The sequence below is a fragment of the Spea bombifrons genome, chromosome 2 (assembly GCF_027358695.1).
Source record: "Spea bombifrons isolate aSpeBom1 chromosome 2, aSpeBom1.2.pri, whole genome shotgun sequence".
Classification (NCBI taxonomy): domain Eukaryota; kingdom Metazoa; phylum Chordata; class Amphibia; order Anura; family Pelobatidae; genus Spea; species Spea bombifrons.
In genome coordinates, this window is record NC_071088.1 from 28,499,541 (window position 1) to 28,643,719 (window position 144,179).

General features: G+C 37.5%; 4 protein-coding genes across 7 annotated transcripts in view; 2 read left to right on the forward strand and 2 right to left on the reverse strand.

Moving 5' to 3' along the window:
• Window positions 1–15,270: 15,270 nt before the first annotated feature.
• On the forward strand, window positions 15,271–69,804 carry ADGRG2 (adhesion G protein-coupled receptor G2). The gene is made up of 32 exons (XM_053455872.1): window positions 15,271–15,663; window positions 26,839–26,957; window positions 30,308–30,904; window positions 39,353–39,391; window positions 39,696–39,755; window positions 40,665–40,703; window positions 40,998–41,057; window positions 46,855–46,944; window positions 48,399–48,458; window positions 49,425–49,463; window positions 49,548–49,607; window positions 50,384–50,505; window positions 50,683–50,770; window positions 51,219–51,251; window positions 52,557–52,591; window positions 53,987–54,021; window positions 54,126–54,241; window positions 54,811–54,880; window positions 55,996–56,159; window positions 56,711–56,903; window positions 57,265–57,421; window positions 58,437–58,580; window positions 58,905–59,033; window positions 60,298–60,343; window positions 61,001–61,104; window positions 62,756–62,877; window positions 63,370–63,641; window positions 64,397–64,496; window positions 65,286–65,566; window positions 66,703–66,804; window positions 67,181–67,333; window positions 68,594–69,804. The coding sequence occupies exons 2-32, from the start codon at window positions 26,840–26,842 to the stop codon at window positions 68,758–68,760; spliced, it is 3,795 nt and encodes a 1,264-aa protein (XP_053311847.1). The 5' UTR covers window positions 15,271–15,663; window position 26,839; the 3' UTR covers window positions 68,761–69,804.
• Window positions 69,805–72,361: 2,557 nt separating this feature from the next.
• PHKA2 (phosphorylase kinase regulatory subunit alpha 2) lies at window positions 72,362–115,503 on the forward strand. 4 transcript variants are annotated; one of them, XM_053457317.1, is made up of 34 exons: window positions 72,362–72,630; window positions 73,302–73,584; window positions 78,119–78,277; window positions 80,799–80,846; window positions 87,044–87,212; window positions 87,888–87,970; window positions 88,821–88,901; window positions 90,152–90,250; window positions 91,647–91,793; window positions 92,916–92,969; window positions 93,268–93,390; window positions 95,264–95,359; window positions 95,854–95,961; window positions 96,398–96,476; window positions 97,225–97,359; window positions 97,807–97,916; window positions 98,743–98,887; window positions 99,463–99,541; window positions 100,194–100,369; window positions 101,166–101,342; window positions 101,563–101,651; window positions 102,747–102,880; window positions 103,468–103,624; window positions 104,218–104,297; window positions 105,004–105,082; window positions 105,690–105,819; window positions 106,069–106,170; window positions 107,115–107,233; window positions 107,837–107,866; window positions 110,467–110,517; window positions 111,559–111,732; window positions 112,883–112,936; window positions 113,443–113,643; window positions 114,474–115,503. In XM_053457317.1, the coding sequence occupies exons 2-34, from the start codon at window positions 73,507–73,509 to the stop codon at window positions 114,645–114,647; spliced, it is 3,720 nt and encodes a 1,239-aa protein (XP_053313292.1). In that variant the 5' UTR covers window positions 72,362–72,630; window positions 73,302–73,506; the 3' UTR covers window positions 114,648–115,503. The 4 variants fall into 4 exon arrangements, with proteins under 4 accessions (XP_053313292.1, XP_053313293.1, XP_053313291.1 ...); XM_053457318.1 differs by having other exon boundaries at window positions 73,347–73,584; XM_053457316.1 differs by having other exon boundaries at window positions 73,368–73,584.
• Window positions 115,504–118,367: 2,864 nt separating this feature from the next.
• Window positions 118,368–127,843, reverse strand: LOC128473622 (serine-rich adhesin for platelets-like). The gene is made up of 7 exons (XM_053455873.1): window positions 127,828–127,843; window positions 125,857–126,030; window positions 125,026–125,190; window positions 124,489–124,695; window positions 120,584–122,026; window positions 120,051–120,176; window positions 118,368–118,703 (listed from the first exon to the last, which is right to left on the reverse strand). The coding sequence occupies exons 1-7, from the start codon at window positions 127,841–127,843 to the stop codon at window positions 118,579–118,581; spliced, it is 2,256 nt and encodes a 751-aa protein (XP_053311848.1). The 3' UTR covers window positions 118,368–118,578.
• Window positions 127,844–130,096: 2,253 nt separating this feature from the next.
• PPEF1 (protein phosphatase with EF-hand domain 1) overlaps window positions 130,097–144,179 on the reverse strand; it is a 14,866-nt gene continuing 783 nt past the window's right edge. The window contains exons 2-16 of the mRNA XM_053457413.1: window positions 143,999–144,126; window positions 143,306–143,366; window positions 142,601–142,758; window positions 142,286–142,400; window positions 139,673–139,719; window positions 139,419–139,585; window positions 138,114–138,150; window positions 137,689–137,838; window positions 136,818–137,096; window positions 136,367–136,552; window positions 135,447–135,589; window positions 134,410–134,516; window positions 133,783–133,946; window positions 133,202–133,286; window positions 130,097–130,822 (exon numbers count right to left, since the gene is read on the reverse strand). Coding sequence (XP_053313388.1) covers window positions 130,614–130,822; window positions 133,202–133,286; window positions 133,783–133,946; window positions 134,410–134,516; window positions 135,447–135,589; window positions 136,367–136,552; window positions 136,818–137,096; window positions 137,689–137,838; window positions 138,114–138,150; window positions 139,419–139,585; window positions 139,673–139,719; window positions 142,286–142,400; window positions 142,601–142,758; window positions 143,306–143,366; window positions 143,999–144,126 — 2,036 coding nt within the window. The 3' untranslated portion in view covers window positions 130,097–130,613. The remainder of the gene's footprint in view (window positions 130,823–133,201; window positions 133,287–133,782; window positions 133,947–134,409; window positions 134,517–135,446; window positions 135,590–136,366; window positions 136,553–136,817; window positions 137,097–137,688; window positions 137,839–138,113; window positions 138,151–139,418; window positions 139,586–139,672; window positions 139,720–142,285; window positions 142,401–142,600; window positions 142,759–143,305; window positions 143,367–143,998; window positions 144,127–144,179) is intronic.

Below are 144,179 nucleotides of genomic sequence, written 5' to 3' on the forward strand. Positions count from 1 at the left end.
GACAAGGTAACAGACTGTTTATGATGTCTGTTAACCTTTTAAATGGAAAACAAGGTCAGACATACAATGTCTACAGAAGCTGTTAGTTTTAGAGTGAGCCATTGTCAGTTATTGATTATGCCAGATATGTAAGTTATATTTGTCTCTTGGCTCAGGGTCCACTGTTGCAATGGATAAAGGGTCATAATACCGAGACAGCTTCTCTCTAAATTCCAGAAGACATTTAGGAAAATGAAGCTGGTATTATTGAGTATCATTTATGGAACAACACTTGCACAGAATCCAGCCTAGACAGTCTTTAGTCAAACATAAGATAAGCAGAAAGTCACGGTCAGTTGTCAAACCCATACCTCTCGCAAAGGAGGGATTTCATCTATGAAATAATATCTAATTTCCATCTACCTCTTTCTGTGGACCCTCATTCACTGCTAATAAAGCCACTATTCTGCTATTTATATTCATTGCAAATCAAATCATGGCCAGCAAATAACAGGGAAGAATGTACTATTTTTTTTAACACAAGAATCAGCAAAAATAGATTCTTGAAATAAATACATGCAAACACTGGTCTAGAGACCCTTTCTCATCTATTTCATGCATAGCCTCCAGATACTATCCGCGGTACTTGGAAGCGATTTTCTGCAGACTGGTGTTCTAATGACCTGAGCACTTGTTTTCTATGTCTCATATTGGATTTTAATGTTTGACTTGGAACTGTGACCTAAATATTGTTTCTTATGTTCCAACTGTCCTCTCGTTAGACTGACCTATCCTATTCAATATTCCATAGATAAAAATCTTTTGGCTTTGACCAAAACTACCTGCTGGAACCTGTGTCTTAGATAACCTAATTTATTTATGATTGGAACATATATTTTGTGGCCAGGTTAATACTTTAGCCTCAATGTACTGGGAAAAACACGTGGACTTCATTTAAATAATTTGGACTACTTAAGTACCTTTTAACAATAGGCAGAATAGGACAGTAGGATACAGACAAATATTGATAGTTAAGACTATTGTTGTAGGTTATAGTTAATAAGACAAACTGGCAAATTCCATTGAGTGAGACTTTTAGCATAATTAAAGTTACTTATTAAAACGAACTATACTTTGTGTTTAGTACTTGAAAATCCATTGGAGATAATTCAAAATATCAGATATAAGATAGCTAGCCCCTTGATATACACATTTGGAGGGTTTCTGATGCACATACTATTGTTATTTTTAAACAGTAAGGACATCTTATTTTTGACAGCTAGCTATTTTATCTTGGGTAAAAAAAATTGATTAAACCCATCAAAATCTAGTGTAAAATGTTATCTTCAAATATCCTGAGTGCGTAATTTAACTAAATTTAGCCCTTGGTAACATGAAAAAAGTTACAACAGATTTTATAATTAACATTTAACTGCATTGCGTCTCTAGTTTTAAAAATAAAGATTTCATATTATGATTTGCGATGTTTATAGAGTTTGCACATAGTGCATTATATTAATGGGTTAACCGTGTTAGCCAGCATTTTGCCTTAAGCAAAGAATTAGTTAAAAGCCAAGATAAAGAGTAATTCTACGTAAGTAGTTTAAGGAATGCTACTCACCCGACCCTACCCTATATACCATTAGAGTACTAAAAGAGGGTAACAAGTAGCTTCTGTTATGTTATTGAATTCCTTTGCTGACATTGTGCCTGTGGGAAACAGAATTCAGAAGTTTCAGCTTGTTAATGGTTTAGTCACAATTTATTTGGTGTATATCTCCTGATTAAAAATATTAATGTGTCATTTTTGAACAAAATGACATTACTTCTTATTTAGATTAAATATAGGCTACATTTCTGTACACCAGATAAAGGCTAAACAGTTTTTAGCAGCTGATAAATTGTACATTTACAATAACATTACTTGGTATCAGGAGACTTAACCTATTCTCTTGCTATAAAGTCTACCTACCTAATACCTACCTTTCAAAAAATGAGGTCTGTTAAGTAAAATGGGAATTGACAAAAGTAACTATTGTCAACTAACATTTGCATCGCATAAGCGAACACTCCACTCACACGCAGGGACTTCAGGAGAGTTGTGTTGATGAGAGTGAAAAAAAAGCAAGCAACTCTCAGGTTAATTAACCCTTAAACTGAATGCAAGTTGGAATTTAGTTTCAAATTCATTTTGCATCATCGGGGATCTGCAAGGTGAAATGTGACTTGGGCTAAACTTAAAAGTGAAATAAAAGGTACTCTACATACAGTCTCACCCCTAAAGTTCAATGGTAGGAGGTCCATCCAATGCTCGGGATGAGGGCATGGCGGAAGGCAGGGGATGAGCTGTGTACCTTCAATAAGGTTATTTTTGTTATTTTAACCCCTGTCCTATACCACTGGGTACAGGATGGGAGGTTAGGGGGCTGATAAGTAGGCTCGTTACCCTCCCCTGGGTTAATATTTCATAACCATACTGGCCTTAGGGGATAAGAGGGGTGCAATACTATATGCATAAAAAGCAGTTTTTCTTAAATTCAGTAAACTAAATCAAACAAAACATGATGACAACAAAGAAGTTTGTACAGATGTACCAGTTCACTCTAAATGAAATATTTGTGTTTCAAGCAATATTAAGGGAATGAATCTTTCTACTAAGCACAGCAGTGCAACCAGGATGTTATGTCAGATCTAATTTTATCTGCTCTGCAGAGTAAATCCCCATTGATAGTACTCAACTTTAACAAAAGTGATTCCAAGGTAATGTTTGGAAGCGATTGTATTTCATTGACATCAGAATGTTACGTTCCAAACTCAAAATACTAAAATCGGCAAGCAGTCAAAGTCAAAATGCCATATAGTGGAGTCTTAGGTATAAAAATACAAACCAGTTGCATATATTGTGATTTTAGCTGTTGGGGAAATTGGATGAAAAAAGTCTGAAAACCTGAGAACAAAAATGGTTTAAAGAAAAAGATGTTGCCCAAAACCACTAAACCTCCAATCTATAAATGGCTCTAAAACACAGTAGGGGTTCACTCGTTGTAACTACACGCTATGATTAAAATTAATCCGCTCTCCAGAAAGCCTTTGCAACTAATTGGCTCAAAGTTATATCATCAAGGCTGATCCTTGGGGGTTAGTACAACTTTTAGTTTTTCACATAATGATATATTTTTTTAGGGCATTTGGACAGCTAAAATCAAATGTGAATTGAAATTACAATCCATATTTATCTTGCAGGAAAAAGCATTTTGTAATAGTGGCAAATATATCAGTTTCATTTGAAATTGCATATAAAGGAAGTATTCACATTTCAGGAAAATGTTGCACAGTTTTGTACAATGGGTAGGCACGGTATACACTCTTGGGTAGGCATGGTATACACTCAGAGTATTACTAAGTTTACTTGGTCTCGCTTTAAGGGACCTTGTAGTCATACATATTTGTTTGTATTATGATAAACATATATCTTTTACCTGATGTTAGTCTGAGTTGGACTCCATTATGATAATGTTATCAACAATCAGTTTGTGTAGGTTATACATTAAACCTGATGCTCTCTGAAAACTAGATGAGCTGCATGAACATACTGAATATAATTTAGCCACACTAATATTCACTTCCCTTTAGTATTTTATTGTCTGAAATATACATAGTCAGATATTAGTAACTATTAATTAAAACAAATATTAAAGTTGGGACTTATTTTGGTAAGATATATATATATATATATATATGTATATATATATATATATATATATATATATATCATGAGCCTATATTTACACAGCAGTTTGCAGATCCTCAAGGAAATGCACATTGCCATATTTATTCAAAAAACATAGTGTTATATTTTTATATTTTTCATCACCAATTATTATTATTATTATTATTATTATTATTCATTTTGTTATACTGCACCATCATGTTTTAGGGCACTACCCTTCAAATATCATTGGAGTCAAAGTGTTATTGTCACAGTCAGTAGTTGTGCGACAACGTTTTGGTGTATGTGAACTTAATTAAAAAGAACATAAACTACAGTATCAATTCTATGCTGCTCTCGGCCTTGTTTTGAACAATGTAGATGTTCCTCTTTTTGTTCACATTTTTAAAAACTTGTTTGGATAGCTTTACATCATATTAGCTCCAAACCATATTTATTTTCATGCTTTCATCCCAAAATAACCTATTAGATTCTTCTTAACTCTCTGATGATAAAAACTGAGAAAATATATTTGCTACGAGAAAAGAAAGGTGAATAGGTCAAAGTTCTGGTTAAGTCCTAAACCTGAAATGTGCAAATATATGTGAATAATAAAAAAAAGAGAGCTTTGACTCATGCTTTATGGTCCATTAAATATTATTTAGACTAGTCTCCTGAGAGCCTGTCTCTATAATCCACTTACACTTTGAGCTCTCTGTATGATGCCCTTTTGTGTCTTACCTGGCATGCCTTGATTTTGTTTGCTGACCCCATTTGTCTTGTCCACGTGGTCCAACATCCTGCTGTCTGGTTGCCAGCCAACTCCACTCAGGGGTTTCCGTTCCTGAGCATGTCGCAACATTGAGTAAGACAAGAGTAAAACTGGGAGAGTATCATAAAAATTGATTGTAAATTGTATATATGTGTGTATATATTTATATATATGTCACACACAATTCCTCTCTGAAGGATTCTTTAGAAGAATGCAACCAAGGAGTAGTTACACAACAAACGTAACCCCACCAAATCCTTTGATTATAAATCAAAGGGAAAAACACACAACTGGAGAGCTGCGTAGAAAGTGTTGGACTGCAGGTTTCATTTCTAAAACCAGCACAATAGAAAAAACCATGTACAATGTATCACATATAGAACGAAGTGCAATAAAAGATTTAGACCCAGACCACAAAATCAAACCAGTTGAGGACAGGTCATCATGATAAATGACACTGAAGACTATGTAAAAGAGGGAAATAGAATCATGGTCCTCCTATCAAGGAACACAACCCATAAAAAGTCCTAAAGTCACACAAACGTCATTTTGGACCAGCTAATACAAGATAACCTTGCTGTGGATTTCGCAATCCAGAGCATCCAAGTAGATCCATAATATGAATGAACACATTATTGGCCTAGTAGAAAACCTCTTAAAAAAACATTCAAAAAATCAATAGCTTTGTACAGGATACCACGCTTTTACTCAAAAGAAACTCCCATCACCTTGCTAAAAGTTTTTTCTTTAATAAAGCATTAACTATGTAAATAATGCATTCCTATTTTTTTATTTCAAATCATTATTTACCTGGATGTTTTACACAAATACTCACCTACCCATCATCCTCTGACACGCTTTCTTTTTTCCCTCACAAACTAGAAGCCACCGGAGAAAGATGATGTTGCAAGCAAAGTCATTGCATAACGGAGGCCACAAATTGTGTCTTATGTGACATATAGAACCTGAATTGTGGTGTTATTTTCAGCAATGCGCAGCTTCTCTCAAGGGGCTTCTGACATTATTGGGCAATGTCACTGCCCCATCTGGTTTGTGCTTCAACTGGGAGAGGGAATGCTGGTTTGTTGTGAAGAAAGGGCACACAAAGGGAACCAGGGAGAAAGAACATCCATGGAGGACTTCAGATACGTCTTCCAACACACTGCTTCACCTAACACTAAGCGTTGTGAGTTCCCCTTCAACAAAATATTAAACAGATTAAATAACTACCTATTTAGAGAATACTAGAATCCATATATAGCAACATTCCACAAAAATGTTAGAATAAATACATTATATCGGTTCCTACCATCACAGAGCCACAAGTTTATATATAGTTACCATACAATTTGAAACCATCCTTATGTGTAATAATTTCATCTTTAATCAAGGATGAGAGTTGGTACCGTGTTAGCCGTAGAATTACAGGAGACAAGTGGAGTTTGAATGATACCTTTAATCAAGACTTCTACCTTCAGATAATAGGAACTTAAACGGACATAAAGAGGCACCACACTATGCAGATCTATTGCTGACCAAGAGCAGAGATTTTTGGAAACACACTGTCACAAACCATATAAATATACTATTACCGCATAGATGACACATCCATCATATGGACACAAGGGGTGAAGAAAGGTTAACTAACAGCCAGTGTGTCCGTAGACTAAAAATAGTTAACAAATAGAATATCAATAAATTTATGGGCCTTATGCTTTATTAAAATTCCAGAGATACTTATTTGCTACAAATGTAACAATTTGAAGTAAAGTATCTTGATATTTCACCAGTTGGACAGTATGTTTACCTCTCAGGGCCTCTGTCAGAAAAGTATCAATCTTAAGTGGATGCCATGTGATTGACTTATTATTACCTTTGCAAGTACTAAAATGTTAAGAGTTTTTGGCCCTACAAAAAAAGATGAAACATTAATTATACCCAACAGAGACTAGGCCCAGACTTGCTAACTAAATGTAGCATGTGTCTGCGCATATCGAGACGTCAGATGCACGTCATCAAATCGCCACTGGCCTTAAAGTGCCATTGCTGCTTTGTGACCACCAGTCCATCCCTGACAGAGGTCCACTCTCCATCATGAAGACAGATATTAACACGTATTATTATTGGCAGTGAGATTACTGGCCCCTTGCTTACATATCACCCAGTAAATACTGTTCTCTATCATCTTCATCGCCCCATATTACACAAGAATACACTAACAATCAACCTGGAAGACCAGAATAGCCAGCATTCATGTATGGTTCTCCTATTAGCTATGTTTAATGACCCTGAACCCTCTTGTTAGAAACACAAAAGCATTCATTTCATACAGGACACTCCCAAGTTCAATTATGCACTGGAATTCCAGATGATAAGTGAGATAAGTTTAGTTGGGTTCAATGAATGCTAACTTATTGTACACTTCTCTTCTGCATTAAGGTGGGTCTGTTGGCCATTTAGACATCGTTGAATGTTGACTCAGTGAGTTCTAAGGTGAGAAAAAATACTGCTGCTCATTTTACAGCATTTACATTTAACTGTATTTTACAGGTGAGGCAAAAGTTTACATACACCTAGGCTAAAGATATTCAAACCCAAGTTTTCACAACTCCACACATTTCATGTTGCCATACATTTCTTTTGGACATCCAGTTAAGGCATCTACTCTGTTCACATCAGAGGTAAATTCAATACGATTGATTACAAACAGAATTCTTTCCGCTGTAATCCTCTATATCAGAATTCCAGTGAGTCAAAAGTTTGGCTATGTGTGGTCAAGTGGCTAGTTTGCTAGAAGCAGTGGCTCCTGGGTTTTGAGCACCTCTTGTGACCCAATTTGCTGTATTGACGTTCCTGACTCATTGCTTCCTGTAGCAGTTTTTGGCGGATTCCTGCCATCTCGTATATCTGCATTCCTGACCAGGCTTGTCTGACCTTGTTCTATTCTGTTTGGGTTGTAATGTAATTGTGAAGTCCCATGGCCATTCCAACCCTAGAGTTTAACCTGAAGGGAAACCGGTTTGTGGGTAAAAAAACACCACATTGGTCTGGAGGGGTGCATTCCTTTGCACGATAGTCCAGCAATCTCGCATCAATGGGTCTGCCTCCTTGAAAAATGACAGTAATGATATAACGACAGTAATTACATTTAGCCGCTTGGCTGTTGTCCCTAAAAGGTATCGAGTTTGTAAGCCTTAGCAACATATTCTAGGTGGTGGGTCCAGGGGGGGGCAGCAGTCCCCATACCTCAAAACCAGTGCTGCTGCTCAGTGGGGCGGTTACAAGGAAGATCTTCTCAGCATTCACAGACTGCTTTAAAGGGCTAATCACCTTTAAGTAAATGAACACCAGAAAATTAAGTCGTACTGCAGTTCCACAGCAAGGACATGGTCGTATAGGGGACATATGCCCACACCTAGGGCAGTGCTCAAGTTAAATGTCACTGGTAAACCTGACGTGCACCTGCTAAAAATTAGCATGGCCTTCGTAAAAGGGGACTTGTCTATGCTTTAGTACAAATGTACTGTCTAGCTATCATGTTGTACAGACCCTTCATCCATTGGTTTTCTGTCTCTAATACTATTATTGTATTGTTGATTTATGCATTTTCTCCCGTCTTTAATGCATCAATCTGTGAATACCTGCCTTCCTGTCTGCCATTCTCCCCCTTATCACTTGGCCACATTCACTTTAGTAAGATGAAATCATTCACAGACTTTCCCAACAAAGGCTGTGGCGGGTCATTGTACAGAGCATATCTTTAACAAACTGCAATAGCATAGACGCATTGTAACTGTTCTACATTTTTGTTATATATTCATGCTTGATGCTATTTTTGTTTAGCTTCTGCAGTTTAAAACTGGTTTTTTCATGGCTGTGTATGTTCCCAGTTTATCGTCTCTCTTTTTGTTTGTTTGTTTGTTACAGATTTACCCCATCACAATCACACAGCAAGATCATTTCATGAGAGCTGTATGAGCTCTTCATATGCGTATAACTAAAACATATTGGAAACTTAAAAAGATGGAAAATTAGTAGCCAACCAGAAAGAGGACATCCGGTACATTTTATCTTATCTGTGTTAGAGGAAAAAAAAAGCAAACGGGCTTTTGTGAACATTGTAAAAAATGATTTTTTAAAATGCCCCTGCGTAGTACATGCGCTTATTAAAGTCACCTTCATTCTTCATTGTTAGATCTCTGTGGCGTTGAGCCTCAGCTATATTTTTTTATATAAAATTTGTCAGTTTATATTGTATAGCGTATCAGTAAAAACAATGTTCTCTCTTGAATTGCATCACGTGTATACCTTATCTGTAACAGCAAGATGATCACATATCATACAAGTGTCCATGTGTACTTAGACTGATTTGTTTACTTATATAAATGTCCACGAGGTCAAAACTCATGATAGATGGCCATTGATAGAACAGACACACAGGAAACTGAAGTGTTTGTAGAACAGTTGGCATGTCTTGCACTCCCTCTGATGTGTTATAGATGAAGATATATTTAGCCTTTATGCCACACTAAGCCTGACCAAGCCCGTGCCCCCAACAAAACATATTTACAGGGACCTTAAACCTCTTAAAGGAACAAACAAATTCCCCTTTTACTGTTTTAGCCCACTACATTCCCTATTCATCCATTACTTTTCCCTAATATGTCCAATGACAGCTATGAAGCAATATCCATAAATATAATAATACTGACATTTTATTACATTATCGAAATCCCACCTTGTAACGGCACATGGCTATGATGGCTCCACACAACATCAGCCAGCATGTGATGACTGCCAGCAGTGTTGGCGACACAGCCACCGTCACGCTATACTGAAAAAAGGAGAAGATAATATTAATTTAACATTTCTTGCCTAGCTGGCCACAAGTTAAACAGGAGAGGTAAGCAGTATCACTTTGTTTGTTTCTTGTAACCAACACTCAAATATTTTCCCCAAACAGTTATATAGTCGTTATGACATTATGACATCACATCCAACTGTCATAACTGCCATTTCATTGTGACCTTGCCTGATGTAGTGGGGTACTATGGCAAAAAAAACAACAAAAACAATGGTATATGCTACTTAAAAGAGTGTGAGAAGAACGTTTTATATAATTTTCTGTTGATTAATATATGTTTTTCTCTCCCTCCAGATGACTGTTGTAATACATTTTAACAAAAATATCCAGTTTTGCTAGGGGCTTTAAGAAACTCTATTTCAATATTAACTCTTTAATAACCCAATACAAAGACACTATTTTAGAGACCTCCTATTTACAGCAAACAAATATTTCTAGCAATAGCTCTCTTAAAAATCATCTACAGGCCATTCACTGGAAATAGCATTCAATCATAGTAGAATATGAAGGACTATAGCGTTGGGGTTAAAAACCATGAGCGTTTCCAGGCTTGCATGTAAATTGCTCACATTTTTGCATTATTCTGGTTTAAATTCAGACATTTTTTTTCTTTTGAATATGTTTGCGATATTTAAGTAGCCAGTGGCTGATTAAAAGTCAGTTTGGTTATCCTTATGTGACATATCAAACATAATGAAGGTGCGTCTCACAATATTTATGCTTCACTATGATTGGATATGGTGGTAAATACACGTGAATGTCACTTTGTGAGCAAAGGGAAGTGATCACGCTATGTTATTTGAGATTACAGATTAATTTTGCTAACTGGTTGCCTGCAGGAAATTAGATACCCACTGTTTGCAATGACTCACATTTTAACTCCTTTTTTACTTTTTTCTTAATACCACCAATAGGACATACAAACAAATAATAACCATCCATTTTTAGGAAAATTGTTTAAGTTAAAAAAAATTAGCACAAAGCATTGTGTTTTTTTGATCTCAACATTTTATTGAATACGATATAAACAGGCCCAGGATATATTGGAAAATAAGAGGAAATTTAAATGAAAGTGTCCGTATTCACAAATGTTTGAATAATGAGTGATCTGTATGTAAATGTTGAGAACTTTAAAAATGGCTATCAAGGCAGCAATCATTAGCCACCCTCCTTCGGCACAAGCCTGTGCTTTGATTTTGGCCTTATGTGGGCTCTGAACGACATTTGAAAACAGAAGTGTGTTGCTGCACCTGCTGAGTAGACAAAATGTGTCTACATTGTGTGAAGTGCTGATGTTCATTCTCAGTAATTTAATAGTCTTCATTAAGCTTCACCTACTAAGCATACACAACCCCACACTTCTTTTTCAGGCACGTTGGTAGAGACCCAGAGTCCTAAACACACTGTTGAATATCCCTAGACTCTGAGGCAAATTCAACAAGTTGCCAGGTGTGCATATTGACCATTTTTCCCCAGGAGATGTATATTTTTTTTTTTCTGATCACCACCTACAGTGCTACTCTGATGTACACTGCTCAAAATAATAAAGGGAACACTAAGATTACACATCCTAGATCTGAATGAATGAACTAATCGTATGACATATGTCCGTCTTTACATAGTTGAATGTGCTGACAACAAATTCACACAAAAATTCTCAATGGCAATCAAATTTATCAACCGATGGAGGTCTGGATATGGAGTCACACTCAAAAACAAAATGGAAAACCACACTACAGGCTGATCCAACGTTGATGTAATGTCCTTAAAACAAGCCACAATGAGGCTCATGAAGGATGCGGATGGTCTCCTGAGGGATGTCCTCCCAGACCTGGACTAAAGCATCCGCCAACTCCTGGACAGTCTGTGGTGCAACGTGGCGTTGGTGGATGGAGCGAAACATGATGTCCCAGATGTGCACAATCAGGTCTGGGGAACGGGCGGGCCAGTCCATAGCATCAATGCCTTCCTCTTGCAGGAACTGCTGACATACCCCAGCCACATGAGGTCTAGCATTGTCTTGCATTAGGAGGAACCCAGGGCCAACCGCACCAGCATATGGTCTCACAAGGGGTCTGAGGATCTCATCTCGGTACCTAATGGCAGTCAGGCTACCTCTGGCAAGCACATGGAGGGCTGTGCGGCCCCCCAAAGAAATGCCACCCCACAACATTACTGACCCACCGTCAAACCGGTCATGCTGGAGGATGTTGCAGGCAGCAGAACGTTCTCCACAGCATCTCCAGACTCTGTCACGTCTGTCACATGTGCTCAGTGTGAACCTGCTTTCATCTGGGAAGAGCACACAGCGCCAGTGGCGAATATGCCAATCCTGGTGTTCTCTGGCAAAAGCCAAACGTCCTGCACGACGTTGGGCTGTAAGCACAACCCCACCTGTGGACGTCGGGCCTCAGCCAGGAAGCATAGGAACTGAGAAGTGGTCTGTGGTCACCACCTGCAGAACCACTCCTTTATTGGGGGTGTCTTGCTAAATGCCTATAATTTCCAACTGTTGTCTGTTCCATTTGCACAACAGCATGTGAAATTGATTGTCCATCAGTGTTGCTTCCTGAGTGGACAGTGTGATTTCACAGATGTGTGATTGACTTCGAGTTACATTGTGTTGTTTAAGTGTTCCCTTTATTATTTTGAGCAGTGTATTTATGAACTTGCAAATCAATTACTGTAGGGATGGAAGTTCCTCCTAAAACTCTTGTTGTTACCCATTTTTCTGTAACTTCAAACTTACTTTAGAAAATAAAAAGAATGTAATGTATGCCCCATAATTTATGATACAATGAACCGTATTTCCCCAAGTATAAGACGCTCCTATGTATAAGACACACCTTAATTTTGGGGCCTGAAATTTTTAAAAAAAATATTACATAAAGTTATTGTACTGGCTGCCTGGGCATGATATGAGTGTGATTGATGTTTGCTGCTAGCAATTGTTAGCAATCACACTCCTATCATGCTCAGGCAGCCAGTACATGTGCCTCCCTGTTCCCCCTACACACAGATCCATGCTAACACACACACACATATACATACATACATACATACATTCATTTACACCCCCACCCTTACCTGAACTGCAGATCTTCTGCTGCCGTGGGAGCCGCTGTTGCCCTCTGCGTTGCTCGAACAGGAACAGGAACGGAGCGGAGTCATGTGATGTGATGTAAGCAGCAGGTCCCCTTTCCGGTTAAAAAACAAAAAAGGGAAAAAAATCTACCACCACTGTATATGACGCACCCAGTTTTTAGACCCCAATTTTTCTAAAAAAAAATCGTCTTTTACATGGTGAAATACGGGTACTTTTTTTTTTGTTTACATTTTTACTATTAGTAAGATTTTTTTCCATGTCTTCCTTATTCTTATTGAGCATTTATCTGACCAGGCATGTAGAGGCCAGCGGCTGATTAATAACATGACTAAGCTCTTAATAACTGTGCAGCTCCTGTCCGTGTGTATCCAGCAAAAGCTATATGCATTTAAGCCCACAAGTAACATGCTCTCATATTGCTCAATTAAATGATAAACCTGTGTGTTTTCCGTTTATATTCTACGTACATCTTTGTATCTGCACGTTTAAATTATGTTTACTATTCTTATCTTAAGAGCGCTCCTCCTAGTTTCCTTTTAACACTGTTTTGTTGCAAAAATACGATATCAAACTTATGTATAAAATAAATATTCAGGAGTGGTCAAAAGGAAGAAAAAAGTTACAAAATTTACAAAACACAAAATATGCTATAATTATAAGACAACACTCCCAAATATAAAACTTCCCTAACAGCAATTCAAAGAGATAATCCAAATCACTTGTCAACAAGGACTGTATTCATTTACATTTAATAAAGACTATGTAATACTTTATAAGCAAACACAATATTTTCTCACAGATTGTTATAACCCTGTGACGTGTAATAACATCGTGGAAAATAATACCAAGCCTTTGTATTATACATGTGACTCATTCAGATAAAATTTAACCAACTCCACCAGTTAAGATCAGTCTATAGAAATACTTTGCATTGTTATGCTATGTATATTGTTCACTTTACTGTTCACCAGCCCAATGAGATCTTAAGTTTTAGAGGGGTTCTTATGTGTGACTAATGACAAGTAAGATGGCCTGATGTTCCTGTTTGAACAGGGCAGTCACATGATTGATACCTATATACATGGTTTCTATTTTTCCCTGGAGTTGTTCCCTAAAACACTCATTAGACTAAGGGTAAATTATGTTTCAGAAGGGAACTGGTATTTTGCTTTGCACATGTTATAGAATAAATTGTCTTGTTGCCCCCTCGCCTAAAATTCTGAGACTAAATGTTCGGAAGATCACAAAGGCTTTTGTGGAACTCTTTGGATTAATAAAGCAGTTGATGCCTTTTATGTTTAAGATTGGACAGAGTTGTCCCATTTTTTTAATTGAAAAAAATATGACCCATCACTTTGTCATAGAATCTGCCTCCTCCAATCTGCCTGAGAAATCTTAACAATACATTTTTGGAGAAACAAAGACAACCTTTTTTACCCACAACAAAACCCACTTATGTTATCACGCAACTGTCCAAGTCTAAGAAGCCTTTTCAGACCAAGGGCCTATCCTATGGATCATACTGGAGTGACCAGTGTCTGCTAGGTCCAATACCAGGTGGTGCCCCTTGATTAAGTCTTCTTGTCTTTCCTCAATCCTCCAAATTCCAAAAATTACCTTGTCATCTTGTGGCATACTTTCCCTTTGGCAATAAAATCTAGGTAAAACAGGTGGGAGGTATATAAATTAAGAAAGTCTGAACATTTCTCAAATAGGCCAGCTAGGCCAGCTGTCTTCGAAAGCCAAGACCTAGTAAAACATCTGGCCACTCTACTAATGGTTTGGGTAAATACTAATTTGGAAGCCACCGACTAGACCTGGGCAAAAAGACCTCTAGATTCCCCTCCATTCTCAGCCTTGGCAAATATCAAAAGTCTCACAAAGTCTGCCAGTTTATATTGGACATGTTAGAGGGAGAGGTCAAACAGTGAAGTAAAAGTGTTACCCAAAATAGAGGGCAAGGTCAAAGTCATGGCTAGAAAGGACATCCAGTTTGGGTACCTCCACATCATGTCATCCTGTTTCACTAACAGAGACTGAGACTCTTTAAAGCAATCTTACAGAGCAGAATCTTTCAAGAGAGCTAATACTGAGCAAGCTGATGTGGGCCATCAGCTTGGCTAGGATTACTGGCAAACACATGAAACATGGTCATGGAGTTTCAGTCTAACCTTGTCTGAAGATGTCTAAAGATGGAGAAAGGCGGCTATGATTAGACTTCATTAGTAGCCTATTCACCTGCATTCCCAAAAAATGAAGAAGAACCTACTACTGTGTGTTAAGTGTGAGAAATGTATGAAAAGTGAAGTAAAGTTTAAAAAAGCAGTTACTGTAGGTATAAAAAACCACTGTAGTACTAATGCTTTCCAATTTCTATCATCCATTTTAATGTGATATTTAGCATATTTTCTGCATGGAAATATGGTATATAAAAAAACAACTAAATGTTGCTGCTCTGCTTGCTAATAAATCGTCATATTTCCCCTTATGATGAATGACCCACTAATTCTTCATGAAGATGACTGTTTCCAAGCGAGTGTTACATTTCTTCCAAAAGGAGACCCCTGGGAACCACTATGACTTCACTGTAAAGTTATCTTACTCCACATAGGAGAACCTGGACGTTTGTCAGATGTGCAGAGAGCAGAGGTGCCCTCTACAGCATTAGAGTAGTGTCAGCTGGAGCCAATAATGACTGAAGCAGACTGGAGTGTGGCAGACACACCCTTCCCCTCCTTTCCGTGCTCCCTCCAGCTGCTGCAGCTCTTTGGACTATCAGCCTGCGAGTGTCCTTCCAGCGATCTGGGTAGTGCAGACAGACCAGCACCGCCAGCCACACACACACATACACACACATACAAACTGGGACGATCCCCACCATCTATACCTGGCTGATCACAAGTACGGAAACCTGTCATCAGGCAACTATTGGGACATACTGAAGTCAGGTTAACCGGTATTGAGAAACATTTTCAAGGCAGCTATTAGAACAAGACACACATGTAATATCAGACACAGGCTTAACACAACTTGAGGGCAATCATACACCAAAGAGAGTAATCGATGTAAAATCAGACCTCAAGAACTCCTTTATTGTGTGATTTTACAGGCTGGAACAGAACACACATACCTTAACATTATAGCCGGGATTATTTGGATAGGGTTCCACGAGCAGACCGAGGAAGGATGATCTGAGCAGCCGCAACGTGGGAGACGTACCTGCTAATTCACAGGTTAGTTTATCCAGATGAACTGATATCATGAGTTAATTGAGCTCTGTTTTAATAAAATCTGAATTGCAATACATGGAATGTAAAGAATAACTATTAGTGATGCTATAATATTTTATATGCTGGAAACATTTCTCATAGATGGAAATATTTACACAGCAGCCCAATGTGTTTTAAGTTTACACTTTTTAGCAGTGGGAAAGCATTAAGGTATATGAGTGTTTTAAATACAAACACTAGGATTTGTTCCAGCACTCATTTATCTGGTTGTTTTGACTAATTGGACAAATTAGTGCTTCAAATTATAGGGTTCTGTAAATGTTGTTATAATGGGGGTTTTGCATTAGAAAGTAGAAGTGGAAAGCTAAATAATACATATTCATAAATAAGATGATCTAGATACATATTAGAGGATGATTAATGAAGGGTATTTTAATTTCTTTGTATCAAAATATTAGGTGAATATTGAATTTTCTCCTAATGAAATACCGGTAATTTGTCCTGTGAAGTAAAATTATCCCAAATATGGATGACATGCTATCATTGAAGGCTTAGTTATAAAAGTCACTAATTTGTGTTCTCTGGGCTAGAATTTAATTGCATTGATAATTTTCAAAATTACAGTTAATGGAACTATTAATTAAAAAAATCATTGGGCTTGGAGGGACAACCCGATGTTCAAGTAAGCAGGGAGGTCTTCAGATGCCTTGGAAAATACTTTTCTTTTGGAGCTGTGCGTTTTGGTTGGATTTTGAATTGCATGCTCACATGTGGTAATAATATATACTGGTGTAGTACCCATTATGTCAGGATAGAATGGTCTGGTGAGAATAAATCATTAGGGAAATTGTTCACATGTGTGTATAATTGCTGAATTATCAGCAGCTGGGTTAGTGATGTTAGGAAGAAATGGATACAGGTTATTACCTCCCAGTATTTCAAATTCCCAAAGATGAACACTTGCTATAGGGTGTGTTGTTGGAGATGTGGCTAAGGATTGCCCAGATTTTACCCACATTTTTTGGTGACTCTGGAGTCTGTTTAGGCATCTGGTTGTGGTTTCGGCTCCTTCACTTCTTCATTCCTTATGAAGAGCCAACACTGGAAAAATTCTAAAGCAAGAATGGCTGAGCTGGCACTCAATAATGCATAATTTCATAGGTGAGGAGAACTAAAAAATTTTGTTACGCATTATACAGGGCCAGCCAAGCAGCAGAGGTTTATTTGGGATGGACCATCTTAGTGTATAGTAAAATCAAGGAGTTGAAACCACAACCGACTACTATCGCTTTAGTGAATAAACCCCTTTGCTACCTACGGATAGCTATTTATAACAGTGTCGGATTAGGACCGACAGGCTCCATGATACATACGCACACACATATTCATATACACAAGCATACGCACATGCATACTGACATACACACTCATACACAAACTCTTTCAAGTATGTGGTTCCTCTTCTGTTTCCATATAATGAGATTTGCTGCATTTGCACTGTGGGTTAAATAACGTGAGCTACTGGTATTCAGCCTCTGGTGCTGTGGTGCCCAGAGGCTCTGGATCTCCAGGCCCCTACTCACTTGCTTAATATACCTTTATATGTAACCTTTGTTACCTTTATAGGACAAAATGCCACACTTTTAAAATTGTTATATACAGTATTTAAATAACTTAAATTAAAATGTAATTGGGTGAGGTTATGATTTGTTATTCGATTTGCACATCCTAAAGTGGCATACACTCGCATGTACTCGCAAGCAACTTGTTTATTTTTCAATATAGTTCTACTTGTTTTGCCAGTGTTAGAATGCAAGGTCACGCAAGAAAAGTTGAGTGTGGCCAGTAAAGTTTAGGACCTTAGTCAATAAATCCAAATAAGGCAAATAGGGGAGATTAGCTGTGAAGAGTGTTTTAGCTGAATTTAATTTATTTAGTAAAGAAAAGAGGTGATTAGGAGTGTCCTAATCACAATACACAGGTACATTTGAGGTGCTTATGAGGCACTTTCAGGGGAAATATTGATCCCAAATGTATTCCAGGGTGCTCATAATAAGTTTATTCTGACTGCATGTAAACTCTTGAAGGCACTCCCCTCTGAGCAAAACTGACATATGCTTTAAAGTTTTTAGTTATCACTTCATCTGAACTTAGACCTTTGCCTTTACCATATTAACTATGCAACTGTATATTAACTATGCAACTATGTAAACATTTTGAATTCAAAATACAAATGATTCATTGCTGTGGAATATGTTGGCGCTTAATGAATGCTTATTTCATACAATGATGAAGCCCTTGTCTCATGTAGACTTTCTTTAAAAACATCAATTGATAGACACAGACAGTAAGGCTATCGCTCCTGTTATAGTTTCATTACCTCTTTTGTGAATAGAAACAAGTCAGGTAATGGATGCTTAGACAATACATTTCCTTATTCACACATAACCATACAGGTGGAGCTTTTAAAGTTAAAAAAATGTTTCCCCCTGTTTGTTACTTGTGTTAATAATACATGTTAATATGATTATGTGTTATGATGAGAGGCAAGAATAATAGTCCTATGAGCAATGTGTACATTAAAGAGAGTTTTGTGCTTCTATTGTACAATAGGAATACAGTTGGTTCAGTATTCAGGATAGCTGAAATTGAAAAATGAAGGTTAGCGCTTTGCACTACCCATTCTTTCTTGGATTCCTATCCCCAATGCGTAAATAAGTCCCTATATCAGTAAATCATATTGTTGTAAATGTGGTTAAAAAGAATTCGGTTAATGTTATTTTATATTTTTCCCCAATATATATTATTATATGTCGTATATGTATTATATACTTAGTTACAATGGAATTGAATTCCCACACATGTAAGAATTGCTATAAGGTGTAAGGTACAGTAATGACAATTATTGATCACAGAGCACTGTTAGAAATGAGATAATACAAGAGATTTCATAAATATGATGCCATCATCATGACTGCCTGTGCATAGTTTAGATTGACCAGCAAGGAGACTATTCCTTATATAGCTCCAATGTAATGATTTTAATCTTGAACTTTTAACTAAAATAATTTAATGACCAACTTGTGCCATCTCTTATTGGGAACTTGCTATAAACCATCACCATCAGACCTCATGGATGTGCATTTTAAAGAACATCCACCATGCTTAGGGTGAACTCATGATATCTTGGCTGAATAGATTTCTAATTAGCAAGGACTCAAGACGCAGTGACTCATGAAAGCTTGCAATTAGTTGGTGCACGCTGAATTCAAATGTTTATATTTAGACATACTGAATGTATCACCTTGTCATCTTACTGGCAACATATATTTCTCTGTACATCCAGCAACATATCTGATATGCTATATGGACAAAAGAATTGGGACACCTGACCAGAACACTAACAGGAACTGTTATGACATTGCATTCTAAATACATAGACATTAATATGTAGTTGGTCCCCTTTTGCAACTATAACAGCTTTCACTCTTCTGGGAAGGCTTTCCACAAGATTTTGGAGTGTTTCTGTGGGAGTTTTCACCCATTCATCCAGTAGAGCGTTTGTGAGGTCAAGCACTGATGTTGGATGAGAAGGCCTGGCTCGCAGTCTCCATTCCAGTTATTCCCAAAGGTGTCAGATGGAATTGAGGTCAGGGCTCATGTTTTATGGACCTTGCGTTGTGCACTGGGGCACAGTCATGCTGGAATAGAAAAGGCTCTTTCCCAAACTGTTCCCATAAAATTGAAAGCATAGCATTGTCCATAAAATTGGAAGCATAGCAAAATGTTCTGCTTATGCTAAATGACTGATTCTGGCATGTGCTCATTACTTTTTCTCCGCTAATAAAGAAATCACCCAAATATGTAAGCTACTATCATAATTAGTCTATTTTTCTATTTATACCCAACATTTACTCAGTGCTTATCGTTGTAAACATGTATTTCTTTTTAATGAAGAGAACAGATAAACACATGACATAAAAATGTAATTGACATATATGCAAAAGCACAAAATTGTTAGAAAAAAAAGCAGCTAGACATTCAAGGTCATGAGGATTGCAACATAGTTGTTATGTACAGATCCAGCATCCAGACCCTTAAGGAACAACAGGAGTGGTCCATCTCTTTCCAAAGCTAGGAGCAGAGCATAAAGGGTCACTGGCTGCAAAAAATTCAGTAATTTTAGGGGGTGACGACAATGGATTTTCATGTATATGTCTACTGCGTCACAACATGCCCTGATAGTTAGTGCAGAACTCAAAAGAAGTAGTTAGCGGTGCTTGAATCTGAAACAGTTTACTTCTTGTTCACGCCAAGACACAGGACCCACATCTGTTACTTTTAACTGTAATCATTACCAACAGCTCAGACTAGACATTTCTAGTGAGCGGGTTCAGAAATGTCTACAAACACAAATGACGTATGGTGCTGTCTGATATCGCATAAATATACGCATATAATAATAATTGTTGAAACCTGTACGTCATCATCGATCATCATGAATGTTTGCAGAGTTCATGAGCCTTATTGGTCATGCAGACCTCAAGTGTTCTCACTTTGCTGCCCAGTTACATCATGCGTCATGACATGATGTCACAAAATATAGTGTTTACTCCAGGACAAAATCAATGTTCCAGTAATAGTTGTTGCGTGATCAAATACATAAGATAGTCGAGGTTTAGGCACTACTTCCGCAACTGGCAGTAGGTGAAAAGTAGATGTTTTGAGTTTTGGACATCATGAAAAAAACACTTGGTATAAATTAACATTTTTGGTAAATTGTTTTGCCTGAAAGACAATACACAAAAACATAAAAAATCAAACTGTGATGTGTTTCTTAAGAAATTAGTTGTTTTCGAATAGTAATCCATGTATAAGCAACAATTAATCCAAAAATGAACGCACAGTGAACAGTCAGATTGTTAAAACCTATTGTTTTACTTATGCTGCTTGCTGATCACATTTCAATATTTTGCTTATTATTATATGGATATTTGCTTATTACTTGCACATTTCTCTGCTTGTGGTATTAAAGTTGTATACTGATAGTTATGGTCTGAAAAGCTGTTGTTACATTGCAAAATCTGGGTACATGTAACAACCGGTATATGGCGAAATTTCCAAAGTAATCCACACATTTATCTGTACCATATATAAAAAGAAAATGAATTGCGTGACAGCTGCTTGAAATATGTACTATACAGAAAGCGTATGTAAACTTCCCCTTTAAGGTTTAAATCTGATTTCGAAACTTTATACGGTTCATCTGGGGTAAATAAGTATTCAATGGAAACTAAAATAACATGAATAGCGGTTGGTGATTACAGGAACATTTCTATTAAGTGTACAAGTTTGTGTTCCAGCAAACCCAGTAATTACTTGGACCTGCCAAAGACACCATAGCAGTGGGAAGAAATTTCTAGGGAGCTCTCATGTACTTTTTGGTCTTTTCATTCTTGTTTCTTGCCTCTTAAGCAGTTGCATTGCATGGAAATGGTTAAATAAGCACTTCATTCAGTGACTCAAAAAAAATGCATTCTGTTTTCCAGTAATAACCGTTAGAGGAGATGGTGGGTGATGATATTCGTAGCTAGGAGTTTTGCTCATGATTTGACCTTGGGAAATATTAATTCACACGGATCGAATCACATAAAGTAGCTGGCGGCGGTGAAAGTGATTCTGTAGAATCCCCCCAATGCATTTCAAAGGAGGCACCATAAGAATATAAAGAATCATTCGCTATTCTTTCTTTCTGTTAGTTTCATTCTTTAAAGAAGCGAAAATGGGCAGACTAGATGGCCAAACTGTTCTTATCTACAGTCAGAGAAGCTCAGCAGATAATGGAGTGATTGAGGGCACTTAATATTTGTTAGTTTTGAAAGGCCTGTCTATTTAACTATTTGAAGCCGCTGTTCTTTTAATAAATGGAAAAAGCATTTAACCATATAAAGCAGAGTTTCACACAAGTCGTGTTGTTATATACATTACAATTTACTCACTGCTTTTGTTACTGACAAAGTTTTATTAATTATTCACTTGTTTGAGAATATTGTTGATCTTGGCATCAAGCATAAAACACGTTTAAAAACAAAGGGATTCGCTTATGCAATATTCCTGGCAATTGAAGGCACCGTTCTACCTATTCTGTTGACTTTAACACTTTTACATCTAATTTCAGCTATAGAAACATATAAAGGTAGAATTTCATGGCAAATAAGATCCATTCGACTCATCTAGTCTGGCCATTTTTCATGGTCTGGCCATTTTTCATGGTGTAGGGACTTAGACCTCCATCAGTTCTTGTCTTAGATTCAGGATAGCTTAATGCCTATACCATACATGTCCAAATTCTCGCACTGTATTAGCCTCTACTACTTCTGATGGGAGCAGGGCCGGCCCAAGACATAATGCCGCCTGGGGCGAAGTTTAAAATGCCGCCCCCCCCATTATCTACCCTTCCTCTCCCTCCCTATTATCTACCCTTGCTCTCCCCCCTCCCTGTTGTCTACCCTACCCCCCCCCCCTTTGTACTTACCTTTCAGCAGTCCTGCGGCGAGTCTCCCTGCTCGGTCTCGGTGCCGGCTTGTAATGCTGAGCGCCGGAAATGAGGGCTCGCGGAGGAGATAGAGGGGTGCCGAGCAGGTACTGACAACTTGGTAAGCGAAAACCACTCGGCGTCCTTTCTCTCTTCCGCTTTAAAAAAAGGGCTTGGGGCGGCCCCTTCAAAAGTGCCGCCTGGAGCAATTGCCCCATTCTGCTCCATGGTAGGGCCGGCCCTGGATGGGAGGCTGTTCCATTTATCTACCACCCTTTCATTGTACTGCTGAGTACCTAAATCCTCATGTCCAACAATTATTTTAACATGTAAAATTTTGTCTGATTCATAATTTTGTCAAATGACACAAAAACAGCAACCGGTAGATTGGGAAAAAAAACCTTCTTAGAAGTTTTGGAATAAATAAGTGAATGAATGGACAACAAATGTGAATTCAGTTTCACATCTTAAGAAACTTTACAGGTTTTCTAATAAATGATGTATGGTTCTGTAATAACATTGCTGAAAGCAGGAGAATATTAGCAGAGATATTTATAACCTAAATGTACACCTCCTAATGGGAGAGGGAGTAGCACCATAAATGTTATGCTAAGGCAAGACAATCTGGTCAACTCCTTGTTGTTCATCAACAACAATATAGTCAGAGACATTCAAGAAGGATTTTTTTTCCCTGTTGTGGCATAATTGGTAGTTGCCCCAAGTAGGGTTTTTTTGCTTCTTTTGGATCAACTTTAGAAGTAGGTATGTGTGAAAGGTTGAACTTGATGGACTGAAGTCTTTTTTTCAACCTACTACTATACTATACTATACTATACTATGTTGAGTAAAATGGAAAAATCCCTACTCCATATACATTGACGGAGGCACCATTCTCTAAGCCCCAAGCTTTTGTGTTACACAGCTAACCGGGGTTAGCTGAGGTACAACTTGGCTGCACTTTTAGGTTAAACTTGCCAGTTGTTCCCATCAGTGATCATATAGGAAGTAGCGCTTGAGATTAAAATCATAGTTGCTCTGTTGGCATGAGGATTTACCTACTAGGTATTTGTAAACCACAGTGCACTGTTTAATGTTTATAACTCTCCCCTATTTGATAATTAAGCCACAGTAAGTAACGTAGGTTTGGAAAGCAGATCCTCAAGATTGTACGCTTGCAAGCAGAGCTCCCCCCTACCTAATGTATCGGTTTGTCTTAGTCTGTCAATTCTAGTCTTGTCATACCCCTTGAATATATGTATTGTAAGAAGCGCTGAGTAAATTGTTGGCGCTATATAAATAAAATATAATAATAATCTTATTAAACAGTAATGTAGTTTAGGTCTACTTTTGCCCTACCTTCGTCTACAGACCTGGAGTCTGCCATTGGTATTGGTTATGCTCAAACACCACACTGAGATTATTCTTTAGGGAAATGGCTGCTCCATTAGCTTTCATTAATTAGAGTGTCTGGCTGGGTGATTAAGACTGAGCCGTTCAATTTGTTTACCACACACACAGTATAATGTGGAGTCGTGGTTTTTGTCTAGTATAGGATAGCAGAACTGGAACACATACACATGACAAATATGTCTAATACCCCTCTAACGAATACACACTTTGAGTGGCTCAACTGGATTCAGTTTATGCTCCCTGTATGTACTTTCTATGTTGCTGTTCCACCTAGACAAAGTAATAGCTGACCTCAACAAATAACCCATAAGAGAGCTCTCCTTTCATTACTTCCTCATTACAAAAAGGCAGGTGACAATTAAGCTTTCCCTGAAAAACTATGAATGAGGCAGATTTTTTCATGGTTATATAATTACTTTTGGTCATTCAACAGTAATAGAAATACTATTTTTAATGTTGCATTTAGTTATAAAAATTAAGCAGAGTAGGGGAAACCGCACAGGCTTTTTATGCTTCTAAAATGATTGATTGGTTGATCAGTTATATCATATTTGCATGCAGGAAGTTTCTATTTTAATGTGCATTTATCCGTCCAGTAGTGAGGACAGAGTCTATATAATCTGTTACCTGCATAGGTCACACTACCTTATAAGGAGATTAACCAGATAATTGCGATTCCGGTAGTCTAAGCGCCTAGGGGCGGAAGTGGACAGACCTGTACAAGTGTGACGGAAGCCTTAATAGTTACATTTGTGGTCATATACATTGTATTCCTTAATGTATGCAAAATTTGCTTACAGTCACCAAAACCTAAAGCCCTACTGCTACTGCTGCTACTACTACTACTACTACTACACAAATCAAAGGTTGAAAGATACTATGCAAGTTTAACATATTTAAAAAAAAATGTATTTAAAAAGAACTTAAATACAACATATATATATATATATATATATATATATATATTTATACTTGAAAACTCGTGAAACATTCCCTCATATGTAGATGATTACAAAATCTAATGTGATGGGAAGTGCTTCACTGTAAAGGCATTTTAATTGGGTACTTTTTATATATAGGTTACAGATGCGGGAACATAACTAACTTTCATCTGTGTCCTCACCGTTTATTCATATACGCATGAGGTGGTTTACATGTGTTTAAGTCAGAAGGTCTACCAGAGGCCGGGTGGACTGACCTGATGGATTGCAAGTACAGACTGCATAAGATGACATCTGGTTCATGTTTCTTAGGGGACGGGTTACAACTTCACCCTAAAAGACCGCAGGAATCATACTGTTTTCAGATAAAATCCCTATGTTTAGTATTTTTTATTATTTATTCAGTATTATCAAAATCCCCTTGGATAACGTTAAGGGTTTTAACTTCATCAATGTAGTGTATTTCTCAAAGCCCTGTGTAGTCTTACATTGAAGTGGATCATACAGTCATGTAGTATGTTGGTCAACCTGACTCTACTCAAGTCAGTCAAGGACTCATTCATGAATCACGTGGCATCAACTAAGTACGTATCATGAAGATGACAGACATATCAGAGTTATATCATGTTATAGGGCTTTCCTATAAACATTGCTCCAATATTTTTGGTATATAGTATACTTCACCATCTCTTTTGTTTTGCCTATGGTAGATATTTGCAGTAAATATGTGACGGTTCTCTTTATCTCTCCTGCTTTCTCATTATCTCTAGTCTCATTACCTCTCCCTCTCTCAATTAATGTAATTCCGTCAAGCACACAAAATGAGAAGGCCCCGTGAGCCTCGCAGTGCACAGAATCTTTGAGAAATATGCATGTCTGAGGTATTTCCCAGCTAGAGGAGTGCCCTTGGTTTAGTCAGCAGGAAATGACCTCCAATATAGATATTTTCTTTTTTTCAATGACATTTCCTCTTCACTGAAAACTGTTGTTTTAATACTATGCCCACCATTTCCAGGTATTTTTCCTGACAGACATTGTGGTGTAAAAAGGGCACAAAGCCAAATCACTTATAGATATTAAATGAACTCTATGATAATACTTTATGAGTGATTTGGCTTTAGTAAACAATACAAAGTTTAAACAAAGGCATATTTTGATCAGTATTTTGTAAACATGTCTTATTTAGATGCAAATTCTATGTTGTGTTCTAGATGAAGCACTTGGCTTCAACATTACAGCCAGGGTTTTAGAGGATTTTACAAACTAGATGGATGGCTGCAGATTTTCTGTCTCCCCATTTTTCCTGATGTGGTCTCATCTTAGATTTAGGATAACATTATGTTTAAATTATTTCACTGTATTACGATCTACCACATCTGCTGGAGGCTGATCCATTTACAGATTTGTATTATTTAAGCCTGGGACTAGCTTTGCACGCAAACATTTATCTTTTCCCTGCTTGCACATAGGTGAGGTTGTTGGCTCCTCCTTTGTCTGGTTGCAGCTTACTGTACAGGGGTTGATTGCAGGGCTGGACTGGCCTACCGGGAAATTTCCCAGCTGCGAGCGGGATTGAAAGCCGCCTCCTCCGGCCGCCGGCACCTAATGCAATTAAAGGGGCCGGCGTGCACGCACCATGCGGCAGAGTGCCCCATGATATTTCTTTTAACCCCCTATATGCCACTCTGCCTCTATTAATGCCTTTTAACCCCCTATATGCCACTCTGCCTCTAGAAATGGATTTAACCCCCTGTATGCCACTCTGCCTCCAGAAATGCCTTATACCCCCCGATATTCAACTCTGTCCCATGATATGGCTTTTAACCCCCTATATGCCAGAGTGGCATATAGGGGTATAAGGCATTTCTGGAGGCAGAAGGGTGGACATTTTGTGGTTGTGGGGGGGGGTTAGCAAAGCAGGAGGCAGAAATGAGTGGCTAAAGGTTAGTAAGTGAAGAGGGTGTGTGTATATGTATGGGTATTTTTTTTTTTTAAGACTTTAGTTTTTTTTAACTTTAGTTTCCTCATTTTTTACAAAAAAAAACATTCTAATCTATGTAAAGTTAAGTGGAAATTTGGAGATCACCATGACTCAAGTTTTTTTTTTGTTTAATCCAGCAGAACTTAATTAGTAATCCTTTCCAGATATGACTTTCAACTAGGAAAAACCGCAAACCAGTTTATAAAAAGAACATTGCATGCATTGAAATAGCTTTTCGTTCATTCTAAAAAGTGAAAAGGTTTGACTTTGTGGAACTCAAATGTATTTTTATTTATTTATTTATTTTGCAGGATGGTTTTCAGTGATCAGCAACCTTTTAGAACAGGAAATATAAGGCATTTTCCCAAGCAAATAAGGACTACGCAGCAACTATGCTTCTTACTGTGTCTTCTGGCCATTCCGCAAATAGGTAAGACGTTGAAACTGCTTGGATAAGGATTTTTACACAATGCCGCTGGTGAGTCATTTGTTATAGAGGATGGAGCAAAGTGCATGGTGGGGAATAAAACAGTTATATGTAGTAATGTTGTGTATTTAGTCGGAGAAGTGTTGTAATAATTCCCTCTGTGTATATAAATATATATATATATATATATATATATATATACACATACAACTAAAAAAGTTTTTCTGCGGTAGTAAAAATAATTTAACCCCTTAAGGACAATGGGCATTGAAAACAATGCATTTTGAGCCCGTACATGTACAGGCTTTGTCATTAAGGGGTTAAAATTGATATGCCACGAAAAACTTATAATTTGCCCAGGAGGTTAGTCCAGGAGAATTTATCAACACAATGAAATTGAGTATTGAATAGTATGTCCCACAAAAGGCACTGCTGGACTTTGTTTGAACTGCCTTCCAAGTTGTTCTTGGGCCACAGTGTCCCATTTGAAGCAGGAGGGGAGAGCACTTGCCCAACCCTGCTTTACACCTTAATCTGGTATGGCTTCTTAAATTCTTTCAAGTACTATTTAAAGCTATAAGGTGTGGTTCTTTACACAATCAATATCTTCTTGCACTTTGGACAGCCCTTCTCTCAACCTTTTAACAGATAAAGCCAATCTTTATTCATCCAGCTGTGAAAGTACCTGACATATTTTCTGAGTATGAGAGAGACGTCAATGACAGTTCCATATGTTTGAGAAATCGGAGCACATAAAAAAATCTTCAACTAAATGTCAATAAGTAGAAACCTGACTTGACTGGAATGCACCTCTTTCATCGTGTACCCTTTTGATCTTTTTTTTTTTTTTTAAACGTGCGCATAATTGTACAGAGTACAGAGGTGTGCAGAGTTGTGGTTACTGTTTTCTAAACAGCAACGCTGACGTAAAGAAAATTACATTTAGATCAAGCACTCGGGAGATGTTTGAATTTTCTGTTTCGTAATACTTGTTTAACAAGGTCGCCCAGTTTAACCCTCTTATTTTCACTTGGCTCTTATTGTGACTTTACTAATGTGAAAATCATATCCCCTGTAACTTGCCCGTATTTGTCATAGCTAGGTGTGGGACCTGTCCTATGGCAAAGGCTGTAAATTGTGATTCCCAGTTTTTTGTAGTATTGAGTGAGTTGTTAGACAGGCCATAGACAACTCATATGAATACTTGGTAAGCTACTGGAAATGGAGATATCAATTATTCAGTTAACCTTAGAGTTTTTACCTACATATTAAATTAGGGGCGTAATTAGAAACCACAGAGAGGCAGCGCAAAAATTATCTGGCCCCCCCCCGACTTCACAAGCAACATGTGCCACCTTTGCCCCCAAAACAGCTTGTCTGGACCATCTTTGTCCCCAAACAACTGCTCTCTGCAATCATTGTCATCAAACAGCTTGTCAGTACCCTAAAAAAGCCTGCTTGTACCATCTCTGTCCCCAAAAAAGCCTGTCAGTGTCCCCAAACAACTTGTCTGTGCCATTTTTGCCACCAAACATCTTGTCTGTGCCATCTTTTGTCACCAAATAGCTTGTCTTTGCCACCAAACAACTTGTCGGTGCCCCCAGTCTGCCTGTTCAATGTTTTCCCATACATACATACTCCCCCTTGCATCCTATTACTTCACCCGCAGCTTTCTATCTGTCTGCCCTTTTTAAATCTGCTCTCTTTGCTTGCTAAGGGCCCACAGCTTACATCTCCGGCACTTGTACAGCATGGTCGCGTAATCTCTGAAAGCATTCTTACTTTACATTTTTTCACACATGCTTGAAACTTTTGCACAGTACCATATAACTTTGGATATATACCGTATTGGCTCGGATATAGGCCGCCCCCGTATATAGGCCGCACCCTAAAAGTTTGATGCTTTTTTAAAGAAAAAGTTTGTTTCTTTAAAAAAGCACCAAAAAAACATGCTGCCACCTCTGTTCCCCCCCCCGAGATATGCTGCCACTGCCCTCCCTCCCCGAGATACGCTACCACTGTCCTCCCTCCCCGAGATACGCTGCCACTGTCCTCCCTCCCCGAGATATGCTACCACTGTCCTCCCTCCCCGAGATACGCTACCACTGTCCTCCCTCCCCGAGATATGCTACCACTGTCCTCCTCTGCCCCCCCCCGGACTTACCGGAGCAGACTCCCGGGTGTCTTGCGGGGCCCGGCGGGGGACATCTACGCAATACAACTTCCGGCACCGGAAGTTATATACGCGTATTGCGTAGATGTCCCCCGCCGGTCCCGCAAGACACCCGGGAGTCTGCTCCGGTAAGTCCGGGGGGGGGCAGAGGTAAAACGCATCGTGCGGAGGTCCGCACGATGCGCTTAGACAACCTCCCGTGCCGACACCCCCCCGTGGGAAGTGCTGGCAGGGGAGGCTGTCTGAGCGTATCGGGGAGTGGGATGCAGGTCCCCTGCACCGCTGCGGGGGATCTGTATCCTAACCCCGCTGCCTGCCCGGCGCCCGGGACTGCATGTCCCGGGCGTCGGGCGCTAGACCCCGAATGTAGGCCGCACCCCCACTTTAAAGACTTAAAGTGGGGGAAAAAAGTGCGGACTATATTCGAGCCAATACGGTAATTCTGTAAATTCTGAAGAAGGATAATATCATTTGACTAAACAGGATGCCTATGGTGCCTTTTCTGGTGTAAAACACATCAAGTATTCTTGTCTCTAAACTCATCTAGTATTTTCTGCCAATGATATTATTATTATCCTTTATTTATATAGCGTCAACAAATTATGCAGGGCTTCTTACATTGCATAAATTCAAATGGTATGACAAAGCTAAAGTTGACTAAGACAAACCAATATATTGGATAAAGAGGGCTCAGCTGGCAAGCTAACACTCTAAAGGGGATGGGGTATAGAAAGAAAGACCAGGGAAGGAATGTATGGGGGAGCATAACGTTTGACATTTTTAAACGCAAGGTGAGGTTAACTTTTAAACTAGGTATCTCCAAATCAAATTAACCGATTGACCAACAAAAACTTGTTATAGGTAGTTTTAACTAAGAAATTTAGTTTATGATGAAAGCTGTGATGGTGCATTGGCTCAACAGTAGCCCATGCCCTTAAATTTAGATGTCAAAATAAAATGTGGGTCATAGTCAGTCTGATAAAGCTGAAAAATGAGCCAAATATCCTGACAGCCACAGCGGCCATTTAAAAGTAGACTATTTTTGTGTTTAGTTTTATGTATGCGTGTGTCATGTCTTGACATCCTCTTGCCTTCTAATGGTAAAAATGTTTAAAGATAACATGTTTTTGCATACTTTGTATTGTCATCTGTGACATGTATGTCCTTATTTCATTTCCAGCTCAAACTGCTTATTTTGGAGAGTACAAAGCGGTATTCAAGAAGCCATGCACAGAAACCATGCGCTTAAACATCTCTGTCCCGGATCTATCGCAGTTCACAGTGTGTACCTACATAAAACTCGCATCCCCTCTTCCCTGGACTGCATTTGCTTACAAGTTGCCTACGTCCAAAATAAATGGTTATGAAGTCGGCCTCTTCGGTGACAGCAGTGTTATGCAATTATGGATGTTTGGCAAACAGATAACTGTTTATGAGACACTTAAAGTGAATACCTGGCATGAAACATGCATCATATGGGATGGCAAAAAAGAAATGAGCTTTTATCTTGACGGGTTATTGAAAAATAGACAAAATATTGGAAATGACTATAAATTTAACGGTGGAGGAATCTTATACCTTGGTTGTCTCTACACGGAAGAAATAAGCTCTGCCTCGTTTCCTGGCTTGGTTGGAGAGATGTACATGTTTAGGATGTGGAATTCAGCAGATGAAAAATTACTCCAAAAATGCATAGACGGTACTGTTATTCAGTGGAACATGAGCGACTGGATTTATACGGGATCTACCGTAATACAGGATTCCACCTTGCATTGTGGTAAGTGATATTTTCTTTTCGCAGTTGCTTCTAGCTGTAAAAATCAATCCATTGGAGATTATGTGGTATCATCATGTTCCTTTGTACTGCATACGTTTTTGGGAAAAGCATTCCTGTGCTTCTTAAAGGGGGACTAAGGTTAAAATATCTTAAATCATATGTGTTTACTTTACTGATGGTCTTCTTTCAGTGAAAATAGTGATGCAAAAACTGTTTTCTTACTTATCGTACTTGTTGAAGTCTTTCTGGAAAATATAAGCTTTGAGACTACTGATCAGGTGCATGAATGCCTAGACATCAAGTTTGAGGAATGAACCTTGCTTCTGCTTGTCCATATCATTAAACTAAAAGTAGCTGTGTTTTACACAGAACACAATCTACAATGTATGGAAGCCTGCCGGGACTTAATCTTTTAGGATAAAATAAAAATGACAATAGATAGATAAATAATATAAGGACATTGTAGTTAAACTTTTCTAAAAGTGGCTTTATCACCAAAAATATACTAGCTGTTCACAGGAGACCTCCCAAGCACAAGGGGCACCTCCGCGCTTCTTGGCGCACCAGTAGGCCGTAATAAAAATGGCTATTTATTGCCAGTATTACCAACTAACTTAGCGCTTAATTAGTACCCAGCTATTTATGCTTCAGAACGTGGCTTTTGTTTCTGGTTTTGTTTTTGCTTTAAAAATCATTCTAGAGTAGGGTGACCACATTGGCTATGTTTTCTAGGACACATATGTTGCCCTGTAATATGTGGAATGTATAGACTCATGGAAGGGAACCAATTAGTTATATCTGGGCTGGTCAGCAATATGTAAAAAAATATATGTGTGTAAGAACATCAATGAAAATATTTGGTAGGCGGGTAAGAAATGTGGATTATGGGTAGAATTTTGTAAAGGGAGAGTAATGCAACTACTATACATTAATAGACGGGGTGTGTTAAACGATATAGTGTGTGGTTGATCCTATTTATGACACATGGTGGGCTCTAAAGGAGGGCAACAAAAAGTATTGGGTCCTCAAAATGTCAGGCAACTCCACCCTCTACCTGCAAAAAGCTACACCTGGGTTTGTTGTAACTTTAGTTATGAAAAGAGTTGCACAATATTTGGGAATTGATTCCGTGGTTGACAGGATATTTCTTTTATGTCGGAGAAATGAGTAAGAGCCTAATCTTAAAGCAAATTAGCTAAGTTGTCACCTGCTCTCAATTGAGCATATCTGGTATTCTTTCCGTTGTATGAAGGTAATTGTCATGTATCAAATGAAATGTAACAAAGGGCTTCGACAGAAACACAAAATAAGAATTTGCTACTAACCTTAGCTGGTTGGTGTGTTCACAGTAAAAGAATCACAAACACATCATGTGCATTAATCGATCGTCAATTGGCTTCTTAGATCTCGAAACTAGAATCACTAGAAAAGAATATGAATTTTTAAGACAACAACATCCATTGAAATTCCAGTGATTCAGCAGAAACGGCCTGTTTCATGAAAAAAGGCCTGTGTTGTTTCTGATGGAGACGCTTTAAGGTCAAAGAATTGGTATTTTGATGGAAGTTCTGAAAATTATTGGAATGCTCTCAGGTAAATAAAAAAGCAGGGGGTCCTGTTAGCTCTGGCTGGTGGTAAGTGTAGCGTGCATGCATTTGGGCAAGCAAGCAAGCAACTGGGGGCCGGGTAGATAGTCAAATGCATAGAGGGATTCTAAATTACCTCCCCATTTTTGCATGGGAAAAACATAATTTAAATATCCATTATGTGCATTAAATGGTATATCATTTACCTGTCTGTAGTATCCCCATAATACAAACCACTAATATGTTAGTGATATATATTTGCAAAGTGAAAAAAGTTGAATGGACTGTAGGAAAGTTCTATTGGTTGCTATGGTGATACCGCCACTTTGCACCGCAAGTGGCTTTTTATACATTAGTTTATATGGTAAACATTTTGTATTCGTGCACAAGCTTCCTAGATCACCATGTTCTCATATTTAGCCATCTTGGTCTGGTTTCTGGTTGGCAACCCATTACGCAATGCTAAAGCATTTAGTATGGTTTGGTTTGTTGTAAATAACAATTTCAATGTGTCTAATATATGGCCGGATAGCCAATGACAAGGTGGCCCTGTGACTTTAAGGCCAACTTCAGCTTGATGACGGAAGTGCAGCCAACGACTGGAAATGTGCAGCTGCACACTACATTTTTTATGCTCGCAAAGCGTGCAGCTGCGCGTATCCAGCCGCTGGCCATGTGCTGCAGGGGCTTTCTGTGAAGAAGTAGATTGTGTTATGCAATAAAATACAAAACAATATAACATTACATCTATGTATGTAGTACTAGCAGATTCTGTAACACTTTTACAATAAAAATGACATCATAACACATATTAAAGCAGACTGGTACAGAAGGAGAAGAGTGCCCTGTTCTTCCAAGCTTACAATTTGTTTGGTGGTTGAGGGGGGAATTAAGACAGCAGGAGAAGACAGCTTGTACGCGGGTGAGTTGATTGAAGTGAAGCTGACATAGAGAATTCTATAAAGCTTGCAAGTAGAATGGAAAAGGATGTATAAAAGTAATGTTATTATTTAAATACAGTTGTAACTGGATACGTGCATTTTAATGGTACAACGCTGGCACTGATACAGCTAGATGTGCAGAATGCTTATATGATGTGGCTATTTATACATGGCTTTAGCTGACACGCATCTTGGTGTCCAGGTACAAAAGCATTTTGATTTTCATAAAATGCTCAAAATCCTGGTTTTAATCTTCAGCCTGCATTATAAAAATCAACTGTGACTGAAAAACAAAATCGTGCTGTCCAACGAGACAAATAGACAAAGTCACTTCAAAGGTTTAAAAAGAAAATAATCATATTTACAGTTCGGTAGAGTTCTGTGATTATATTAAGTTAGTGGTTTTGTACTCCGTTTATATTTCAGAGCGAAGAGAAAAAGAATCGTTTGTCTGTTGAAATGTAATTTCCACAGCTCTACAAATTCTAGCCACCTAACGTGGGGTGACATCAGAGCTTGGAGGAATATGTTTCCAGCTGCATGACGGGGAAAAACAAACCCTAATTTTGCCATTAAACAAGCTGCAAACAAATTGAAACCTTGTGCTTTCTTTGAACATGTCTACGTACATACGCAAACTTAAAATAACCTGAACCATGTAGAGGTTTATAAAGAACACACTAGGTTTCCAAATCAGCCAAATAGTTTCCTGGTTTTACACTCCTTATTAACTAGAACTGCACTGAGATGTAAGAGGTTTGTTTTTTTTAAAGTATGGACCTGCTAAACCAAGCAGAGTTAACCTGTTTTACTGAACGGAGGTTACACCTTTGATTTATGGCTCATTGGAATCTTGATTATGTCCAAACTGCAGGGAGATGATTATAAAATGTGTAACATCATAACTGCATATTTCTAACTTGTTTATATCAATGTTTCTTGAGTATGGTGCCCATAGGGGTAGTTGCCAACTGTCCTGTTTTTCCTGGGAGCTGTCCAGATACTTTCAGTGTCGTGACACATGTCCTGGGAAATCGGCAGTCGCGTGTATCGGGTGGATCTCCTAGCTGACCCAAACCTCTTCTTTAGTGCTTCAGTACAATGTGTGCTAGTGATTAATGCTTCTGTGCTCCACGAGGGAGCACAGAAGCAGCGGTCTGAAGAAACCGACCTTGTGCTCTCACCGCAGGACTTAAAGAAGAAAAAGGAGAAATACGAAAGTAAGAGGCAGGGAGAAATAGGGTAGATAATAATGAGAAAGGAGAGAGACAGTGAGATACCATCCATTGGTAGAGTCCAATAGTCATTTAAGTTGTAGTCGCTAGTATGATTCCTTGCTTAACTAATTTATTTAGACCTTTTGCTCTGAGGTGGCCATGGTCCTATCCAGAGCTGAGTTTACAGCTGCCATCAGTACCAGAAGTCCCAAACTATGACCATAACAATGTATTCCCATGAGCTGATATTCTGGCATTTGACCTAAAAGAATGCTCCTTGCCTTTGTCCCCATAACCTGACCCTCTACTATTTGGCATAAAACTGCTCATAGAAACTAGAACCATCGGATATAATTACATCTACTACCTTTGCTATACTACTGGCCAAAAAGGATGTTTGTTTTCTACAATATTCATGTTTTAACAATATAGGCCAGTGTTTTTAGGTGACCACTATATTTTAGATCTGTGACAGAAGCCAAGGCATACTGATGTGGGTACCACTAGGTTAAATGAGGACCAAGATTTTTAATTTCATTCTTTGAGTATATTGTAGCTTTTTCTGGACGGATATCAAAGTTTGTGACAACAATATCCAATTTAGCATTCATACCCACAGCCGCAGAACAATCACAAAGCGGCAAGAGGTGCTCAGAGCTGTTACATCTTATTACATTGTACCGCCTCTTTGCCTAGTGCCAGCATATGGCATGTGTTGCCAGATAATTGTTATGGTGGCTGTATCACCTAGGCACACGCCTTCATAGAGTAACTGTTTTTTAACCAGCTCATTGAAAAGGGGGTGCACTGGGAGCCTAATCTATTTGCCCCAGAAAGTTACCAGCAGACATGCGTGGAGGAAATTTACATGTGGAGTTAGCGGCCGAGCAAGTGTGAATAGGGTTTGCCTTTGAACTTGTTTTCCAACAGAAATAATACAAAAAAATTGTGAACCTCTATACTTGAATAAGGAGAAATATGAATTTAAATAAACTCAGACCACGCAGAACACACTGTTCCAATATTTATTTAAACATATTCTGGTGCAGAGTGGTCTACTGTGCGTCTTGGAATAACGTTTTATTCCTAATAGGGAAAACAATTAGTGCTCTGATAGATTTATAAATGCTATTCTTGTGCCAAAGTCTGAAAATGTGTATATCATCAGAACATTATATAACCTCAGTAACTTTGTACATGTTCTGCACTGACATCTACTGCAAAATACAACTTGGTGCAGCCAGTGTGAGTTTGAACTGGACCAAAGCCAGATACCTGATTCAGCCTGGCTTGATGCTAGGAAGAGTAGTACAGGCCACTACCAGTACATGCTCAACCCGGGGGCTCTGGGAATAGGTCTTCACCGCATTCTTCCAGAAACACTAGAGAACTTGGCTTGACACACTAGATCCACAATCTTGTACTAGTTCTGACTCTTTTTTAATGTTTGCCCTCTGCTACATTTCGGCTAGCCTAGCCATTTATACTATAAATGACTATGGACTTTTATAATCACAAGAATATGTTGAACAACATTTTTAGCGAGTTCACAGTACATATGTGGAAGATGTGTGGTCATATTTTGTAGTGTCCACATTAGGACTATAACAGACCCCTGATTGATGTCCAATTGAAAAAATATCAGTAAAATAAGTAAATAAATGTGAAAATAATGTAATGGCAGTCCCCAATTACCACAAAGGAGCTGACAGGTGAATCCCCCCTTTCCCAAACATAATAAGCCAGGTAGCTGCCTAACGCTTCATCTACCCTGTGTGCATTGGAATGTGGGGCAATAATTGAAATGACCAGTCTCTACTCCAACTCCATGTGAATTGGGGTGATCATAATAGTTTCAGATCAGTAACTGCAAAACCCAAGATACAAAATATACTTTGATGTGCCTGAAGATATTGAGATGAACATCTCAATGACAGACACAATTAGACTTCTAAGATTGAGAAACTTGTTAAATGTAACTCTATATAGTGCTGTTATTATTTATACATAGATCAATTCTACATTCTAATACAGGCAAGGTCCTGTTACAGCTGGGATTCTTTTTTGCCTACCTTCCCTATAGTTTGCATTGTCTTTATATTTAATCTTTAAAGCGCTGTGTACTAAAGGAAAACTATGGAAACATTAAATAATCATAATCATGTGGAGGATGCAATTTCCTGGCAGAAACACGGCAACCAACAAGTAAAAGCCAGAAGTTGTGCAAATATTAGTTCACTGTTGTGATTTTTGGTTTGGTCCACCTCTTCTGGGACCACTCGGTTACCGCGTTGGGCACTGTGCGGATCTGTACAGGCTCCAAAGGTTGCTTTGTTAGACAGGAGAGGGAGCACCAGGCAGGCAACATCAGAAAGAGCCTTGAAATGGAAACTCAGGATATTCAAAGATGTTATGACTCACATGGAAAATGCAGAGATCTAGAAAAGCTGATTTCACTTGCCATTTCCAGTTTACTCTATTGGTCTTTGTTAAGATCTGCATCTGGCAACATTTAAGTCATATAAGCTGCCGTAGAAACAATTCATGATACTTGACTGTATTTGAGAACACCTACCTTTTTAAAATGTTCCCATAATACATATCTATAATTATTAAAATAGTTACTTGTTGGCACAAAGTTGAAAAAATAAAAGTACTTTGTTTCTAATACTTGCGTGTACAATGTGTACCAATAACTAAAATTAGCTTGCTTGTGATGGTAGGGCTTGCAGCAGTATTTGCTAAAACTGTTTTCAAATGTCAAATGATAACAAATAATAAATAACGATGAGAGTTTGATGCCATATTAGGAAATTATGACATTTTTTTAACCTGAACAATGTGTATGCTCATTTTTATATTAAAAGGTATGGATTTTTATCAAACTGGAACCTTTGGAGGCTCATAGCATAGTCATGTAATAACATATTTGTGAGAACTGGGGATTTAGTGGATAATCTATCATTGTACCATTGACAGATTAAATAGCAGTCTGGCAATCGGTATCCAGAAGGCAGACGCTCAACAATGTCACATAACCCTACTAGAGCTTATACATAGTATGAGGCACTGGTAAGATGATATAGTTTATGTGTATGTGTTATAGGAGAACAAAAACATGTGCCCTGAAGGCTCCTAAACTGGTACTGAATTGCCGTAATGTTTTCTTCTAATGTGGAAATCACCACAATTAGCCGCAGTATAGGATGATGATGCACAGAGCTGACTTTGTGTTAGGCACTGATCGGTTGTCCTTAGTCTGCTTCTATGTATTGGTAATCTAGTTCATTAACATGAATATTTGCTTAATGTGTATTTTGTGTTTTTGCTTTTTCCAGCTCCGCTGTTTTTAATTTGTGATCTAAGCTACTGCTCCTGTCCTATGTCTTCTGTTGCTGATGATAAAGCACGGATTGACCCTACCTAATCTGACCATTCTGTCACATCTCTTTTAATTCATCATAACAATAGGATGCTGCTAGTTTAAACAGATACTGTATTTAAAAAATACCTATTTTATCTAATCAAATTATTTTGAAAAAGGTAGAAAACACGTTTTTAGGTAACATTGTAAATGTTTCTAGTTGCTAGTCTTACTTATGGTCATATTATGGAGTTGGAACTGCAGCTTCAAAATTGACAATATTGGGAAACTGAACCCTTATATTATTAAGAAAAGTCAAAATGGTTTTATGGTGGCAAAGAACTGTTTGGCCAATCCAGTCCGAATGTTTTTCTGCCTACTCTGAAACCTCTAACCCGTTTTTTTCTCGGCATAATGTTAGAATAACATAATGCATGCGGGCTTTCCTGCCCAGCAGAAGGAAGCAAGCAGGTGACTGGCATAATACTATCCTGAATCTAAGCCGAGAACAAGAACTGATTAAGGTCTCAGCCTGGGAAGCTGTTTGAGGACAAATATGGCACTGTTAAGCTGGTTGGGCACCAAGATGGCACTGTATGTCTGGTGCAAATGGTGTGTGTGAATGTACAGTAACAGTGGTTGCTGTTACACAAATCATGCTCACATCATGGACTGACCACGTGTTCATTCAACCAATTTGAGCATGTGCGATATGTGCCTTATTTTAATTGAAGAGTATTATCTCTTAAAATAATAGATAAAACATTTGAAATGACGCACAAAACTACAAAATATACTACAAAAAGTACTCCGTATCCACGTTTATTATACAAAGAGGAAGAGGTGGAGCCTAAGAGGAGGGGTGGGACCAAAAGACAAAAGAGTGAGACCAAAGGAGGAATGTGAAGTAGTTCCTTTCTTTTAATGCTCTGATAAAAAAATTATGTTTACAGGAATGAAACTAAAGGTTGAAATATTTATAAATCAGATGCTGCAGACTGTTGGTGTATTAAATTGGTTAATAGTGTCTCAATATAAACATTCTTCTCTAAAACCAGCTGAATCTGTCATTTTTTAATTACTGGCTTGTTAGCCTGTTTAGAAGGCTAGTCTGTCACTCATGGATGGGTCCCAGCAAGGCTCAATCCTAAAACCTGTCCTTAGGGCAAACTGCACTGTGATCATCAGTGGCTGTAATTGCTAAGATTGTTTCTGTACTGTTTATGGTGAGACTTGAAAAATAAATAACAGGGAAATGATGCCCTCTTGTGAAATTGATGATTTACTACACTTGAGTTAACGTGGAAACATGAACTAATTTTACTTTACAATGTTTGCAGCAAAGAAAGATACATCTTCAGCTCCGATCACGACTCCTGGTAAGATGACAATCGCTACACTCTACAATCTACACTCAGCTCCGATCAAGTTTTACATTGTGTTGTAATTTGTTTTTATGGCTGATGAGATGCAAACGTACGAACATGATCCTGTTTGGTTTTTTAAGTTAGCCTGACAGTCACACTTATCAAACACTAAAGGATACACTTGAAGCAGCCAAGCAATACCAAGAATGCACAGTATAGTAGAGATCATTCTTAAGATATAGTAGCTTCTGTAAGTAAATTGCCACATAGTAGACATTATTATATTTTATTTTTCTTCTTTTATTCTTGTGAAAAGCTCAGGAAATTCTGTTGGCTGATGCTGCTAGGTTGATTCGGAAGAGATCCTTTAGAAATGGTAATTCATTAATTGAGGTGTTTATTTTGAAATAATTTTATGATTTTTGCATGCCTTAAGGGTGAGGGGTTCCAAATCTAATTTGTATAGCATTAATTTGTGTTGTATAAATATACTATATATACGGTATATATATATGATCATATCTGAGAACTACAAAAGATACAAGTAAGTACTCGGTATCCACACTTATTATACAAAGAGGAAGATGTGGAGCCTAAGGGGAGGGGTGGAACCAAAAGACAAAAGAGTGAGGGTGAAATAGGTGGGATCTTGACGGGAAAATTAAGACTAGGGGGCACATGAGTTAAGTCAGTCCTAGGGCAGCAGAAAACCTAAAGACACCACTGAGACTAGATGGCCCATATGATTCTTATCTGCCTTCAAATTCTATGTTTCTAAGCTACCGTGTCTGCAGGGATGCTTATTCGTTTTATGTGAAGTAGTACCTTCTTTTAATGCTCTGACAACTCTGTGTGCTTAACTTAGAAATTATTTTTACAGGAATGAAACTAAAGGTTGAACTATTTACAAATCAGATGCTGCAGACTGTATATTAAATTGGTTAATAGTGTCTCAATATAAAACATTCTGCTATAAAGCCACCTGATTCTGTCATTTTTATTTGTTGGCTTGTTAGCCTGTTTAGAAGGCTAGCCTGCCAATCATGGATGGGTCCCAGCAAGGCTCAATCCTAAAACCTGTCCTTAGGGCATAATGCACTGTGATCCCTCAAATGCGAAGGTCATCAGTGGCTGTAAGTGCTAAGATTGTTTCTGTACTGTTAATGGTGAGCCTTGAAAAAAAAATAACAGGAAAATGTATGCTCTCTCGTGAAATTGACTATTTACTTACTACACTTGAGTAAACTTTGAAACATTAACTAATTTTACTTTACAATGTTTGCAGCAAAACCATTTGCATCTTCAGCTCCGATCACGACTCCTGGTAAGATGACAATCCCAAGCTACACTCCAAGTTCCATCCAGTTTTACATTGTGTTGTAATTTTTTATTATTGATGATGAGATGCAAACATACAAACATGATACTGTTTGGTTTGTAAGTTAGCCTGACAGTCACGCTTATCGTACACTAAAGGGTACGCTTGAAGCAGCCAAGCAATACCAAGAATGCACAGTATAGTAGAGACCCTTCTTAAGATATAGTAGCTTCTGTAAGTAAATTGCCACATAGTAGACATTATTATATTATGTTTTTCTTTTTTTATTCTTGTGAAAAGCTCTGGAAATTCCACTGGATGCTGCTGCTAGCTTGAATCTGGGGGGATCCTTTAGAAATGGTAATTCATTAATTGAGTTGTTTATTTTGAAATAATTGTATGATCTTTGCATGCCTTAAGGGTGAGGGATTCCAAATCTAATTTGTATAGCATTAATTTGTAGTATATAAATATGCTATATATATATATATATATATATATATGTTCATACATGGGGACTGTTTGTAGTTGATTTCCAGTGTTAGGATGCTTACTCCAGTAACACAATCTATTGGTTAGTGAACAGTGTTATGTGCTTTTAAATATACTTTAATAGATCTCAGGGTCATTTACATAGTTCCATAGTTAGATAGGCTGAAAAAAGACATGCGCCCATCAAGTCCAACCTTTCCCATATTTGTTTATTTCTTGCTGTTGATCCAAAAGAATGCAGGTTTCTCCGTCTTTGACACATGCACCCCTTATGGTACAGTTTTCCTTAAGTTAATGGTATTTGATAGGAAACAGTAAGAGTGGGGGTTACTAAGGCTACATTTTGTATGAAAACTTTGTTGATGAAATTGGGTATGTGGTTTGAAAAAGGTTGAGAAACACTGATTTAGAGTTCCCATGTATGTATGTATGTATATACTGTATGTATGTGTCATAACTCAAAATCTTCATATATTGTATAGGTGGGTTCACCACAAGCATGGGAATAGGGTCACATTGCTCAAGCTAAAGAACAATACCAGCTTGGAGTACTTTTACTTTAAGCAGACTCTGTGTATATATAGTGTATATATAGTGTATATATAGTGTATATATAGTGTATATATAGTGTATATATATATATATATATATATAAGTCCAAAATTATCAATTGCACTCCAAATGCCAAATTTCTGCCCGGTGCCAAATAACTGCAGCAGTAAATAATATAAAGTCCAAAAATAGTTACTGGCACTCCAGGGACTTTGCAAATGACCACACAAACAACTTCGGTTTTTAAGTCAACGTTTCAGTCTTGTTTATTACAGACTTTCATCAGGACATGACCTGATGAAAGTCTGTAATAAACAAGACTGAAACGTTGACTTAAAAACCGAAGTTGTTTGTGTGGTCATTTGCAAAGTCCCTGGAGTGCCGGTAACTATTTTTGGACTTTATATATATATATATGTATAAGTGTGTGTGACTTCTTATATAATTGTAAAGTTTTCCGCAGAGAATGGTGAGCTTAACCTACTGCTTATTGACAACTGCAGCACTAGGTGACCAGAATAGAAACAGTACCCCAGACTGCCACCAGGGAGCGCAGCAGTCTAACGTGAAACCTAATATGAAACCTTTGCTAGAAGCAAAGAACACTTGCAGTCACGCTCCCCCATCTCCAATCACAGATATAATAATAATGACCATTTTCTGTACATGGGGGGTAATAGGGGTGCACAAATGTAACCCTTTAACATATTTAAAGCAAATGTACGTCTAAAGTGATTCGTGCTTAAAGGAGGTTTTGTTATATTTTATAACATTACAATAGACATACTCCCCATACTTTTGAAAGCCCAACTGCAAAAGTAAGAATTTAAAAAAATGTAACTGTATGATTAAAATGACAAAATATCCAGCTTGAGAACTACTCTGATGCTAGGTACCAACTTCAATAATCAGCTCTAAGTGGCAGCTACTCTTGGTAGTGATTCCAACAGAAAAACATTAGACCGCCAACCACTATACAAATCTACAACTATAAGCATGGAATGCTAGCAGAACAGGAGGGCTATTGGGGGGAGATCAACTTTATACGCAAAAAACTGAAAGCCCACTTAAAATGCAGATGCCTACTATACTCAGATTTTAGAATCACCATATCAATATCCTCAATTATAAAGGGAGGTAGCCTGGGGGATAAATCCACAGAGTAGCACAGTAATATAGTGTTCACAGGCAAAATGTGCAAAGGACACTATCCAGAGATGTACATATAGGGAGCACAAAAAGGATGCAGTCAGTGTGTAAATGATGCATTTCATTCACCATGGTCACTTTATATGGAACTGCAGTTAAAACTCCCAAACACGTTTCAGTGGCCCTCCCCTGTCGCTCATTTGGTATCATGATTTCAACTAGTAGCCCCCTTTAAGTGTCTGAATTTGTAAGGACCGAATTTAGTTATACAAACTGTCCACTGTTATGGGTAAAGGGAATATAACTACCCAAGAAACATGTAAGCTGATGAAATTAATACTTGCAGCTGTTGGTAAAGATGGGATTTATTAGTTGGCAGTGCGATAATTATTAATTGGAATGGTTTTGCTCTAGTGCCTTGCATGCCTCCCAACATTTGAGAGATGGACACCTGTTTTTGGGGATGTGGTTAGTGTAACTAGGTGGTGGGGCTTTACCAAGACCTTAAGGTATTTATGTAACTGAGTAACGTGTTTAGAAGAAGAATAATGTATTCGATTTACACAAGTTCATTTATAAACACATTTTCTGCTGTTCTTATTCGCATTATCGTAATGTTTAAGGTTGTAGAATACTAGGATACACTCATACCCAGCAACAGTATTGAGAAAATAGAACAGATGGGCTTCAAGGGAGGAAAAAGGAAAAGGGGGTTGAGGGCCAAAAGAAGGACTGTTCTTCAAAAAAAAAAAACACTTGGGAGGTATGGCTTAGTGTTCTAGGATGTTTTTATGAGTCATAAGCGACACAAAAGAGGGGATTCATTTTAAATCTTGTTGCTCCTTTTTGGTCGAGTCTTTAGGCATTTCCCACATATTTAGCTAGTTTTTTTTTTATTATTTAGGGGTAAATATCTTATGTGTGAGGCATAGTTGGTAAGAGGCGTATGAAGATGGTGGTGGCACTAACATTTTTACTTCTTCCCTCTCATTGTGCCTCTTATATGCTAGAAGTATAAGCAAATATTTTATTAAAAAGTGTACGTTAGCATGTAGTAACTGTAGTTCGTGACATTTCTCACACCTTAGTAGATGGCTATCCAAATGCAGCCCTTACCTATTGCTGGACTTTGTCTTACTTTTATCGGCTAACAGAGGGCTATGGGAATTATTGTACTCCAACAACAGATTGAGAGCTCCCAGGGGGGGGCTGGGTATGTTCAGCCCAAGGAGACGTTTTCCAAGATGGCTCAAAAACCATAATTTGGTTCACCTTTGAAAACAATATAGTGGTGTTAACCAAAGAGTGACAACAGGGATATCTAGCTGCCTATAAACAATCATACTGACCACATGTAGTCTACAAGTCAGATCAATTTGGAGCAAATAATCTTTTCTCTAGCCTTGTCAGCACTATTTTGAGGGCCACAGTTGGATAAGCCTATTTTAGCATATTTCCCTTACTTCTGAGTCTAAGAAACTGCTTTAAATGTGCCCTTAAAATGTGCTTTATTTGCAATAGGTCCACCTTCTTTTTCAAATTCCATTTTTAACAGACCTACAGGTAAAATCATTACATTTGATTTTTTTAATCTTACATGTGTGGAACTATATCGTAATATGTAGGCATTACCAAGGCATGTCTACTTTTGCGAAAAAGGAAATATAATGACATAAAAAATGACAGAAAATAGATTTAGAAAATTATTTTAAAACCAAAACAATTTCCTGTAACATTAGGTATTAATCCATCTCATGGTCCTTGATGTATGATGAAGCACTATGTGAATTATCAACTGTCAATTAAATTGTCAAGTCATGTATTTATTTAGCTTTCATTAACATTGTTTTCAATGGGATATCAAGGGTTCATTCTTTAGTAGGTATGGTCACAATCCTAATGCTCCCTGATAAACTAATTCTTGTTCATTCAGACTTGTAAAAATTTAAATTTTAACAAAATTTGCCAATTTACTGAATTCATAGGAATCTCCGAAAATGAGGAGGGATCCCCAAAGAAATAAATGAAAATGAAGAAAAGAGCTCTGAATTATTTTTTTTTTTACATTTTGTTAGTTCTTTCACACTCACGCACTCTCACCCACTCTTTGAATGTCTCTTCACCTTCTCCATAGACCGTATCTTGCATCTTCTTTCTTCCTCCGCTGCTCCTTTTGTCTTATTTTTTTGTGCACATGGCCTCTCGAGGGAGGAACAGTGAAGAGCGTGTGCCTGATGGGGTGTCAAATTTTACCAGGAGTTTATATTTTCAGATCTTCCTTTTTCTCTGTGTCTGGAAATTCCGCATTAATATAGTGACCCTCAGATCTTTGGTACTGCATCCATTTTGGCAGCAGTGGTCTCCTGTAGGTGTGTCTGTATTCATTCATCTGCTATCGTAGGGTCTGGCTGTGTCAAATAGCTCGGAAATGGGGCAGGGAACCCGCATGAGGTTTACTTTTGGGTCTATACGTGGTTTGTTATAAGAGTGAGAGTGAGACTCTGCGTCTGATAAATTCCTCTCACTCTTTCCCACTCTCACTAAGACAATGTAAGTTAATGCAAAATGCAGCTTAATGATCATTTCATTTATTGAAGGTAAAGAGTTAATAAAAACCTATACCACCCATGTAGGGAAGTAAACCTAATAATTGGTTGTGCCACCCTCGGCGACAACATCTGCAATGAGTCTTTTACATTAGTGTGGAGGAAATTTGCCCCACTCTTCTTGGCAGAATTGTTTTTAATTCAGCCACACTGGAGGGTTGTTCAAACATGAACTGACTTTTTAAGGTCATGCCACAGCGTCCCAATCAGTTTCAAGTCAGGACCTAGACTAGGCCAATCCAAAACCTTCATATTATTTCTCTTGAGCCATTCACAGGTGGGTTTTCTTGTGTACTTTTGATCATTGTCCTATTGCATAACCCAACTGCACTTGAGCTTGAGGTCACAAACTGATGGGCGGTCATGTATCCATCAATCATGATCACCCAGGTCCTGAAGCTGCAAATCAGTCCCAGGCTATCACACTACCACCACCGTGGTTAACTGTTGGTACAATTACCTTTTTGTGGACCAAAAGTCTCAGAAGTCAGAAGAAGTTTTTTTGGCAAATATGAGATGAGCCTTTGTATTCTTCTTGGTCAGCTGTAGCTTTCGCCCTGCAACTCTCCCATGAATGCCATTTTTTGCATTATTGTGAACACTGACCTGAACTGAGGCAAGTGAGGCCTGCAATTCTTTACATTTTAGTCTGGGTTCTTTTGTGACCACTTGGATGAATTGTCAATGCGCTCTTGAAGGAATTTTGATAGGCTAGCCACTGCTGGAAAGGTTCACCACTTTTTTCTCCATTTGTAGAGATCTCTCACTGTGGAGTCCCAAAGCCCTGTTTTTGAATTTCTTTAGTTTGCATCATATGATGTTTTGAGACCTTTAGTCTACTTTGCTTTCCAAGGCAGATTCTATTTAATTGATGTTTAGACTCAACAGTGGTGGCAGTAATTATGCCTGGGTGTATCAGATTTCAATAAGTATGCAAAAGTAGAAGAAATTGGGAAGGAAATAGGCAAACACTTTTTTGCAATACTGTGTGTATATTTTCAGTATATAGTAAATACACCTCGTTACTTGGCACCTGCCCCAGAGATGTGACTGCAATAAAAAGTCTTAATTACAAAGTTCCATGGTTCCATTTGGTTATAATTTTTCTTTAATATCTATAGAACTCAAATGTAACACAATAACTATTATATTTGTTTGTTTTGTTTTTTCACCTTATAATAATAATTGAATTGCCTTTTTTTAGCTTGGATCCCAACCAGAAATAGTACAATCAGCAGTACCCGTGCTAGTAACTTTTTACTTTTACTAAAGTTAAAAATGTAACGCCAAATATCTGTTTTTTGTTTCTTTTTTTATTATTGGAATTACCATAATACTTGCAATTACCTTTATTTTAGCAGAAACCCTGATCAATAATTTTCCAAGCAACAGTACTCCTGCTATTAGCACAACTTCTAGTACACCTTCTGTTGAAAGTACAGCCAATTGTAAGTATATGTTTTACTAAAACTTAGGTCAATAGATGTTCTTTTTGGTGAAGGTATGCTATGCTATACACAAAAACAAAAAGGTCAGCACTCCTATAATGCCAATAAAGTGTATTTGTCACAATTAATGCCAATAAATAGTATAAATCACAATTAATTCCAATGGATAATATAAATCAGTAGGTACCATATAGACACACAAGTTTGCAAATAAACCAATATGCAAGATATTAGAAGTCTGCACCCATGAGATCTTCTAACATACCCTTGAGAACGTTTAGAAACTGTTTTACTAATTTTTTTACTAATTTTACCCACCTTAGAATGGTAATACAGACACAAAACACATGCACAGAGGAGTTTAAAACCAGTTTAACTTGCCAGGTTAAATTAAATGTGTGCCAGGATTACAATACGTTTTTTTAAAGAGATTTTACTGTGTTGATTTGTTATAGTTTTTCCACATAGGGTGTGGAACAAATCTAGATACTATTTCAATTTGATTCGTGATCAGAACATTATCGTGTGATTTAGGTATAGCCACAAAGCTCTTGTTAAATACTACAAAAAATAGCAAACAAGTCCAAGAATACCTCTTTATATATTGATAAACCTTTATTTCGGTTGCTCTGTACTTTGATGAACAATTATTGATTACACTTTTAAACTTTACGACTTACGGCATACGTGGATTCACAACTACTGAATGTAAATTTCTGCAGAATCTGACTTCCAACAATCTGTATGTAATATCCCAAGGACATATTGTTGCCCATCTGCATTGCACATTAGCCATGGTCTATTTTGGGAAGCTAAATGCCCTCAGTAACTGCTTAATTGTTCCAGAAGTGAAAGATGTGAGTAACATCCACCGTAATCTTTCACTTGGCAGACACCGTATCCTTTAATCCCTGGAACTCTTGTTTGTAACTAAAGTTACGGTTTGCCCACCTGCAACATATTCTTTTTTGATACAATTGTTTGTGGACACATTTGCAACATGGCTATTACCCCTAATCTTCCTTAGTGCCTTAGGCTCTATTTTTTATTGTTCATAGGAAATATGAAGTTATGTTTTATACTTTTTTTCTTCCAACATCTTTAACCTTACTCAACTTCCAAGGGTTTTGCTTCTTAACCGCTCACATGGTCTTTTGATTTTTAATTGAAAAACATATGCACTCTAATTGTGATTTAATTATGCGCTGTAAATGTGCACATGAGTCTGAGTGCTGTGAGTTGAATCACTTACTGGTACACTATTACATATCGCTTACTATTGAATATGATTTTAGAGAGCAATTTTTTACATCTAGTTTTAGGACTCTCAAATCAAGCCCTCTTTATCTACTGATGTCATGATGATTTAAATTAAAACGTATGGGCCGGAGAACACAGCTTTGTGACTTCAATTGTTATGTTTGCCCAAACAACTAATAAATATTTTTTTCCAGGGGTGAACAGTAGTTCAGATACAGTATCTAGTACATCACTACCAAGCAAGAGTACAAAAGGTATTTATATGACTTTGTTTGTACTAACTTACTCCTGGAGGGGGACACCAATTCACTATTTGTACAGTATGGCAAAGACCTGTTGAAGGTTATGAGTTAAGTCACAAAAATACGGACTGAGGAACACTAACTCTAATTACCCCCCTGCTCACATTCAGTGTGTAGAAGTCTTTAAACCATCTGTGCCAATGAGGTTTAGGAGGGTGAGGTCTTAGGACCTCGTATAATAGTATTGTTTGGACATCAGGTCTCAAGACCCCAGGTTCCTGTTGCTTCCAATAAATTCACCCGTTCTCTTTCTTGTAATGGTATTTGGTATGGTTTTAGCCTTACATAGATTTCAAGACAATACTTGCCATATTTCTCAGCTGTACATAACAATGCTTCAACCCTTGGCTGCTGCATGTCTGTGTGTTAAGGTTTCTTTCGGTGGGAGAGTATCATGTCAACCAGAGATTACATGACAATGCCATGAACTTTCTAATAGCAGAAGAAGAACAATGACAAAGGTGTTCATTACATTATCGTGGTGAAAACTCCAGGGCCCTAAGGAGTTATCAAGTGTGACATCATGCAAAAGTATTTGTTACTTAGATAATTTCTGCATGGTTTAAACTAGCTCACAGCGACAAAATACAATTATTATTATTCTAGTTAAATTACAGAAGCTTTTAAGGTTCTCTCATAGCCTGGTTTCTTACAATTACATACATCACTCGTTAAGTACAAGTCATTTGTGTTGACTCCATCATCTTCCAAGCTTCTCTGCTTTGAATTTCTTGTTTTCTTTGTACATTTTTTTAAATACGTTATATTTAGGTCATATTTTAGAAAATATAGTCCTGCCATTCATTCTAGTTTTATACTGCACCGTGTAAATTCTCCTCTTTCTGGACCAAGGTATAATTTGGGGTTACTAATATGCAATCTGTAATTATTATTTCTTTTTATTAATGTTTTTTACAGGTGATCAACCTTCAACCTTCAGCGAGACCGAGACTCCTGGTAAGCAGTGTTTTACATTTGTTTTACATTAGATAATATGTTTCTCTATAATTGATGTTATTTTGTGTTAACTTATTCACTCAGGTGCTACGGGTTCTTTACACTCCACATTTTCTAGTTCAACAAAAATGAACAGCACTACGGGTATGTACATTGATGTGTTAACATGACCTACTGTATTTTCAAGACTCTCAACCATACAGCTGGTAGGATAAGAGCCACCAGCATATTTTTCCCTGTTTATATATTTAAGTACATACTGTATATTTATAAATTACATTTAGTAAATGAAATACATTATTCTTTTAAATTTGATACTCCGTTACATTAATGACTTACGATTGGTTACAGAGCTACATACAAATTCTAGATAAAGCCTTGCTCAAATACATGCCTTTATTTAGACCATCTTGAAAAAGTTTCCCTATTTGGCCAATTCAAATATATAACACAAATATGTTATTTTTCAATTTTTTTTTTTTTTTTACAAAATCAAATATGATAACTATTCCTAACTGGCATAACAAAAAATTTAGCGGTCCCCCTGCAAGTCTTACGGTGGGGGCAACAAATCTAACACACATACTAACACACATACTAACTTATTTCCACATACAGCAACATACCAACATACACAGTAACATATTTACACACACAGTAGCATATTTATACACACACTAACATAGTTACAAACATTCTAACACACACACAGTAACATACATACACGCTAACAGACACATACACTATAATATTCTTACATACTGATATATGAATAACAAAATTACATACTGTATATATAGTTACAAACAATATTATACTAAAGTATATTTAAAACCTAAAATTGCTTATTTGAGCGTTGTTGCCAAACATTTTTAAAAGGATCAATTCACGCTAAATATGTTTACATTCAATCTATACAGTGAATCATTTCAGTTTTACTTCAAGTTCAAGTACATCAAACATAACAGTCACAGGTACGTATGATCCTTATGTATGTAAATGTAATAATTTAGATACGGTTAAATATATGATTAAGGAAATAGTTTAGAAGAATACACTTGGCACACACAAAAATATCATGTGTTTAGCATTTGAATTCCCTGTTAAGCTTCTTTCTCACTGCATTATGATGCACGTCACTGTATTGCAAAGATGACCTTCTATACCTTTTGTAAAGCTGGGGCTATGTTAATAATAGCCCTGATTTTACAATTTACAGGTGGCCCAACAGTCCTACACCTGTGTACCTTCCCAGCACCTGTACTTTGAAAACCCGTGCATTGTTTTCAATGTACTCCGTGACCCTGGTAAAAGGGCTAGTCTGCTTTATTTATAAACATGAGACATTGGCTTTTTTTAACATGGAGGTTTCCATTGGGCATTCACATAATGGTCTTTCACGCAATGTGGGCCCTACTAATACTCTGCCTATTTTTTTTCTGATAGTAGCCTTATAATAGCCAAATACATGATGGGGATTTTAGTTCATGAACGACCCCGTCTTAGATGACAAGTACTAATAACCAGCACATAAGCGTGGTTGTAAGGACTATACTGGTAAATTTGGGACTATTATGCACTATTTTGTGAATGATGTTTTAATTTAACTCCTTTTGCAGAAGGACACTATTGCGAAAACGACACCTTCCATAATAGCTGTAGGTATTATAATCTTTTCCTTCCCCGTCACTCCCTTCTAGAAGCACAGAATGTATTTTTATTCCTTTTTTTTTAAATTTATTTATTTTTTTACAGCGTGCGATATATCATCTATTTGTAACGATTCAGGTTAGTTGATTTTCTTAAACTCATACCCTTTTAATCCATGTACTTTAATAAGTGATGCATTGTTGGCTATAACAATAGAACTAATAATAATATTAATTTGCATTAAAAGAGTGAAGTCCCTGTATCAGTAAAACAGTCTGCATGCAGGAGCTTCTGTATGAAAATCATCTTATATTTATGCTGTTCATATATATTGGGTACTTTTCTATATCATACAAGCACATTTGGCCTGAGCCAAATTTTAATGGAACCTCACTTAATTTGCCACAGCTCTCTTTTACTTACTCCCTGTATATATATATATATATATATATATATATATATATATATATATATACATATATACACATACATACATACATAAATCTAAATTACCGTATTGGCTCGGATATAGGCCGCCCCCGTATATAGGCCGCACCCTAAAAGTTTGGTGCTTTTTTAAAGAAAAAGTTTTTTTTCTTTAAAAAAGCACCAAAAAAAACATGCTGCCACTCTGCCCCCCCTCCCGGGATATGCTGCCACTGTCCTCCCTCCCCGAGATATGCTGCCACTGTCCTCCCTCCCTGAGATACGCTGCCGCTGTCCTCCCTCCCCGCGATACGCTGCCGCTGTCCTCCCTCCCCGCGATACGCTGCCGCTGTCCTCCCTCCCCGCGATACGCTGCCGCTGTCCTCCTCTGCCCCCCCCTCCTCGACTTACCGGAGCAGACTCCCGGGTGTCTTGCGGGGCCGGCGAGGGACATCTACGCAATACGCGTATGCAACTTCCGGTACCGGTACCGGAAGTTGCATGCGCGTATTGCGTAGATGTCTCCCGCCGGCCCTGCAAGACACCCGGGAGTCTGCTCCGGTAAGTCGGGGGTGGGCAGAGGTAAAACGCTTAGATAACCTCCCGTGCCGGCACCCCCCCCCCGTGGGAAGTGCTGGCAGGGGAGGCTGTCTGAGCGTATCGGGGAGAAGGATGCAGGTCCCCTGCACCGCTGCGGGGGATCTGTATCTTAACCCCGCTGCCTGCCCGGCGCCCGGGACTGCATGTCCCGGGCGTCGGGCGCTAGACCCCGAATATAGGCCGCACCCCCACTTTAAAAACTTAAAGTGGGGGAAAAAAGTGCGGCCTATATTCGAGCCAATACGGTATATATCATTATGTAGGGTTAGGGGAATTTAAAATACATTTGCATTCATAAAACATGTAGACTGGTGAAACCAGATGACTTGTTTACATACATAGTGTAGTAGTCACTATTATTAGTATTTATTGTTTTATATAGCACCATCATATTCTGCATATACTTTTTCCCCATAGAAATTTACCACTTTGTTTTCCAGTCAGACGAAACGGTAAGTGTTTCTATATTGTTTTTTACACTCTGAGTTCAGTTAACACGTATAGAGCAAAAAGTAATTTCTGCAATAACATATGTTATTCCTGCCACCCAGTAAATTGGAATAGAGCCCAGTGAATGTGTCCATGTTTTATGTTATGTTTTTTTGTATGGAAGGGGATTTAGTAACTCATTTGGGGTTAGATTTGAAATTGGGTTTTAATTGGGTTAGATTTTGATTGGGTTTAAACAGTGCACGTTTTCAAACTGTTTACTGTAACTTTTTTTCTACACAACCCACATAGTTTTCTGTCTGTACTTAGCATCCAAAATGAATGCATCTGTAAATACACACCATTTTTGCACCAGTGGTTATGCACTGTTATTACATATTTTTTATAGTGCCGATAAGTACGTTCTGTTGAAACGTGTGTGATTTTTTTTCCAGGTTTGCTGGCGTTTAAATTATAGTTTCATGTAAGTTCTTTGTTCTTCTTTCACTTATTATCAAGGGCATTTATGGGTGCATACCGTCATTTGAAATATAGTGTTACACAGAATATACTCACTCCCTATTGAGTCGTGAAGAATCACCCTCCTCTTCAAAATTGGTACATTGATGACTTCATCTGAATTACTCCAGTTAGGGATATCTTCGATAGACTCAACTCAATTGACAAATCCCTGTTTACAACCTTACTATGCAAGTGTGGCAGAGATTATTCATGCATGCGCTTTTATAAACAATTTGAATGTGAATAAACAATTGTGTTTGTTACTTGTCCAAATGACTACATGAGTCTGTTGTGCTAAATGTGGCCACGTAATTATTGTGCTTTGAAGCCCTATAACATATATATTATGGATATCTCATAAGATATTTGACAAGTAAATGTATTTAACCCTCTACCAGAAATTTTAAATATCCTTTTGTAATTTTGCTAAAGCTGTAGTAAAATTTATTGTAAAATCTTGAATGAATCTCATTTTATCTTCTAGTTATCCTTTACATAGTCCTCTGTCGTGTTAGTGGCCCCGATACAATTTTGTTAAACAGATGACCCTCAGGACTTTTTCTCGAGTTCCCTTCTAAAAACAAATCCATATTCTTATAGCTCATACGTGGTCCACCACACTAAAATACAGGGCTAAGGCAACAATATTGTGGTGGGTGTTGATGGAGTAACAGACGGCATGGTACATGGTAGTTTATTTTATGACTGTAATCTCCATGGCTTTAGCTAAACTTTTTGTTTTTTAATTGTCTATTTTACAGCTCATCAAATAATAATACGGACAGCAATATTACAAAACCTATTTTGGTAAGTTTGAGTTATTAAAGTATTCTTTATTTGCTTATTGCAATATGTAATATCTCATTTTGTATCATTTTCTGTTTCTCCTGTTGAAGGGTCTTGATTCTCACTTTCACGCAATAAATGAAAGGTATGTTTTTAAAGCATGACCGATCTGACTGTTCTCAAACTGGGGTAACCAGTGATGACGATAAATTTACTTAAGTAAGTAATGATTTTTTGGTTGTTTTTTAGCACGGGGAATTGCTCTGTGTTTGTGCGAACTGAAAATATTTCACAGCCATGCACCATACTGCAGAATATAAGACAAGAAAGAAACTTAAGTAGCTTACTGGTTATTAAGAGACTTCGTAAGTATATGTAACTGCCAACTTTCATCATATTTTGACTTTGCTCTTCCAACGTTTATTCTATCAAGCACCAGAATATGGTACTATTACAAAACATGAGAATACAGAATTGCCAACAATATTAAAATTGACATTGTAACGATAACATGAACACACTTTAAGATGAACCATGGCTGACCCAGATGATTATTAGCATGATAATTATTTATTGGTCAGTTTTATGTGTACACATGCCTTATGCATAAAAACGTGGGCTTGATGCTGCCTGTTAGCGCAACCGCCATGTTCAAAGGTATACAGGTAGCTTGGCTACTTTTATACATTTGGGTCTGAGTTGCAATGCCACCAAGCCTTCCTAGTGGTTTTGCATAAAGTTTTCTGTAAGAGCCACCATTGTTACTTCTGCCAGGTCTGACAGAGTTCGCGATCACTTGACTTCATTATAAATCACCACCATACTATTAAGTACCATGTAAAGAATCCACCTATCAAATTCAACAACAGAAACTAGAAGCTTAAAAAAAATTACCAAATGCAATCAATAAATGGCAACTCTTTTTCTGTTTCAGGAACCTGCTGTTGTCCTACTGTTCCAAACGTGTGCCCTACCAATCTGACATACTTCAACAACCCTACCTGGTAAATTGTTACAAATCTGTTGCTATTTAAAAAAATAAAAGAGATAAAAAAAAACTTTAAAAATGACAGTTGCCTGGCTGAATCAACCCTGTGTAAAAATAGACCAATATAATGCATTGAATCATGGGTTACTAGTTTCATCAATCAAAACTAGTATAAATAATGATTTCAGAGATGTTGCTGAAAAATTAACTTAAACCAAGACATTGGGGATTATATATGACGTTTGAATCTAGTAAACATTTGGAAAACTTGTCACTATAGCCATCATTAGAACATCCCTTTGGTTGCCATGGGGATAAGATACTATTTTTTAAGTGGGTACCAATGTACCATTTATACGTAACCCCCCAATGTATCGTGCTCTGCTTTGTTTTATTGGGCAAGGTTGCCATTATTAAAATACGTTGTATCAATGTTTTGATATTTTGTATCAAATGTCATAGTCTGAGATGAAATCATCAGGTATGTCAGACATTGGGGGTTTATTTAGTAAATCGTAATGCATAGATACATACATGTGGGATGAAAAAGATCCCAGATAATCCTGCTTAATACATGGGTATGTTGGTGAGACTGAATTCACAGAATTTGTATTTTAACTATGCATGATGCAGGGTTAACTTGAGCTTTTTTTTCCAAAATAGATTTGGTGGCCATTCATAGTGCGTAGTTAACTCACATGCTGAGATCTATTTTTTTGAGAATGAATCACATCATCTTTTGAGTTTGTTCCATTTGACTGCATTACTATATGTGTTAGGAAATGTAGTGATTCTATCATTTATGGCATCAGCCAGTAGGGCCACATACCAAGAGTTTAAAAATGTACCATTTGGCCCCTTGTATGCAGCCTGTGGCCGCGTTTACTTCATTTCATGCCAGGGCCAATTAGTCATCCCCAGTCTGGCCCTGCCTTCTATTGAACCTGATCATTGAACCCATATAATGAGTAAGAAAACAAACAAACAAACAAACTGCTGACTAGCCTGAAATATCATTCATTGGTTTGCGTTGATTTAGAATATAATATTTAGAATTGATGCTATTTGTTCTGTATTGATTTGTTTCACAAAACTAAATAAAAGTCATTTTAATATGTTTTATTTTGTTAGTGAAGGAACCGATATCTGTACTGGAGGTGTTCCTGGCACAAGTACCACCTCGGGTTCTCATGTCACAATAAGTACCAGCAGCCATGCCACCGGAAGTGTGAACAATATCACATCTACCAACATATCTCCAATTCCTACCACCAATAAGAAACCAAGCAACACAGGTGAATGTTAAATAATCAGACCTGAAGGAACAGTCATGGTGCTTTTTAAAATAATTTGTTAAAGTCAATATAATATTAAGGTCTCCCACACTTGGTGTGACTTAAACCAGTGGTTCCCAACGCAGTCCTTGGTGCGTATTACCAAGTCAGGATTTATTAGTTATCACATTCTATGCCAGTAGACAGGTTGATAATATAGGGACCATTGATGTGTCCTGAGAGCTGGGTTTGGGAACCACTGACCTAGACATGTCCCTTTTACCGAGTTAAGTAAGTGCCAAAGTCACCAGCTTCTTTGCACAAGGTGGTATTTTTCACATAACAAATTGCACATAATGTTTAAATACACATTATTTTCTTAATCAAGCAAATAAACTTTATATAGTTCAGGAGAAAATAATATATTGCAGACGCAGCTCCACTGCTGAAGGTATCCTTACTGGAGGTTCATTCAATTCAGATGTTCTTGCAAATATTGTCCTTCATGATTTTTCTGTGTGGTTGCTACGTGTTGGACGGCTGTTGATTTTCCTCTGTTTCTTCTGTTACAGCAAGTGACTTGAACAGGTTGAATCAAACCTTGGCATCTGGGAATCTTAATTCATCTGTGGTGGATAGCATTGTGTCTGAAATCGAAAACATGTTATCTGGAGAAGTTAGCCCCGAGAATGCCGTCTTATTGGTTGGCGTTTTAAACACTTTTTTAAATATTTCAGAGGCCCTTATAACACCTGTATCCAAAAGGTATGTTGTGAAGTTTTATTAAGTAACAATATAGAATATGGAATTACTGACTTTATCAAACATACATACAGTATATTAACTTCAACCCTGTACTTAATTAAAGCATAGTTGTCAGGACAGTTTCAATTTGTGTCCCAACAACTTGTCCATCGAGCCGGCGCTGCCCAAGGCTTTGCACATGTGCAGTGTGGGTGGGAAATAAGCTGAACATGGGCAGTGTGTGATGATGTGTTATGATGTCACAGCTATACGCATACTTTAAAAGAATAATTTTTGAATGCATCATTGTAATGTTCTGAAACAAATGGTGTCATGTTAATGTTTAGGAAAAGAGATAACTGGTTTTCATTTTGCCCCACAGGTTAATACTGATCGTAGATAAAATTGGCTTACAGTTGACATTCCCTGGACAGGCTATAAATATCACCTCTAATTCCTTGGCTTTGGCAGTGAATAAAGTCAATGCCTCTTCTTTCACTGAAACATCCTTCGGTGTTGACACATCATCGGGTTTGCAGGTGAATAAATCACATTTACTGTCATTTACATATTTTGCTAATATTTTAACACGTAAGTCATGCCTCTGTTTGACTCTCACTACTTATCTTTACCTTTGCCTCCCACTGTCTGCTTTTATTCCATTCCTCACATTTTTTACATTTTCTTCTAGCCCCAATAGTTTTGGCTTCTTTTGAAAAATGCATGCTATATGAGCATAAACACATAATGTGCAGCCATGGATATCCAACCATCGGCTGTACTTATGTCATCAGGTGGCAGCTGGGCTTAAAGTGCCAGGGCCGCCTCCTTATGGTAAGAAAAAGTTTGATCCAAGACTAGGTTTATATTAATAAAGACTGTTTTGTGATGTTGAGTATTTAGTGTTAATCCTAACAACATTAGGATTACCTTCACACAATTCATGGGACAGGTTTCAGAGCAGATGGATTTATACCTTGTCAAAATGGAGTCTTGAGCACTAAAGACGCAATAGGCTTATTCTAGTTTTTTGTTGCCTTCTCAACTGATACTCCATCAAACATTAATGTGAAAATCTGTTTTTTAAAAGACTTTGTTTTTGATAACTTCAACTCTGATCCTCAGGCAACAGAGTCACTGCGTATTTTCTTCACAAATGTCAACGTTTTTCATTACACTGTAGTTGCTGGTTTGGGTGATATAAGCACAAACACCCAGGTTCTCCTCAATCAAAAAGGTGCATATCAGACAGAAAAGGCTTGTTATAAGAAATTTAACCCCTTAAGGACAATGGGCGGTCCCTAAACCCATTGAAAACAATGCATTTTGAGCCCCTACATGTACGGGCTTTGTCATTAAGGGGTTGAAGGGAATATACGGTATGCCATCCAGGAGAAAACTATTGATAACAAAGACATTCTTAATTAAGTATTCAGCCAATTATATGGAGAAGAACATAAATGTTACATTTAATGAATATATACTAAACATTTTTATTAAAACTTTAAATTTATTTTGTTGTTCTATTCTTATTATACAATTTTTATCTTTAAGGTGTCACTAGGTTCACAAGACTCAATCAATAATGACGGGTCTATCATTCTACCGGCATCTTTACTGAATAGCTTGTCACCTGGCGAGAAGGACATTGCTTCAAGAGTGCAGTTCAACTTCTATGAAAAGACCAGCCTCTTCGTGGTAATTTAGTTTCTTTTTTGCATTATTTTCTCTTCTGCATACTTTTTGAGCTCTGCGTGATCAACACCTATTACAGAGCTCTTATGTCTTTGAGTGTCTTAAATTAATGGCCAATTAACACGGGACACTCACTTTTAAATAATAGGATCGAGATAAAGTGTTCATGTACATTATATATTTATTATAAATATATATCCAATTGTAGGGACGCAATGTTATGGATTATTTCCTTTGTATTCCCTTCATATATTATCGTCCGTCCCTTCCTTTATTTGTAATTCTTCTGCTCTTCTCATTGATATTGACATTTTTTTTTTTTATCAGGACAATTCCTTAACTAAAAATCAGACATTGGTTAGCAAAGTTATATCATCAAGTGTTGGCAACATCACAATACGTAACTTAAGTGAAAATGTGACTGTGACTCTAAAAACATCACCCCTTCAAAATGAGGTAAGCAATTTTCCTGATCTTCAACATAGATAACAGTGTTTGTGTGTCTGTGTGGCCTTCTGGGAACTAGATGTGGTTAGAAACAGCAAAGGACTGCGCTAACTTAAGTGGGATCTATTTGCCAAAGGGAGAGTTGGTAGGGTGACTTACAGGAGAACTGAGATTTAACTCCTTGTCCTGTCCATACATTATGAAGGTCCAACACCAACGAGCATCTGCTGGTCGTGTGTAATGCATAGTTAATTCAGTCTCCTTACACGTTGACCTCCATTTATTGCTGGAGAAATTTGCTAGGACTTACCCTTCTTAATGAATAGTGAAATTTACGACCCAAATCACCACTCTCCCATTACTGAATAAACCCCAAAGAGCAACTATGTGGAGTTTTGTCTTACATGCAGGTCCGCATATAGCCATTAGAGTAACAAAGGCTGGCCGGATCTTCACTGGGTTCCTGTTATTGGCTTTTATGCATTGTCTTGTTGTAAATGTGTCAGAACTGGGTAGTGCACATTGAGCAGGGAGAGTAGCCACAATACTAAACCATCTCCATGTTATAAAAAGTCTAACTGCGGACTGATGAATATGTATACTGTTTGAGATTACTTTGTAACCCTTTGTGCAAGTCAACAATTCTGGCTTGTAGGCCTTCTGAGATTCATGTTTTGTGAGGCATGGTTAACATCAACAGATACCTCTTGAGAATAGCAAACTGAGTGGGTTTTTTTTAATGTAACAGTAGCTAAAACTCACCTTCATTGATTAGACTCCAGGTTTGCTAACTCCTGCCTCCAATTAGCTTTAATTGAAGTGATTAGCCTAGGGATTCACACACATCAACTTCTCAATGATGCATTCACTATGGACAAGAACAATACATTCATTTCTGTGACAAATTGTGTTTATTAATTATTGTAACTTTGCTAATTCCTAAGGGTTCACTTCCTTTTTTCTTGCCGCTCTATGTTAAGAGTTGGTAGTTGGATGATCATGAGTGTATTATGTATGGCCCTTTCTTGGTTTATGTAATTGCTGTTCTGCTTCGTTCATTTATTCAATTTTTTTGGACTTAGTTTATCTTTTTTTTCAATTCACCGTTTATTGCAGGTAAAATATGACATAGCACAAGGACTTAGTTTATCTTAGATATTTTTTATTACTGTTTTCTTCTATTTATATATAAGGAACAGATTATGCAGCATTTTACAAAGGAATTTGAATCCAAATGTCATGTATCGTTTGCTTGTTGTTTTTATTTCAACAGACACAGTTTTCTATGCAGTGTGTTTTTTGGGACTTCAATAAAAACAGTAAGTGTTGTTATAGCATAGCATAGCAAGTACATTTCTCAAGATAGACTGGGGCAACATTTTCAGTTCTTTGAAGACCTTAAGCATTATTATGTCATTGGCCTTGTCTTATGTTAGGGTGTACCACACATTATTAAATTCCCTTACTTTATAAGCCTTTACAACTTCTGCCAGGAGGCTGTTCCACTTGTCTACCACTTTCTCAGTAAAAACATCCTTGCATTACAATTAAGTTCCTAGTTTAAGACAATGACCACTTGCCTTAACATTTCTTGTCTCAAAGCCTTCCAGAAAGCACATAACCCTGTAAGATTGTTAAATTGTTAATTCATAATTATTACTGAGGACATTAGCGTGTGATTATCATGTGATACAAAACCAAGCGCTAATCGATTGTTGCTATAAAATGCCATTAAACCTTCATAAGTGATGCATCTGATAAGGTTTATTTGCTTAACATACTAGAGTGTGTCAGAAGAGGAGAAGTGGAGAACTAATGTTTGATATAAGTGGAACAGCACCTTTATAAAATTATTTTTTTTTAAATTGTCTTCAGAGTTAAGTCTTCAGAGTTTGGTATGTTTTTACACCAGCATTAGGCATTGGAGTTTTGTTTGTTATTTTCTTTTTTTTATCCAATCTTTCATTTATTAACAGTGGGAAAAGGAGGCTGGGAGTCCAGCGGATGCATGGTAGCCAATTCAACGCAAAATGAGACTGTGTGTAAATGCAATCATCTGACAAGTTTTGCAATACTTATGGTAAGCAGATTCTTGCTAAATTCTACTAAAGGTATGGCTTAATTATGATGGCACATTAAAACCTATTGGGACATCTGACTATTTCCTAGAATACATATAAATGCTTTCTGTGATGTTGATTGTGCTTAAAAAATGATTGCTTCAGTATTTCAGCCAGAGAAGATCTGGCAACATTTACCCTGGGGGACAAATCCACATGAGTTCCCCTGTAATATTGATTCCCAAAACACATTTCAAAGACAATATGTTCCCCAATGTGTACCATCCAGTCTGGTCAAAAACACATTAAGAGAAATATATTTATCTTATAAAGGAAACATACAAAGGATTCAGAGTACATTTGTAGCAGGAACCAAGTAGACCAGAGGGACCAAGTAGTGAAGGCCGGCTACAAGATGGTTAGCCGCTCCAGTTCTCAAAGTAAAGGTGCTCCACTGGGAAAAGAAGTCTCCCAAAGAACTGTACCATCAGTCAGGACACACCAGCCAGGATGCAAAAGAATACAAACTTTATTGGGGCTTGGCATGATTTATAAACCCACATTGCCCAGAGAAGGGTAGATGACATACAACAGCAAACATATTAACACAATAAACATATAACACAATGGCAATGAATTACACAGACAACAACGGCACCACTCGAATCTCATCCCACAAACAGCAATGTCAAATACACAACGGTGGTTAAGGGATTAAATAAGTAATACTAAGTAATGTAGACTATACAGTGAGAAGAAAAAATGTCGGTGCGCTAAGCTAGTCACAGGCTCAAATAATACAAATGTATAATACGAGGCCTACCAAACAGGTGTAAGCATGCTTACACCTGTTTGGTAGGCCTCGTATTATACGTTTGTATAATACGAGGCCTACCTGTTTGGTAGGCCTCGTATTATACATTTGTATTGTATTATGAAGATAATGCTTACACCTGTTTGGTAGGCCTCGTATTATACATTTGTATTATTTGAGCCTGTGACTAGCTTAGCGCACCGACATTTTTTCTTTTCCCTGTTTGCACATATTTGAGGTTGTTGGCTCCTCATCAGTCTGGTTGGAGCTTGCTGTCCAGGGGTTAATAGGGAGGAGGTTTAATTGCACCTCCCCCAACACATTAATAAGGTTTTGGTAGCAGTATAAACTGCTTTGTGTGCCCACTATGTAGGAGGTGAGAGTAGGTTCTCACCCTATTGAGAGTGTGCCTTGACGTGGCGGGTGAGCTTAATTATGCTTTGGCCAATTCATATAACCAAAACCTCTCATTTATATTATGTTTATATATTTGTTGCCAACTTTATTAGGGTAAGAAGCGCAGACAGTTTTTGTTTTTTGTATACAGTGAGACATTAAGACACAAACAAATGGAAACAATATGACCCCAATGTAAAATTGTGGTACAAAATAACCATCAAGGTAATAACTGGGTCCTGTTACAATATTTTTGCCTAAAGCTTGAGTTACTCTAGACACCATCGTGGTTGTATACATAATTTAAAGTAAAAGACGCAACAAAGCTGCAGACAGTGGCCCAAAATGTTGAAATCTGATCAGTTTAGGGGGCAAAACCACCCTGGTAAGCTGACCCTGATCTCAGCAGTGGATTTTAATTTTCATTACTGCACTTTTCTTCTTTTTTTGTTTGTTTTTAGGATGTATCAAGAACCCAACTCAGCCCAGAAGACACCCTGATACTAACGTTCATCACATACATTGGTTGTGGTATATCTGCCATATTTCTCTCCGTGACTCTCGTCACCTACATTGCCTTTGAGTATGTAACAATAACTCAATAATTATACTGAATGTGTGTGTGTTGGTTGACAACGGATGATTGGTCTTGTTTAGGACATTGGGCCAGTCCGAGCCTTGTGCAAAACCCACAGGAAAAAGACAGCGGGCTCAAAAACCCATCACACCACAAGCTTACACATACATCTGAGCACATGCACTGAAACACTCATGTCTAACACACTGATGTAATTATACTGATTCATACACTAATATTCACTCTTTTGGGGAAGTAACTTTGGGAAATCTCTACACTTACCTTGCGTCAGATAATTAATAAAGTGAAATAATGCTTACAGGAGCAAGGGGGATACCAATTGAAGAACGCTTAACACATTTTGCGCCCCTGCTGGCGCTTACTCATAAGATGCTGTCGCCTAGACAAGACAAATCTTTGCTTAGTATAGATTTTCTCTTTATCTATAGGAATGCAAGAAATAAGCACAAATAAAGTTCATTTTTTATTATTTTATAGGAAGATCAGGAGGGACTACCCATCTAAGATACTCATACAGCTGTGTGCAGCTTTAGTCTGCCTAAATCTCACCTTCCTTCTTAATCCATGGATTGCTTTATATAATGACATCCCAGGGCTCTGCATCTCCGTGGCCGCATTTCTACACTATTTTCTCTTGGTTTCGATAACTTGGATGGGTCTAGAAGCCTTCCACATGTATCTCTCGCTTGTGAAAGTCTTTAATACCTATGTGCGGAAATACATGCTGAAATTCTGCATTATTGGATGGGGTAAGTGCAAAAAAGTATTTATAATAAAGATCGTAGTATATTCAAATTCTATGGTTGGATACATAACCCAATTTTTGGTGACTGCTTTATCTTTATGTTGCTTCATTAAAGGAAAAAAATCTATGGTAATATCGGATTAACATTCTACCTGATGAGATTATTTTCATGTTGGATGTCTTTGAACAAATTCATAGACGACCTTTATTATCTCTGTTCTCGTATGAGACAATGAATAGCCTCAGATCTACAGGTTTAGTCTCCCATGCAGCCTCACCAGTGAATAATGCATATTGAAGTTCTTCATAAGATCGTTCATATGCATTCTTCGAGCTGTAAAAAATAATAGTACAGTGTTTACCTTAAAGAGAAGCTGCAGCTCCAGTGCATACAGGGGCCATGTTAGACTCCTCTGAGCTGTCAATCATCCAGAGCTAGAGCTGGCTGGCAGTAAGTATACCGCTTGGGTGCAGTGGCGGCAGGATATCACGGCAGCCATCAGAATCCACAATGGCTCTTTAGAGGCAGATCCTCTTTAAAGAAAAGAATAAAGAAAATATCAGTGCTTTTCACCTTCAAACACTTTGGAATGTTTGGGCATCATTGTCCTTTTAACCCCTTAAGGATAAAGCCATTGATCTTTAAGGATAAATAACTGAATCTTGTCTGATAATGTTTACACATGCATTTGGATGTGTATCGTGGATAAGTTGGTGTGACACCTGTAATAACTAATGTTTATGTTGGGGTCTTGTCAGGTCTCCCTGCTGTTGTAGTGGCCATAATATTGGCTGTGAACAAAGATTTGTATGGTCTTCAGTCAAGTGGAAAATATCCAAATGGATCATCTGATGATTTGTAAGTAGAGTTTCCAGTTTAAGTTTGTGATAAATTACTGTATGGTTACTGTATAATTACTGTAAAATCTAATAGCACTTGAGAGGTCAAAAAAACAAAAGGAATAATAAAATACTATAATTCTCATCTTTCTCAATTTTCTTTGTCAGTTAAGAAAAATATATTTGTACATCAGCTGATTTTTATTTTAATGAACTCTCATCTTGTGAACATGAACATGTTTTACATACCGGTATAACATGTAGGTCTTAAGATGCATAGCTTCAAAAGAATTGGTCACCCATCATACATCCCTTAAAATATTGTTTTAAGTATCTTTATTGGTTATCAAATGAATATGTATATATATACTATATGTGTGTGTATATATATATATATGTGTGTGTATATATGTATGTGTGTATAAAATGCAGACTGTACACAAATAAGTCATAGTTGCAGGAATAATTTGTCTCATGCTTGCTACTGATTGTAGCATTTATTTTCAACGGGTATTTGTGTTTGAAGAGTACAGAGCTGTACTATATTGTTGTGCTCTTTAGTTACACCTATGTTTCTGTATGGGGCAGGCTCAATGGGAATAAAATCTTGATTATTTTTTTTATAAAAAGTGTTAATTACCTGTATATTTCATGTGTTAGCTATGTAGATATGAGCACAATGAGTCCTCTGTACTGGATCATACAGTATATCATGTAATTCAGATAAATACTATACGCCTATATAACCTGTAGTTAATTAGATTTCATGCTTTCCAAATAAAACTAACAAATGTTTCTTTTATTTCAGTTGCTGGATCCATGAAATCATATTTTATGTAACCGTGGTTGGGTACTTTGGAATAATATTCTTGCTGAATGTCAGCATGTTTATAGTAGTTCTAATACAACTATGCAGAATCAAGAAACAGAAGCAACTTGGATACCAAAGGAAAACCACTTTACAGGACCTAAGGAGTGTGGCTGGAATCACTGTTCTACTTGGTATCACCTGGGGCCTGGCATTCTTTTCGTGGGGACCTGGGAAAGTTGTAATTATATACCTTTTCACCATCTTCAACACGCTGCAAGGTGAGTCTCTGTCTGCCTTTTTACAATCGTGCCTTATTCAGTTATTCAGCAGGTTTATAAACATTTAAGGCAGAAATGACATGTGTGTTGTATGTGACATAAGTGATTACTGGGGATTGTCTGTTCCTGCACATGGAACCAGCAGACAGTCAGACTTGCAATAAAGCATTCTAGATGCGTGCTTAGAATACCTCCTGTTTAGTGGGTTAACTAGATATAAGTACATGTAAGTTATCCATTGCAACACCTCTGTTCCATCTTTTTTGTATATATACTCATTGTTCTGTCCCTGTCTCTTAGTCAAAGACAATCAGTAGACCTTCTGAAAGACAATGGCTCCTGGTATGTTCCCTTCAGCATACTAAGACCTTTTGGACAATACTATTCTTCCAACTTTGTGGTCAGAGTTTGGAGAAGGCCCTTTTTTATTCCAGCATGACTGTGCCCAGTGCACAAAGCATGGTCTATAAAGACATGGTTGGATGAGTTTGGTGTGGAAGAACTTCACTGGCCCGTACAGACCCCTGAATTTAAGCCCATCAAACACCTTTGGGATGAATTGGAACAGAGATTGTGAGCCAGGCCTCTTCATCCAACACCAGTGCTTGACCTCACAAATGCTCTACTGGATGAATTTGCAAGAATTCATACAGAAACACTCCAAAATCTTGTAGAAGGCCTTCCCAGATGAATGAAAGCTGTTATAGTTGCAAAGGGTGGACCAACTACATAGTAATGTCTATGTATTTACAATGCAATGTCACAAAAGGTCCTGTTGTTGTAATAGCCAGGTGTCCCATTACTTTTGTCCATATAGTGTTCATTCATTGGCCAGCGCCTTAAAAAATGCAGTGCTGTGAGGTCCATATTGTCAATTGTATTCTTTCTTGCACATTTTTTTGTTTTGTTTTTCTTGCTGTAAGGATTATTTTCGTAATTTTCGTAAATTTTGCGTCAGACTACATTATCGACCATGCAATTGATGTTTTACGGATATCTGCAACCACAATCTTTGTAATAAAAATTAACTGTTTTGTGATAAGTGCACCAGAACATCTGCTACATGACATTGTAAGGTAAAGTTGATGTTTGTTCAGGATAACTGTAAACCCCACTATCTTTTATTTTTCTTTTAGGATTCTTCATATTTATCTTCTATTGTGTAGCAAAGGAAAATGTCCGTAAGCAGTGGAGAAGATATCTTTGCTGTGGGAGATTTAGGCTGGCAGAAAATTCTGGTAAGCCGTCATCTTGACTTCTGGTCCTCAGGGTCTGCTTGGCTGGTTCCTCCTAGAGTTACTACACCACCACCAGTGAACATCATTGTTTGGTGGAAACCGACTGGCCCTGGCAGCGCTTGCAAGGATTTGGAACAGAAAGGGAATTAATATGTTCTACCATTTACCAAAGCTTAGCTTCCCTTAGATGACATAGTACCTTTTCAAACCAAATAACAACCAAATAATAGCCTTTACTAATTGCAAATAAAAAATTTCAAGATATAGGTTATAAGTTAGCTTTTGTTAAGGTTTGTGATGGTAGCAGTTTACTTGATCATGAATATTAGATCACTTAATTAGTTAAAAAAAAAATTCTGTATCTCTGTATGTTTAGACTGGAGTAAAACAGCTACCAATAAGCTGAAGAAGCAGACGACAAAGCAAGGCGTATCTAGCAGCTCAAGCAACTCAATCCAGTCCACCAGCAACTCCAATTCTACTACGCTGCTAATATCCAATGAGTATTTTATGCATCAGAATGGAAATGGTAAGGTTAATTCCTGATTATAGAGACTCTTCATGGTCTCGCAGTCTAGGATGTACATATTCAACACTTTTTATTAAGTGACGATTGTTTGACATTCTTCTTAGTGGACTTCCCCACATGTAATAAAACTGCCTTATGCTCAGCTAGCTAAAGTATAGGAGATGTGGACTACAGTAACTGGATTGTCAGAGGTTGTCTACCCTTGAGTCTGCAAGAGGTTCAAAAGTGACTGACTAATATTGGAAGACCCCCTATATATTACATTAGAATCCATGTAGACACAATCAGAGAAAACTGCACAACTTATTGACCACTGTGTGCACTGATTGAATTGTCGAAAAAGGTTTTGACCTGTGAGTGTTCCCCTCTCATGATAACCACAAAAAATATCATATAAGTAAAATAATGTATAGGGTGAGGCATAAATAAGGTACGTCAGCAAAGTATAGTAATTCCCGTATTGCTTTCTGTGGCACTCTAGGCAAGCTTGTGGAACTTGGGAAATCAGATGTGAAAAGTATGATGCTCAATGCAATGATTAGTTAGAAAGATGTTATATTATATCTGGCACTGTAGGTGGTATCTTACTGTCTGAAGAGGGGGGTCTATGAAATAAAAAGATAAAGAGTCTCATCGACTATGCATTTTAATGGGCATAGTTTCTAATTTTGTAGTGCAATTGGATATTATTATTATTATTATTATTATTGGATATTTTAATTGTAATTCTTTTAATGCAATTACATATTAATGTTGGGTAATAAAATCAAAAGAATTTCACAAAGCTAATTCACAGAGGTGTACAAATGATCCAGAGCTTGATTGCTAAACTAAGCTTCCATGTCCAGTTTTGCTGAGTTAACCTTCTATTGACTTTACTGGGGATTATTACCCCAACCAATTCACATGCAAATTGGGCCACAGGAGACATGGCTAGCCACAAGAGGAAGATGGCAAGCCCACAGTACTGGCAACCAGCACCTGTCCCTATAGGCTGTGGGACAAATCTAATGAGTTCAGCTTGTGACACTTCAGATCTTCCCTGAGACTCTGCTGAGTTATTTATTCAATGAGACTTGGGAGTAAGATCTAACGATTAGTGAATAAATCTTTAAACCTACAAAGTAAGACTATATGTTATTTTCATAGATATCACTTCATAATACAAGATGATAGCTTAAAGAATAAAACGTATTTACATATCAATTGGATATTTTCATTACAGTGATTTTAGTTCACAATTTTATCTTCTTTTTAAAGGATCGGTTTTCAAAGAAAGAAATGGTGTTTCCTTCAAGGTGCAGAATGGCGATGTTTCACTTAATGATTTCCCTGATCCAAATTCCACAAAGAATGGAGACATGAAAATGTCACCCACCAAAAGGACTTCCAACAGAGGGAGTGTACATTTCGTTGACCAAATGTAAAACTTGGATTCTGCTGTGCAAATTTGGGACACTCCAAAAACTCATCTTTACACATTTGTTGTATCACTGAACACAATTGGAGAATATGTAGCATAGAAGACTTCAGCTGATCGGATGCTATATTTTTCATCATCTAATAGACTATTTTAGCGAGAAGAACTTTTAAATTAAATGCAAAGCCTGTTTGCATCTCACAATTCTACCCTCTGCCAAGTTATTTGTCATTTTCACCACGCCGTTTTCCATTCCTTAATATAATCCCTTATACTGTATTTTTATATATTTAATTTATGTCTGTTTAATTTTTTTTAAATGTTTCCTTTTGTAAAATAGAACTTGATTTGCCTTGTATTTCAGTGTTTGAACCTAGCCCTTAGCATATAAATATGAGTTTTTATGGTCATGTTATTTTGCATCACTCACATTATCATATTGTAAACACTGCCGTGCATGATTTTGTGCCTTTTAGGAATACAATAGTAATTTTACTAGATTCTACCATGTTTCTGCTTTTTTTTTTTTGCTGTATAGGAGAGTTATGTCCTCCCTTCAGAGGTTATTTATAATAAATGACGATAGCTGTGATACCTCCTGATATCCTTTTGGGGGCTTGCTGCAGTAATAAATTTAGAAATGATAAATCTCGTCAGAAAAAAACATCTTTTTAGGATTTTTACTTTAAGGTACAAATAAGAATATGATGTTTGTGTTTTGGAGTAGAATTGTATGCTTTTGCTCTACTGTTCAGCACTAATCACAAAAAGTGTAGGTACTCAATTTGAGACACAGGTCTAATTTTACCTTTCAAGATACCTTCTAATCGTGGTGATACTTATCTGTCTGGTGTTTATAGATATGCCTTAGATGCAGTTAAGAAATCTTAAAACTATGCACTGCTCTAGGTCATAATTAACCAATAACCAAGATAAGGGGTCCCAGTCTGAAGGAATGAGTAATTGTCTATCTATGGAAAAGTATTATTTTTACTCAGTAAGGGAAATGATAAAGGGAACATTGTTCATGCATGGATCTAAAAAAGGAAAATTAACAAACATAAGAAATACTGGTACAGATCTTACAGTCTATTGTCCAACACAAGTTATAAATGTGAAATAATAAGATGTATGACCTATAACCTTCCATTCAACACTTAATATCCCATTGTACAGCGCTATGGATATAAAACAATAAATAATATTAATAATGATATTGCAAACCTCCAGTTGTGTCCAGGTCTTTGGCATTAAAAGTAACATTATTTCTGTGACAATATGTAATGCCATAGGTCACATGCCCGCTAATAGAGTTGGGAACCTGGGTTTAGAAATCCAGTAAGTTTCAGACAAATTGCCAAGCAATGCTTTGAGAGCCACTTAGGGCTTATGTACATTTAAGAATAATACACAAGTTCAGCAGTCTGAGTTGGTTTGCTGCTCTGTCATTTTCCTTTGCTGCTGATGTGAATAAATTATCGTGTTTTATTATTAGCTTGACTCTTCTGCTTTTTTCAACTATTGTATTGCAAATCTGAAATCAAATATGAAGAGGGAAGGATGTATCCCTGTTATACCTGCACAGGTCATTGTACAACCATGTGGGGTGTTTAATTTGCATCTAATTAAAATGTTAGACATATGGATTGATACAAACCATTAAAAAGGGCTGTCACTGATAAAGTCCTACATTCAACCAGTAGAACAACCAGGGATGTATTCATGCTTTTGACCACAGGTTGGAACACATCACATATGTATGACTTCTTCGGCACACATCCTAACCAACCTTATGGCTCTAGCGTGGCTTCCCAAAGTAAAGAACTGGTATGTAGTGTCATGTCATAAAAATACATGAAGACCACAAGACAGCACATTAAACATCTTTACCTGAAGAAACATTCAACACCATAGAGCCTGGGAAAATAGAAGAATGAAGTGAGATCAGAGGGTGGGATTGAGGTGAGGGATGGGGATCCAAGCAGCCTTTGGTTGGGCCTAGGGCATCATAGTGCTATAAGAGGTGTCATCTTTTACTGTCGTTTATATATGTATAATGTACATAAGGCCCAATTAACTTACAGGCTGGTAACTCTATGGGAGCACTCCTGGGAATATGCTACAGTTTAACTCCTCTATGACCCAACTGACTGCTTCAAATATCCTTTTCAATAAATATCACAAGATGACTATTGTGGTTATGGTGTATGACATGTGCGCCAAAAAGACTTGTTGAATCATCATTGGAATCCACGCCACTTTCCACCTACGGTACAACCTCATGTTCATCATTACAAATTATGACTCAACTACGTGCAAAACTGATTGTATTTCCTGCTGTATTTTACAATTTATCTGACATGCAATTTTTTATTATTAAACATTTTCTAGATTTTCTTGATTTTTACATTGGATATTTTAAAAATGTTTTGAAGACTGAAGATTCTATTGAGATTATATATATATAATTGTAGAGAATCCCATGGCGCACTCACCAATACACAAGACCCTGGTGAAGTCTCCAAATGAATTTGAGCACAAAGGGAGTTTAAAATACCAATCCACAAAGGATTTTATTAGCACATACAGAATCTAATTCTGATTCTGTATGTACTAATAAAATGTTTAATGGATTGCCATTTTAAACTCCGTGTGCTCCCATTAATTTGTATATATATATATATATATATATATATATATATATAAATATGTCTTAGCCATTATGGAATACAAATGAGGAAACGGTTTCCTAACTCAATTGTGGGAAAAAAGTTCCTTTCAAGTACTTATCTAGAAATCTAAATAGTGAACAATGGGCAACTGAGTACTAGTTTTGCAAACAGAGAAGGCATCTATACAAACATAATAGAGTCTATTCACTAAAGGGAGAGTTATCATGAGAGTTGCGTTTCATGTCCTTGGCTTCACTATACATTGTGAAAGTCCAAACACAGCAAGCTTCAGTTGCACTTAGAGCTCGAATCGCCCTGTCAAAATATGTTTACGTTACATACTATGTGTTATGTCCTGTCTATCTATTGCACAGTGCTATGGAATATGATAGCACTATTTAATAATAATAATTAATAATAATAATTCAGGGCCATCTTAACCTTGTTCCTGGAGAAACCTGCCAGTGATGGCCCTTCATAGTGAAAACTGAAGTTAGAGAGTTAAAACTACTACTCTCATGTGACCTCATTGTATTCCATAAAACCACATGAAAATGGGTACCTATTGGATATTGGTCCCAAAGAAGTGTTAATATGCTTGTGATACCTTTAATTGGGTCACCATCTCATATTGGGTCATAGATGGTGTCACATAAACTTATACATTTCTGGTCTCTTATCTCATGTATATGCTGTTTCAAGAAAATGTATCATAATGTCCTCAAAGGCTCTAATCTCATTATAAAACCAACATAAAGCAGGATCAGAAAGAGGCCATTTACATTATTATATTACAATGTAATATAAAAGGATACTCTTCTGTTTGAGTACGTGACTTTGTATTGTCCTGGGTGTGCTAGCGACCCCTTCTGTCCACGAGGAGCATTGCAGGTATCATTGATGATTATTCACACACAGTGCAGGTCCCCCGGCTGACACAGATCTGCAGCGGCCATAATGAGAGCAGACTGAGGAAGAACCTTCTTTAAGAGCGATTTACGAAGATCGCCCTTGTTTTCTTCCTTGTTCATGTCCTTGCCGAGGGGCAAGACTAAGGCCAGTGTGTTTTAACATTGGAATAAAGCGCTGTCGCCCGGTGGAGCCTTGAAACCGGTATGTTTTGCGTTAACGGGATCAACACAACAGTCTGGAGATGACAATTATCTGAAGCCTGGATAATACATGATTTATCTTCATACTAGCAGGTAATTAACATTCGCGATTCCCTTTGTCTTTACACATACATAGATTTCTTACACAAGAAAGAGCCAATAGCATTAATATCCAACACTCTACGATCAGTAGATCCCTTACCGAGATCACACTGTCTGGGCGTGACATGGTTAATCTTTAATCACTTGCTGGGTCACTTTGGGCTTCAGATACACACTGGCTATTTATTATGCACATTTAATCATAGTTGGAATTATACAGTTCGAAAATTATATTAATATTACTAATAGTAGATAATGAAATAATACTGCCCCAACATTCCAATAAGAAAATAATAATATTAATGTGATACAGTTCCAAAACTATATTACTATTACTAATAGTAGATAATGAAATAATGCTGCCCCCAAGTAAATAATCAGTAGTAATAATGTATATATATATATATATATATATATATACAAACACATTATATACAGTATATATATATATATATATATATATATATATACATACAAACATTATATACAGTATATATATATATATACAAACACATTATATACAATATGTATATATATGTTGTGTAATATTTATGAAAAGCAATTATATAGCAAATTGCCAATAGTGACACATGTTTACTTGCTTTCTAAGAATGTCTTTTGGGAGCTGCCATCTAATGCTTAGTAACTTGCTTACTTGTCAGGGTGGGATGCAGGGAAACCTCAAATAATCCAACCCCTTTTGACAGCTCTGTTTATTTTGGAACAAGGACATCAGCTGTCTCCAAGTGTCATTGACCCCTGAATGAATGAGAGCAGCACTCTGAAAGCAAAGGAAATTTGCCCAGCCTGTGCTGCTGACCCACAAGGAAGCTGGCTGGCAGAGGAGCGTGAAGTGCAGAACCAACAATGAGAAGCAGGAGTAATTCTGGAGTGAGACTAGATGGCTATGCAAGGCTTATACAGCAAACTATACTGTGTCACCAGGTAATATTATTATTATTTGTTGATTGATTTATACAGCGACATAAGATTCCGCAGTGTTGTGCAATGGATATTCTCTTAATTTAACTCAGCATGTAAAGTATGATCTATGATTAATCAGCAATTATATATATATATATATATATATATATATATATATATATATATATACATATACATATACATATATACATATATATATATAATGATTATAAGGGGAAGTTACAGCCTCCAGGGCAATAAGGATTTGCAACACAAGCCATCGTGGAGCAGTATGTTGTTCTGGCCGATGAAGGGTTAATCCCTGTGTGCTTGGTTCTATACCCAGTGTTTTTCGGAGGAAAAAACTATTATGTCGGGTGCTATACTATATTTATTGAGTTTAATTATTGTCAGTTTAAAGTTTATCAAATGAGTTTATTAATGATTATGCCATGATCTGTGCTAATTTTCACCTGCAGCAGATATAACCAATGAATAGGAGTGTGTGAAAAAAATAATATTTTAATACTATGGAAACTGGATAATGCTGGAGAGATTGTTCATATGTACTGATGAGTACTGGGTTTTATCAGACCAAATGTCAGCTCAGATAAGTGGGTGTCTGCAAGCAGTAAGGAATTTCTACCAGAAACAAATGCACTGATAGAGTATCCTTTGCTTATAGTTTAGAAATGTCTATCCAGATTTCTAGTGAATGGGATATGGTATTCTGATTTAGGTCCCTCTGAATACAGTGACTTGTGAGCATAAGAGATGTTTGGAAAAACATAACTTTAAAGTTTTCTGAAAAAATTGCCTTCCCTAATTTTGACAATATCCAGCCTGAGCATCATTTTCCAAGCCTTATTAAATGTATGCGCCAACATATTAAATAACCTAAAAGTCTTTATTGGAATCCATTAAGTCCATTCTAAGGAGTACTAATCAGTTTTGAATATCTGTTAATACAGTTGTGCCTTACTTAGGTGCACCATCCATAGCACAGGGAGCTTGCACACAAATAAATGTTTAAGTTGATTAAGATGATACCCTTATTCGCTAACTGAAATGTAATAGATTGCAAGCTATTGAGACTATGTAGGCTAGGTCTCTTCTATTGATGCCTGAAGAAGAGACCTAGATGGTTTCTATAGCTTGCAATGGGTTTTCCTAAATTGGTGTACTGAGCTTGCAGTATCCGTTGTGCCTATGGTTCATCCATGCTTGATAAGCATCAAGTTGGGGCTAAAATCCATTGTATGCTTGGCCAGCTGAACATAATCCAAGAGCAAAACTTGCCCAGAACATCTACTGCAGGCGTAGTACACTGGTCCACTTTCTAAGAAAGTGTCAGTAGGGTCATTGTTGTGGAACTCAATTTATTAGAGAAGGTTAGAGTAAAAAATAAGAAGAAGCGGGGAAACGTGCAAGGAGCAGATATGATGGAAGAAATAAACTGACATGAACTGAAGGGAAACCTCAAAAATCTGGAAAGAGTCCTGTGATATTATCCTGAGTTGAACTCCTTGGTGGAATTTCTCATTGGAATGCCTGTTGTAATTCCATGTTGCTGAGCAAACAGGGAATTCACTGATCACTGATCATCTTAAGGCCCAATTTATTACCCTAAGGTTTACTTTGCTAACACTCTGAGAACCAGACAGGCTCTTGTCTACGTGGGACTAACACGGTTGCAATGCAGAGATAAAATACTCCCAACATTTGATTTCTTACCATTATGCAGAAGGAGCTACTGCTGGCAGGTTTATCCAACAGGGTGAAATGATTATATTATACAGAGGGGTATGAGAGGACAAAGCGGGGTGGTAAAGATTGATTGTAAGCAGAGAACTTTGGGGGCAAGAAAGAAGCCAAAAGTGCAGTAGAAAGAAAAAGTGTTCAACGGCACGAGAGAAAAGATAAAAGACAAAGCAAAATGTTATATGTCGCCGCTGTCTGGGGTATGTCAATACTGCCATTACTCGTAATCTTAGACCTTTACCATTTTTGTAAGTGCATAAAGAGCCGGCCTTCTCTGTAATGATCACTATTACAGCGGGTCTGTAAATCTAGAAGTAGTTCCAGGAATAGCACATACAGGCTATTTGTGTCTGTCTAATGGAAAGTACATTATTAACCTTTTGAATACTGGGACGGGCTATTAACATTTCTGCAATTAAAAGGTTAACGTAAATTTCATGTAAAGGGTAATTTTAGAACGGTTATCTCTCGAGTGATACCGTTTTAGCACTCTTCCCCTCATTAAGCAGAATGTCAGACGAAATTAGGAGGTAAGTCTGTAAGAAGATGTCAACACACTGATTTCTGTCATGTAAGTGAAACTGATAAATGTTATTTTAATGTTTCCATGTACTAATGGAAGCCATCACTTATCGCTCAGGTACTTTGGTTAAGACAACTTTATCAATCCAATGACATTTTTTATGCAATTGTGTATTCTAAGCATTGCGGGCAAAATCATATTGTGGACCAAATATATGGCTAAATAGAACTTTTTTGGCACACAGCATGACCACATCGGCAATGTTTTCCAGGACATACATGCTTTTCATTTATCAATACAGGTTAAGTACTACAGGGCAGTAGTTACATACAGGCCTGGACTGGCCAACTGCCACATCGGGCAAATGCCCATAGGGCAGCTGGCCAACAGCCTCCCATACTCAGCTACAGTGTCTGGATATGGCCGTTTGCATGCTACCGCAGCATAACGTGTGGCCTGTCGTATGCAGCCGTTGGCCACGCTTACATCATTAGGTGGCCGTTGGTGTTAAAATGCTATGGCATGCTATGCTATGGCTACAGGGTTGTAATCAACAGAGTATATTGGGGGCAAGGTTTTGTTACCAGGGATCTATATTTGGATCCATTCTCTTTAATATTTTTATTAGCGATATTGCAGAAGGTCTTAAAGGTAAGGTATGTCTTTTTGCTGATGACACAAAGATTTCCTGGAGGAATAAGCCAAATAGCAAATGATTTAGGTAAACTGAAAAAATGGTCAGAGCTGTGGCAACTGGCATTTAATGTGAATAAATGCAAAGTAATGAATCTGGGGCATAAAAACCCAGGGGCAGAGTATAGAATATTTGATACTGTCCTAACCTCAAAGTGCAAGGAAAGGGATTTAGGGGTAATTATTTCTGAGGATTTAAAGGAAGGCAGACAATGCAGTAGAGCAGCAGGTAATGCTAGCAGAATGCTTGGTTGTATAGCGAGAGGTATTAGCAGTAGGAAGAGGGAAGAGCTCATGCCGTTGTACAGATCACTGGTGAGACCTCACTTGGAGTATTGTGTACAGTACTGGAGACCGGATCTCCAGAAGGATATAGATACTTTGGAGAAAGTTCAGAGGATGACTGCTGGATTACAGGATAAAACTTTCCAGGACAGGTTAAAAGATATTATTATATATAGCCTGGAAGAAAGACGTGACAGGGGGATATGATAGAAACATTTAAATACTTAAAGGGAATCAACAAGATACAGGAAGAGAGTTTATTTAAAAGAAGAAATACTGCCACAACAAGAGGACATAGACTTAAGCTAGAAGGGCAAAGGTTTAAAAGTAACATCAGGAAATATTACTTTACTGAAAGGGTGGTGCATGCATGGAATAGCCTTCTAACAGAAGTGGTAGAAGCAAGCATATAAGGCAAGGCCAGGGACTAAGGAAAGTATTCAGAGGTTGGACAGACTAGATGGGCCGAATGGTTCTTATCTGCCATAACTTCCTGTGTTTCTATGTTACATTACTGCATGGAAGTACTCTATTTCATTCTCAAAGAGAAATATTTGTTTTTCCATGGGATGTCTCTTAAGATGATCTCATCTTCATACTGGCAGAGCCAATGCATGCTGATACTGAGATAAGAACAAGCAGAGTAGATTTTATTTTCTGTATCTCGGTTATATATTTATGTTGTTTTTTTTAAAAAAAAAACATCTTCTCTGTTTATACAGCAACAATGTTGACCACAAAACTGTTGCGACAAGGGTCTATCTGTTCCACAATTTCCTGCCTTTAACCTTCATTGCCATAAGCTACAGTACATATCTTTTCAAAAATAGAACCTGTTATACATTCTGGGAGGATCAGTTGTACATGTCAAAGTCCGCCCGGAAGAACTGTAGCCAAGTAGGTCAGAGTTTACAGCAAGGACCCCTTTCGGCTCCTGAAATTCCGAGTAAATTTAGGATTTCGGTTTGCTCTTTAATTTGCTAGAGGAGCGGGCAGTGCATTGCAGGTATTCTGAGTACAGAATACAACCCGATCACACGGCTGCAGTCATGAAACTGTTGCAGCAGTGAATCACAACATGTTTAAATGTTCTCTCCGCAGAACGATTAGTCCTAGCTCACATTTCCAGTAAGCTGTTGTGTGCGCTTTATATTTACTGCTGTGCCGTGTAAGACATACGCGTTATAAATGAGACTGTTACAGTAGCCATTGATGCATTTTAAAAACGCGTAGCTTCTCTATAACAATTATGAAATAATCATTTCTCATTATGCCATTTATTTCTTTACACAGAATCCAGTCACTGGCCTGCTCCCTGCCAGTAACGACCAGAAGGACGCCTGGGTTAGAGACAATGTCTACAGCATCCTGGCTGTCTGGGGTCTGGGAATGGCATACCGAAAAAATGCTGATCGTGATGAAGACAAAGCCAAAGCCTATGAACTAGAACAGGTATTGCCTTTCAATTGAAAAGGATCCATTCCAATGCTTGCGGTTTATGCAGCAACCTGAGCTTTAGCAAATTAACCATCTGACCATGGGGATAAAGGTTCACTCCAACCTTAAACAGAGTTTTTTTGCACTCAGATGCACATACAGAGTCATCAGAATGGACTTGCACTTGCATTCTGCCAAGCTGAACAGTTTTGAAGTTGTCCCATAATTGAGTTCTGTCTTTGGGTAACTTTCACATATCTCACAACTGCCTTGTTTTTGGCAATGCAGTCCTGAATCTGTGACGTTGTCTCGTTGACCCAACAAGTGGCAATCTGTTTACGGGATGCATAGACTGGTTCTGTGTGGTGGCAACTTTCTGTCAAAATCCATCTCTAGTCTTCTCTCTCACCTGCTATGTGTCGGAAAGAGACGTCATATCTTGGCAAGCAGTGTGGCAAGCCAGAGAGACTGGAAGGCATGTTGCGACATCTGAGTGTGCCTGCATGTCAGGAGATTGGGTGGCTGGGCTGTTACACAGGGTAGGGGACGCTGATCGGCAGCCTGGGGATTTTCCAGAGCAGGGAGGAATATGTCCCACTTTGGATGTTGGGTCAGTTCAGTAAACCTTATCTAACGTGTATTGCATATAGGTACACATTTGCTCAAATAAATAATAAATAAATCAACTGTTGGTTATCACGTGATTAATGAGTTAGGTCACCATACTTGTTGTATTGAATTGTATATGGTTTGTTTTTCACGCTTTTTTTTTTTTTTTTTAGCCTGGGTGGAGACCAATGTACGTTTAGTGGGAAATCTAGCGGTAAAAATGCAAAATATCCCAGGTGTAACTTTGATAGATGTATATTTCCCCTTATTTATATTTTGTTATAAAGAAAGTTTATTATTAGGGGTTATATCTATGAGTATGGCCTTAAAAGTATGTCCTCCGTGTGATTTGCAAATTAATAATTTATGAAATAATCATGAGAATAATTGGGTTTGACTATCCACCTAGCAAGTATTTGGGGCTCACATGGGCAAAATATCCTTGATCATAAAGGGGTGTTCAGCCAGGCATAAGTAGGTTTATAACTCATCTGGGGCCTGTATCTTATCTATATATGCCTTGTATGTGTTATATTGGTTGCACTTTGTACAATGACTTCCTATCACGTTTTTCATCTGTCAATACTGTTTACCATATCTGAGACCAAGGTGGCATACTGTCTGATTTCAATGCAATCATGAATTACTATTTATTTAATCTTTATTAATTGGAATCATTTAATATGCATGTTGTGTAGAAAGGAATGCATCATTGCTGGCCTAGTGGGATTGAGCGCTTGGTAGATGCCTGCTCTAAATAGTGTTGAGGCACAGCTGGTCGGACTGCAGAGCAGATGGCTGGAGCAGATGGACTCAAAAGACTCAATAGTCACCTACACCAAATGATTTCAGGATTGTAGTGATGTCACAGAACCAATTACAGGCATGTATGTACAGCAGGTAGTGACATCAAAATTAATTAAGATAGGAGGTGAAGTCTAGATGGTTATAGTCAGTGGGGACATCAGAGTTCATTGCTGGCAAATCCTAACTAAGCTTTCATAAGAGAATTATACATTGGGAATATTATACATGTATGACTTTGAATGTAAAAATTACAATGTGAAAGTTTTCAAACAAAAAGCCATATGTCACATGAGCTAGAACTGACATTTAGGGATTTGGGAAATAAATCCCACTCAAATTCTGCCAATAAAGAAAGATTTCCTGATTCTCTTGGCCAGTGCAGTATGAGCTAGTGGACTGCATTCACTTCACAAATCTTTCATAACTTATTCAAAACACTTTATTTTGATTTTTTAAAAATAATAAGCTTCATCTACAGTTTCTTTAGAAATTTACTAACCAATTTAAGGTAGATAAATATACTCTAGGATAGGTAAAGAACACGTGGTGGGATAAAACACCAGATTTCACCCTCTACATACATGAAGCACAAAAGAAGAAACCTCTTGGCAGCCATTTTTTTTGTTGACAAAGGAAGCAGTTGTGAGTAATGTATTTATTTGATTGATTTTTAAATGAATTGTTATGAAACTCCTGACCAATTAAAAGATAAATTCAGTGGATTCCTGTAAAACTAAATGATTTTAGAAGGTCAATGCAAACATCATTGACAAGTACCTCAGTGACCAAGTCTGGTGATTTTCCTGAAAATTGTGAACTGGGAAAAAATCAGCTGAGGGAATCAAGAACATGGGAGATACACATCACTTTCTCCTAGTTTTATATCACTTACTTAGATTACCACTTACAAAAGCCAGCTGGATTCTATCATGTCTAATTGATTGCTGCTAATGATCCCCTCATATAAGGTCTGCTTGTGTCTTATTTCATAATTTAAGTTAATATTGTTTTCCTGAATACAGTACAAGCTTGGAATGTACACGCTTCTCTGCAGCATTGGCTGTGTGTGCATTTTAGTCAGTAATCCACATTAAAAAAATTTTCATTTTATCTTTTTCAGAGTGTTGTAAAGTTGATGCGAGGGATTTTGCATTGCATGCTGAGACAGGTACGCAAACCTCTTCCACACTTTGATTATTACAAAGCTTTGCTTACAAAATGTTAACTATAAGCTGCAAATGTAACATTGGGATGGCAGAGGTGCACCATGGAGCCTGGAGGACTGGGACTTGGCTTCCATGAGGTGAAATATCCCCACACTTAATTTAGTTGGGGTTACCATACAGGGGCGTAACTAGAAGCCTCAGGGCCCTGGTACGAGAATCTGTTACACTCACGCTATCTACCCTCTCCCTACCCCCCTCTCACACTATCTACCCCCTCCCTATCCCCTCTCACACTATCTACCGTCTCTCACACTATCTACCCCCTCTCCCTCCCTTCTCACTATCTACCCTCTCCCTACCCCCCATTCTCACTATCTACCCTCTCCCTACCCCCCTTTTTACTATCTACCTTCTCCATACCCCCTTTGTAGGTCACTTACCGTGCAGTCCTGTGGTGGGGGCGCGCGGCCTCTGTCTCACTGCTCTGCCGCGGTGCGCGCAGCTTCACTGCTGAGCGCCGGCATATGACGTCATATGCCGGCGCTCAGCGTGAAGCGGCGGCACCGGAGACAGAGGCCTCACGCTCCCACCACTGCAGTCGGGGCAGCACTGAGGCAGGCGGCGGCGCTGCGGCAGGAAGCAGAGGAGACATAAGCCGCTCGGCACCACTTGGGCCCCCCTGACTGGCAGAACTCCAGGGCCTGGTCGCAGTCGTGACCCTGGTAGTTCCGCCACTGTTACCATAGGAACTCATTTCTAGTTCCTAGTTTTTCATGCCAAACTAGTTTTTCATGTCAACACAAATAAAACATAATTAATGGAAAAAAAAGTTACCCTGCTCATATTAATGGTTAGCATTATGTGCCACGTAAGACCTTGCTACTTCATTACCGTAAAATGGGCACTACGCATATGCAGCCAATGAAGAGCCAAGCTGACTTTCAAAGGGACTGTTGACAAGTGGCACATAACTCCTGGTCAAGAAGGTCCCATTTAAATCTGGACAATGGGAAACAAATATAAAATTACATCTACCACACAACACAAGGGTGGAAAAACTAGGCACTTACGCTCCACTAAATCGACCAAGAGCTGCTATCAGCCATTGCACTTCAAGATACTTCCTTGTTGTCTCTCACTAGCAGGGTGTAAAGTACAGTGCAGCGTGGGACTGGGCACACAACCCTGTGCAACATGGAGAGAAAGGAGGCCAAACAGTCAATCAGCACACACTGTGTGACCTAAAGCCCTTACCAGGCCCGGACTGGGACAAAAAATAGGCCCGGGCATTTAAGCCTGAGCAGCCCATATTTATTTATTTATATATTTATTGTTAAAGCCCACCCTTCATGTACCATCTTTGCATTTAATCATTCAGACAAATCATTAACACATTCATTAATGCAGTCTCACAAATCATTCAAGCAATTCATCCTCACATGAATTCATTAATTGTCATACGCATTCACACAATTCATCCACACATTTATTCATTCATTCTCATACGCATTCACACTACCCCCTCTCTTCATCTTATCTGCCCCTTCTCACTATGTAACCCCCTTCCCCACTTCTCAATATGTACCGCCTCTATCTATCCCCTCTCCCCCTTTCTCACTATCTAACCCCCCTCTGCCCCTTCTCACTGCAGCCCCCTCCCTCACCCTACTTACCTTGTTGCCGGAGCAAGCAGCAAATGCGACCGGGCCCGCGGCAGGGCAGGATTGACTTAGGGGCTGATGGAGCTGCAGCTCCAGGCCCCCACCTTTAAATTGGCCCAGTCAGGACCGGACTGACTGGTCCTATATGGCCGCATTAACGCAGAGCCCCTTAAGCCCGCCGCAACTACCCCCTCCTAACTATCTACCTTTTCCCTCTTTGAAGTTCACTTACCTTTCAGGAGTCCTGCGGTGGGGGTGCAAGGCCTCTGCCTCCCAGCTCTGCCACTGTATGGAACAGCATAGAGTGATGGGAGTTATGCTGTACTTTTAGAGCATAATTAGATCATGAAAAAGACATTGGAAATGGTACAGCATAACACCCATCACTCTCACGCACTTACCAATCCACACATATACTAATCCACACGTATACCAATCCACATGTATACCAATCCACACGTATACCAATCCACACGTATACCAATCCACACGTATACCAATCCACACGTATACCAATCCACACGTATACCAATCCACACGTATACCAATCCACACACATATACCAATCCACACACATACCAATCCACACGTATACCAATCCACACACATATACCAATCCACACATATACACCAATCCACACATATATACCAATCCACACACATACCAATCCACACGTATACCAATCCACACACATATACCAATCCACACATATACACCAATCCACACATATATACCAATCCACACACATACCAATCCACACGTATACCAATCCACACGTATACCAATCCACACGTATACCAATCCACGCGTATACCAATCCACACACATATACCAATCCACACACATATACCAATCCACACGTATACCAATCCACACGTATACCAATCCACAAGTATACCAATCCACACGTATACCAATCCACACGTATACCAATCCACACACATACACCAATCCACACACATACACCAATCCACACACATATACCAATCCACACACATACACCAATCCACACATATATACTGATCCACACACATACACCAATCCACACATATATACCAATCCACACATATATACCAATCCACACATATATACCAATCCACACATATATACTGATCCACACACATACACCAATCCACACATATATACCAATCCACACATATATACCAATCCACACATATATACTGATCCACACACATACACCAATCCACACATATATACTAATCCACACATATATACTAATCCACACATATATACTAATCCACACATATATACCAATCCACACATATATACCAATCCACACATATATACTGATCCACACACATACCAATCCACTCTCACTTAATGCTTTCCTACCTTTCCTTTCTTCTTTCAGCTTCTTTTCCTCTTCTTCAGTTCTTCTGTCTTCTTCCTGGTTCAGAGGGCACGGACAGCGGTGGGCGCGGCTTCAGTGTTGTGCGCCGGGATCTGAAAACAAACCCCGGCGCACAACAGCTGTTGCCGCGCGGATCACAAGGGAGCGGTATCGGAGGTCTTTAACAGACCTCCGATACCGCTCCCTTGCGAGCCTGCTCCTCCAGCGGCGGACATTACTGTCCGTCTCTGGAGGGGTGCCGGGTGCCGCAAGTTGGCACCCCCTGATGAGCGGCCGCCCCCTGAAGTGTGGCGCCCTGTGCGGTCGCACACCCCAAAGGTCGGCCCTGCCCTAAGGGGCCGGGAAGCCCCCACCAGGGCCGTCCTTAGGGGTCTGCGGCCGCACAGGGTTTAAATTAAAACATCGGGGTTTTTTTTTTCAACTTTATTTAACCCCTTAACGACAATCCCCGTACATGTACGGGGTTGCCGTGCAACGGGTTAACGACAATGCCCGTACATGTACGGGCTGCCGTTAAATAGCTGCATCGCCGCGATCGCGGCGTTTTCGCCGCGATCGGCGGCTTTGCAGCATCCACGGAAGCCTCACAAGTGAGGCTGACCGTGGATCCGGGGAGGGCAGCCCTCGGCAGCCCTCCCCGGAAGAAAAATGGCCGCCGCCGCACCGATCATCAAAGATCGCGGCGGCGCCCGGCTAAAACAGCTTAGGAAGCGATCTGAATCGCTTCCTAAGCATAAATGGTGTTACTGACATGCCTCGATATCGAGGCATGTCAGTAACACTACCCCCCTACCCCGATCACCTTGTGATTGCTCGGAAGAGCAACCACAAGTGCCATCCTGTAAATGACGTTGCCGTCATTCACAGGATGGCATCAACAATAAATATGAGTTCATAGAGGGTCTATCCAGACCCTCTTGTGAACTCTCGAGCTCCTCCTGCAGGTTGAATGCAGGTACTGCATCCAACCATGCAAGGTCAATGGAGCCCAGCTCACTAATGAGTGATTAGTAAAAAAAAATTTAAAAAAATTAAAAAAAAAAATTTAAAAAATGTTTTAAAAAAATAAAAATAATATGGTAACATATAAAAATCCCCACTGTCACCAAAAAAAAAAAAAAAAATTAATAAGCAAGTCCTAAAATTCTTTATCTTTACAAAAATTCCAGCATGGAAAGAGTTAAAATATTGGCATTACAAATGCCCATAGGGTGTCTCGTATTAAAAAATGCATGAGTGGATGGGATAAATTGAATTGGCCGGGTTCAAAGGTGTCCCAAATATGGGACATGGGGGCAGTAGGATCAGTAGGATGTCTAAATGGCCAAAAAATACACACCTCACAAAGGCGGCCTTTTACCTCCCAAATAACCCAACAAACCCATGCATGTGGGGTATCACTGCGCTCAGGAGATGTTACTGAACACATATTGGGGTGTTGTTTGACAGGGACATATACCAGGAGCGATAAATTTATACCTGAAGTACAACGTGTGTGAAAAAAATACAAAAAAATGTACTACCATAAAGTTTCACAAAGGCTGGTGGTAAAATTAGTGCATGGAAAGGGTTAAATTACCAGCATGTGAAATACCTTGGGGTGTCTAGTTTTTAAAAATATATGACTTGATGGGGTAAATTGCATTGGCCGGCTTCAAAGATACCCGAAATGGCACATGGGAGGAATAATGACCAGATTTGGAAAAAAAGGTTTTGAAATAGCAAAACGCTACCTGTACTTATTGCCCCATAACGTGCAGAAAAAAGCAAAAAAACATAAAAACATTGGGTATTTCTAAACTCAGGACAAATAGTAGAATCTATTTAGCAGGTTTTTTCATTCGTTTTTGCAGATGAGTAAAAGTTTTTTGTTTAAAAAGTGAGAAAAAGTAATTTTTTAACAAAAAATCCCCATATTTTATCATTTTTTTATAGTAAATTAGATGATATGATAAAATTAATGGTATCTAAAGAAAGCCCTGTTTGTCCTGAAAAAAACAATATATAATATGTGTGGGAGCACGAAATGAGAAAGAAGAAAATCACAGCTAAACAGCAACACCGAAAAATGTTAAAATAGCCATTGTCCCACAATATACTACGAGTAAAAACCCCTATTGTCCTTAAGGGGTTAACATCCTCCATGTTAAATAAAGTTAAAAAAAAACCCGATGTTTTAATTTAAGCCCTGTGCGGCCGCAGACCCGTAAGGCCGGCCTTGGTGGGGACTTCCCGGCCCCTTAGAGTGGCGGACCCGGTCGCAGTTGGTAGGGTAGGGGCCTGGAGCTGCAGCTCCATCAGCCCCTAAGTCAATGCGGCCCTGCCGTGGCCCGGCCCACCGGGCAAATGCCCGGTGTGCCCGATGGCCAGTCCGGGCCTGGCCCTTACGCTCTTTCTGCCTGAGAGCAGATGGACACTGAGAGAGGAGCTGGCTCTGCACTGGGTTATTCATGCAATATACGAACCTGCTGTAGAGCCGGCTTCTCTCTGCTAGTGTCTGACAGTCCCTCACATTACTCCAGAGCTCAGAGGCAGCACAGGTTATAACAGTGATGGAGCAGCTCAGGCTACTAAATTAAGTACAGTAAGTCTACTATAGGATAGGGACTCAGTGCCCCCTACCACGCTGGGCCCGTAGAGCAAATGCTCCATGTGCCCCTTGATATACAGTATCCTGCGCTGTGTAAAGGCAACTAAGTAGGTCTCCAATCTTTCCCTTTAACCAGTGCTCCTTTAACCCTTGCTCTATTTATTTGTATAGTTCCCATATCCTTAAATCCCACATCCGGTTAGGTAGGCAGTAAGCTCAAAACATCAAAGTAATTTGCATATGTATGGGATATCCATAAAACTATGTTGAATCTAAAATGACACCAAGGACGGATTAAGGTCAACATCTGGGAAAAATGGGTGGACTCGATGGGTGGACTTATCCAGTGTCTAATTTTATGTTTCAAATTCTGTTTCATTAACTATGTAGGTTTTCCCCTAAGGTTAAATACAATTACAACAAATACCTACAAAACAATTTTATTCATTGAAGCAATGACAAGCCATAGGTACTTAATTTAATTTTAATAAAATATGTGTAGGTCGTAATTTCTCACCAACTAAAATGACTCATTCTTGCTGAACACAATTGTTTTTTTCTTTTTTGTGTGTTAGGTAGATAAAGTTGAAAAGTTCAAACACACACAGAGTACAAAAGATTGTCTACATGCCAAGTACAACACAGCAACGTGCAGTACTATAGTTGGTGATGACCAGTGGGGTCATCTTCAGGTGGATGCTACCTCCCTCTTCCTGCTGTGCCTCGCTCAGATGACTGCCGCAGGTAAGGGGCCTTTCATTTTTTTATGATATTTGGCATTACATTGCTGGATAACATCTTACAAAAATCACTAATGTGACTAATGTAACAATGAAATCATCACAATCTGCTGGCTTACAAAATACAAAAATGTAAGCTCATCCTACATGGCTAATTAACCAAGAAGTCTTAGGGGTTCCATCGGTCTGTCCATTCTGCATTGATTATTAATAACTCACTTAAATCAAAATGATAAGCAGGGTTGCTGTAGGGTATCTGTTACAAATTAATATAACTTTTCTTCATGAACAGCAAATGTCAATTAAAGCGACATTCCAGTGTTTCATGCAACCTTACCATGAAATAATTGGTATTAAAATACTTTGCATTCATTAAACTTGTAAAAAATAAAACAAAAGTGGCTTACCTTTAGAAGAAGCTGGAGCTCCAGAATTGCAGGGCAATTCCCCCTCTGTCCCCATATCCACAGCGTATAGGTTCAGACTGCCACAGAGGAACACAAGTAATATTATGGTACATGAAGTCAACATTAGGCCCAGCAAACAGTTTCTGGGATTAATATTGCAGTTATCATACTGCGTGAACATAGGGGATATTTAAACATATTTGTGTGTTGTACATTAGGAAGACATTATGTTATTGTAACATATTAACGTGAATGTGTATTACAACCTCTAGGACTCCGCATTGTGTTTACACTGGATGAAGTGGCCTTTATACAGAATCTTGTATTTTATATTGAAGCTGCTTATAAAGTTGCTGTAAGTATAAAACTGTCATATACGCAGATTAAGGGGTTTTTTCCGGCTCTTCCTGATATTTAATTTTCATGTATGAAAAATGATTTTGGCCTAAGGTTTGCAAAGTGGTCTTATCACCATGACAACCAATGGAATTCTCCAATCAACTGCTATGGTGAGAGACCATTTTTCAAACTTTGCACCAGTCAGTTTTTATATAAAATCTGTCTAAAATCTATAACAGACACTAGATAATATAATAATCTATGTGTAATAAACGTCCAACATTTGGTAGGTTCTGATGGCCAGAAATATCACCAAGTTTAGGGATAGTGAAACTAAAAAATAAACCTTCAGAATTTCATTACATGAGCCCTAGAGTGAAATTTTACATTTTTCATTGATGACTCCCATAATGTATAGTCAGTTATATTAATAACAACCCATGCGCTCAGTGAATGAGTATCGCCAAAAATAGACAAAAAAATATACAGTATATTAACCTTCAAAATATAAGATAGTAGAAACCATATAGGTCACTATGAATGTAGTGAAAAGGGTTTGTTTCAAATAAAAACAATATCTTACATTTAAAACATGCAGCAGCCAGCTTCCATGGCAGGAAAAATAATCCTAAATAAGTCCAGAGAATGAAGTCAGGATACGCCAGGAAGAAGCCCCGATAGACTTCATCCGCTGGACCTATTCTGGTCTATTTTCCTGCCTGGATCTTATAACATGGACCTCTTAATTAGCAGGGCATGATAGAAAAATGGTATATATCATACAATATAATGATCTAGGATTTTAATATTTAATGTGCAGAAAAATATAATTAGTGACTATTTCTTATATGTTATGTGGTTTCCAGGACTATGGAATGTGGGAAAGAGGAGATAAAACAAATCAAGGGATTCCTGAACTGAATGCCAGCTCTGTGGGAATGGCAAAAGTAAGAACTAATCTTATCTTATTGCTGATTTAGCTAGCGTGTCACTACTGTTTAGAGAACTTTTCTTATGTTCTCTACTGTAAAAATGTTTTGGTTTCTATTGACTATCCTTCAGAATCTTAAGACTTTTTTCATTCTGTAATGATCGGTTCTGGATCGTTTCTTAGTTTCATATATATATATAACATGGAAATACCCATTAATACATATGTTGTTATCCTTTGATTTATATAGCTCCATCATTTGTGCAATGCTGTACAACAGACAAATACAACATACACAATAAGGCATTAGAATTTTATAACTGTGTAATAACAATTTTACTTACAGTAAAAAAAGGTGAGGAGCTTACAATCTAGAAGAAGATTAATTATATATTATAAGTATATTATATTATTATAAATATTATATATACATATAGTAAGTGGTGAATGTGAAATATTTGCGGTGGATCAGCAATACAAAACATTTTTTAAATAAATATTACTCAACATGCACAGACTGACGGAAGATAGTTTAAATTTACATGAAAAAGATAATTGAAAAGATATCGCAATAAATAGATTATTATTTTAAATAATAATAATATGGACATTTTTATAATTCTATTTTCATTACAACATATGCTCTATGACAAAGTGTATGTGTACTCCACTCCTTATTATTGAGTTTAGGTGTTTCAGGTACACTCATTGCTAACACGTGTATAAAATCAAGCACATAGAAAAATGAATGCCCATGGTTTTGGAGTGGGATGGCCAACAAGCTCATATAGGTGTGATGGTCAGAAGTCTACATACTTTTGGTCATATAGTGAAGATTGTGGTTAAAAAAACCCTGCTGATTCAGAGCATTGCAAAAAACGCTTTACATCACACACCTTTGTTTATTTAATCATATTTCCATAACCATTATTAAATACTTTCAATGGTAATTTATTATCTGGCTTCCAACATTTACTTTAGAAGGTGGGGTATATAAAATCAGAGGTGGATGATTAACAATGGGGAAAGAGGGAAAGAGTGTCACCTCTTGTAACAGCATTGCCCCAGGGTAGCACCTGATCTTGATCCACCCTTCTGTAAAATACAATGAGTAGGCTGCTTTTGAATGCACATCAGAAAAAAAGTGCCATTTTAACTGCTCTGTAAAATGACACTGAAATGTTGTTTTTTTCTATGTTATGTAACATATAACTAACTTTTTGTGAACACACATGAAAACTCACTTTTTAAAATATTTTCTTGAAGGCTGCTCTGGAAGCTATTGATGAACTTGACCTATTTGGAGCTCATGGTGGACCCAAGTCAGTGATTCATGTTTTACCTGATGACGTGGAACATTGTCAAGTAAGATTATCACAGTTTACATAGCAAATAAGGCCAACTCTTTAGCCTAGTAGAGATCAATATCATTAAAATTGTATTTTATCATCTACTGTGTACATCCGTATGTTTGCAATGAAAATACATGTATCTTGAAAAACGGTATGGGATTTGACTAGAGCTGGCCAAAAACAGATGTTTTTGTCACCAGGAGATACAGTGGGCACCTCTCAATTTCCACCGATTCCACAGTAATTGCTACAGTGCCTGCAAAAGTAGTCAAAAGCTCATGACACATCATGGCAATGACTATTTAGTTCTAGAAAGTTTGTATGAGTTGATGAGTCATGATGAATCATGTCATGGTCTAAGCTTCACAATGATGCAGGTGGCCACAGATGCTCCACTCGGAAACAATTTGTTTAAGAACAAGATTACAATATAGGAGAAGGTTTTCACCCGCTATCAGAGCTTTCATATCCTTCTTGTTGTTAGTTATTTGACAAAAACCAAAACGAGAAAGAGGTGTAGCTTTTGTGCACACTGAATTTTAGTATATTATGCTGTATTTCATAGAGTGAATTGCAAAAGCACTTTTTATATTTCTTTGAACATTAACTATTGTGTCCTATACATTATTGTAGTGTATAATACACGGAGCTCTCATTGTAGCCAGTTGGGATATTTGGGAGACATTCTCTTCGCAAACACCACTTTGAGCTGATTGTTTATGGCAATGTTGTGTAAATTATGTTTTTTATCAGTAAATATGATAAGGGCTTAGTGTGTTTGTCTAGTGGTTGGTTTAACGTATTATTGAGAAAATCCATCCATATAGTTAGCATATGTCTGTAATATTATGTGGGTAAAAACAAATGAAACTCAGTGCTTTAAAGTGTGATTTAAGTAATAAAGAGATAAAAAAAATGACTTGGTTGGGAATTCCTCTTTAAAGAAAAACTGCCACCATGACAGCTTGTAGCATAACTTAATTAATGAAGAAAAACTACACGTAGCTTGTGCGTTTCGTTTGATAATTTAAATTCCATAATTCATCTCCTTCCTCTTTACCCATCAATTGCAAAGGTAGCCTAAACCAGTCAACAACAATAAGCAAATTAACAACTTGGTAGAAATAACACAATGAGGAGTATCACTCATGTTACCCCGTAAACAGCATCACAAAGATGTATTTAGTGTATAGTTTACAAATGTAGTATCCGGGAAAAGTGACAAATTCTGCTTAAACTGTCCATCTAGTGTCATATTGACATGCATTCTAACACATATGTTATATGCTTTTAGCATATAACAAGAAAGTTAATAAACGTACTGTGTCTGAAACCAGCTTGCCTCATGTACCCGGATGGAACACACGTTTTTTCTGTAATAATACTAACTCATACTCTACTATCCACAGTCCATCCTATACTCAATGTTACCACGAGCTTCGACATCCAAAGAGATTGATGCTGGTCTTCTTTCGATCATTTCATACCCGGCGTTTGCAGTAGAAGACATTAACCTTGTTAATGGGACCAAAAATGAAATCATAACAAAGCTTCAGGTAAGATATCTGCTCCTTTGACATTTTTTCTGTATTAAGCTTTCTAATATAGAGATGAAAGTAGACAACTGCATACATTGTGCTTTTCCCTAGGATGCATGCCTTAAAGCCGGAATAGGTATTTCAGGTGTATTACTTGATGCACAGGGCCCTTCCCAGCCATGGACATTTATATGCAGCATGGGGGGAAGAGGTACAAACAAATAAAAGCTGAATTAGATGACTGCTTGGGTGAAATGAAGTTAGGCGTGTAATGAGAGGTAGTGAATTTGTATCCCAATGATTATGGCTTTGCCCATGCAAGCCCTTGAAAAGTGCCAGGTCTTTTCTTCACTAAACTTTACAGTAGGCACCATGTATTTCAGGAGGTAGCATTCTTCTGGAATCTACCAAACCCACATTCGTCCAAGTAATATCCATCGCTCCAGAAAACATATTTGCACTTCTCCATAGTCCAGCGGTGATGAGCTTTACACCACTCGAGCCAGCGCTTGTTATTTTGCATAGTCTTCTGCTTTGTGGCTGAACTTTTTTATTCTTAGACTTTTCCACTTCCAAAATAACAGCACTTACAGTGGACCGGGGCAGATCTAACAGGACATACATTTCACAAACTGACTGGTGGCTAAAGTGGCATCCTATGACGGTGCCACGTTTAAAGTCACTGAGCTCTTCAGTACGACCCATTCAACTGCCAGTTATTGTCTATGGAGATTTTATACACCTGTTAGCAATGATGATTGCCAAATCTCTATGTGTCAGAAAATGTTTCTCATTTTTCAGAGATATTACTGATGGGGCATAATCATTTTCTTAATGCATGTTTGTTATTCTGGACCTTCCAAAACTGAATAGGAATGCATTGGATGTGTCACGCAGGGGATTAGTCGCTAAAGGAGAAGTTTGTAGGCGAGTTTTGCTGGAGAGTTCTGTGTTATAAAGGTCCTAACCTAAGTGAGCTTCTAACCACAATGCTCCTGCCAATGCTTTTAGTGAATAGATCCCGCCATAAGGCACACTGGATGCATGCCTCTGCATTCTTTCTCTAATGGAGTATAGCTGGAGATGGAGAGTAGCTGCACATTTTATATAATTGATATGTTTGTTTTCTTCTTAATCTAGGGGAGATACGGCTGCTGTCGATTTTTACGAGATGGTTATAAAACACCAAGAGAGGTACAGAACAAATACAGTTTTGCCATGTTTGTATTTACCATAGCATGCATAACATGTCCATATGTTGCCCATCCCATAAGATCTATAAGATTTATGACATATATGGTACACGCTTTCTGCTGTCCCAATGATTCTTAATGATGACTTAAATAAACCTAATATTTCTTATAAATGCATAACCAGCCAGCTCCTTTTTGTTGTCTATAACAATGGATATCAGTGTAAGGCTGCCTTTCTCTCCCGAATATAGTATATTATACAAATTGCATTTTTAATATGTGGCTGAATTACCTTCTAGGATCCAACCAGATTACACTATGACTCGACAGAACTTAAATTGTTTGAGAATATAGAATGTGAGTGGCCAGTGTTCTGGACGTACTTAGTGATTGATGGTGTTTTTATTGGAGATCAAGTTCAGGTAAGGGGAAAATATATATGGGGGATATACTATACATGATTTTGGCCTTTATTTAACCATGGGTGAACGTGGGATTCTAATGTGATTTGCTGTGATGGGCCAGATGCAATTGGGAATATTTGCATGCAATGTCCTGGCTAAGATTATGTAGGATGTCAGAGATTGAGAACAATTATAAATGACTGAAACATCAGAAGATTAATAATAATAATATTTATTATTATTAGACATACTGTATCAGGCCCGGACTGGGACAAAAAATAGGCCCGGGCATTTAAGCCTGAGCAGCCCATTTTTATTTATTTATTTATTTATTGTTAAAGCCCACCCTTCATGTACCATCTTTGCATTTACTCACTCATTCACACAAATCATTAACACATTCATTAATGCAGTCTCACAAATCATTCAAGCAATTCATCCACATTAATTCATTGTCATACGCATTCACACAATTCATCCACACATTCATTCATTCATTCTCATACGCATTCACACTACCCCCTCTCCCCATCTTATCTGCCCCTTCTCACTATGTTCCCCCTTTTCACTATGTACCCCCTTCCCCACTTCTCAATATGTACCCGCTCTCACTATCTAACCCCCCTCTGCCCCTTCTCACTGCACCCCCCTCCCTCACCCTACTTACCTTGTTGCTGTAGCAAGCAGCAACTGCGACCGGGCCCGTGGCAGGGCCGGATTGACTTAGGGGCTGATGGAGCTGCAGCTTCAGGCCCCTACCTCAAAATAGGCCCAGTCATTACCGGACTGACTGGGCCTATGCGGCCTCTACGGCCGCATTAACGCAGGGCCCCTTAAGCCCACCGCAACTGCGACTGGGTCCGCCACTCTAAGGGGCCAGGAAACCCCCACCAGGGCTGGCCTTAGGGGTCTGCGGCCGCACAGGGCTTAAATTAAAACATTGTTTTTTTTAAACTTTATTTAACATCCTCCATGTTAAATAAAGTAAAAAAAGACTTTATTTAACATGGAGGATGTTTAATAAAGTAACCCCCCCCCCCCGATGTTTTAATTTAAACCCTGTGCGGCCGCACACCCGTAAGGTCGGCCCTGGTGGGGGCTTCCCGGCCCCTTAGAGTGGTGGACCCGGTCGCAGTTGCGGCGGGCTTAAGGGGCAGGTGCGTCTCATGCCCTGCGTTAATGCGGCCATAGAGGCCTCATATTTTAAGGTAGGGGCCTGGAGCTGCAGCTCTATCAGCCCCTAAATCAATCCGGCTCTGCCGCAGCCCGGCCCACCGGGCAAATGCCCGGTGTGCCTGATGGCCAGTCCAGGCCTGTACTGTATGATAGATCATTATTATAATTTATTGTATATAGCGCCATCAAACTCCATAGCGCTGTACAATGGGTAGTAGTGATGGAAAGTTCAGATCAGTAAAGTGAATCGGTTAATTTTGAGTGATTCATTGAAATAAACCGATTCATTGGTTCACTTAATGTGACTCACATGACTTACGTTAACGTCATAACCCTCCCCCCAACTTTTTAAAAAGTTGTTACAATCATCCAGGCCTTGTGGCAACCAATCGACCTGCTAGGCATGTGTTCATCCATGTACAAACCAAGTAAAATCTTCTTGATGAAGGGTCTCATTAAAGACATTATGGACATTATGGACACAGAATTGAGACAGAACATGGTTAAAACTTGGTGGAGCGCTGGGAAAACGAGGGAGCTGTCTGAATATCACCACTAAAATGCTCTATATTCAAGTGCAAGTTAATGATGTAACATTATTTTTGAAATATGTCCAGTAAATATCACCTATACTTTTGGGACTTATTTATAATCATATCTAAAAATGCTTCATGTTTTTACAGTAAATCTCACCGTTTATGTGTTGCTTTCTCAGGTGCAAGAATACAGGGAGGCTTTGGAGGGAATAATTATTAGAGGAAAGAAAGGAATACACCTTGTTCCAGAATTGTATGCCGTTCCAGCTAACAAGGTAATGTCCCATATGGAAATATGTTGTTACAATGGAATTATCTTCCCCATGACCTACAGTGTATGTAAAATACTGTACAGCTTGTATGTGAAGTTCCATCTCTGTTGGGGATATGATATGTTGACCCTGTCTAGTAGGCCAAAATGCCCTAGCATACAGGGATTGGGATTCCGTAAACACAGATTAGTATCAGCCACATCCCTAGCATTCAGGCCTGAACTGGCCAGCTGGCAAATGAGGCAAATCCCTGGTGGGTCAGTGCCTGATGGCGACGGTCATCTACATTTACTGACATTCACATGGCAGATCTAATGCTTTAATGTGCAGTCATAGGCTGGTTACAAGCAGCCCTACGTTATGTGGCCCCATATGTTACTTAGTGACCGCTGGCCTTGTAGCGTAAGAGTATTTTCTCTGGCTTGCTGTACACTAGAACACCTATTGATTTTGTCTGTCATATGCTTCCTTCCAAATAGTTTCTTTTTTGTTCTCAGATAGATGAGGAATACCACAATCCCCATTCTGTTGACCGGATTCCTGTTGGGAAGATTCCACATATGTGGGGACAGTCGCTATACATACTGGGATCTCTTTTAGCAGAGGTAACATTAATAAACATTAATGACATTAATAATAAAATATTAAACCAATATTAAAACATTGAATCTACACTGTTCTAATAAATACATAGAAGAATTTTGATATTGTCAATTCTTCAGGGTACCATGTCACCTAAAACATTTAGGTGTTTTATTATTATTTGTTGACTTATTTGGCCCCATCATATTTCACAGTGCTGTACAATGGCTAATTTTCTGTATTTTCAAGAGTTTTGTCAGAAAGCGTTCTTCCACAGATGAACCTTAGGATACATAACAATTTGGACAGTAAAGGAAGAATGATCAATATTGCAAACTCATGGACACCTTGTGAACCTAAATTTCCAATGTTTGAATATTAAGCAAATTAATTATATATATATTTTTGATATGAGCCATTAGTTATAGACATTACTTATGTTTTAATATTTCTTCATAGGGATTTCTAGCACCTGGAGAGATTGATCCTTTGAACAGAAGATTTTCTACATCCTTTAAGCCTGATGTGGTAGTACAAGGTTTGAGTTTCTAGTACAATAAAGCATGTAGATGTGGCAACAATGATATATATTATATAAAACAATAGTAACTAGTTTAGGGGGTGAACTAAACAATAGCTATCGCTCTTTATCTTAAATAAATTGACTAGCCTTTAGTTGGTCAACATATTCACAGATCAAGGAACATTTGCAAACTCAATACTGCAAAGGTTAACCAGGATAATTTCAATACACTCTTGATACCCTGCACAGATATGTTTAATGTGGATACGCTCCACCTGCAATCCAACCATAAAGCATGAGGTCAAAACATTTTTTGAGGACAAAAATGTACATTTTGGGTGTGTGTTGTTATGTGACATATCCTACCCACTAATACAACAGTATATCTAAAAATACAATGATCTGTGAATTTAGCTGCTGGGAACGTAATGCACTTAAAGTGTCATTAGGGTGTTAGTTCATCTCCATCATGTGGACTGAATGATTAGGGGCAGTCTCTATGTTTTGAGGGTCATACCAGCTTTTGTGCAGAATAAGGTACACAATATTTACTTTGATGTCATATAGAAATTTAAATCATAACAAGGTTTATATGATTTGACAGGTTCCATGAGCCAGTTATAACCCTTATATCCCAAATGCTTACTTTTTTAATATGTGCTTCTAATTGGCTAGTCAGTAGATTTTCAGTAGAAAGTAAATGGTATACAATAATTCATTCAGTCACTTAATGTATTGCTATAATTGATTTTTTTTGGTTTAGTTTGTGTTGTAGCAGAATCTAAAGAAATCCAGAAAATGTTGAAATCACATGATATTTCTGTTCAGAGCTTCAGAGATATCCGTCCAATACGAGTGCAGCCTGCTAGGATTTTGAGCCATCTGTATGCTAAGCTAGGTAAGCGCAACACGGTTAGATCACATTTCAGTCCAACTAGTAAATCCAAAGGAAAATGTAATTTTTTACGTTGAGAGAACTTTTGTCTCCTCCAACACCATATTGATATGCACCACAAAACATCAAGGTATTTTGAAGATTTATTAAATTCTTTATTTTTCCAAATAATAGAAAGTACAATCAATATATTGGAGCACCTCATTTGAGTCTTCATAGGGAGTGCTCATGCCACTTCCTCTGTTGTTCTCTTACTCAAGGTGACCAAGCTTTTAAAAATGTGGCTATAGATCATTAAACATTTAATATTTTTTATACGTGTACACGTTTTCTTCTATGTCCAGCATATGACATGGAGCCTTCTTACTGTAGCGTGGTTGTAGAAAAGGCACATTTGTTTTTCATTCGTTTTTTTATTATCATGATTTTTAATTTGTTTTTGCTGTCTAGGATTTAATAAAGCTATGAAGCTAAGTGGACGTCCATACCGCCATATTGGTGTTCTTGGGACATCTAAACTGTACACGATCAGAAATCAAATCTTTACCTTTACCCCCCAGGTAGGTACCAGAAGTAGCGCTAGAAGAATAACTAACACATAGTTTCTATGTTTGTAAAGTTAGTAATTGCTTTAACCCAGGACAGCACATGTCTGCGTGGACAAGGAGAGTTGAACAGGTTCGAAGATACAAAGATGACACCTTCACCCAATGGATGGAATCATACATATAGTTTATTAACCAAATCAAAATACATTCATAAGAATCAGCAATAAAACAGGATTATGCTTATGTCTCTTCCTGCACTGGGAGACCCTCGAAGCTATACAATGCTTCACAGTGCAAGGCGGGCTGCAGGGCCAGATGCCAAGTATCACAAACTGATCCACGGTAGAGTCTCTCTTAATTGCTGGAAGGTTCCCACTTTTATATCGTTTAGTAATACATGAAACACTATGTAAATATCTGTCTACGTGACCATGCTCATTTACTATTGTTTAGCAATTTTGCAGTTAGTTGAGAACAGGATTCTCATGCTGTACTGCTTATCCTGTTCTCAGGCTCCCAGCATCCCTGGTTCAATGACATGTTCAACTGTGTTCAGTCCCACTAGAACATTATACAGCACATCCCTTTAAATTAAAGTTCCTGTTTTATTTTAAAGAGAATAACTACAAAAAAAGGCATTTTAACCCGTTAACAAGGAAAATGTGCTCTTCTAGTTCTTTTTGAAATGGTTCTGGAGTCTAACTCGCAAACAATAAAGTGTTGACTGTCCATATCTTGTTCGGAGATGAACCACAGGACATTGGGCTCACTAATTATGAACTACATGCACATGGCATATTAAATATGAATTTACCATATCATCTGATTTCTCCTGCAGTTTACAGACCAGCACCACTTCTACCTAGCTCTGGACAGCAGGATGATTGTTGAAATGCTCAGGACTGAACTGGCTTATTTAACGTCTTGCTGGAGGATGACCGGGAGACCAACGCTTACGTTCCCTATTACTCACGCAATGCTCAGTAAGATGGGCTCCGTTTTACTGTAATGTCAATGTTCCTATAGGGTGTGAAACACATAGTTTCAAATCCCTGTTATCACCATAAAAACCAAAGGAATGTTCTAGGTTCTTGGTTCATTGCATTGGTTGCTGTACTGTTAAGGTCAATAAAGGAACTAATCTAAAATAGTCCAAAGTTAGGCCACTTGAAGAAGAGTCTTGAAGGTCTTGAAGAAGAGTCCTGCCGTTTGCAATGTTGTCAAAAGCTAGGGTTGTATCAGTTCTTGGTGTTTGTTGTTGTAATCATTTGTGCTCCCTTAATGCAGGTTATCCAGTGCTCTGTACTTTTATGTGACTGCATATTCAGGCACCTTTTCTGTTTTCATAATCTGTACTCTATCCCACTTCTTTTAGTCAACTGCAAGAGTGAAAATCCTACTTTATTCAGCAAGCAATGATTCAAAAAAAAGGTTGTTTAAGAAAACATTTTAGAATAGTGCAGTCAATATTACAAAAGTAAACCTCTATCTTTGTAAATCACTGAGTTTATTATTTAGTGAGTACATTGAAAATACAATTAATTCATTTGTCTTCTAGACGAAGATGGTTCTGACATAGACCCGGCTATTGTTTCTACAATCAGAAAACTAGAAGATGGATATTTTGGAGGGGCAAGGTAAAATAAAAGGGGTTTATTCACAAACTGAGAGCTGTCCTACAAGTAGACCCATTTCAGTTAATATTGTTGTTGCTTAAAGTACTGATTCTCACAAACCTCTTATTTAGTCATTTTCCAGAATGAATATTCCAGAGCTGTTTAAATTGGAGACTGGTGGCAAATTGAGTCCCCGCTCAATTAACATTCTGGATTAAGTCCCCATTAACAACAACGGGGAATCAGTTTGGGTTGAATTATTTATTAGAGTGGTCCAGCAACAAAAATTGGATTTTATGCTAATCATCTAACAATTTAAAACAGTCTGGAATTTTTAAACATTTTAACACATCTGCCAAATGTTTTTATTAAGATGTTCATAGCACCTCACCCATTCACTCAATATTTCTTGATTGGCGGCCTAGTGATATTTTGTTTGCGGAAGTGAATATCGATTTCCTATATGTCTGAGAGGCTTTATAAGAACTACTTAACTTTTTGTCACCATAGCTCATAATGCTGTGATAAACGTATGATTAAATGCCCACAGTGTTTATGTTATAGAAACATTCACCATTGTGTACATATAGTTCATGTATTTATAGCCTTTGGCTATTCTGGCTTGGAATTTTATTCTTCCATCATATACTAATACTTTGCATTTATATTCCAGGGTGAAAGTGGGAACGTTGTCAGACTTCCTTACTACATCATTCTATACCCACCTAAGTTTCCTGGACTCTGATTGTGATGAAAAACTTTTTGACGATGTGAATGAGGGAAGCTACAGTCCTGACAATGAATACGAGTATGAATTAGGAATATTTCCAGAGGATCATTGTGAAAATGGTAATGTTATATTTTAGAAGTTTTTTTTTTTCTTTCTAATCTTTGTTGCACGCCCTAAACATCCATCCACCGTTTTTCCCTTCCGCTGTGTAATGCTTTCCCATATTGGTATATTAGATTAATTCCAGTCTCTAGCTAGACAAATCTTTGTAGCAAGGAGAAGGTTAATTGCTAGATTTTTGTTCAATTTCTCCTTTAAATATGTAAATAAATATGAAATTTAAAAAATGAGGGGTTAAGAATAAATCTAGTCTTAACATATCTTTAAATAAATTGTCAGCTTTCACTTTAGAGGTCCCACCAGACAAGAAGTATGGATCAATTTTTGTCCATTTTTACCTATACAGTTTTAAAAAATAGTTTGTGAAAATTGGTAAAATAGACTGCTTTCCTTGTTGTAATCCATGCTTGGGACCATTTATCAAAAGTAAGTGATATTTCTAGATCAGACTCCCATTTAAGCAAAAAGACAGTCTTGTCCATATTAACTCCTTGTAGTTTTAGAGATTAGGCTTGTCTTAAAATTATGATTTTAAAAAATGAGAGTATTGAAAATTGATTTAAAAGATTAGATTTTAATAAACTGTGGATTCTGATATGGGAATGTTCCTCTAATATAGGTAAACTATATATTATTTTTAAATCTTGAAAACTGGTAGTAATAATAATAATTGTGAATTAGAATAAGTGTGAAAGAGAGGGAATGCTTGGTGAGGTCCAATTTGGCAGTTTGATATTTCCTTAAAAGAGAGAATATATGTTTGTCAGGTGCTTTTAAGTGTATTTTCCCCCCCAGAAGAAAGTCATGATGAGCTGGATCAGTATATAAATCACTTGCAGCAAAGTATGGCATCGACTTCATATTTACCAGAAACCTGTGATACGTCCACAACATACCATGCCGTTAGCGCACTTCATTCCACGCGCGACATTCTTTCTATGATGGCCAAATCGAAAGGCTTGGAAGTACCAAGTGAGTATTGTACACATCGGTAATAATGTACATTATTTTCCGTAGATCTCAAAGCAAAAGTTCAGAAGCTTGCTATAATTTCATATGTATTCCCGGAAGATAATTTTGCCTTTTAAACCCAGTATTGGCTATACGTATTTTGTGTTGCCTTTAATAACATAGTGCTGTTGAGTTGTATTTTTGACAGCCATTACATGTTTAGCATTCTTTTTCGATTCAGATTCTTCTTTATTTCTACCTGCTAAAAATTTAAGTGCCCATCGGAAGTCTTTAAATTTGCTGGAAGTTCCAAAGCTTCACCAAAGTCAGGTAAAACTGTCTATTTTTTTAAACTTTTCTCCATTTTGCATGATATAAGTCACATGTATGTGCTCTAGTTGTGTTAAGTCTACTAGAGAAACATTCTGACTTCTTATCATACTATATTGTACTAAACAATAGAATGAGTCCGTTTTAATCATTGTTTTGAACAGTCATCCTTAAATATCATATGACTGCATACACTGGCAGCCAAGGTTTGTAGATAAAAGGAACATAATAAAATAGTTTTTGGAACATTATAAAATAAAAGCATGTTTTCTTCATTACTGTATAGAGCACTGTATTGTATGGTCGAAGAAAAATAATATAAAATAAAAATAAATAATCAAGCTGCAAGCAGAAGCATGATGAAACCAATTATACTGTTATAAGCATCTGTCACAGATCATACATAATTTAAATGTGGCAGATTTCAGATTTATGTCACATTTCTTCTTTGCATAAGCATTCATTTTCCTAGTTGTATGTCTTTGTTCACTATTAGATTACCAAAGCTTACAGCTTATAGTATTTGTGCCACAAAGCTGGTCATCAGATCCACACAAGCTTCTGCTTGTTATTACGCACTGTCCCCTGTATAGCTTATAATTTATATGAAGTAGTAATAAGGGTCCCACTGGGTAAATAATACGTAAGTGATATATTTCAAATGGACTTGGTTTTATATTATTGTATCGAATCCCTGAGCTTTACTGCAAGGTTTGGATATTTCTGATTTTAGTGCTTTTTTGATCACTTATTTTTGGAAATATCTTTCTTAGCTTTTTGAAATGTACTACTTTTCTGCTCACCGTTAGATTATGGAATTTGATCATTTACGTGCATTAACCCTTCCTTTTGTCTTAATTACTCATATAATTCATTTTAGATTTTAAGCTTAGAGCGGGACCCTCATAAGCCATAAAGATAGATGGCAAGGTAATGGGCAGGGTCCTGAACTCCTGTTGTAGCTGAATGTGTAAATGTATGTTTGTTATATATTTGTTAACCACCCCGTATTTACATGTGTTAATAGGGCTATGCTGTTGAATATGTTAGCACTTAATTAATAAAGTATAATAACAAACTCTGTATATTCTATAGAATCACGAGATGGAATTAAACCTACCCAAAGATGCTCATGGTAATCTTGATTGCCACAAACTTGTTGAGAAGCTTAAGGAATGTCCCACGCTTCAGGACCAGGCAGATATACTGTATATTTTGTGTGTCATACGGTAAGAATACAAGCATCCTTATTCACTGAAGAGCTAAACTGATCCACCAAAGACAAACGTACTTTATAAACATGCAGTGTTGAGTCAGGTGTTATCATTGGCAGGGCTGGCTTTCTGTGCTAGCATGTTGTTGCTATTGGCAGTTTTACAGCATTTTTTTTCTCAGAATAGCTTTTGCAGGCAATTACACTTTTGCAGGCAATGATGCTGGAAATATGATGTCATGTCCTGGCACTCGTTTTCTTAAAGGCACGCAGCGCCATTATTCGACCTGGATACCAACCACAGAGGGGGAGGGGACTGGGGGGCTGCCCTAGGTCGGACCTAGGATGGCCCCAAATGTAAATACATCACTAATTCCCGGGATAGCTTACAAACTATTTTTTGACTTCTAACTCCCATCAGATGAAGGCAAGTCCTAGCTGATCATTGTGTCAGATTGAGTTTCACAATAGCTGTGGCTGTACATGTTGGATCCTATGGGAATATTATCAGTGGTGTACTTGTCTATGGCGCTGTACTAAACTGTCTAATTTTTAAGCTACAGTTTTTGTACAGTTTATAACAGTTTATTGTTTTGTGCCCAGAGGACTAGACTGGGACACTAATCTGAATGGACAGTCTGGGGTAACAGTCCGTATTCTGCTGAGTGAACTCTACAACAAGGCCGGCGACAATAGAGAGTGGGGATTAATCCGTTACATCTCTGGTTTACTGAAGAAGCGTGTTGAAGTGCTTGCTGAGGTATGGAGGAAATTCCACCACCTTAAGCTGTATTGTGTTTACTAGACTAGTATTGAGGAATGCTCTGGTTACATAAAGTCTATGCTTAATGCCAAAACCTTTATAAAAATGTTGGACATTATAAACATGCACTAAATGACTATTTAGCATTTTTACTAAAACCATTGGGCTGTCTTCATTCTTCACTAACCCCAAAGCCTACATGTCACTGCACTATACACTAAATAAACCTATGCAAGGTAAATTACAGAGTAAAATAAGAAGGTATATTGGCATTAGATATTTTTGTATTTTTGTGTATAATATGGGAGCAGTCATCTTACACAGTAGGTGGATAGAAGGAAGTTCGCTGCGACCCTTGTAGTTACGCCAGTGTAAACATGTAACCTAAACAATAAGAAACAGATATATTGTATTCCTAAATATGCCTCCTAGTGAAATAGCCCTTGTATCTCAAGACAAAATATTGTGTACTTAAAACTGTAACATTATTTTAGATTACCCGATTCATCCACCAGCTCAGATCTGTCTTATTTATATAATGTTTTAGTAATTTAAAGGATCAGTACAAATTCTGCATTATTTTCCTCTAGGCCTGCACGGACATCTTGTCACATCAGAAGCAGCTGACTGTCGGTCTGCCCCCAGAACCTCGAGAAAAAACCATTACTGAGTAAGTGCTATTGCCTGTATCAGTGCTACTGTACATTACCTAAACCAATATATCCTACACTAGCCTCCTAGTAGGAGCGATATTTGCATCAATGTTTTAAGCCTGGTGTGGTAGCAAGGCCCCGAAAGACAGAGCAGGCAAGAATTCAGAATTTGGTCCCTCAGCTTGACCTACGATGAGAAAGACCGTGGCAACTTAGGGTACAAAATACTGTTATAGGAGATCACAGGGTTGTTGTTTTTTTGTCTGCTGAAGGTTCATGTCATTTCAGTTGTAGGAGTAAGAAGTAGCCACCATTAGAACAGAGTTTTTGATATTGTATGAGATAGTGTGGTAGTCTGAGATGCCATTTAATGAATGATCATATTTTTAGCACAAGAGTTCAAGTCACAAACGCATAAGGCCTTTTCTCCAGCATGGAATGAGAGGACTTAATATATAGAACTTAAATAGAAACACAGTTGTTGCTTGTGGGTGGGTCTTCTGAAGTAAAATCCACTTAAAAAAAATAATTTCTGAATGTGGAGCTATGAATAATTAATTGTTGCTGAAAATCACAATATATATATATCTATATATCTATATATATATTTGTTTCAAGCCTAACATTTCTTATATGGCTTTTACCTGGTTCTCTCTCTCAGCATATTCGTTGTATGTATCATATATATAACATGTACTATCTGTAATATTTTAATTCCCCCAGTCCTTTGCCTCCTGAAGAGCTAGCTGCTTTGATTTATGAAGCAAGTGGACAAGACATTAGCATTGCTGTACTTACACAGGTAAAAAATAAGAAGGAATAGCAATTTTAAGCATAACGGAGGTTATCAGCTCTTTTTCGTCGTAGGTTATTCCGCAGGGAAGCTCTTAAACATGGATTAGCATCTCTCTAAACAAATCTTAAGACATAAAACAAATATGAAGCATTTTTGTTCTATACATTTCAGATCACTAGTCATACAAGAGTGTTGCTCAAAGCTATGTAGCAAGGGTGAATATCATACAGGTGTTGAACTCAATGGTGTGGAAATAGAAGTGATCAAGTTTGCGCAGCATTCACTATATTTCCAAAACCTGCTTGAGATTAGGTGACATCAATCAAACACCTAAAATACAACACATTACAGGTCCATGATGACAGTACCATATGAGTACCTTACTCTTTCTGATGAAACATTCTTGGTTCAAAAATCACATTTATTTTTTCACAACTTAAAAAGCTAAGCTACTTCAAAACAATTACAGAAATATTAAGAACTGACGTTAATTGCAGATGTTTTTCAAAAATAGATTTAGGCCATCAGAGCAGGCTATTTATTGAGTCAGACAACTCAAAGGAAGTGTTTTTGCTATTTTATTAATTGTTTGTGTACGTATTTATTCTCACAGGAGATAATGCTGTATCTAGCTATGTATGTCAGGTCCCAACCAAGTCTTTTTGGAGAAATGCTCAGGCTTCGCATTGGACTTATCATGCAGGTGATGGCCACCGAACTGGCTCGAAGCTTGAACTGCTCAGGTGAATTCGATGTCCTTTTCTCATATATGTATTAAAAGTACATGCATGGTTCCCAACTTGTAAATGATGCCAAAGTTTAAATTCTATGCTTAGAATTTACCTTTTTTAAATTCTTTTTTTTTGTCTCACCATTCCATTACCAAGTAACCCGTATGCATGCATGAATGTATGCATGTATATATTGTTTGAGTATAAAGTCTAAAATATAGAAAACCCATTGATTAAATACAATAAAAATTGCATTTTCAGGTGAAGAAGCATCTGAAAGTTTAATGAGCCTTAGTCCATTTGACATGAAGAATCTTCTTCACCATATTCTGAGCGGGAAAGAGTTTGGTGTGGAACGAAGCAGTAAGTAGTTTAGATTTTGGGGTGATGGAATGACTCAATATTTTACACAATACTATTAATGAGATGTACAGAATATTGTACGGAAGTTCTCATTTATGTTAAGAGATAGTCAAATGCTGGAGGGCTAGGGCTTTGAAATCCCTGAGAAAAAAATACAATTCATATTCAATATTTTATTTTTTTAATTCTAGGATAATGGTGCATACTGACAGAAGTATTCACAAGTTCCAACCAGTGATGTATCCACAATATGATACAGGGTGCACTTTATAGTATGATTAATAATATATTCACAGTACTAAAAAGATCAGTGTCTTACTTTGGGTCTTTATCCCACATTAGCAATACTGCATTACATTGTGGGGTACACCATATTATTTGTTTAATTATTTGAAAACAATCTGAACCAATAAATATTTATACCTTAAAAAACTCTGCTAAAAAATCAGTACAGATTATACACATTAGTATGTACTATATACTCAGCATCCACTATATGGACAAATGTATTGAGACGTCTGACTATTACATTAACAGGGACTTTTATGACATGGCATTCTAAATACATAGACATTAATATGTAGTTGGTCCCCCTTTGCAGTTATAACAGCTTTCACTCTTCTCAACCCCATCAAACACCTTTGGGATGAACTGGAACGGAGATTGTGAGCCAAGCCTTCTCGTCCATCAGTGACTGACCTCACAAATACTCTGGGCAGAAGTTCCCAAAGAAACACTCCAAAATCTTGTGCTCTCTTGCAAAGGAGCACCAAATACATATGAATGTCTATGTATTTAGAATGCAATATCAAAAAATGCAATGTCCCTGTTGGTGTAATGGTCAGGTGTCCCAATACTTCTGTCCATATAGTATGTGCATATATATTTGCTATTATTGGTTTATCTTTGTTTAGTTTAATATTTTGTCTGTGCTGTTTCTAAAGTGCGTCCTATTGAATCCTGTGCCACAAGTCCAGCAATATCAATACATGAGATGGGACACACAGGGGTCACAAAGACAGAAAGAACTGGTATTAACAGGCTGCGGAGTGAAATGAAGCAGGTGATACTTTTACTACCTCTTAGTTCTTGGGTTTTTTGTTAGCAAGGCAACATTTATTTTGAAGTTACAATACAACTTCCCTCTGCAACTCATATGCTTTAGGAAACACACTATATATATATATATATATATATGTATATACAGTATCTCACACTAGTACACCCCTCACATTTTTGTAGATATTTTATTATATCTTTTCATGTGAAAAAAATTAAGAAATGACCCTCTGCTACAATGTAAAGTAGTGAGTGTACAGCCTGTATAACAGTGTAAATCTGCTGTCCTCAAAATAACTCAACACACTAATTAATGTCTAAACCTTGGCAACAAAAGATATAATAAAATATTATGAGATATTATGAGATATGAGATACTGTATATATATATGTATATGTGTATGTATATGTGTATGTATATGTATATGTATATGTGTATGTATATGTGTATGTATATGTATATGTATATGTATATGATCAAATGGTTTTGTAATTAAATAGATAAGCCAGATGCATCTGGCTTGGATTTGCTCCGATTTTGTTCACGGCTAACTTATCTATAATTGTTTTCAGCTTGTTTATTTTCAATTATTATTTTTAATTGCAGATGGATAGGCGATTTAGCGCTGATGATCAGGTGAAACTTAATTTGGATTTTTCTCACTTTTAAGTCTGCTTTCGTGTTACTTACTTTACTAATTCCGCTTTTATCTATAACATCTGATGCCTTTCAATTTTTATTAACCTTTTTCTACCCATGCTAAGAAGTTGAACAAGGTGCTGTTTAATTGTTATAGGAATATCTGGATAATGTCAGTGTATGATCCTTAGTCTGAGGATTCGATTGCATTCCAAGACATTGTCAAGCTTTAGTCCTGTAGTGTTAGACACACCATTGTGTCAGGGTAATTATGACTGGTATTGATAATTGATTATGCAACTCTTCCAAGAATATGACCTTTGAGGGCTGAGTTTGACATTTGTGCCCAAAGGTTAAATTTCAAGTTGTGCATTTTGGGGTCTTAAGCCAACTTGTAATGTAGTTCTTGTTATGTTATAGAGGACATCCCTGCTTGAACATAGATGTTGCAACAAGAGTAACGCTTATGTCAGGGTCCACTGTAATTTAGCCATATTATATGATCATGTTGGACCAACCAATTCCCAGATTTTCAAACTTTTATGAAAAGTTTTTATATAACTACAGTGCTTGTTGTGTCGCTTTGTATTAAAACATTTATTGTTCAGTTCAATAAGTTGTGTAATATTAAATATTTCCCAATAAAACAATAATCTGCATTTAATAAGCGAGATGCCTTCTGCTACTAGAGGAAATCTACCAGGCATTTACCTTAAATGACCTGCAAGCCATGTTCTCACAATAAAAAGCACCCTGAGGCAAATACAGCACAATACTTATGTGCGGATAGCTAGCCCTGGGGATATATAATAAACAATAGTAAAAGAAGGCTTACATGGAGGTAAATAGACCCATCTTTTTCTCACGGATGGGCTGTGTTGGATAGGGCCCACTTAAATATTCAACTGATCCCAGGTTCAGCTAATTAACCTAGTTAGGATGCGAAGATTTAAGGGGGGGGTATTGTATTTTCCTGTCTGCTGGGCTCAAGAATCAGGAAAGGAACAGTCAATGCAGTTTTGTTATATTATATTTTTTTATTAGAACTATTGAAGTTCCCCATTCATTACACAGTGTGTCTGCTGGATAGGCATAAAACGGTAAACATGCTGCTTCAAGTATGCGTAAAAAAAACCCCACATTTTCGCAATACCCTCTCCTCTAAGTTCCGTGAAAGCCTCTTTATAACTCTTTTTGAAATAATAGCAAATTACACCTACTGTCTATTTGCATTTTTTATATTAAAATGCTAAATTATTCTTGAAAATTAAGTAAATCTGCCTTTATCTGCAGATATCTTATTGCCAAAATTCTGAAACTTCCCATTGCTGATTAACTAGTCATTGACACTAGCAAACACTTATATATCCTTATGGTAGATAGATTTTATTAATGTAATTTAGTTACCTTAAAGCTACAGTTTAATGTCCCTTACGGTAATGAAGAATGGCTATTAAAGTACTTAATGAGTGTTTTAATAAACTGTAAGGTTTTATACCTCTGTGGGGTGATTCTAAGGGTTGTTGTAGTACAGGGTGTCCAAGTTCTTTCTGCAGTGGGCCACCTCATCAGAAATATATGTATGCTTGGGCCACGTTGATCTTTCATTTAGAGAAAATACTACACAGCCTCCTCAAAAAATGTAAATGTGACCGATACTCTTTTAATTTATTATTTGTGAGCTTTTTTTTCTTTACCTTGGATGACAGCTCTCTCTGTGACAGCTGTCACTTATGGGAGAGGGACATCAAGGGGCTTTCATGATCAGATCACTCCTGAGTGGCTCTGCAGCATTTGACCTGGAAGCACCTTTGAATTCCAGGTTATTGCTGCTGAAGGCCGCAACAGAGGACATATATATGTCTGCATGGTCGGGCCGCACCTCTGTGTCCGGTGGGCTGCTTTGTGTCCGCTGGCAGCTAGTTGGGCACCCCTGTGGTACAGCACACATGGTTTTCTTAAAATAATGCAGGTTTCTATTCTGTATTCACTTAACCTACAGATATCAGGACAGCATATACAGAGGCTGTTTTAGAAGTATGGCAAAACAAACCAAACATAAATCAAAAAATACCTCCCACTTAGAGATCTAACTGACTATGGCAAGGCTCTTTGCTTGTCTGCTTGTGTCCCTGGCTAGACACGGGTGCCCATCTAAACCAGGCACCGGAACAATACCTACAGCCCCATGTCAATTTTCTACACTTTGTGAGAGTAAATTATTTCACCTCTAGTTCTTTATAATCTGTCACATATGCATTCTTTAAAAAAGGGGAAAAAATTAAACACTTGCCTGATTTAGAAGCTTGCAGCTGTCCTCCACTTCTGTGGTCTGATGATTCTTGCCACGGTTGCCACCGATTGGCTGCTTCAAGTAAGAAAAGTGATCCCATTGAAATATGACTGTGACCATGAGCCAACATTTAATTCAAGCAGACCCGGATATAAAAGCATGATGTAATATTGTATTATTGCTAACAAAACTAGCTCTGTGACTATCACTTACCTCTGACTATGTCATATTCTTCATATTCTTTCCTGTTGCATAGAATTCCTGTAAAGTCCATTTTTTTACACATTTTGTTTCTGTGTTATAGTTCATGTATGGCCATTCTGTAAGCAGCAGCATCTATTCATCCAGGTCCACGGTAAAACCATACAATGTGTTTTGTTGTGCGTCTGTATTTCCATTCCTGTTCTGTACGCTGCTTACCTGTCGTATATTCTGGAAATGTGCTGTTCTACCTGCTCTGTTAAAATGTAAAGCTTTTGAAACCAAATAAAACAGAAACAATCCCAGAACTCCTGAATGGGCAGGGAATTCACAGAAAATAATTATTTCATTGGATGAAATGTTCCCTTTATTCATAACAATTTACACAACGCAAGCCCTGAAAGTCTGTTACCATAGAAACAACAACAACAAAAATATTCTTAAATGTTTTGTGTTGTTTTCATGTGATTAAACCTCTTGAAGAAAGTGTAGACTGACAGATCCACTGTTTTAATTTTCTTAAACTTGTAGAGTTCCGTTAACTGCACCCTAAATGTGTATATTTTCCTGACTATAACTGTATTGCTGAATATATAGTATAGGAAATTAATGGGTTTTTTTTATATTGATAAACCACTTTAAATGTTTACCGGTAGAAGTAGTTCTAAAACCAAAAATTGTGTTATCATTAAATGAATAAATATGTTAAAAAAGTATTAATTTGTCACAGGAAAATACTAATATCTAATGCAGCTGAAACATTGGGAAGAAAAAAACAGTATCGATACCCTGGTACTACTATTTTACCACCACAAAGAGTTAAAATGTGGATGATCTCTGGCTGCCAGCGCACAGCTAAATATAAAAAGAGGGTAGAATTTTAGTGCTGTTTAAACATCAAACACGCAGATGCCGCTTTGAGGTTTATGGTTGCTTTCATGTCCTTACAGCTGGAAAATCAGCTCTCTTTTATGGTATATTTCTAGTATGGAGCAATGCTTCTGTATTAAAGACCAAGATATATTCTGTTAAAGTAGTTTATAGAATGTCTAGTGTACGTACAGTATGTTTGTTTTTTTTACAGCCTTGACTTTCAAATTAACCACCTTCCTCAAACGTTCGGTGTGGGCTTATCAAACCTTAACCGGTTTATTAATAATAGAAAAAGTAGCAAGTATTTGTTATCATGTTTCAGAGGTGCAGCAGTCCTTCTTCTCCAACTGGGCCATTGTCTCCAACGGGTTCCACTGTTCCCCAACTGATGTGGGATGATCACCAGGGTCAGTGGCTAAGAAGAAGGCGGCTTGATGGGGCTATCAACCGTGTACCGGTGGGCTTCTACCAGAAGGTGTGGAATGTTCTTCAAAAGGTAAATTGGGAAAGATCCCATTATTAAGTAACAGTATGAAATATAGATAATATCTTCACTAAATGCCACCAAATGCCACTGATTTTAAGGTGGATACCCACAAAATCTTAATACTTCAACACCATGTTATCTACAAAGTTAATTAGAGGAATGGAGAATTTTAGTTATGAAGAAAGACTAGAAAAACCAAACTTGTTTTCACTTGAAAAGAGGGCATCTGATCACATTGTATAAATACATACAGCTCTCTAGTGATCTATTCACCAGGAGGTCTCTACAAAAGACATGGGGTCATCATACATAGTTCATAAGGTTGAAAAAAGACCTAAGTCCATCAAGTTCAACCCTTCTACCTAAACTTCCTATTCTTGATCCAAAAGACGTGAGACTTGAGTAAAGGAGATTTCAGCATCAGCATAGGAAAGGGTTCTTCACAACTGCTAAAAGGACAGTAGTATTAGCAGGGAGTTATCTGGTTGCCACTATGGAATTAAGAAGGATTTTTTCCCTGTTTTTTTTGCCTTCTTTAGAACTTTAGGTATGTGTGAAAGGTTGAAGTCTTTTTTCAACCTACTATACTATTCTACACTATGATTTCTTATTATTATTGGGCAAAGGCTTACAACGATTCCCTAAACATCTCAAGTGGCAGAAGTCGTGGAACAAAGTGTATGCCACCAATTCAAACTTGCTAAGATGACCAAAGAAGGGCACCAGTTTTAGGGGATGTTGTTAAGTCAGGGTTATATTAACAATTTAAGTATGAATTTGTGACCGGTTTGTAGCAGCGTATGTAACTGAATATGGTATTAGAAACCAAATGGTTTATTTCAATGATATAATTGATTTTACCAACATTTTCTGCTTTTTCCATACATATTATTGTGATTGATTTATAGGGCTGTAGAGCATTGTGATATACACATGCCCACCAAGCTTTCTGATCTACTAGAATAGGGGGACATTAGAAGACATGTATTTTCTTCCCAAAGAGGGGCTGTACTTCTTAAAGAGGGGTTTCTCATCATTTGAATTGTAGTCTAGTCTTCTGATTTGCTGAAATTATAATTACAGCTAGGCATATGTTACGTTATGTTGTGTTTCCATTATTGCTTTGCATTTCTTTATGTATTTCTATTTTGTTATTTAGTGCCATGGTTTATCAATTGATGGATATGTTCTTCCTTCCTCCACCACAAGAGAGGTAACTCCATAAAACGTTTCTTTTGAAATATATTGGAGAGTGTCACAAGAAGCTTTGCTTCAGATGTAATCTTATGAAGAAAAAAAAAGATCATTTAAGATAACTTTTTTTTATTTTATCATTATAATTACATTTAATAACAACTTTAGCACATATTTTAACCCAATAGTTACTGAAAAAATATACATTGACATAATAAGCCGTCATAACACAGCAATAAAAAATGTTTTTACAATTGGCTTAAGAGCAAAGAGGGTGCAAAGATGTTGAGCCCTTTGTGAAGCCTACTCTCTGCCAGTAACACCTTTGTGCTCCCTTTGATAGAAAGATTGTAAACTTCTGACTAGTGTAGTTCAGTATAGCTGCATTAGCCGCTAGATGTGCATGCACACGTTGAGAGGTTTTCTCTATTTTCCTAATTATTAACGTAATTATGTCTTTTTTGCGATATAATGGTTTATGTCTTTTTCGCTAATAATTTCCACGCATTTTTATTAATTACACAGATGACTGCTTGCGAAATAAAGTTTGCAGTCCATGTGGAGTCGGTTCTTAATCACGTCCCTCAGCCTGAGTACAGACAGCTGCTAGTGGAAGCTATCCACGTACTCACACTCGTCTCAGACATGGAAGTGAATAGTATTGGTGGAATCATCCATGTAGACCGGATCGTGCACTTGGCCAGTGATTTATTTCTTCAGGACCAGGTAGGTACTATAACATCTGTAGTAAGTGCTTACCATAGGGCAGGTGTTGTAATACAAGTAGAAGTAGCCAATCGTATTTGTACAAAAGTTTTTTTTCCTTTAAAGCAACTCAGACAGGAGTTACCAATGTGGTTGAAAGCATCTGTTCTTGCTTGTATAGTTGTAGTACTCCCATGAAAAAAAAATCAAAGCTCTTTTTTGAAAAACCCTAACAATTAATAGTAGTAATTGCCATGGAATCAATGGAAGACTCTCATTACCTTCCCGTATATATAGATACCCCCTTACCAGAAGCAGATTGCCCTGTTGGGTCACTGGGCTACTTAGTGGGCTGATTTCTTATGTAACCAGCCCTTTTATCCAGCACAGAACTTCTTAGATAAATAAAGGCTCCAGGCACTCAAGAGTTCCAACGTCAGGCAGATTTGTTGAGGACAAAAAACAATGTTTTGACCTCACAATGTGGTCTTTTTCAAGCTAGAGCACAGAGCTTCTTAGCATAGCTCCCTTGTCCTGTGCGAACTTGAGAGGTGAAACCCTGGGATATATAGAATAAGAGGAAGTACAGTAAGTCCATGGGGACTGCTTTGGGTCAGGCCTACAGCACCAGCCGAATTCAGTCACTGATAATGCCCTAGCCCCCCATTTCTAGTTGTGTATCCCCAGTTTCCTGATATGTAACATTGATGTCCTTTCAACCTGTGTCCTTTCAACCTGAAGAATCAACCTATAGTAAACCCTCAATAGCCACTGGATTTCCACTTTGATTTCAGAAAAATGTACAAATATTGTTACGCGTGCAAAAATATACACTTTCCTATGTTTTACAGAAAGCTTTAGGAGCTGCTGAATTTTACTTGGAGCACGACCAAGCAACTGGAATCTGCAACTTTTTCTATGACAGTGCACCTAGCGGGGCTTACGGCACCATGACCTATCTGACCAAAGCCGTGGCCACCCATCTCCACGACTTTCTGCCAAGCACAAGTTGTTTCATGCAGTAATAAGCAATTCATTCAGTTTAACTCTCTTTATATTTCAGTTTAGCAATAATCAATTTGTCTTGTGAGATATGTGTGAAAACATGTTTTGTTGCATTTTACTTATGTTATATTTATTGAATTATTTTATTATTTACCAAATGACTTTAGAATGTGCAAAAATAATTTTATTGCAGGGAACATAAAAATGAATAATGTAATTTTACTAAAGCTGCGTTTATTCTTTAGCCACAGCAAAGGTGAATTTTTTTAATATTCAACAAAGAAAATAATTCTAATCCATACTGTTGTTTTAGAGAAATATACTTGTTAGTTTTTGGGTTTATATTTGTTGCCTATGGGTTATATATGTGTGTGTAAAATCATGTATAAAATAAGGCAAATGACAATAAGTTAAATTTTTTTTAATTTCAGAAAGGTAAATAATAATAATAATTACTCAACTTCCTGCCTTTCAAAGAATTAAATAACACCTGCTAAGTCAACAAATTAGAATAATATAGGATTTTTTCCACTTTATACATTTATTTCATTTCCTTTTTCTTTATTTTGTTCACCTTGACCAATGACCCCTGAAGATAAGAAAACATAAACTTAAGACACAACTTCTTGACTTTAACAACGCAATATATACAGAAACATAATACGTGTATTTCTAAGAACATTTGTGGTATGCAAATCATAGGTTTATGCTCATCGTAAACACCTATAATGATATGTTTTACTTGGCAGAAATAGTGTTGCTGGGAATCTTGCATAAGGTAATGACCTGTTTTTACTGCAGAGAAATATTGTCATGTGATAGGTAACTTAAGTGAGACTAGCAGAAGCTGATACTATATGTAGCTTCTTTTATAAACATTGGATGAAATGTGCTATGGACATTTTTTGTTAAATTTTTAAAAACCTTTGCAATAGATGGCAATAGAGTCATGGTTCTCAACTACCCCACAATGGTGCAGATTTTCATTTCTCAAATTAGCCACTGTGGCTCTTTACTTGGTGCAGGTCTGAAAAGTAGACACTGACAGATGCTGATGTTGCAGGCAGGATATTTGGGTAAGCTGGGTAGGTCATCATGCCTCTGGCTTTGCCCCCTTCTGGACAATCCAACGCAGGTATCCCGATTTGGACATCTGAAATGTTTGGGGGCATATGCTCCTTAAACATCATTGGCCCTGAAAAAGAATCCATTGATGGAAATAAGCAAAGAAAGGCTTTAATATTGGCTGATAGTAAAAGCGCATCCTAATCTGGGTAGGGCAATTTGCATTGCTTTAAGGGAATGGCAAAAATGTTGCAGCACCCTCTAACTTGAGAGGACATATTTTTGTTCTAAGGACATACACGTGTACGAATTAATATTGCAGTTGCGATTTGGCACCTGTTTCATGTACGTGGGGTTTTAGGTAGCTATTTACAGAGAAACTCTTATTTTCCTTAATAGTCTACCTCTTGTGACAAGATGATCCACCAGGTATCTCACTACATGGGTTGAACTGCACATTCTAAATAAGAACTGGTGTCCTTGGGTAAACACGGTCCTGCTCAGTATGGAGCAATGGAAGCTGTTAAATTGACAAATTGATGTTATTGCCAATTTGGGGTCCTGTTAAGTAATAGATCACTAAATTGGAGAAAAAGGGGAAAAACCTCAATCCCGAGTCTACAAACAGGTACATTATATAATTATAAAACTTTAGTACTGCAATAAACCAAAGTATGTGGCACACGTACCAAGGGACCTTGCATGCAAATAGAATTGTGCAGGCTTTGTTACTTTAATGGTCGTTAAGAGCCTCAACAACCTGGTTGATCTTGGCAATCTCTCGATGATGTTTAAGTCATCATATGTAGGATGGATATCACAGGAAATGGACTGGATACGTGAGAAAAGCCCTGGACTGCTAAAGTAAACTGAAGATTTGCCACATATGCCTATTACCCTTAGATTGCTATTGACTTTCAGAGATTGAAAGGAACGATGATAAGGAAGTTCATAGGGAATTATTTTTTTCTACAGGTCATGTTTGCATTATTAAGGAATGTGTAGACCAAGACAAATTACTGTTTAAGTATAAATCGCCAAATCCCATTAGCACTACATATAAATCAGTCTAGCATGCGAGTGATCTGGCTTTGCATGAATCCAAGTGATCTCTGGTAGCTATTGTACACGATCACGCACGCAAGCAGAGTAATGTCCCATACTCCCACCTCTACACCTGCAACACAAGGCACAGTCACTCCAGTTTTTCTTGATCTGTATATTAACGAACATTTAAGATTGGACCATACATATGCAATTCATTTTTAAAGAATGTCCGTATGTGACCCTACAGCTATGAATGTGCTTATAATCGAATACAATACAATAGAAGTGTTTTACCTAAAAAGCCATCATATGAATGTACATTTCTCTATAAGTCATTCGCTTAGCTTGTGAAGGGCTGAATGTTTCATACCTCTTTAACCCTCCAAGGGTACATGGACAGCTTACAAATGTAAGTTACAAATAACTAAACTGTTACCAAACCAAGTTATTATTTATGTTGCTATATGATAAGGCACCCATATAATGTCTGTGAAGTCTTACCTGCATGTTCATGATGGTTCAGTTACTAATACAGATGTAAAAGATTGCATTGTTTCTGTTAAATTTATATTACATGTTTTGTTTATTTAGTTTATTTGTCTTCAGTATGTACTGTTTTTATCAGTTAATTAAACTTTGTTAATGTAATTGTTCATAACACACATTGGATTAAAAACACATAATTTTGTTTGTTTTATAATTCTGTTATATGGCATGTTTACTGTGTTTTATCTGAACCTTGGCCACAATAAAAATGATTTACTTAATCTGTGATCTGATATCTCCTTTATAAATATTGGACTCAAAGGTTTGATTTTGTCTCATTTTTCTCCTTTGTGGCTATGTATAAATTGCAATTCTGGTGATTGAAGGTAATCAATTACCATAACAACTAGTGGAATGATCATGTTGACTGTTCTTAATTAAACCATAGTGGCAGAATCTTTACACATTACCAACTCTTTTGTTTCTTGCATTTATGCTGCTCTGTGATCTCTCATTACATCTGTGGATCAATCGTAGGAATATGGTACCCGTAGCGTAGCTGCTTTATTTGTAATGTTGGGTTACCATTCTTCCATCACAGTATGCATTAAGAAATTGTAGGTAACAATAGTTTCCCTACAGCTGTAACCGGAACTATTAGTATAAAAATCAAGAAACCATACACAAAGGATATTGATTATTGAATATTTATAATAATATATGTTATAAATAAAATATAATGTACCCTTAATTTATAAAAGGGCATGTTTTTTCTCAGTATGTTCCTGTATTTCCTTTCAAATGGGATGCAGCTGCAAGATGGCAACCGTCATGTACAACACAAAAGAAAGTAGAGGATTTTTTAAATACTTTGTATATGAAATCCCAACTTAAACAATCTACAACAGTGATTTGTCTGCCTATAAAGATTGAATATGTTGTAGCCTCACATGTAGAAGGTGACATAACATACCACATAATTGACAAAATGGAGGCAACTGGCAACAATTATTTTTTATTTCATTTACAATAGTTATTGGGAATTAAAGCAAAAGATACTGTTCAGCAATACTGTTGAAAAATGCATTCACACAAAGGATTAGGGTAAACACACCAAGGGCAAATAGTAACTTTGGTATGAACACAATAATATAGGTATATGAATTAAAATTGGGATTACCTGGAAATTGACAATTCCTATGTAAAACATCAAGTTTTTGTGCATGTGAATGAAGTGAAAACAAAGAATGAGACATATTTGGTGGAAACATTCAGCAGACATTACTAAAGTTGTCCAAACTGTTATTATATCTTTATTGTACAGAGAAGTGGAATATGATGGGGCATATGGTCCTATACACATGATTTTGCATCTTCAGCAAGGGTGAGTCCTGGCCAACAGCTGCATTGATAAGACCCAAAGGTGTTAGTACAGATCTGTTCACATGGCTGAGGTCCATCACCGCACTCATTTACATCTTTATCCCAAAAGGAAAGAAAACAATAAAAATATGTATGTAAGAGGAAGAGATGACCACCATAAAAACAAGCTCTAAAGTTATGCCTTTAACACAAGAGAGAGCTGGCAAGTGGGGGCAAGGCGAAAATTCCCACTGGGTTGCTTTGATTTTGGGACATTACCTAACTTTTTTATGTTTTATGCCTGCTATCATGTGACTAGTTAGCGTTTCTATTTTTTATTTTTTTAAATTTTTTTCTGTTCAATCTTTTATGGTTATAGTAAGTTATGCCAGACGGATGACATACACAACCGTGATTTTGACCAAATATTAATTGGTCACATTCCCGGGTTAAGTGTTGGTTGACCTCTGTTTTTTAATGAGCAGTCTTCTGTAAAAATATTTTATTTTCCTCAGAGAGATATTTAAATATTTTAATATTCTCTTCGCCTGGAGTGATAGTGTTAATTAATTTGGAATTAAACTTAAAACTTGCACAGGATAGATATAGAGTGATCCTGAATATTAAAAAAAACTTTTTACACATGATAAAATAGACAGACTATATGGGCCGAATGGTTCGGGTCAAAAAGAGGGTCTTATGGATATTATATTAATGTACCCAGGCTAATGCTAGAGTGGGGCTGACAACAATCAGTCCAGGGGGCCGACACTAGCATAAAGCCAAATAATATGGTGTTCCAAGACATTTAGCACTTGATAGTAAGGGCAACAATGCACAATCTTGTCATGTCCAACATATATTTAACAAAATGAACAGCGTAACAGAGCATATACAGTCAATGTTTACATGTTGCCTTAAGCCATAGTTCATTTAGATATCCTCTTGGCAGTGGCAATTTCCCCCCACTTGCCAACTAACCAGCCCTTCCCTGACTTGCTATGAAGAAAAGTAAACTATATATACTTAAGCTTTGATTATATTTACATTTAAGTAATTTTTAATGGGTCAGCAGTTTCACTATATTCACAACAACTGTATAAACTGATATAAACAGTATACATATATGCAAATTGTGTCCTGGAAGATCCTCAAATAAATCAGGTTTTCAGTATCATATACAGGGGGGGGCTAGCACCCTATGGCCTGGGTAGGGGGCAAGTATACCCAAATGGCCCCCCACACCCCCATCAAAAACACTATTCAAATATAACCAGCTCCCCCTGCCAGACTTTCCCTAATGCTCTCAGCTAAGTCTGGGTTCTAGCACAGTGATAAATGACCCTGCTGCTTGCCTGCCTCTCAGACCCCCCACTCATGCCAGCTTGCCATTAGTAACTGCTTACCAGATGCATATGTTCTTTAATATGATATTCCTATAGTAAAATATAAAATATAATTACCTCTGCAAGTCCTCTTATCATCAAGCAACTGAAAACCTTCTTTACAAGAGCATTCTGCGTGTCCTTCATCCTGGACTTTACAGATTTGAGAGCACCCGCCATTGTTAATCATGCAAGGTACAAATTCTGTAACAAAGAATGTGTTACAATTATAAACAATTGCTATACTTGTCATATGTTAAGTGGTATGTACAACAGATTTACAATATGTACAATATGTATGTACAAAAGGTTTTCTTTTAAAAGCACGGACGTTACCTTTTTTCAGGTAACATAAAATCAGATTGTGTTTTGGTTATGAACAGAACCCTTATACCATTAGCTAGCTACCCATCTAGATAAACTAATCTTATCTGTAGATTAAATCCAACATTACATTCAAGTGCTCTGTAGAAAACTGGGATCTGTCTATATCTGAGTAACAGGAGAAGATACCTTTTTTCTTTAAACTGCTCTTTAGATAAGAAAACCCTTATTTTTGTGCAAGTTTAATACTAACATTTTTAATAGGTACCGGTATATAACAAACCAACCTTCACAAATAGGTGTGACTCCACTCCACAATCCATGCTCCAGACAAAAACTGTACTCATCACCTTGAGACATTGTATATCCAGGATAACAAGAGTACTGGATATAATACCTGTATTCACTGGGAAGTGGATCTTTTATGGTGAGGAATCTGAAAGTCCCATGTGTGGGCACAGGTGGATAGGTACAACGCACTCTTCTTTTTAATGGTTTATTTAGGCCATCATAGAATCGGATAGCCATGAATTTAGCAGTAGGTAAAGCTGCTCTTTGGGTTGTAATTAACGGAACAGTAGATGTGTATGTTGGTGTATAATGTTTTTTTGCTAGCCTAGTATATTGGGTTGCTTTTGTTTGACTGTCAAGTGCATATGGTTTATTGGTGAACGAATGCTTTCTTGAGCTGTAACCACGTTGCTTCTGTACTGTAGTTGCTATGCCGTTAGACTCCAGCAGGTTGTCAACTGGACTGTTATGAGTTCCATGAAACCTCACAGTTGAGGTCCGTGTCCTTTGATCTTCTGCAAAGTTACCTAGAGAAGCTACTGAAGAGTTGGCATGATTGATTAAAGAGGACTCAGTGGTGCTTGATGATGGTGTCGATGAGTTAGCTTTTGCAGAAATGGCAGGAAGAGTCTCTGACAGGCCAGTTGTGTTCATCAATACTTTATTGGTAAGATTCTTTGACAAAGGGTTGCCTATTGACGCAAGCAATGGCATTTTCTCTAAAGTTTCACTGTCACCTCTGACATCAGGTATAGCCGCCACAGAGATTTCATTTACAAGACTTAATGGAGAGGCCTTGCTTGATGCAATATGTTGTAGTGATATCTGACTATCCACATCTTCCAAAACATTTAATTTAGAAATTCTTATCTCAGTAGGAACCATGCGAGTTGCTTTTGGAACATTTGAAGGTTCAGTGATGAAATCATCCTCTGTAGCTGCATTTTTACATTTTGTTATAATGTTTGTTTGGGGAGATGATGTAGCAAATTTGTTAATCTCAACATTGTAGTTAAATACTATGTCCATTTTGTTTGTAAACATCGAACTATCATCAGTTGGCTTGTATGATGCCCTATTTATTGATATGTCAACCTTTGGGCTTGGAATCTTGGTAACGGGTGATTGTTTTTGGATGGTAGACTTTATCTGAAATGGTTGAGCTGGTGTAGCTTGGAGAACAGAGTTTCTTATTTTAGAATATGGTGTAAAAATGTTGCTTATCTGCACACTGTTTTTAGATATTAAATTCATTTTGTTCGATGTAACAGTGTGACTATCTGTTCTTTCTGGTGCGCTGCTTAAATTAATATTTAGACTTTGGGTGCCAGAAGCAAAAGATGATCGTTCAAGATCGATAGCCTGTGGTGGCTGTGTTGATGTACTTTGCAGAAAAGATGGAAAAATATTAGTTCTTGCTGTTGTTACAAATTTGTTAACTACGTAAGGAGGCCACATTGGATTTAGTGTTCACAAATGGAGATTTGTTAACAGATATTTCTGTAGGTGAAAGTTTGGGATCTAGTGATCATCAGTCTGTGTGGTTTAATATACAAACAGTGACTGAGTCACACCACACAAAAACAAAAGTTTTAGATTTTAGAAAAGCTGACTTTTCTAAAATGAGAAAATGTATAGAGGAGTCATTATCAGACTGGGGCAATTTAAATGGTGTTCAGGAGAAATGGGATTTTGTAAAAGCTGTTTTATTGAAGATAACAGAAAATTGTATTAGGTTGGTCAGTAAGAGTAAAAAATTAAGGAAACCGCTGTGGTACTCTGCAGAAGTGGCCAAAATCGTGAAAGACAAGAAGTTAGCCTTTAGTAGATACAAAAATACCCAAAGTGAGGAAGATAGACAGATCTATAAAATTAGGCAGAAAGAGGCAAAGAAAGTTATAAAAACTGCCAAATCACAGGCAGAAGAGCGAATTGCCCTATCAGTAAAAAATGGAGATAAAACATTTTTTAGATATATAAATGAGAAAAGGAAAGTTAAACAAGGATTAGTTAGACTAAAAACAAAAGGCATATATGTAGAAGAGGATAAAGGTTTAGCTGACTGTCTCAATGAATATTTCTGTTCAGTTTTTACAGATGAGAATGATGGAATGGGACCTCAGTTGGGAAAAAAGACTGAATCATTTGAAATATGTGAGTTTATCGAGGCGGAGGTTTTACTTCAGTTGTCTAAGGTAAAGACAAATAAGTCGATGGGGCCTGATGGGATACACCCCAAGTTATTAAAAGAGCTTGGGGGTGTACTAGCAAAACCGTTAACTGATATATTTAACGAATCATTGGTAACGGGAGTTGTCCCTGGGGATTGGAAAGTAGCGAATGTTGTGCCTATACACAAAAAAGGCAGTAGGGAGGAGTCGGGCAACTACAGGCCAGTTAGTCTTACATCTGTAGTGGGAAAATTAATGGAAACAATGTTAAAGGAAAGGATTGTTGAACATCTGAAGTCACATGGCTTTCAAGATCAAAAACAACATGGGTTTTCCTCAGGAAGATCTTGCCAAACAAATCTTATTGATTTTTTTGATTGGGTGACTAAAGTAATTGATCAAGGTGGTGCAGTAGACATTGCGTATCTGGATTTCAGTAAGGCCTTTGACTCAGTCCCACATAGAAGACTTATAAATAAACTGCAATCTCTGGGTTTAGATCCCAATGTTGTTGAATGGATTAAGGAGTGGCTGAGTGACAGAAAACAGAGGGTTGTAGTCAATGGCGTATATTCAGAACAAGGTCTTGTTACCAGTGGGATACCTCAGGGATCTGTACTTGGACCCATTCTCTTTAATATTTTCATTAGTGATATTGCAGATGGTGTTGATGGAAAGGTATGTTTATTTGCCGACGACACAAAAATTTGCAACAGGGTTGATGTTCCTGGAGGAAGAAGCCAAATGGCAAACGATCTAGGTAAGCTGGAAAAATGGTCAGAGCTGTGGCAATTGGCATTTAACGTGGATAAATGCAAAGTAATGCACCTGGGGCATAAAAACCCAAGGGCAGAGTATAGACTATTTGGTACTGTCCTAACCTCAACGTGTGAGGAAAGGGATTTAGGGGTAATTATTTCTGAGGATTTAAAGGTAGGTAGACAATGCAGTAGAGCAGCAGGTAATGCTAGCAGAATGCTTGGTTGTATAGCGAGAGGTATTAGCAGTAGGAAGAGGGAAGTGCTCATGCCGCTGTACAGATCACTGGTGAGACCTCACTTGGAGTATTGTGTACAGTACTGGAGACCATATCTCCAGAAGGATATAGATATGTTGGAGAAAGTGCAGAGAAGGGCTACTAAAATGGTTTATGGATTACAAAATAAACCTTACCAGGACAGGTTAAAGGATCTTAACCTATATAGCCTGGAAAAAAGACGGGACAGGGGGGATATGATAGAAACATTTAAATACTTAAAGGGAATCAACAAAGTAAAGGAAGAAAGTTTATTTAAAAGAAGAAATAAAACCGCAACAAGAGGACACAAGCATAAACTAGAGGGGCAAAGGTTTAATGGTAACATCAGAAAATATTACTTTACGGAAAGGGTAGTGGACGCATGGAATAGCCTCCCAGTGGAAGTGGTAGATGTTAATACAGTAAAGTCATTTAAGCAAGCATGGGATAGGCATAATGCCAAGCTAGATATAGGATAAGGGCAAGTACTAAAGGAGAGTACTCAGAGGTTGGGCAGACTGGATGGGCCTTCTGGCTCTTATCTGCCGTCACTTTCTATGTTTCTATGTTTCTATGTTTACATTTTTTTCTGGTTTTAAAAATGTTGCATTTGTTTGTAAATGATTTTGGTGCATCTCTACAGATATTTTGAGCCTTTTGTCATTTGGGAAATCAGGTGAGCTCTTTTTAAGTTGTCGAGATTCTTGCTTACTATTTTGAATTATTTCTTTAGAAATGAACACATTATCATTCCGAATTGTTTGAAACTTCTGCCATGTATCGTTATTGGGGATATTATTTTGCTGGCCACTCAAGATGTTACTAGGAGGATTTGGTGAAGTAAAAAGACTTCCATTGACATTTGGACCTCCTGTCACTTGGCTCTTCTTTTTCAGATGGGTACTCATCATGTCAGACTCTGAAAAAAAAATAAAAAACATAATGTATATGTTTATTATAATGTATATGTATATTACACAGATATGTTAAACTTACATACGGCTCCTTTATATAAACAGAATGGATCAGCATTGATGACAACAAAACATGTAGGGACATACCCTTGAACATTATTTTTAAATTCACCGTTAAGGAACTTTATTTTTCTTGCACGATCCCGTTAATTCATTTAATCTTGTTCTCAGGATCTGCATGATTATTTCTCCCCATGATAGTGTCTCTCCCCTTTTTTTAAGGATTGATGTTGATCTGTTATAATGATTATATAAATGAAGAACACCGTCCTAACCTCTACACGTAGGAATGGGACTGTTCCATCTTTTCCCATCACAATAGATTAATGAAGATCCACGGAGTTTATAGCCTTTGTTGCACATGAAATTGATGGCAGCTCCATTGAAACTTGTTCTGAGACTGCCATGTACAATACCACGGGGAAGACTACACCCAGGAGCTGGAATAGAACAAAAAAATAGCTGAAGGAATGGAAAGTAGAGAATGTATTTGCAGAATTGTATAAAAAGGCTTCCCAGACACTAGAACAAGTTCATATTTTAATATGAGCCAGGGCTAAAAGGACCATGGCTGTTATATGTCAATTTATAGAGTCCCGTTAATCCACAACAGTTATTTTAACAGTATTTATTTGACTTATTTGTAGTCTATGAACTGCCACAGGGAATCACATAGCTGAGTAAAAAGGTTATGGTCAGCATTTAGGGAAATCTGTTCATATGCTTACATGTTTGATAGGATTAGGTAGTGCACAGCAACCAAGATGCAATGGCCTAGTTTTCACTACAGTTTGGAGGGTAAGTGGCATGTGATCCAGTGCAATGCAAACTTGCCTTTTACTAGATGGACTTTCACTTGATTATTAACTATACTTTCCCTGCTACAGAAGTCTGACTTTGCATAGATAACAGATTTGATTTTAGCAATTCTAAACATCTAAAAAAATTAAATCAATTCAAGAACTAAAAGCAAAAGATGTACGGGACGTTGATATATTAATTTAAGAAAACGAATGCTTTGAAGGTCACATTTCCTCTTTGGTGGAAATACTCCATTGTGTACAGTACAGTTAATTGAACGGGCTTATTACACTGTTGTGACTTACCTACACATACTGGAGCAGGCCTCCTCCACCTTCCTCTGACGCAGGTACTGCTAGTGTGACCCAGAAGATTAAATCCAACATTACATACAAACGATGCATAAATCCCTCCATAGCGGAAAAATGTTCTTCCATTCTCCAGTTGGCCTAGTCCAGCGCACACAGCAGCTGTGAAGACTGCATGACAAGTAAGATGTGTTAAGTAGGACACTGGTTTTTACTCAGGGAAATTTCATTGTATTAAAGAACCATATAACGTAGCACTCTGCTCAGAAACATTAGCGAGCATCGGCATAAGTCATTTAGTTAAAGTAATAAGTCATGTCTATTTTTACATTGCTTTTAGAATACTAAGTGGCTTAAACTCAACCTTTGGCTATCAAAGGGACCTTAGCCTGTTTTACTGATGCCGGCAAGATAGGACTGGTCATCGGACACAACGGGCAAATGCAATTTTACACTCACTGCTTGGCCCGCCAGTGTAATGCCTTAATATGTGGCTACCAGCTGTATGCAAGCAGTCACACTCTACAAAAGTGTAGACTGATGTTAAAGTGCAGAATGTCATAACAATTATCCAAAAAGAGGCCATTTAACTGCGATTTATCGACCATTGGCCTTAAATTGCCTGGGATGATACAGGTTATTTTTATGTGATCATTTTATTATGTAATTAAAAATAAAATCGGTTTGTTATACATCAACAGATTTCCACAATTCTGACAATTTGGGAACCAGATTTACAAATGACTAATTGTATAATCCTTTGACCTGGCTATCTGGTTTTCAATCCAGGAGCATCGAATCTGACTACTGCTAATAAAACATAGTAATAATGATTTGTTGATGTTTAAACCTAGTCCGTAACAAGTAGTATTTACAGTATTATACTGTAGTTATACATCTAGGTGATGCTGTGTTAGACATTAATCAACACACTTGTTAGCTGACCCTTCAAATATTACCCCTTAATAGACCATCACAAGTATCCTATTGTGATGTTGCATTAATTTTCAAATCTAAAAATAGATATAGGTAAGGATATTCTGAACTGTCACCTGTACTCAAGAAGGCATTTGAGATGTGATTTGCCAGCAAGAAAAGCACCATTTGGGATGCTCAGATACCATTATATCAGAAGAATACATTGGTGTACAGATTGTGTGACCTAAGAATTTGCCCCTTCACTCAGAAACCATTAGAAAGGGTTAAAAAAAAGAACATTCAAAAAATGAGAACTACCAGGATGTAAGCATTTAGGTTTAACTATAAAGTATATGATTTGTTAGTAAAATATGGCTGGTTGCTTAAACAGATGCTCCAAGAAAAGACTCAACTTGCTGACAAAAATAACCATATTTGCACACAAGTAGCCTACAATGGCACTGTTAAATTTAATATGAAATGTGTTAATACTTACTGTTTTTTGTCGTGAGCACAGACAATATTAGAAAGAGGTTCAATAGCTCCATTAGATAATCTTGTCTCAGTCCACATGAGTATTGTGGCTTAGGGGTCTTGTGTACAAGGTGCTGCTGATCTTCACAGTCTATTAGCAAGTCAATGAATAAAGTTGCATCATTACCAGGTGATGAATAGCAGTGTTAAGATTTCTTAAAATTTCCAGTATATACTATCCAAATTAGTGGATTTTCGTTTACAGTGAAACAGCTTCCTATGTAGAATGGCTTCTGGAATTCCAATGTATCTAAATGCAGAAGGTGTGGAGTCCAATCACATACCTTACTAAATAGTTGCTACCTTCCCCCACATCCAATGGTGTGACAGCGTAGTAATAAACTGGTGAGCGCCTAAGGGCATTCCAAGATGTGGAAACAAATTTCTTTCTACAAAAGGTATGTTTAGCCTTATTTTCAGAAATGTACATTTTTTGTCTAGGCAAATCCAGAACATTTTAAAATGTGTAATGCCAAATTTTATTTTGAGTATAAAAAGGTAAGTCATATACTGTACCTGTCACATACGACATTTATATGGACAGCCATGCAAGGTTATTTTTCAAAGATTGGTGGCCTACTGTCCTTAAAGCCCTAGAACTTGCACAGCATTTGCCGCTAGACATTAGTCAGTCATGAGAGCCAGGTATCTACTTCTGAGTGTTCAGCCACCATAAGCATGCATATCCATACTTCCGAAGAATATCCCTATTATTATTATTATTATTATTTATTGTTCTATAAAGCGCCATAAAATTCCGTAGCGCTGTACAATGTGTCTAAGGTGCTAGTGTTATAAAAAGGAAAAGTTTAACAACAGCAGCACTTCTCTTAAATACAGAGTATCAATACAGATGATAAATACATATCAGAACTGGTAAAAAAAAAACATTTTAAAGATAGAAAGAGGGGATAAAAGCCAACAATAAACAACAACCAAAAAAAAACAAAAATGAAGACTTAGTAGAATCATTTGATTAGGAGGAAAAAAAATAACAAAAATTGGGGCTTCACTAGTATGAACTGATTAATTCATTCATATTTTTTTCTTACAGTTAAATAATATGTATTATGGTCAGTTATGACTCGGCATACAAAAACCATATTTGCTGGTTTTGTACGAATGCGTTTTGGTGCCGAATTTTACCGTTTTGTCCATTCGTCCGAAAAAAGAACCAAGGATTGCAACATTGGATGAAAGAACTAAAAAAACAAATGTGCGCAGTCAAAAAATCTTTGTGCATTTGTTCTGCCACTGCGGCCGTCATTTTAGCTACACTAAGAGGGGGAGAATCTTGCCATTTTGCCTGGGCCAAATGGAGGGACATTGAGTGAGCTGATCTTCGTTTGTCAGCTCAATCCTGTCACATCAAGAAATGAAGAGAGCCTATATAAGAGCAGAGCAGGCAGGGGATCCATTTATTTCACTGTGACTGCTTTATGTGACACTGCTGTGCGGCATCTGAGCATTTTACAGAGTGAGAGACGTGGTGGGCTTCAGCCTAGTATTTCTTACAGTGTCTAAGAATTTCCATAGTTAATTTAATTTATTTAACTAAGATAATTTAACCAGCCCACTACTATACTTACCCGTACCCCTAAAACTCTAAGCTAATTTTCTACCATCTATTGGTCTCAAATTCTCTATACAATTCCTTCTACGCGTTTATTTCTTGTTGCATTCCATTGCAACTGGACGAACAAATGGGATTTCCGAAAAAGAAAATGTTGGACAAATTTCAGCGAATACAAAGAAAAATTTCCCCCCGAAAATTAACACGAATTTTCTGTCTTATGTTGTTTTTAATTTTTTCACTTTAAAAACATAGCCATTTCCGACTATTTCCGAGATTCACCAGGTTATACCTACACTTAAAGGTTTCAGCATCATTAAATAAATTCAACAAAAAAATACCCATGTGATTTTTTTCAATTAGTGCAATATAATTAAAATACAGAGTATGTGAAATGCAACTTGTATTGATAGATGTAATAAAAACATAAGCAATGTACTAATGTAATAAACCCAAATTGCAACATCAAAAATAATTTATTTCACTACTCAGTATAATATTAAAGGGACGGTAAATGTTTTCTAAAACATATTCCAATTAAATAAGTATTTAACATGATTTTTACCAGAAATTAATGTGAACACTTTCTGCACATGATCATAAGTAGTCTCATCAGACTGAACTGTTTCCCTGGCTGGTGATGAGTACTCCCTGAGCACTGGGAAGCAGGAGAATGCCCAAATGTACCTCTGCAAGCCAAACTACCAGCAGGAAAACCTTTGTTCTGTTGAATCCCTCCATGTATTTGTATGGAAATAAAATATTAAGTTTACAGCTATCGTGTGCATTTAAACTACATGGGATGGCTAGAAGGTCCCTTTAAGAATACAGATTCTTCAATTCTTCTGAACAGTATGCCTTAAGAAATACACACATACCAAATTCATGCATCCGGTCTAAAATAAGTATGTTGCACACATGGACATGAAAATAAGGGCCGGGGGTGTGTATATCACTTTTTAATTCCAACACTAACTATATTCCCTGGCGATGGCAATGGCTTAAGTACAGTAAGTTAACTATCATTTTTGTGAGCAAACAGGCAAAAGCTGTCCATCATAAACAGTACAGCAAGCAAAATCACATGTTAAATGTGTTGTTTCATTTAGACAAAACCTGAATTGCATGTATGTTAAGTAAATAAACCTTGGCAAACTTGTGATTTTATGTTTTCCTGTGAAAATCACATACAAACGCAACAAAACTGTAAAGAACTATTTATTTACAAATGTTTTGAATTCAGCAGAGTATGTGAAACAGATTGTTTAAAATTGACACATACAAAAATAATGCACATACTGTCAAGTCTATAAGAATGCCTACATTGAATGCACAAAAGTTACATTGTATATTCAATATTTAGTCATAATGTCTTTTCCATTGCTCTCCCTACATTTAGTCAAGGCTGGTATGACTTTTTACAGCTTGATGAATTGAAAGGTATATATATAGTTGATTAATTACCTTCTCTGGAATGTTAAAGTCAGTGTATAAATGTCTTCTCTTTTGTACTAGGTATTTTGAACTGTGCAAATATTACCGAACAATGAAATATATTTTATTCATGATGACTAAAAAAAAACATGTATGTTCTTTTATGTATGGTGAAACCCTCACATATACAGCAAGGGACAAGCTGTTGCTGCCAAATCAGATCTTTATGCCTAACCCAGTCACATTTTGGATACAAGATAAATAACAATTTTCCCTTAAAGTGTTTTGTGTTAGTCTACTTTACATATATATTCTTGCTGTCCATAATATCAAACTTCTTAACCACGCGAAAGGCTTCCAAGAATTCATGAAAGTCAATACCGCCATCTTTGTTCGAGTCAATGCTGTGGGCCAAGTCATCGATAGTTGAATCATCTATGTCAATGTGAAGGTGAGTGCTGAAAAGCTTCCATGTCTGGCGGAACTCTTCAATAGAGATAAGGCCTGAAATAGAGTCAAGTAAAATACCACGTTGATTTCCATATTTTTGTGAAGATTAGAACAAGGCAGAAATGTCCCATAAATACAGATCACATCAGAAAATGTTTGTAATTCAAGGGCACAAAATAAATGGCATTGTCGGTATTCAAACATCTAATGCTTGTGTTACTTTTCAGCATGGCACCCAGGACATTACATGACCCTGTGGTTATAGCACGGCAGTTCATAAGAATGTAAATGCTATGGTGTCAGAATGAATGTATCTTAGCGTAGGGTGTTAGAGTGAGTGAGTGTGTCTGTTAGCATTTAGTGCTCGATTGTGTGTGCATTACAGTCAGGGTGTTAGTGTATAGTGTGGTAGTGAGTTTGTGTGTTATTCTGTGCGTGTGTTAGCAGGTGGTGAGGGGGACACCTATGAAATACTGCACCCAGGAGCTATCAATTTTAGGCTAACCCCTGCTTTTCAGTCTGAGAGAACATAACAGATTGACCAGGCAATTAATATTGTAAACATGCCAGCTTTGTTTACTGTTATTTATATGTATAATGATGTTAAAATGAATATACAGTCCTTCCTGATTTCTTCTATTTTTGCAGCTTTTAAATGATGAAATTATGTATAGAAGGAAAAAGCTATCCAAGCCTACCTGAACCTATATGAAACTAAATCAACCAATTAACTAAATTTAATTGATAATAGGGTTCAATTTCACTAGACATACCAAGTCTTGCAAAGTCAAGTAGGCTAAAAGGTCTCAAAATGCAGCACACTATGCCATGATCTAGAAATTTAAGAACAGATGAGAAACAAAGTCATTGACATCTATTATGCTGGAAAGGGTTACAAAGCCATTTCTAAGGCTCTGGGACTCAAGTGGATCATGGTGAGGACCATTCCCAGGAGTTGCCAGCCTACCAATCTTCCTCCAAGGGTGCATCAACGACTCATCCAAGAGATTACAAAATAACCCAGACTAACATGTAAAGAACTGCAGGCCTCACTTCCTTCCGTTAAGGTCAGTGTTCACAATTCCACAATAAGAGTCTGTGCAAAAATGGCATCCATAGAAGAGTTGCAAGGTGAAAACCACCATTGACCAAAAAGAACGCAAAGGCTTGTCTCACATTTGCTAAAAAAACCACTTTGATGACTCCCAAGACTTTTGTGATAATATTCTGTGGACTGACGAGTTAAAAGTGAAACTTTTTGAAAGACATGGGTCCTGCTACACCTGGCATAAAGCAACACAGCACTGTACAATAAGAACATCATACCAACGGTCAAACACAGTGGTGGTAGTGTGAGGGTCTGAGGCTGCTTTGCTGCTTCAGGACCTGGGCGGCTTGCCATAACGAATGGAATGAGGAATTCTACTCACTACCAGAATATCCTGAAGAAGAATGTACGGCCATCAGTTTGTGACCTAAAGCTCAAGCACAGTTGGGTTATGGACCGGGATAATGATCCGATGCACACAAGCAAGTCCAACTTTCAATGGCTCAAAATAAATAATATGAAGTCTTGGAACGGCCTAGTTAAAGTCCTGACTTGAATGTGATTGAGATGCTGTGACATGACCCTACAAAGGTAGTTCATGCACAAAACCCTTCAATGTGGCCTACAGCGATGTAAAAGGCTCATTGCAGCTGTTGCCGCCAAGGGTGAAACAACCAATTATAAGGTTTCCTTTCCATATGGCTGATATCGGTCTTGATTAACTCTTTACCGTCAATAAATGAAATTATAATTTACAAGCTGTAATTTGTGTTGGCCAAATTTGTCTTTTATTAAAATTATTTAATTATTTCGCTGCATTATAAGTATGTAACAAATGTATGAATGAAAAGTTGTAACATGGCTTTAAGAAGTTTACACTACAGAGATTTTGGGACCGTTCAGTTTCTAGAATTGTAATTTTATAGCTAACAGCACAGAAATAAAAGCTAAATGCTTCCTTGGGCTTTTCACCCATACATTACTTGGCAAATGGGCTAGCAGAATTCTTGTGATTGTTTTACAGTACCTGCTTCTGTTTTTGAACAGCTGGTAATGAGTTTAAGTGAGGCCTGTCAAAGTATATAGAAATGTTTGGACTGCGATGGACATCTTGGCCAATTGGAATATGTTTTAGAAAACATTTAAAACTGTGACAAAACTGATGTTTACGTGTATGTCTTATATTAAATGTATCACCTGTGAAAAGCAAAAGAGCTCCTTTGGGAAATCTAGAAACATTAGCAATCAATGAAACGTAACCAGAATCCTTTCGTTCAAATTCATTTTTTTAATTTGTATTGAAATACTGCACAGAATAAAACCTGCACATTTTAAAAGCTCAGAAATTTCAAAGTAGTAAAAATGGACTGTAGTAAAAACATTACCTGAGTGATCCTTATCAATGATATTAAATATGATTTCCAAGTCAGCTCTGTATCTGTGTAATATTTCTATTAAGCTAGGTTCAACCTATTAGGGAAAGATAATATATTAGTATATATTGTAGTCAGGAAACCAAGAGCTACCGAAACACTCAAGACTGCAAGCTAAAATTATTATTTTTTATATAAAATATCCTACTGCTGTTAAAATGGAAGCCAATGACAAATACATGCAACTATGTAAACACAATGCCAACATGTCTGATACATGGAAAGTTGATTATGAATTTCAAAAGGGTTCTCATTTTAATGGGTACATTTTCTTGCTGTTGAAATCCCATAAAATATACATACAAGATTTCTTATCCTGTTTAGCTTAAATGCATCACATTATGATAAAATCATTTTATAATAAAATAGATCAGATTCTATGCATTCTATAAATATGTTTTTATACAAACTTTAGAGCAGCTATATGTATTCTTGCAAACATATTGGAAGGGTAGGTTATAATTAGGTAATGCAAAACATGTTTTTATGTTAAGTCTTTTTTTTATTAAAATAGAGTAATGTGTGATACAAACTGTTTTTATTGGGCGTTCCATCTGAAGATCTTCAAAACATGAGAGATATTCCACATTTCCATCAGAAGTAAGTCTAACTAGTCTGGAACGTAAAGTCCTCCAAGGTAGGTCTAAGTGCAGAACAGCTTCAACTGAAGATGCCCACTCACTGGTGGATATTGTTCCTTCCAAAACCACATATAAGGTTTAACGTGTTAATATTCATATACATATATAAACCAAACATACATTTCACTTGAAAATAATGAAGCATTTTATTATGTAGTGTTACAGTCAACAGGACCACCAGATCTTTCATTGTAATCTCTACAACACCAGTGTGTCCATACCTCATTCTTGTAAATACCTCTTTCTTTTAATACTACTGGGGCAATCATTTTGTTTTTAAGAGTAATTTACAATTATGATGTTCATAATTATTTTAAGAAGTATCAGAGCCGTTATCAATTCAATAACTATAATAGTAATAAAATTGTTGACTAAAGATGTTTAAAACTACATACCAGACAGGACTACAGAAAACTATTGTTAATGCTCAGTCTTTGTAAAACCTCAAAATATGGCCTTTTTTTTTTTTTTTACTTTGGAAAACGCAGCGTTCTTGAAATATCACAAAACAATTTCTACCTGTTCCCTTTGGGTCATGCTCTTTAAAAGCTTTTATGAGGTCTGTTTTGTGAGCATAAATTTTTTCCTGGAGAGCTTTCAAAGCGGAATCTTCCACTGCACTTACTCTTAAAAAAAAAAAGGGATAGAAAGGTTTTAGAACAATTTACACAGCACTTCTTACAATACATTTATTCAAGGGGTATGACAAGACTAGAATTGACTGACCACGACAAACAGAATCAGGTGGAGAGGGCCCTGCTCACAAGCTTCCAATAATGAGGGAAAGGGATGAGGACAAACATAAAGGGATATAAGGATATTTTCTATCAATAGAGCATTTGAAATAATTTGTATTCTAAAAAAAAGTAGACATTCTAAACCAGCACTGAATAAGACTTAACATGTGGGGAGCTGGAGGCTTCACTAGAGAAGTACAGAATTGAAAGCGCAAGCTGGACATTAGACAGATATAGGGGTCATTCAGAGGTCAGGGAGGCCAGGGCACTCAGGTTTTAGCGGGCTGGGTCAGCTAAATCCAATTTTCATGTTGTCAGGCAGGTAGCACAGCTGATTATTATTATTATTTATTGTTTTATATAGCGCCATCAAATTCCGTAGCACTGTACAATGGGTAGACAGGACATAACAATTAGCATGTAACAAATTGACTAACAGAGACAACAGGTGAGGAGTTTTAAAGGGGGCAGCTTTTAGGAATAGCCCTCTGTGCAAGCTGTTGTATCTGTTGTGCTACTACTGCAGGGTCCTGTAACATGTGTTATGTGACCCCACTGAATGCCTAGGTTACCTGGCTGCAAGATAGGTGGGAGCATGGGTTCAAAAAGGGGCTGAAGGAGGAAGCAACCTCAAAATACCTGGGGCCTCAGCCCTTTCTGTTGACCCCTAGTGATGCCCCTCTTGCTAGCTAAACCTCAGGGAGTAAATGAGGAAAGTTTTATTGATGGTAGAATATAATTGGAAAGGCCTTTGTAATTATTACAACTAATATTCATCCACACAGGTATATCAAAGAAAAGCACAATATATTCTCTAACCTCTGATGAAGCGTGAGTTTGCGTGTGCATTTACTAACTTGATACTGCACAAAGCGCATGGTTAAGTCTGGGCTCAGTTTCAGGTATGCTCCTCTGTTGCTACCTTCATCATAATAATTAGAAGCCGAAAAAATGGTTACAACCTAAAGACAGTAAACAGAACATTTTCTGTATGTTTATTCAAAGAGCATTCCAAATACACCTTATAATTGACATGCATCAATGCACTTATTTAAAAGATTATTCTTTGGTAGTTACAGCTTCCAATGCCATGCATGATCTGGGTCTTTACATTATAAAAAATGGGCAGACTTGATAGGCCAAATGGTTCTTATCTGCTGACAAATTCTGTTTCTAAACTATACTACCTGAAGATAAACAGACCCAATTGATTAATAATTTTAGCTAACGACGGTAGCGCAAAAGAATCATATACACTTTGTAGTTGGACTCGTTTTCTGTTAACTACCTTTTTTGGAATTATTTGTGGTCAAATATTTAATGGCAATACTGTGATATAAAATGATTATCCCTTGGAGGGCATCTTTTCTCATTTGTAGCAGCTGCCCCTGAATTTGGAAGCTACATTGCATCCTCTGTAGACTTGAATGGGACCCATTTAGTTAGCCCCTGTCCCACCTCACATGGGTTGTGGAAAGATGGGGGCAATAATCAATAGTTCATGAAATTGCGTGTTGTCTTCCTTTTTCAAAACACATACACTTGACTCTCCTAAAGGTGAGTGTATGCAAGGTGATTATTTGCAAGTGCTAATGCTAGTTGGCTTCAATTTGAGAGCTGAACTTTTACTGCAGCAAGCTTGCATTTTTTTTTTTGCCAGATTGCATGTACTCGCGGTAAAAAGACTGAAAGGTGGTTTCACCCAACTAGCACACACTACATGTAATCTAGTTTCTTACCTTTCCACTGTGGCATATCTCATAGCCTTCCTGTTTGCATTCATGTGACCTTATTAACATTTTGAAATTGTACTTATTAAGGAACTGTGTGCTAATATCTGGACCAAAGTAACAACCTCCGCCTCGAAAACTGTTTGGTAAGCAGCCATTTTGGTTTCTAGGATCACTCCACAATATGTCCACAATCTTCAAAACAGAACAGAACAAGGGTCAGTGTAAGCTATGTGATTCCCTAAAAGGGCTTTCCGGGTTACTGGATGTTTAAAGAATACCTTTAAGTCATATGCACAAGTTTCACACGAAAAGTACGATATTTGGTAACTTTGCTAAGAGAACACTAGGTGTGGTAATGCTAAAAATGTTTGCTGCCCCCACTAGAGCCATTTGCCATTTTAACTGGCAGGTAAAAAAAATTATTAATTGATTTCCTTTGGAAATTATGAATAAATACCTGTTTCCATTCATCTCGTTCTATTGCTGTTAGATCTGGAGTCATATCAGGCAATTGAATTTTTGAGTCCAGGTAATGTATCTCAAGAATGCCGTTATGGCTCACTCCATTTTCCACCATACTAGATGGTTCATTAGAACTTGAAAACAATGATGGAGAGTAGCATTCATCTGTATTGCTGGGTTTTCTCTGACCGGAGGTCACCATTTCCATGTCTGGTTTATGTGGGTTTGGTTTGTTGGCCTTCTGTGACTTTGGTGGACGCAGGGCAGATTTAAACTTAAAGTGTACAAAAAAAGGAAAATTTGAATCTGTAGATGTGTGTATACATATACTCTTTTCAGATTCACATGTTCAATCTTAATCATGATATCAGCATCCCAGTGTTGTTGATACATGCACTTTGTGTGGAGTCATTGTAAAATTAATAATGACACTTTATTTTCTTTGATTTTTCTGCATTCTTGCTTAACTTAAAGTTGGAGTGGTTTATTTCACTATGTATTTTCAATTTTAAATGTGTTATTTATTTAACTTTTATTTCAATAAACATAAGAAATTGTGAAAAGAAAACAAAATCCCCAGATGCTAATCATAAAAGCAATGTGGCTGGGGTAGCTGTATCATATTAATGGAAGATAAAGAAAATATAGATATTTAGTGACAATTTAGCAAGGATTTGGATTAGTTTGCCGATTTTGTCTATATTTTCTTTTATTTTCCTTGTTGTTTATGTTTTATAAATGACTTACATTGCTGTACTGTCTGATTTAGATGGAGTTTGCTTCTCACTGATGCACATGTTATTAGTTCCATTAAATAAAAACATCTATATGTGGAACATTCTATTATGTTCTGTTGTGTCTCTTACCTTACATCTTTCAATTGAGGACAGGAAATCAAGGTCAGTTGAGTCTGATATTCCTCCATGTAAAATAAGTATCTTGCTATCAATAATGGTAGCAAAAGGCAGCTGGCTGTAGATGTCTTCCAAAAGACAAATCATTTTTTGTCCATGGCACTGCAAGACAAGAAATGTCTAATACAGGGAAATATATAAACACTATCTGGCAGAGTAGCCATACTACAGATATACATTTTAGATTCCTCAAATGATAGAGATGGACAAATTCCTATTCAACGTTCCTAGTGTGTTCACATCTGTAGAGCATAAAGTATGAAAGTAATTGCAAAGTGAAACATGTGAAACACTCAATCATAAAGAGTAAGAAATACAGTATGATAACAAGTTTACAAAAAAAAAATACATATTAACATACACATTATAATAAATACCTTATACTTTTGCAATATTTCTTTCGTGAAGCCATATCTGAAATTAATAAACAGATTCTGGGTTACTTCATATTAATTTCACAGTTTTAATATATATATATATATGTATATATATATATATATATATATATATATATATATATATATATATATATATATATATATAGTATCTCACAAACTATTGGGCCCAATTCGCCATTTTCCCTCCCAGTGTCATGTGACTCGTTAGTGTTACAAGGTCTCAGGTGTGAATGGGGAGCAGATGTGTTAAATTTGGTGTTATCACTCTCACACTCTCTCATACTGGTCACTGGAAGTTCAACATGGCACCTCATGGCAAAGAACTCTGAGGATCTGAAAAAAAGAATTGTTGCTCTAGATAAAGATGGCCTAGTCTATAAGAAGACCCTGAAACTGAGCTGCAGCACAGAGGGCAAGCGGTTTCACAGGACAGGTTCCACTCAGAACAGGCCTCGCCATGGTCGACCAAAGAAGCTGAGTGCAAGTGCCGGGCATCATATCCAGAGGTTGTCTTTGGGAAATAGACGTATGAGTGCTGCCAGCATTGCTGCAGAGGTTGAAGGGGTGGGGGGTCAGCCTGTCAGTGCTTAGACCATACGCTGCACACTGCATCAAATTGGTCTGCATAGCTGTCGTCCCAGAAGGAAGACTCTTCTAAAAATGATGCACAAGAAAGCCTGCAGTTTGCTGAAGACAAGCAGACTTAGGACATGGATTACTGGAACCATGTCTTGTTGTCCGATGAGACCAAGATAAACTTTTTTGGTTCAGATGGTGTCAAGCGTGTGTGGCGGCAACCAGGTGAGGAGTACAAAGACAAGTGTGTCTTGCCTACAGTCAAGTATGGTGGTGGGAGTGTCATGCTCTGGGCCTGCATGAGTGCTGCCGGCACTGGGGAGCTACAGTTCATTGAGGGAACCATGAATGCCAACATGTACTGTGACGAAGCAGAGCATGATCCCCTCCCTTCGGAGACTGGGTCGCAGGGCAGTATTCCAACATGATAACGACCCCAAACACACCTCCAAGACGACCACTGACTTGCTAAAGAAGCTGAGGGTAAAGAATGTCTTCAGACCTAAACCATATTGGGCATCCTCAAACGGAAGGTGTGGGGGGGTGCAAGGTATCTAACATCCACCAGCTCCATGATGTCGTCATGGAGGAGTGGAAGACGACTCCAGTAGCAACCTGTAAAGCTCTGGTGAACTTGACACTTTGGGCCCAATTTGGACATTTTAGTAAAAGTAATATGTATTTTAATAAAAGCTAAGATTGTATTACCTTAGGTTCATGATGGGATCCTCGTGATTCCCTCTGTTCAAATGTAAATGATTAGGATAGACAAGAAGGAATGCAAAGAGTATTATCAATATTTCAACTGAATTCTTTCCTCGGTCTACAAAATCTCCATTAAACAAATAAGGATTTTCTGGTGAAGGAAGACCATTCTGCAAAACATAAACACAAAAAACATTAATAATTGATATTTGTTTCTTAATTTATATACTTGCATTTTAACTACAAAAGCTCCGTACCTTGTAGAATATTAGCAAAAGATCATCCAACTTTCCATGTAGGTCACCTAGGTATTATAAACAGATTTAATTCAAAGCCATGCAGAACACTGTGAAATAAGTAGGTCTTACATCTACATGATGTACTCCTATATAGAATGTTCTCATATTTCTATTACTGCAGTGGTAATGAGTAAGATATCTACTTTATTTGCTAAACTGTGAGTCTACAGGAGAACTGCAGTTCCTCCTCAAATGCAAAACTTATTATGAAGGGCAAATCCTAGTAAACATCTCCACCAAGAAGGGCTGAGTTGGAATTATACACAGATATTTACTCACTGATTTAACTATGCATTGGACAGGGTCAACCAATTTTTTTCTGCAGTAGAAGCTCACTGGACTTGTTCCTTGGTAATGTTTAAAGACGCAAATGGGCCAAAACGAGTTGGATGAATTTTCCCATTCATCTTTGGGCCATTCGTTTTTGAGCAATGAATAACGTTCCCTGCCCATTCGATTAAGATGAAAATCGAGTGGCATTTTTAATTCGTTGCCTAGTGACCATATTCACTCTCATTCAATCTCACCCACTCTCTCATTCACTCTCTCACGTTCTTTAAATGTTTCCTTACTTTTTCTGCCGACCACTTCTGCTTCTGATCTTTGTTCGTATCTCTGCAGACGTAACCTGGCGCGAACTTCCTCCTAAATGGCAGCGCTTCCGATTAAGTCCTCTCGCCCAATCCTCCAATTGGGTGGGTGGACTTCATTGAAACTGCCACACTTTTGGTGGAAATTCACGTTAGGACAAAATGGCTACGCTTTCTGTGACATCTTCTCACCTGATTGGAACATCAGGCGAGGGGGCGTCCCCAGAAGTACTGCCATTTTGGTGGACGTTTGCTCCAGATTATGTCAGTGGAGATGCAGACAAAAATATAAAATGAAAGAGAGGAGATAGAAGATGAAGAACAAGAAGATGTGGAAGCGGTCAGGAGAAGCGGAAGTGGTCGGCAGAGAGGGTAGGGAAACAGAGAATGAGAGAGAATGAGAGTGTGAGTGAAAGGGCCTGTGAAATAGGGATGAAAATGTTGAGCTTTTTGCTTAATTTTCATCCGCTTCATGGGGGTCTGAACTACCGTATTTGCTCGATTATAAGACGACCCCCCAAAATCTGAATATTAACTTAGGAAAAAAAGAAAAAGCCTGAATATAAGACGACCCTAAAGGAAAAAAGTTTTACCAGTAAATGTTAATTCATGTAAACTATTTTTTTTAATAAAAGCTATGATTGAGAAAAATATTTTTTTTTTGTTTTTATTTCTTGTATTTTCCAACCTGTCCCCCAGTTACGCACATCTGCCCCCAGGCTTGCCACACCAATATGGCACTGTGGCCCATGATATGCCTTTTAACCTTCTATATGCCACTGTGCCCCATGGTATGCCTTTTGACCCCCTATGTGCCACTCTGCCTCCAGAAATGCCTTATACCCCTATATCCCATTCTGGCATTTAGGGGGTTAAAATGCATATTATGGGGCAGAGTGGCATATAGGGAGGTATAAGGCATTCCAGGAGGCAGAGTGGCATTAAGGGAGTTAAAAGGCATTATATAGAGCACTCTGCCTCCAGAAATGCCTTATACCCCTATATGCCACTCTGGCATTTAGGGGGTTAAAAGGCATATTATGGGGCAGAGTGGCATATAGGGAGGTATAAGGCATTTCAGGAGGCAGAGTGCACTATTAAATGCCCCCTTAACGCCACTCTGCCTCCTGAAATGCCTTATACCTCCCTATATGCCACTCTGCCCCATAATATGCCTTTTAACCCCCTAAGTGCCAGAGTGGCATATAGGGGTGTAAGGCATTCCAGAAATGCCACACACACACACACACACACACACACACACACTTACTTACTTACCGGTGCTTCCAATTTCCTGCTGTATTGCCGGGGCAGCGGGTTGACGTCTCATTCCGCGGCAGCCGGAAGGAGGTGGAGTTGGCAGCGGGGGTTTGTATGCGTCCATCGCAAATACCTTCCCCGGCTGCCAGAGATCAGGAACTCTGGAATTCTGATCTCTGACAGTCGGGGAAGGTATTTGCGACGGACGCATACAAACCCCCGCTGCCAACTTCACCTCCGGAAGCACCGGTAAGTGTGTGTGTGTGTGGGGGGGGCGACGACAGGAGGATCCAGGTCCCCTGCAGCGGTGCGGGGGATCTGGATCTTAGTCTCCTAATCAGACCTCTATTTGAGGTCTGATTAGAAGACGACCCCGATTAGAAGACGAGGGGTATTTTTCAGAGCATTTGCTCTGAAAAAAACCTCGTCTTATAATCGAGCAAATACGGTAGTTTTCGTGGCTTTGTACATAAAAAAAAGTAAAAAGAGCAACTGACATAGCCTTGCCTACAGTATATATAAGTATAAATGTTGGTTATAACCTGGCTACACATATGTACTTTATTCTGTTTTATACTATTTCTTAAATATATTGTATACATTTTGTAGTAGTTTATACCAATGACTTGCATTTTAATGGCATTCATTTCTGTTAAACCTATACAGAGTATAAATTGCTGACTGTGCATAATAGTGTGTAGCTGCTACAGATACCACTCACCACAAATTGTTATCCCCTTAGAATATGATGAAGATACATGAACAACATTTGGCATTTGTTTGAGAAATTTCTTAGTTTCATGAAACAATTGTAAAACATATCGGGCATGAAGTTGCTGAAACACAGATATAAAAAACATAACCAATTATAGTGAATACATTTATTACATGTAATTAACATTTTCCCTTTTTATTTTTGTTCCAAACAGATGTTATGTTTCTACATAAAAGTGACACAAGTAGACACCTTTTAATTTTACATTTACATGCAGAATAGTATAACAAATATTAAGGGTCCCGTCATGATCATAAATACCTTTTCTTGCTTAAAAGCACCCAGGAGACTGTTAGTGTCAGACACAGTCAGAGGGAATGAAAGTCGAGGACCATCATAGGTGTCGGGAACATCAACCATTTCATAGTCCATATGTTGCTTCTGTCCTTCTTTTGAGTTGAATATATCAGATATCAAATCTAAAAAAATTAGATTAGGTTTTTTTTTCTGCAATTCTTCAACATACTTCAGTTAACTGTATAAAGTAGCTATCATTACAGAAGCATGTGTCTATGAGACTTGCTGTAATTGATAGTCTATATTTTACAGGTGCACATGTGATGTGCACAGGCGGCACATTTAATATTGTAATACACGCTAATTTCAGGGATATTTTACCATTATGTGAAATTGCATTCACCCAATTCACCCAATTAATATAAAATCTAAACAATAAGAAGAACCCAAATAACTCTGCACATCTTAAGTCTCCTTCTGTTACTGGTGGGTTCATATTAAGGAAAACATAATTAATTGTCCAACTGATAGATAATATCAGATATTGGAACCAGCTGCAAAATGTTCAGGATTGCAGTACCAGATCAGCTGGACCGGTGTTCTATAATCATTATTACATATAGCTCTGTAATGAACTTTAAAATATCTCTCAATAATTTTATGTATCTTTGCTCAGACACCTGGAAAACAATTTTTTTAAGCAATACATCTGATTTTCTCAAGTCTTACCTGGTCCTTGCCCATTTATTTGCGCAAAGTGATCCATCATAAAGTTAAAAAAGTTGGAGAGCTGGTGGAATAACATATAGGGCCAGTTAAAAGCAAATAGTCTTTATATATATATATATATATATTAATATATCTGTTAATATATATTACTAAATTGGACCCATTACTCTCCAATATCTAATAATCTACAGTCCATTATACCAAATTAACCTATGTGATGTTTACATCTTAAATTACCCGTTATCTAAATGATCCCTTCTTATTAAGTATTTTACTTTTGGTGAAACTCAGTGTTGTAGAAAAAGTACAAGAAACACTATGCTGCTACCAAGATCAAAGTAATTGTTAACACTGAAAGAGTAACACCAAATTGTGAGTCTATTGTTTATCCAGTCCATAAATGCAAACTGTGCACCTGAGAAATCGGTACTGACACTATAATATGGTGCAAGCACAGGTTGATAATTTTGCACAAAAATAAGCTTAGGGTATGATAACACATACATCTGTAGTGCCTGGTAATAAGTAATTAGATAAGCTGTTACTTGCAGAACAGTATGCTTAATTGTCAAGAAGGCTAGCGGGTTGCACTGCACTGTAGGAGCTGCTAAGCTGCACCCATAATTAACACTACATAAGCGTTCAATGACCTTGCAGGCACATGAGATTTTAAAACTGTACAGTAATACTTGCCTGAAGTTGAGCTTGTTCTTCTGCATATTCTATGGACTGAAATATACTGAGCGAATAACGCCTTCTCATTTCCAGTCGGGCTGTGTAGAATCGATACCACCTCTGTATCAGGATGGCTGCTTTTATTGCTACTTTCAAACATGACAGAGGGAAGATATTAATAACTACATAGGGTATATAC

What these genes read in the sequence shown, in the direction of transcription:
- ADGRG2 (XM_053455872.1), top strand. Translation starts at nt 26,840, where the DNA reads ATGGTTTTCAGTGATCAGCAACCTTTTAGAACAGGAAATATAAGGCAT. An exon ending in AATATATGATTAAGGAAATA is followed by an intron (nt 50,506 to 50,682) that starts GTTTAGAAGAAT and finishes TACAATTTACAG; the next exon opens with GTGGCCCAACAGTCCTACAC. An exon ending in ATAACACCTGTATCCAAAAG is followed by an intron (nt 56,904 to 57,264) that starts GTATGTTGTGAA and finishes TTTGCCCCACAG; the next exon opens with GTTAATACTGATCGTAGATA.
- PHKA2 (XM_053457317.1), top strand. Translation starts at nt 73,507, where the DNA reads ATGAGAAGCAGGAGTAATTCTGGAGTGAGACTAGATGGCTATGCAAGG. An exon ending in TGGGATCTCTTTTAGCAGAG is followed by an intron (nt 95,962 to 96,397) that starts GTAACATTAATA and finishes ATTTCTTCATAG; the next exon opens with GGATTTCTAGCACCTGGAGA. An exon ending in GGATATTTTGGAGGGGCAAG is followed by an intron (nt 99,542 to 100,193) that starts GTAAAATAAAAG and finishes TTTATATTCCAG; the next exon opens with GGTGAAAGTGGGAACGTTGT.
- LOC128473622 (XM_053455873.1), bottom strand. An exon ending in GCCTGCTCCAGTATGTGTAG is followed by an intron (nt 125,191 to 125,856) that starts GTAAGTCACAAC and finishes GTTCTATTCCAG; the next exon opens with CTCCTGGGTGTAGTCTTCCC. An exon ending in TAAAGAAATAATTCAAAATA is followed by an intron (nt 122,027 to 124,488) that starts GTAAGCAAGAAT and finishes CTCCTTACGTAG; the next exon opens with TTAACAAATTTGTAACAACA.